The sequence below is a fragment of the Bos mutus genome, chromosome 7 (assembly GCF_027580195.1).
Source record: "Bos mutus isolate GX-2022 chromosome 7, NWIPB_WYAK_1.1, whole genome shotgun sequence".
NCBI classification, from domain to species: Eukaryota; Metazoa; Chordata; class Mammalia; order Artiodactyla; family Bovidae; genus Bos; species Bos mutus.
In genome coordinates this window covers 3,035,346-3,179,153 of record NC_091623.1, presented here as the reverse complement: position 1 = coordinate 3,179,153, position 143,808 = coordinate 3,035,346, and the positions used below count along the sequence as shown (strand labels likewise).

Sequence of the window (143,808 nt, the reverse complement as noted above, 5' to 3'; positions counted from 1 at the left end):
TTTCCAACAACACAAGAGAAGAGTCTACATGTGGACATCACCAGATGGTCAATACTGAAATCAGATTGATTATATTCTTTGCAGTTGAAAATGAAGAAGCTCTATACATTCAGCAAAAACAAGACCAAGGGCTGACTGTGGCTCAGATCATAAACTCCTTATTGCAAAATTCAGACTTAAATTGAAGAAAGTAAGAAAAACCACTAGACCATTCAAACCACTGGACCTTACAAATTCAAATCCCTTACGATTATACAGTGTAAATGACAAATAGATTCAAGGGATTAGATCTAGTCTATCAAGGGATTAGATCTAGTCTATCAAGACAGACTGCCTGAAGAACCATGGATGGAGGTTTGTGACATTGTACAGGAGACAGTGATCAAGACCATCCCCAAGAAAAAAAATGCAAAAAGGCAAAATGGTTGTCTGAGGAGGCCTTACAAATAGCTGAGAAAAGAAGAGAAGCTAAAGGCAAAGGAGAAAAGGACAGATATACCCATTTGAATGCAGAGTTCCAAAGAATAGCAAGGAAAGATAAGAAAGCCTTCCACAGTGATCAACGCAAAGAAAGAGGAAAACAATAGAATGTGAAAGACTAGAGATCTCTTCAAGAAAATTAGAGATACCAAGGGAACATGTCATGCAAAGATGGGCACAATAAAGGACAGAAATGGTATGGACCTAACAGAAGCAGACAATATTAAGAGATGGCAAGAATACACAGAAGAATTATACAAGAAAGATCTTCATGACCCAGATAACCACGATGTTGTGACCACTCACCTAGAGCCAGACATTCTGGAATTCGAAGTCAAGGGTCCTTCAGATCAGATCAGATCAGTCGCCCAGTCGTGTCTGACTGCGACTCCATGAATTGCAGCACACCAGGCCTCCCTGTCCATCACCAACTCCCAGAGTTCACTCAGACTCACATCCATCGAGTCAGTGATGCCATCCAGCCATCTCATCCTCTGGCGTCCCCTTTTCCTCTTGCCCCCAATCCCTCCCAGCATCAGAGTCTTTTCCACTGAGTCAACTCTTCGCATGAGGTGGCCAAAGTACTGGAGTTTCAGCTTTAGCATCATTCCTTCCAAAGAAATCTCAGGGCTGATCTCCTTCAGAATGGACTGGCTGGATCTCCTTGCAGTCCAAGGGACTCTCAAGAGTCTTCTCCAACACCACAGTTCAAAAGCATCAATTCTTTGGTGCTCAGCCTTCTTCACAGTCCAACTCTCACATCCATACATGACCACTGGAAAAACCATAGCCTTGACTAGAGGAACCTTTGTTGGCAAAGTAATATCTCTGCTTTTGAATATGCTAACTAGGTTGGTCATAACTTTCCTTCCAAGGAGTAAGCGTCTTTTAATTTCATGGCTGCAGTCACCATCTGCAGTGATTTTGGAGCCCAGAAAAACAAAGTCTGACACTGTTTCCACTGTTTCCCCATCTATTTTCCATGAAGTGATGGGACCGGATGCCATGATCTTCGTTTTCTGAATGTTGAGCTTTAAGCCAACTTTTTCACTCTCCACTTTCACTTTCATCAAGAGGCTTTTGAGTTCCTCTTCACTTTCTGCCATAAGGGTGGTGTTATCTGCATATCTGAGGTTATTGATATTTCTCCCAGCAATCTTGATTCCAGCTTGTGTTTCTTCCAGTCCAGCATTTCTCATGATGTACTCTGCATATAAGTTAAATAAGCAGGGTGACAATATACAGCCTTGACAAACTCCTTTTCCTATTTGGAACCAGTCTGTTGTTCCATGTCCAGTTCTACAAGGGTCCTTAGGAAGCATCATTATGAACAAAGCTAGTGGAGGTGGTGGAATTCCAGTTGAGCTATTTCAAATCCTAAAAGATGATACTGTGAAAGTGCTGCACTCAATATGCCAGCAAATTTAGAAAACTCAACAGTGGCCACAGGACTGGAAAAGGTCAGTTTTCATTCCAATCCCAAAGAAAGGCAATGCCAAAGAATGCTCAAACTACTGCACAATTGCACTCATCTCACATGCCAGCAAAGTAATGCTTAAAATTCTCTAAGCCAGGCTTCAACAGTATGTGAACCATGAACTTCCAGATGTTCAAGCTGGATTTAGAAAAGGCAGAGGAACCAGAGATCAAATTGCCAACATCCGTTGGATCATGGAAAAAGCAAGAGAGTTCCAGAAAAACATCTACTTCTGCTTTATTGACATGCCAAAGCCTTTGACTGTGTGGATCACAGCAAACTGTGGAAAATTCTTAAAGAGATGGGAATACGAGACCACCTTACCTGCCTCCTGAGAAATGTGTATGCAGGTGAAGAAGCAACAGTTAGAACTGGACATGGAACAACAGACTGGTTCCAAATCAGGAAAGGAGTACGTCAAGGCTGCATAATGTCACCCTGCTTATTTAACTTATATGCAGAGTACATCACACAAAATGCCAGGCTGGATAAAGCACAAGCTGGAATCAAGATTGCCGGAAGAAATACCAATAACTCAGATACGCAGATGACACCACCCTTATGGCAGAAAGTGAAGAAGAACTAAAAAGCCTCTTGATGAAAGTGAAAGAGGAGAGTGAAAAAATAGGCTTAAAACTCAACATTCAGAAAACTAAGATCATGGCATCTGGTCCAATCACTTCATGGCAAATAGAAGTGAAACAGTGGAAACAGTGGCTGACTTTATTTTTTGGGGCTCCAAAATCACTGCAGATGGTGACTGCAGCCATGAAATTAAAAGACGCTTACTCCTTGGAAGGAAAGCTATGACCAACCTAGTTAGCATATTCAAAAGCAGAGACATTACTTTGCCAACAAAGGTTCGTCTAGTCAAGGCTATGGTTTTTCCTGTGGTCATGTATGGATGTGAGAGTTGGACTGTGAAGAAGGCTGAGCGCTGAAGAATTGATGCTTTTGAACTGTGGTGTTGGAGAAGACTCTTGAGAGTCCCTTGTGCTTCAAGGAGATCCAACCAGTCCACCCTAAAGGAAATCACTCCTGAATATTCATTGGAAGGACTGATGCTGAAGCTGAAACTTCAATACTTTGTCCACCTGATGTGAAGAGCTGACTCATTTGAAAAGCCCCTGATGCTGGGAGAGAATGAAGGCAGGAGGAGAAGGGGGCAACAGAGGATGAGATGGATGGATGGCATTGCCGAGTCAATGGACATGAGTTTGAGTAAGCTCTGGGAGTTGGTGATGGACAGGGAAGCCTGGCATGCTGCAGTCCATGGCGTTGCAAACAATCAGACACGACTGAGTGACTGAACTGAACTGATTGTGTTTTATTAGGAATGAGCCCTCTGTGCCGTGTGTTTATCATGCATGAATATCTTTGGCCTTGAAAACAACATGTAACGTATTTGTATTACTATGATGCACTTTTCACAGATGAGGGAATCAAGGTTCACAGAGGCTCAGATAGTGGCTTGAGCTCATTCAGTTGGTGAAGTTGCAGAGCTGGAGCTCAAATCAAATTTCATCTGACTTCCGAACCACCGAAAGCTCCTAGGGGCCACAGCCCTGGTCCTCAACCGAGGGTGCACAACGGAATCACCTGAGTGGGGTGTACATATTCAAATCCTCCCCGGAAGAGGTTAGGATGTAATTAGCTCGGAGTGCAGCCAGGACTTTAGGAATTTTTGTGGATAGGTGAGTCTATTGTGAATTCCCTTCCTGCTCAGATTGGCTGTGATTTCACCAGTTCTGCTGTCAGAAGCCTTTCTCCCAAAGTGACTAGGTTTCAGGAACTGACAAATGAAAGCTGAGGGACTTCAGTGACATCAGTTTGGCTTTAATGGGTGAGCAGGGAAAGCCAAGTCCTCCAGGCTGCATCTCTAAGCCCTGTCAGCCACTCACCTTTGGCCCAGACCCAGCCTGCAGACAAGTGGAGAGGAGGAAGAAATGGTCAGCTGATCTCAGGTGGGCCCTGTTACCAGAGACTGATGGACTCCTCTGAGAGCCTCTGGAGCATTAGAAAGTAGTGGGAACAGCTCTTACCTGCCCCCTTGGGCCTGCTTGGCTTCTTGGAGGTTCTGCTGCTTGGAGCAGGATGTGGGTATTTGACCTTCTCCTTTTTCCCTCTCCAGCCACTTGGTCTGCTGCCACTTGAACCTGCCCAGTTCATTCCCTTCCAGGCCTTGATACTTGCTGGCCCCTGGGCTTGGAATGCCTTCCCCCAGCCAGTCACTTGGCAACTCCAGGTCTGGAACCCAGGTGGGGCCCGACAGAGCTCTGAACAGACTCTGAGTTGAGAGGCACAGAAGCAGGCTCTACCCAAGGCTCCTGCTCCTCCCAGACACCTCCTCTCTGATACCTGGGATAATTCTTTATCTGCCCCCAGGGAAACCAGCCCCCACCCTGCCCTGAACCACCATCATTCCTGCAGTCCAAAGACTCAAGTCACAAATGCTTACTTGATCCTCTCTGACTCATGACTGCACAACCGCAAGAAGTTAGAAAGAGATGGGGCAGCAGAGAGCAAAAAACAATACCTCACATCTAGGGGCTGCTTTCTGCCTTTTCCAGAACCTTCTGGAGCTATTATCTCACTTAGAGACTCAGAATCTGACAGCTTTATGGAGACTGCATACGCCCTGTCCCCATAAGGCAAATACAAAACTTCGGGGGGTGGTTGTTGCAGAGATTTTATGGCTGATGCAAGGTCATGCAGCTTAAACTACAACCACAGATGATGTCGATGCACGTTTGATTTTCAGGATAATTCTGCAAGACTGGCAGAACAGTATCATCAGCCCATTGGACAGATGACGAAATAGAGGTACAGAGATGAACAATCTGCCCAAGGTCACAATGGACCTCACTGGGGAACAGAGACCGGAAATCTGCACCCTTGGCCCTTGCCAGTATGACACCACACAGCTCTGCTTCTGAGAGGGGCAGAGAAAAGGCAGGCAGGGTCCCCATAATGCCAGTTGACGTGAACGGAAAAGTTGCTTTTAAGACTATGAGTTCTCAACTGTTCAGTGTTAGAGTTTGCCTGACAAGTTCAATCGCAGCTCAGCTTTTTTCCTTGACCTCTTAGGAGTCTCGGTTTTCTCATTTATTAATGAGGATAGTAATAGTCCTTTGTTCATAGATCATTGTACAGATTAAATGAGATAAAAAGCCCACCAAATGAATAAACTGTACTCACAGGCAACAAAGAATAGTTGCTATTTTTATTTTAATAACCCTTAGTAGAATTTCCACTATAATACTAACCATTCTGGGACTTCCCTATCAGTCCAGTTATTAAGACTCTGAGCTTTCACTGTAGTGGGCACAAGTTCTATCCATAGTCAAGGAACTAAGATCCCATATGCCAGGAGACCCAACCAAAAATAAAAATTAAACATTCTGGAAAACAAACCACTAAAACAGCTTCTCTGAGGATGAGGCCTCCTGGGCTCCCAGCTTGTGAAATCAACCCAGAAGGAGTCTCTCCTTTTTGTCTTTCCTTTTTTTTCCCCTCAAAATACATTGGAATACTGGAGCCAATTTGTACTGGCTTCTGAGGGCCTACTGTTCCATTTTCAGGAACTTTGTGGGCTGGTTGTTAAACACAGCCATTATTAAAAATTAAATTATACAAGCTGTTTGAGGCCAATTCTTTAAGAGTTTCTCTCGTTTCAGTTGGTCCTGTGAGAGGGAGCACTAACAGTCTTTGTTCAGGATTATCTTTTCAAGCTTGTTTGTATCGTGTTTCCCTTAAAAAAAAGGGCAGGTTTGCTTATCGTCCAGAATAATAAAAATAATGTCTGGCTCTGAGCATTATTAAAGATGATTACTCAGCATTATAAAAGATTTGGGTCCCTAAGCTCAGGATTCCTCTCCTATGTACAACTCACGGCACGTGCAAGGGCCAGCTGGTCCATTTTGCATCACCATTTGGGAACTGGGCTCAGGGACCCCGTATAAGACAATGCTGACACTTTAGTTACTGCAGTTGCTGTAAATAATAAAGTCCACTGTCTCTGACCCAGGAGTCTCACGTCTTCCGTCAGCTTCCGTGAAACTGACAATGTATTAGTTGGCAAGTACGGCAAACTCTTAGAACCTCCAAAGTTTTTGACATACACTTAAAATTGAATGTTATATTTAAAATAAAGTTGATAAATACTCAAAACGCATCACCTCCTACCACCTTTTATTATTCTCTATACTTCTGACGTCATGTGCATCTATTGTAAGTGTGAGTGTATTACATAACAGTGTGCTCCTACGAATGTCTTCGTAACTCTGTGCTCAGGGGCATCCTATTATTTGCTAGCAATCAGCTAGAAGTGTTGTATTTATACCACGGAAACTATCCCTCCCCCACCAAGATCTGGCTGTGAAACATTTACCATCACATCACCATCTAAATCCTACCAATCCCTCCCGAAATTTCTCAGACCTTGATGTTCCCAAAGATCTGTTAAAACGCAGGCTCTGAATTAGACATCCCTAGGAAAAACAAGACAAACAAAAAAATTTCAACCTAATCTCACACTTTATTACACAAAGTAACTCGAAATTGATCATAGATTTAGGGAAATTCCCTGGCAGTCCAGTGGTTAGACCTCTGTGCTTCCTTGGCAGGACTGCAGGAACAGGTGTTTGATCCCTGGTCAGGGAACTAAGATCTCGCATGTGACAAGGACATAAAAAGAATTCAGTGAGAGAAAAAGTAATAGGTAAGAAGTGGATTTATTTAGAGAGATACACATTCCACAGACAACAAGCAGTCTGTCTCAAAAAGCAAGAAGGGCTCTGGGAGAAACACATTCCACAGACAAAGTGGAGGCCATCTCAGAAGGTGAGATACCCTGAAATACGGGGGTGGCTAGTTTTTATGGGCTGGGTAGTTTCATAGGCTAAATAGTGGGAGGCTTATACCACTATTTTGGAAGAAGGGGTGGAAATCTGCAGCAATTGGGCCACCACCCACTTTTGGTCCTTTTATGGTCAGCCTTGGAACTGTCCTGGCGCTTATGGGTATCATTTAGCTTATGCAAATGTAATACAATGGCTTCCAAGGTGGTGCTAGTGGTAAAGAACTATCCTGCCAAGGCAGGAAAAGTAAGAGACTTGAGTTCGATCCCTGGGTCAAGAAGATCCCCTGGAAGAGGACATGGCAACCCACTCCAGTGTTTTTGCATGAAGAATCCCATGGACAGAGGCTAGCTGGCTACAGTCCATAGGGTCACAAAGAATCAGACATGACTGAATTGACTTAGCATGCATGACTATATTACAATGAGCATGTAATGAGGTCAGGATCTCCTGGAAGCTGAATCTTCCCCCGTTTTGGACCTAGTTGGGTCTAACCGATTTATGCTGTATCCTCAAGGATTATGTCATTCTTTTGCAGGTTGTGCCCAGTCCTCTTGCCTCCTCTTTTAGTTCCAATTTAAAGAAGGGATATGTGAAACATATAAAGACTAGCTATTTCCTTTTTAAATAATTTGATTGATTGATTGATTTTTGACTGTGCTGGGCCTTCATTGCCATGTGGGATTTTCTCTACTTGCAGAGAGCAGGGGCTACTCTCTAGTTGCAGTGTGCTGGCTTCTCACTGCAGTAGCTTCTCTTATTGTGAACTACAGGCCCTAGGGCAAGTGGGCTCAGTAGGTGTGCCTCCCAGGCTCTAGAGAACTGGCTTAGTAGTTGTAGCGTATGGGCTTAGTTGCTCTGCGCATGTGGGATCTTCCTGGACCAGGGATGGAACCTGTGCCCCCTGCATGGACAGGCAGATTCTTTACCACTGAGCCACCTGGGACACCTAAAGACTAGTTCTTACTGAGTCCTCATATGTGCAGCTCTGTTCTGGACTGTGGTGATAAAGCAGCAAACACAACAGAGGAAGATTCCTGCCTTCATGAAACTTGTACTCTAATAAACAGAGGCAATAAACCAGGTAAAAGTATAATATGTTGCGTGTTCTTAATTACTATGGAGAGAGAATAAAATAGGAGAGGACATAGGGAGCTTGTTAGAGGCAGGTAAGGAATTTAACAACGGAAAAGGTGAACTATGCTGTTCTTAGTCATTCAGCTCTGTCTGACTCTTTGCAACCCCATAGACTGTACCTCACCGGGGTCCTTGGTCCAGGGGATTTTCCAGGCAAGAATACTGGAGTGGGTAGCCTATTCCTTCTCCAGGGGATCTTCCTGACCCCGGAATTAAAGCAGGGTTTCCTGCATTGCAGTCAGATTCTCTACCAGCTAAACTACCAGGGAAACCCAAGGTGTTACTGCAAAGGTGGCACTTGAGCATTAGCCATCTCACTCTTCAAGGATGAGTTGCAACTATCTGAGGGTGCTATGGGGGAGGGGAGCATTTCAGGCAGAAGGAATGACACAGGCAAAGGCTTGAGCTGGCAGCGCACACCTGTGTTCGGCCAACTGGCCACCTTGGCTAGAGAATCAATGGCAGGAGATCATTAAGGGCCTTTGACCTCACATAGGTTTAGCATGCAGACAGAGAGACTGCAGCCATGAAATTAAAAGATGCTTGTTCCTTGGAAAAAAACCTGTGACCAACCTAGACAGTATATTAAAAAACAGAGATGTTACTTTGCCAACAAAGGTCCATCTAGTCAAAGCTATAGGTCTTCCAGTGGTCATGTATGGATGTGAGAGTTGGACTACAAAGAAAGCTGAGCACCAAAGAATGGATGCTTTTGAACTGTGGTGTTGGAGAAGACTCTTGAGAGTCCCTTGGACTGCAAGGAGATCAAACCAGTCAATCCTAAAGGAAATCAGTCCTGTATATTCATTGGAAGAACTGATGCTGAAGCTAAAACTCCAATACTTTGGCCATCTGACGCAAAGAACTGACTCACTGGAAAAGACCCTAATGCTGGGAAAGATTGAAGGCAGGAGGCAGAGGGGACAATGGAGGATGAGATGGTTGGACGGCATCACTGACTCAATGCACATGAGTTTGAGCAAGCGCCGGGAGTTGGTGATGGACAGGGAAGCCTGGCATGATGCAGTCCATGGGGTAGCAAAGAATCAGACACAACTGAGTGACTGAACTGAACCTGGAGAGTCCCTGGAGCGTTTGAACAATGGTTTTGCATAAATGATGCACAGGTAAACCAGAAGTAAATGCAGGCTGCAGGTCCCCCTGTGGAGGTGCTGAACGTGTGGGCGAGATCTGACAGGGTTCTGAAACAGGATTCAAGGTGATCAACAAAATAAAGGAAGGGGGGTAGGAAACAGCATCACAGAAATCCAAGTCCCTGAACCTCGTTACGACAAATTATAGATAAGAAGTAACCCTGTAGATGTTTTTCTTCTCCTTTTTTCCGCCTTGCTCTGCCAGGTCGCAGCGTAGATAGGATGCCACGGAAATCTTAGCAGCATTCGGGCCTGGGAAGGGCGACACAGAGGGCTACAGCGTCCCTTCCTCCCCGGCCCCCAGGTCCAGGCACTCCCTTAAATGCTTTACCTACAACAACTCATTTCTGCTGACTTAATCCTCCCAACAGCCTTATGTGCTGCATCAGGGGCCTCTCTGCTTCACTATAACTCAACACTAAGAAACAGAATTGCTTTCTGTTTTATTCTTTTTTCATTTAAAAACAAACAGTATTCCTTCAAATAGGTTAATTTTAAGACACACTCTCAATATTAGAAATGTCAAAAAGTGAATGACAGAATTGAGGCAATCTGGAGTCATCCATTTCAGATAATAATGAAGACTCCTGCAGTTAGAAGCGTAAAACCAGAGACTTGAACCCACAATGCTTGGTTCTACCCCAAGTGGGCTACAGTCTGTGGGGTCACAAAGACTCAGCCTTGACTTGGCAACTAAATAGCAACAACAAAGGTCATTGCATCTGATGCTTGCTCAGGCAGGTCAGGCCGTTCCCTCTATCACAGTGCTGACACACAGCCTTCTTTCAAATCCTCAACTAGCAGAACCTCGGCAGATGGAGCCTCCTACCACAATTCCCATCTGTTGATTTTTTGCTCCATGGCCCAGCTCCTGAATTTTGCTGACATGTTTTAATCTTTAAAATATATGTGACTGACATTCTACTCATTAACATTGTATGAACACAGAAACAATATGTTTTTCTTAGCCAAATCTTTGAATAATATTGAAGTTTGATGGGAAATGGGCCATGGCCTTGGGTGAGCAGAACACATTGATAAAGTCAATCCATTTGCTTGTGTGTTTCCAATTAGTCAACCACAGCTTGCCTCTTGGCAAATATGGGTAACAGATGAAAAGGTACTTTCTGGGTCAGCATTAATGCATCACTGAAAGCAAGTCAGTGACAATTTGTAAGATGAAGCATAAATCTAAGAGAAAGCCACCAGTATCATCAGGCTGAAATCTTTGGTGCATGCATGCTCAGTCACTCAGTCATGTCTAACTCTGTACGACCCCATGGACTGTAGCCTGCCAGTCTCCTCTGTCCATGGGATTCTCCAGGCAAGAACACTGGAATGGTTGCCATGCCCTTCTCCAGGGGATGTCTCCAAGCCAGGGATTGAACCCACGTCTCTTATGGCTCCTGCATTGGCAGGTGGGTTCTTTACCACTAGTGCCACCAGAGTGACTCAACTGATTGACCTTGGAACTGAATCTGGACAAGGTGAGACAGTAGAGAGGTATTAGGATTCAGGACTTCAAGGATTATTGGGGTCTGGGTTCTAGAGGGAGAAAACTAATAAACTGAGTTTATGGATGGGGTGAGACCATGGTAAGGGAGATGGGGTGATTGGAAGATGGGAAGTCAAGGAACAAGAGGCCAGAATCTTGGAAGGTACATCTATCTGCTTGGATATTAAAAATACAAAAATTAAAATAGAAGTTGGTTAGAGAGAGTGACAGTGAGCCAGACAGGCATTAAAATCCTCAAGCAAAGAAGTCATGGCCTAGTGGTCAGGAGGTGACTGCCATAAGGAAAGGTGACAGGAGCTGCACTCTGATGACAAGTGGTTCCAAGCCAGAAGCTTTTACAGGAACGACAATGGAGGAAGGTCCGGCAGAGACAAGGGGGAGCAGGGAGAGCCCCCACCTCCAGGTCCATAAGAAGAGAGACAGGAGCACCACAACCTCCACTTGCAGAGAGGGCTGAGAAGCTGAGCTCCCTGCAGAAGCAGGGTCGGTGGTTCTCCACCTGAGCCACAGATGATCAACGTGGGGCACTCTGTGTCTCTGTCAGTGCCTGGACCCCACCATCCAGCATTTTCATTTAATTAGTCTGGTGAGGAGCCTGGACTTTAGTGTGCTTTTGAGTCCTGGCGGTGACTTAAATGTGCAGCCCAGGAATGACAATAGAAGCTAAAGGGGACACAGAGAGGATTTTGAGGATGTGGGGGGCTTTGCCCAGGATTGGCCTGGGGTTAGAGGGAAAACGGTGGACTTTAGGGACAGGTTAGAACAAGGGAGGGTGGTGAGCATGGGGATGAGAGCCTGGGGAAGGGATGGGAAGCCTGGGAGACCTGGGCTGAAGAGGGGGATCGTGTGGTGGTGAAGCTGTGAGTGTTGGGGAGCCGGAGGGGCAGGGTCTTGCCTGGAGCACAGAGAAGGCGGTGGTGCACTGCACCAACGCAGGGGCCTGGAGGCTGAGGGAAGCCTGTCCTAAAGGAACACCTGGGACTCTGGGCCTCCCACTGACTCCCAGCTGCCTCCTTCCCATCAGATTCCCCAGCACGCCACCCTCCCATGAGGCAGGGCAATGTAAGTCCCCCCTTATCCAAGGGAAGGGCTCACTTTCTGCAGTTTCAGTTACTCTCGGTCTGAAAATATTAAAAGGAAAATTCCAGAAATAAGCAATTCATAAGTTTTAAATTGCTTGCTGCCCTGAGTTGTGTGATGAAAGCCGCTGCCCTCCTGCTCCCAGAATCATCCCTTAGCACTCTAGTCTCTGTCATCAGATGGACTATCACGGAATCATGGTGCTTGTGTGTCCAAGTCACCTCATTTTACTCACATGGCTCCAAAGTGCAAGGGCCGTCCACGACGCTGGTGATTCACATCTGCCAAGGAGGAACTGGAAGTGCTTCCTTTAAATGGAAAGGTGAAAGTTCTTGACTTAATAAGAGAAAAAAAATACACTGAGGTTGCTAAGATCTGCAGTAAGAATGAATTTTCTATCAACTTGTGACTAAGAAAAAAACACTTGTGCTAGTTTTGCTGTTGCACCTCAAACTGCAAAAGTTACAACCACGGTGTGTGAGAAGTGTTTTGTTAAGAAGGAAAAGGCATTACATTTGTACAAGGCATTAAATTTTGAGAGACTAGATTCATATAACTTTTATTCCAGTATATGGCTATGATTGTTCTATTTTATCAGTAGTTGTTCATCTCCCATTGTGCCTAACTTATAAATTAAACTTTGTCATAGGTATGTATGTGTAGGAAAAAAACGTGTGTGTGCATTTAGTTGCTCAGTCACCTCCACCTCTTTTGGACCCCATGGACTGTAGCCCATCAGGCTTCTCTGTCTGTGGAATTCTCCGGCGAGAATACAGGAGTGGAGACTTCCCTGGTGGTCCAGTGGCTAAGACTCTGCTTCCAATGCAGGGTGCCTGGATTCAATCCCTGATCAGGGAACTAGATTCTGCATGCCACAACGAAAAAATTCCACATTCAACAAAAATTGAAGATCCTGCAGGCTGCAACTAAGACCCACTCAGTGAGGCCAAATATAGAGACACTTTTTAAAAAGAATACTGGAGTTGTATGTACGTGTAGGAAAAAACATGGTATATACATAAGATTTGGCACTATTCGAGATTTCAGGCCACCACTGAGGATCCTGAAATGTTTTCTCCACGGATAAGAGGGTACTGCCACAGTCAGAGCCTAGACTATGGAGTCAGATGAACTTAGTTCAAATCTCTGCTCTGGGTGACTTTAGGCAAATTAATTTCTCTGCACCTCCATTTTCCCAATGGTAAAATGGGGCTAATAATAGTATACAACACAGAGGGATTTTGTGAGCATTAAATGAGTTGAATTATGGAGGGGATTAGAAGAATGCCTAGCATACAGGAGGCCCTATTTGTGTTTTTCATTCTTTTCTTTCCTTTTTTTTTGGCCGGGGGCGGGGGGGACACTCTGCCTGTGGGATCTTAGTTTCCTGACCAGGGACCGAACCCAGGCCCTCGGCAATGAAAGCACAGAGTCCTAACCACTAGACAGCCAGGGAATTCCCCTGTGCTTTCCATTCTTTATCAAACATATCCCAAATCTCCTTCTCTCTACCTCTGTTGTGATAACACTGGTCCAAGACATCGTCATTGCCCACTGGGAGTCCTATTTTCACTCCCGTTTCTAACCCACTCGCACGCAGCAGCCAGGGTGATACTTCAAAACTGCACATCAATCTGTGTTAGTCCTCTGCTTAAAATCTACCTCTGACTGCTCACCCGTGGCATTTAGAATGAAGTCCCAGATCATTATTCCTGGATTACTACGTCCCTCACCATCTGGTCTTCCTCTCTACCTCATTTCCCTACCTACTACGTCTCAGAGTCACTGACCTTTCCCTTCCTTAACATGCCAAGCACATTCCTGAGTTGGGTCTTTGCCCAGCTGTTTCCTCTGCCCAGGTGATTGTTCTTCCTAGTCTGTGCACAGCTAGATTCTTCTCATCCCTGAGAACGCAAATGAGGCCTCTTCCATATCCCCAATGTCCCTTTGCTCACTAATTTCGCTCATGCCAATTTCAGTTCTCTGAGGATCCTCGCTACACTGTTTGCTTTGTTTGTGTCTGTTCTACTCTGCATTCCCCCCCCAGACAGAGACTGAGACAGGGATTTGGGTGCAGATGGCTTATTTGGAAGACGTGGCCAAAAAGCAGTAGTGAAAACGCAAGGACAGTGAGGCAGGGAGGGTGCAAAGGCATGTATGTTTACAGCCTCACTACCAGGGAATTCGATCCCTGGTCAGAAACTAAGGTCCCACAAGCGGGGTGGCCAAAAAGAAGGAAAGAAAGAAAAGAGTGGAAAGTTCAAATAGGGCTTTCTGGATGCTAGGCATTGTCCTAACCCCCTCCACGATAAGTTTACTCACTTAATGTTCACAAAATCCCTCTGTGTTGGATACTATTATTAGCCCCATTTTAAGCACAGAGAACACCTCACAGGGTTGTCCTGCTATATATAGGGGCTACGTCTTCAACTGCTGGCTCTGATGGCTCTTTCACTGAAGGCTGCCTCTGAGGCTTTAATTCCCTGTTCTAGGCTCTGCTTGCCTTTGGGCCAAGCTAGTTTCAGCTGCAAAGCTGTACTGGAGAAGGCTCTGGGCTTCCCTGATAGCTCAGATGGTAAAGAATCTGCACGCAATGTAGGAGACCTGGGTTTGATCCCCAAGTTGGGAAGATTCCCTGGATGAAAGGGATGGCAATCCACTGCAGTATTCTTGCCTAGAGAATCCCATGGACAGAGGAGCCTGGTGGGCTACCGTCCAGAGGGTTGCAAAGAGTCGGACATGATTAAGCAACTAACACCTGCCACCAGAGGCAAGTCAGCACAGGTCTATCTAAACTCAAAGCGAGGCTGAAAGCCTTTACTATAGGCTCAGGTGTCTGCTGCCTGCCTGTCTCCCCACTACAGCGTAAACTTTTAGTGAGAGAAGACTGTTCTTTCTGCTCACTGCTATTTTCCAAGAGCCCAGCATGGTGCCTGGCAGATAGCAGGTATCAATAAATACTAGTTGAAGGAATGTAATCCCTTCATCAATCCAAGTGTATGTATTGCTGTTATCCTCATTTTTCAATGAGAAAATTAAGACTCAGTCTTGCTTACTTCCGGTTGCAGCCATGGTACAGCTGGAATTATCAACCCAAGCACTCTGACTTTAGGCCCCAAAGCTGAGAACTACAAGAACTTCCCTCTTCAGCAGCTACAGTTACTGAGAAAGATCATTAGACTTGGTCATCACATTTAGTTTTGGCAGTATAAGGGTTTTAGGTACTTTTTAGAGATTGTCTTGCTTCTATGGCATAACGGCTTTCATGTGGTATTAGGGTGTGATTTAGAGAATGAATAAGAATAAAAAATGCAAATGACTCCAAGGCCTTGCAGAGCAAGTTAAATACTTGGAGTTGGCCTGGTTTGATATAAGAATAACTGGGGAAGATCTACCACAAACTGGAGGGCACGTGCTCCATTTAGAGGAAGCTCCGGTGGTGGCCCACAGCTGGTGTCTAATAGCAGGGGTCAGTGAACCTTTTATGCAAAGGGCCTGGTAGTAAATAGGTTTAGGGAGCCGTAAAATCTCTGTGGCAGCTACTCACCTCTGCTTTGTAGCAAGAAAGTAGCCACTGAGCATTTGTAAGCAAATAGGTGTGGCTGTGTTCCAATAAAACAACATCCTTTACAAAAACAGATGATGGGTGATGGGCTGTAGTCTACTGACCCTTGCCTTAAAGGAATGTAGTCCAGATCTTCCGATTTTCCAACAGAAGATGGGAATTGGGACTTTACGTGAAATTTCCCAGTTCTGAAAATATCATATAGACTGCCAGTTTGCACTCACCATATACAGTGGCTTCTCATATTGCCTCAAACTTCTGTTCAGGAAGTAAGGCATAAATATCAATAGCCATAATGCAAGTGGCCTGTGAAAGACACTGTCGTTCAAAGAGAAAATTCTCTCTGGACTGGGAAGCAGTTACTAAAGCCTTTACGAGAAGGTGGTGCATAGCTGGAGTTAAAAGTTAGGTAATATTTTTCCACGTAAAATTTACAGTGTGGGAGCACTGTAAAGGCAAAGGTAATGGTGTGAACAGAAATATTTGGGGAACCACAAATATTCATTTTGACAGACAGCAGAGGTCGATAGCCTGGGAGAACAGGAAAGGAGATCAAAGGCTTGCTTGGAGTCTGGTAACAAACTTTGAGCAGGGTGTTCAGAGCTTCCCTTTAGGAAGGTCCCTGTTGATAGCAATGCCACTTAAAGATCGCACCATGAAGGGACTTCCTGGCGGTTCAGTGGTTAAGAATCCTCTTCGCAATGCAGGGGATGTGGGTTCAACCCCTGGTTGGGGAACAAAGATACCACATGCCACAGGGCAACTAAGTCCTCGCACTGCAACTACTGAGCCCATCACCACAACGAAAGAGCCCGCATGCCGCAACTAAGACCCAATACAGCCATAAATAAACAAACAAAAGATCAGACCATGAAGGGATCGCAAATGGGATTGAATGTTTGTATCCCCCACCCTCAATTCATACATTGAATTTCAAATCCCCAATGTGATGGTGTTTGTAGGTAGGGCCTTTGGAAAGTAATGGGGTCTGAATAATGTCAGAGAGGTGGAGCCCCTACGATGGGATTGGTGCCCTTTTAGGGGGACCAGAGCTTTCTCTCTCTGCCTCTTTCTCTACAGCAAGAAAGAGGCCATCTGTAACTAGAAACAGGCTTCTCCTCAAGAATCGGACCATGCTGGCACCCAGAACCTGGACTCCCAGACTCCAAAACTGTGAGAAGTAAATGTCTGTTGTCTAAGTCACCCAGGCTATGGTAATTTGTCATAGCAGCCCGGGGTAAGACAGAGAGTATTGTAATTGGCAATGACGGCTTCTTGAAATGTGGGCTCAGAGGCAAATTTCCAGTTCTAGAACTAGAATCAGAGGATGCCAGAGCTGGGAGGAAGCTCCGAGGTCTAATCGGATCTGCCCCCCACTGCCAGGCAGAGACGCTGTGATCTGACAGGTGTCACATGCCTGCAGGTGCACGTCAAGTTCGGGCAGGAAGGGCCTGCACTCTGGCTTCCCAGGTGCGGTTGGAAGCACATACTCTCAGGAAGGGAAGATACGTTTGACTATACATATCATAAAAATCTAACATAACATTTAAGACAGCAGGAAAAACATTTGCCACAAATTTAACAGTCTTGCTAGTTTTAATATATAACTAGCACTTCCTTTAGCAAAACTCTAATATGCCAACACAAAGATGAATAAAGGGCAGTTTGTAGAAGAAACACAAATAATCACATTTTAAAACTCCAGTCTCACTGGAGAGCAAAGAAATGTGAACTGAAACAGTATATTCAATTTCATAATCAGTTTGGAGAAAATTTTAACATACTTTCTCTTTAAAAATAATTTTTTTTAATGATAATTTAGTCTTAGTGGGTCCAGGGAAGTAGGTACTTTCTAACATTGTATTGACAGAGATGTGTTTTGGTAGAACGTTGCTAGAGGCCCATTTATAATCTATTTTAGAAGGCGTAGAACTGTCATACTCTTTATCACAGCAATCTCACTTCTAGGAGTGAATCCTCAGGATAGAATCGGAGAAGCATAAAGACAGTATGTCTTTAGGATTTTGTTTATATTGTACACACACACACACAAAAAAAAAAAACCACCCCTACAGTGTGTTACCAATACTCTTAGTTGTGTTTTAAATTATCCAAAAATAAAAGACTAATTAAATAAATGCTTTGGCAATATGCTAGAATATTATGCATCCACTGAAAAATATTGTTACTATTTTATTTTTGGCTGTGCTGGGCAGCTTGCAGAATCTTAGTTCCCCAACAATGGATTGAACCCAAGCCACGGCAGTGAAAGCTCAAAATCTTAAACACTAGGCCACCAAAGAAGCCCTTGAAAATGTTTTTGAAAGATATTTTTAACATAGTTCATAAAAATACTCATGAGATAATCTGGGGCTTAGAAGCAGCAGGATGCAAAACTGCATTCAGGTGATTACAACTTCATGATTATATCCTAATTTTGGTTCACACTTAGTACCATCTACATACCAGGCATGAATTGATCTTCATATAACTCTATAAAGGAGGTATTCCTTATTATCCCATTCTACAAATGAGGAATCTGGGGTTAAGTAGCTTGCCTCAGATCATCAACTAGAAAGAAGCAAGGTCAGGATGGTAGCACTGACATGTACACTACCATGTGTAAAATAAATAGCTAGTAGGAAGCTGCTATACAGCACAGGGAGCTTAGCTCCATGCCCTGTGATGACTTAGAGGGTGGGATGCAGGAGGAGTGGGAAGCAGGCTCAACAGGGAGGGGATATATGTATGTATATTTATAGCTGATTCAGATGGTTATACAGCAGAAACCAATACAACATTGTAAAGCAATTATCCTCCAATTAAAATTTTTTAATTAATTAATAAAAAAAAAAAAGATTGCAGTCTGGGCAGTCTCACTCAGGTCTCTGATTGAATCATGGAGCTTGCAGGAGGCAGAGAGGCCAGGGTAGGAGAGGGTGAGACATTAAATATCCTGGGTGATAGGATTAAGGTCTCAGGAAATGACAACTTCCACCTTCAGATACTCAGAACTAAAGCCTTGGTTTCATCTTCATTCCCCTCTTTCACACCCCACATCTGGTCCATCAGCAGATCCTATCAGCTCTAACTCCCAAACATGCTCAGAGTCTGACCCCTTCTCACCTCCCCCATCGCCTCCACCCTGAGCCTCGGACCTGGTTGCTCTTGCCCCCACCATCTATGTCCGCAGCCCAGGACACCATCACACTGATACCGTATGGTTGCCTAGTGGTAGTTGGGGCAGTGGGGTTGTTCAGGATCTTAAACATATTTTAAACATGCTTTAATAATGTTTCATGCAGAGTGATACCTGTGTAACTTAAAAACATCAAAACAGAAGGTTGCCCAGCACCTTCCCCCACCCTTGGCCTCAGGGTCCCCAGCTGAGCAACTGCCGCCCTAATTCTTGGCTCTTTGAGCCTGGGTCTCTGAGCACTTGCAAGCTTTGGAAGCCCCTCACGGAAGGAGACTTCGTGGCATCCTGTGGCCCAAGGAAGGTGGTGCAGGCCGCTTGCGGTCAGGACTCTCTCCCTTGAGGGTGCCATGGACAGGCCCCAGCAGGCTTGTCTGGTTGCTTTTACTGTCCAGTCTCAGTTTCCTTCCTGTTCATTGTCTGGCAGAGGAGGGGTGTCTGGCAGGCTCAGGGGCTTTTAAGTTAATGACGGCTTTTATTTCCTCCTGGAGTCTGGGCCGTTCTTAGGCTCTTGTTCCATTGTTCCCCACAGACTCCTAGTCAGGCTGGAATGCTCCTTATCACACACCTAGTCCAGAGTTCACAAACTGGGGCTGATTGTGAGTGTGGCCGAAAGCATTAAAAAAACAAAAAAAGGAAAAAAGAGATACATGCATCATTTAAAAATGGACATTTAAGTTCGAAATACGTGGGAATTTGTTTAAAGTGTCTTAAATATTAATTTCTCACTTAAATGCTTTCTTCTCTGCAATCACCCTCTGTGTTTTTTTCAGTCTAATTTTATTGAGGATTTTGATGGCTAAGTTGAAGATTTTTCTTGGTAAATCTCACATTGCACTTGAAAATATATTTGGATTATTTTCAAATATCTTTTGATATTGATTTCTAACATAATTCCACAGTGATAAGACTCTATGATTTCGATAACTTTAGACCATGAAATTGTTGCACCTCGTTTTATGTCCCTGGATATGTTCCAGTGTTTCCTAGTTTACAGTCTATGGGAACTTGAATACAATTTGTATCCTACTGTTGTTTGCTGCTGCTGCTGCTGCTAAGTCGCTGCAGTCGTGTCCGACTCTGTGCGACCCCATAGACAGCAGCCCACCAGGCTCCCTGTTCCTGGGATTCTCCAGGCAAGAACACTGGAGTGGGTTGCCATTTCCTTCTCCAATGCATAAAAGGGAAAAGTGAAAGTGAAGTCACTCAGTCGTATCCGACTCCCAGCGACCCCATGGACTGCAGCCTACCAGGCCCCTCCATCCATGGGGCTTTCCAGGCAAGAATACTGGAGTGGGTTGCCATTGCCTTCTCCGTGTATTCATTCTATTAATTTTTGAATGTTTGATATTGAAACTCCAACTACAAATCTTAATTTCAGTTCAGTTCAGTCGCTCAGTCGTGTCCAACTCTTTGTGACCCCATGAGTCGAAGCACGCCAGGCCTCCCTGTCCACCACCAACTCCCGGAGTTCACTGAGACTCACGTCCATCGAGTCAGTGATGCCATCCAGCCATCTCATCCTCTTTCGTCCCCTTCTCCTCCTGCCCCCAATCCCTCCCAGCATCAGAGTCTTCTCCAATAAGTCAACTCTTCGCATGAGGTGGCCAAAGTACTGGAGTTTCAGCTTTAGCATCATTCCTTCCAAAGAAATCCCAGGGCTGTTCTCCTTCAGAATGGACTGGTTGGATCTCCTTGCAGTCCAAGGGACTCTCAAGAGTCTTCTCCAACACCACAGTTCAAAAGCATCAATTCTTCAGCGCTCAGTCTTCTTCACAGTCCAACTCTGACATCCATACATTATCTACCTAAAAAAATAATTATTAATATATAGTGGAACTACATGTAGTTCTGTATTTTCCAAGTCTCCTGTAAATGTGTTATCATACTTTCATAATCTAAAAAAACAGGAAAGGAAAGGAAAAAAGCCAGTATTTTAAAAGTCAGATGTCTTAGTTTCTTCTTTGAAAAATCTAACCACTGGTGATAATTGAGCTGGAACAATCAGAGCAGCACAGAGGGGCCTCTCTGGATGTGCCGTGAGCGGTCTGACTCACCTCAGTCCTCAGCACCCTGGTTGTCTTTGGTGGCATGGCTGTTGACCATCAAGCTTGGGCTGCTGTTTTCTTCACAGAGAAGAATACTTGTCCATCCCTCCATCTCTTTCAGAATGAGGAGTGGGGGTGGGGGAGTTACACAGGAGGGCTGGGAGCTTTCTTCCACCCGACAAGATTCTCTCATGTTGATCCCCTTGGGTTTGTGCTCCCCTAGCCCCTGCCAGGATCTAATCCCATCCTCTCCTTTGATTCCCCTCCTTTGACAGAAGGAGAAACTGAGCCCTGTGGAAGAAGTGTTGCTTATCAAGTCCCTACAGTGAGTTTGCACAGGACTTGCTTCAGGCTCTTAAGTGCCATGTCCTAGGAAGGCTCTGGCATGTTTTGTTATGAGTAACGCTATTAGAGAGCACTTTGTACTTCCACTAACCTTTCTTTTTTTTTGAAAAAAAAATTGTCTTTAAAATAAATAAATTTAAATAAAAACAAAATAAAAACAAAAAACTAAAAAAAAAAAGTTTTCAGTGAATCTTATAAAGAAAAAATTCATTCATTTGACTGTGCCAGGTCTTGGTTGCAGCACGCAAGATCTTTAGTTGTGGCATTCACACTCTTAGTTGTGGCATCCAAACTCTTAATTGCTGCATGTGAGGACTATTTCCCTAGCCAGGGATTGAGCCTGGGACCCCTGATGCCATTGGACCACCAGGGAAGTCCCTCACCCCCCTACTTTTCATCATCACAACAGTCTTTTAAGGAAACAAAGTTCCTCCACTCTAAAACCAAAGAGCAGAAGTGTCTGGCGTCACATTCAAAAACTGGGGGTAATGCCTCGCCAAGCCGAAGTCTGAGCCAGGTGATTCCTTCAGACCCTATTAGCTCTGCTAGCTACATGCTCCTCATTTATCTGTTAATTCAGGTAACCTATATTGACCCCCTCCTTTACATAAGGCACTGTGCTTTTCCTCAAGGAGCCTAAATGCTGTAAGGGTAAATACTGAGGGTGAGGAGAAGGGGAAATTTTTGCCCCAACAATTGCCCATGGAGGAGGATGGGTTACTTCAGATTAAGCATTGTAAGGTATACGACTATCTTTGGAAGGAACATAAATGGGTGTCTTACTCCGTTCAGGCTTCTATGACAAAATACCACAGACTGGGTCACTTAGGAACAACAGGAGGGCTCCCCTGGTGGTCCAGGGGCTGAGACTCTGCACTCCCAATGCAGCCGCCCAGGGTTCCATCCCTGGTCACGGAACTTGGTCCCACAAGGTGCAACTAATCCTGCATTCCACAACAAAGATAGAAGTTTCTGTGTGCAGCAACTAAGACCCAGTACAGTCAAAAAAACAAATAAACAACAGGAATTTATTTCTCAGAAGTTCAGAAGGCTGGGAACACAGAGATCCACATGCCAGCATGGTCGTGTTCTGGTGAAAGCCCTCCTCCTGCCTCACCGCCAGCACTCTCTCATTGTGTCTTCCACGTGGTTGAAGGGGCCATGGTTCTCTCTGGGGTCTCTTTCATAAGGCACTACCCTCAAGACCTACGTGTATGCCAAAGGCTCCAGCTCCTAACAGTGTCACCTTGGAATGTTAGGATTTCAACATATGAATTTGGGAGGTGGGGGGAGGGGCGGACACAAACATTCAGACCATAGCAGTGGGTTTCCCCTTAGGTAGAGGTCAGAGGACCAGAGCCAGGAGATAGGCGAGGTCTGGTCCTCTTCAGGGACTAGTGCAAAATGAAAACACAGGGCCCCTTGTTCAAAAAGCACAGAAAAGTGCTGTTAAAGTTATTAAAATATAGTTTTTTTCCACTTCATCTGCCATCTCTCAGCTTGTCATGGTTTTATTTGCTATTTAATGTTCTAAGTTAAGAAAAATTGGCAATTCCCTGGCAGTGCAGTGGTTAGGACTCTAAGCTTTTGTTATTGAGTCCAATCTCAGTATGACAGGCTAATGGATCGGAGATGAGATGTTGAGGTGAGGAATATTATTCAGAGAGCTGATTGACGGAGAAGGTGGCAGATAAATATCTCAAAATAACTAGCTTATGAGGTGAGGGCCAAATGCCAGGTTCTTCTATAGATCAGAGATGGGGAGAGGTGAGGAAAGAAAGTAAAAAGGCCGTTAATCCTGCAAATATATCCTAGAATGGCAAGCCTCAGGCAGGCTACGTGTTGATTCTTCCTTCCTGCCATCTACAGATGGACAGGGTTCTGAACAAAGGCACTTCAGTTTAACAGTGAGGCAGAGGGACAGTATTCTCTGAGGCAGGCCATTATGTTTGATTATAAGAACAAAAGCAGTGAAAGGCACGTCAAAGAAACAGTTCCAATATGGAGTCAGAATTGGCTTATCCCTGCAACACTCTGACCGCCAAAGCCACAGTCTCAGGTTCATTCCCAGGTTGGGGAACTAAGATATCCAAACGCTACCTGGCAGATCAAAAATTTTAAAAGGAAAAAGAAATTAATTTAAATATTACTGTGATTTTTATCATTCATCTTTATATTGTGCATTGTCACTTTTCACCTCAAAAATGAGAATTTAACTAATAATCAGGATTCCTGAAATTACACAATTCATATTTCACAGTTTGTATGTACATATATATTTAGTTTACATAATAGCAGTGGAAATGCTGCACACGACTAACACCAACTTTTTTTTTTCAGATGGCAGCAGGTTTAATCAGATCAGATCAGATCAGATCAGTCCCTCAGTCGTGTCCGACCCTTTGCAACCCCATGAATCACAGCATGCCAGGCCTCCCTGTCCATCACCAACTCCCGGAGTTTACCCAGACTCACGTCCATCGAGTCAGTGATGCCATCCAGCCATCTCATCCTCTGGCGTCCCCTTCTCCTCCTGCCCCCAGTCCCTCCCAGCAGCAGTCTTTTCCAATGAGTCAACTCTTCGCATGAGGTGGCCAAAGTACTGGAGTTTCAGCTTTAGCATCATTCCTTCCAAAGAAATCCCAGGACTGATCTCCTTTAGAATGGACTAGTTGGATCTCCTTGCAGTCCAAGGGACTCTCAAGAGTCTTCAACACCACAGTTCAAAAGCATCAATTCTTTGGTGCTCAGCCTTCTTCACAGTCCAACTCTCACATCCATACATGACCACAGGAAAAACCATAGCCTTGACTAGACGAACCTTTGTTGGCAAAGTAGTGTCTCTGCTTTTCAATATGCTATCTAGGTTAGTCATTAACTTTCCTTCCAAGGAGTAAGCGTCTTTTAATTTCATGGCTGCAGTCACCATCTGCAGTGATTTTGGAGCCCAGAAAAACAAAGTCTGACACTGTTTCCACTGTTTCCCCATCTATTTTCCATGAAGTGATGGGACCGGATGCCATGATCTTCGTTTTCTGAATGTTGAGCTTTAAGCCAACTTTTTCACTCTCCACTTTCACCTTCATCAAGAGGCTTTTTAGTTCCTCTTCACTTTCTGCCATAAGGGTGGTGTCATCTGCATATCTGAGGTTATTGATATTTCTCCTGACAATCTTGATTCCAGCTTGTGTTTCTTCCAGTCCAGCATTTCTCATGATGTACTCTGCATATAAGTTAAATAAACAGGGTGACAATATACAGCCTTGACATACTCCTTTTCCTATTTGGAACCAGTCTGTTGTTCCATGTCCAGTTCTAACTGTTGCTTCCTGATAGTGGCCCCCAAAGGTATGCCAAAGTTGTAACCCCTAGAACCTGCAAAGATGACCTCCTTTTGAAAAACAATCTTTGTACATGTAATTGTGGATTTTGAGATGAGATCAACCTGGATTAAGGTGACCCCTTGTTTGTTTGTGCTCAGGTGTGTCTGGTTCTTTGCGACCCCATGGCCTGTAGCCTGCCACACTCCTCTTCCATAGACTTTTCCAGGCAACAATACTGGATAGGTTGCCATTTCCTACTCCGTAACACCATCTTTTTATTTCACTTCTATTTTGTTTGTTTTTGTTTCTTGTTTCAATAATCTACCAGTTTTTATGAACAAAAAATACTGATGCATATTAAAAGGTATTTTTGTCTGTCACTTAAATGTCCCCATTTTCTGGATGGCAAGTTGTCTTCTCCATGGATGTGACTGCCTGTTTCTCCCCGGGGCCCCAGCTACCAGCTACGTGGCTCTGTCAAAACAGGGCAGGAGCCGCCTGTGTATGGGAAAAGCTTGTGGCCCCCATCTGCAGCTCTAGTCAGCGTTTTCACAGAGAATAAATTGCTTTTGTGTTCTGCCTGAGAAGGCCACCAGTGAGATTAAAATATCTGCTGCAAAATGGACGTCAACCCAGGTTCTTTACATGAGGAAGGCTAATCTTCATCTTGGAGCCCAACCCTCTGCCTGTAGTTCTCAGTTTAGGACAGTTGTTCTCGGATTCACTTTCTGGCCTTTAAGGACCCAGCTCTCCAGCCATGCAGGTCTGCACCCGAGCAATGCGGAAGGACAGAGAGAGGAGACAGCTCTAGGGGAGTGTATGGAGGTGGGGCCTCAGGCCACCCAGAGTCAGAGGAGGAAGGAAGTGAGCAGGTGAGCTCAGGGCTCCACATCCTGCCTCTGAGGGCAGGTGAAGCACTGGGCCCGCAGGGGCCAGCTGAGGGCGCTCACTCTCATGCCAGGGCCGGGGCGAGGTCAGGTGTGCGGCAGAGTAGGGTTACCAACCACTGCCCCAGAAGTCGGGCGGGCCACAAGCAATGCCCAGCACCAGGCCCTTCCCCTACAAAGAGAACCACCAGCTGGCCAACAAGAGTGTAGTGGGCTGACCCAAGCCTTCAACAGTGGGCACGAGGTTTCCCTAAAATAAATATTAGTTCCAGCTTATCAGCCGTTGGCCATCTGTGCAGGGCAGGGGTTGGGGGAGCTCATTGAGCAGCCCCCCTCCAGACAGCCAGACCCAGCTCAGACCCTCAAGGCAAAGAGGTCTAGAGCCACTCCAGATGCTTCCAGAGTTGCTGCCAGTAGGAACGGAGGCCCAGGAGAGTCTTGGGCCCTAGGGCACCTGTGTGGCCAAGACTGAGACTGCTGGCCACACGTCGAATCCCCAGCTGAGGGCAGGCAAGCCCTCGTGGAGGCAGAGCCTCGTCCGCTCCTGGGCCGGGGGCCAGTGGACACCAAGGAGCTCTATCTAGTACCATCTCAGGAGGTCAAGGCTTGTTCTCTTTCTGCCCCATCCTGGTCGCCCACCCTCTGCTGCACCTCTGCTCGGCTCCTTTGTTCCCTACCACCCTCACCCCCACACAAAGCTGCCTGGAGGTGAGGAACCGGTGACTGAGGGACTTTTGTTTTTTAATAAAAACCATATAAAGTCTACAACATGTGTTTTGATATACACATACATCGAACCTAGGTCTCATGCATTGCAGGCAGATTCCTTACCCTCTGAGCTACCAGGGAAGCCTTACCTATACACAGTGAAATGATTACTACAGCTGAGCTAATTAACGTATCCATCACTCCCATCAGAATATATAGTTACCTAAGGTTTTGTTTTTGTTTGTTTTGGTGGTGAGAGCACCTGAGATCCCCTCTCTTAGCAAATTTCCAGTATACAATGCGGTTTTTGTTTGTTTGTTTGTTTTTGGACATGCCTTATGTGGGATTCTAGTTCCCTGATGAGGGATGGAACCGATACCCCCTGCCTTGGAGGGATGGATCCTGGTCTACTGGACCACCTGGGAAATTCCTACAATGAAATTTTATCAACTATAGCCACTGTGCTGTACATTAGATCCTCATAACTTGTCCATCTTACACAACTGTAACTTTGTACCCTTTGAATAATAGCTTCCCATTTTCCTTAGCTCCCACTCCTGGTAACCACTGTTCTGTTGCTTCAATGGATTCAATTTTAGTTTCCACGTGTAAGTGATACAGTACTTGTCTTTCTGTGTTTGGCTTATTTCACTTAGCATAATGCCTTCCAGGTTCATCCATATTGTTAACCATAACAAGATTCCCTTCATTTTTATGGTTTAATAATATGCCATTGTGTAAATATACTATAATTTCTTTATCCATTCATCCATCAATGGGCACTTAGTTTGTTTTCATGTCTTGGCTGTTGTGAATACTGCTGCAGTGAACTTCTTCAGATGTGCACATCTTATCAATACTCTCTACCTCTGGCTCACTCATGAGTAGGGAAGCTGCTGCTGCTGCTAAGTCTCTTTAGTCGTGTCCGACTCTGTGCGACCCCATAGACGGCAGTCCGTCAGGCTCTCCCGTCCCTGGGATTCTCCAGGCAAGAACACTTGAGTGGGTTGCCATTTCCTTCTCCAATGCATGAAAGTGAAACGTGAAAGTGAAGTCGCTCGGTCGTGTCCGACTCTTAGTGACCATGGACTGCAGCCTACCAGGCTCCTCCATCCATGGGGTTTTCCAGGCAAGAGTACTGGAGTGGGGTGCCATTGCCTTCTCCAAGGTAGGGAAGAAAGGAAAGGAAAAGGAACGACGGTTGCCCCATCTTTTCCTTTCCTTCTTTGTCATAATATGTGGTTGCTTAATACAAGTAAGCAACACCAGTAAGAAAGACTGTGATAAGCTTCTGTGATTGTTCATATTTCTCAGAATGCTACTGCCTTCTGTTATGGGCTGAACTGTGCCCCCACCAAAGTATTTTAATTTTTATTTGGACATAGGGTTGTTCTAGTTATAGTTAGTTAAGATGAGATCACAGTAGTGGGGTGAGCCCTTAATCTAGTTGACTGACTAGTGTCCTATAAGAACACTATGAAGATGAAGGCAGATGAAGAAAATGCAGATGGAAGCCAAGTCACCATGGGCTGACAGCCACTGCCAGAAACTGGAAGAGGCAAGGAAGTATTCTACCCAGAGCCTCCAACGGAGCATAGCCCCATTGACTTCTAGGCTCCAGAATTGTGAGCGAGTACAGATCTGTTGTTTTAAGCCACACCGTTTGTGGTATTTTGTTAATAGCAGCCTTTGGGAAACTGTCACACCTTCTTTTTGCATTCAAAGCAAGTCTAGTTCAGGTGGAAAGTAAAGCATCTCAGGGTTGTCAGTTCTTCCCGCCCTGTGACCTGCAGCTATAGATGTAACACACTTACCTTCTACTTCTTTGGATTTCACTGAACTCCTGTGCCTTGTCGGTCCACTGGAATTCCATATTCCCAAGGCAGCAAGGAATAGCAGATACCTATGGCACAAAGTTCCTTTGTTCACATACATGCTCCTCTGTCCTGGACTTCGTTTACAAAACACAGATTCAAAGATAAAACTCTAAGAATTTCAAGGTGTGACAGTAGAACATAAAAAGCACAAGGCCCTTCTGAGCTTTAGCCCGTACAGCTGCGTAAGTCGCGCACCCAGGAATTGACCCAGTGAGAGGGAAATTTATTTTTTCTTATTTCTTTTGTGGCTTCTAGATGCCACACACACTACCTTTTAATTGAAAAAAGTAGTATGGGCCTGCTTTATAAATATCCTAGGTTTCAAGTTTTGTTTGCAAAATGGTGCTTTTAAAAAAATTCATCCTGCTGGGGTCTCAGACCTAATCTGTAGAGTTATAAGTCAAGAATTTCTAATGAAGGATCATAAAGGATTTGGTCAATGTTCTTTTGACTCTGTAGAGCACAGAGCTAGAAAGAGTTTAAAGGAATTGAATTGGTTTTTGGTTAAAGACCAAAGTGGTAAACAAGGCTTATGTCTCAAGGTTTATAGCTCAGATGTCTTCCTTCTGTCCCTATAAACTGAGCCAGGCTTCATGCTTTTGGTCCTAAATGGAGCAATGCAAACCATTAAGACACTAAGGAAATAATGGGGAGTGGGGGGATAAATTTGGAGATTGGGATTTACATATACACATTGCTGCTGCTGCTAAGTCACTTCAGTCATGTCCGACTCTGTGCGACCCCATAGACAGCAGCCCACCAGGCTCCCCCGTCCCTGGGATTCTCCAGGCAAGAACACTGGAGTAGGTTGCCATTTCCTTCTCCAATGCATGAAAGTGAAAAGTGAAAGTGAAGTCGCTCAGTCGTGTCTGACTCTTAGCGACCCCATGGTCTGCAGCCTACTAGGCTCCTCCATCCATGGGATTTTCCAGGCAAGAGTACCGGAGTGGGTTGCCATTGCCTTCTCCTACACATTGCTAGTGCTATGCTAATGCTAAGTCACTTCAGTCATGTCCGACTCTGTGTGAGCCCATAGACGGCAGCCCACCAGGCTCCTCCGTCCCTGGGATTCTCCAGGCAAGAATACTGGAGTGGGTTGCCATTTCCTTCTCCAATGCATGAAAGAGAAAAGTGAAAGTGAAGTCGCTCAGTCGTTTCCAACTCTTAGCGACCCCATGGACTGCAGCCCTCCAGGCTCCTCTGTCCATGGATTTTCCAGGCAAGAGTACTGGAGTGGGGTGCCATTGCCTTCTCCGACATATACACATTACCATATATAAAATAGATAACTAATAAGAACTTACTGTAAAGCACAGGAAACTCTACTCACTGCTCTATAATGGCCTATATGGGAAAAGAATCTAAAAAAAGAATGTGTATGTATAACTAATTCACTTTGGTATATGCCTGAAACTAACACAACATTGTAAATCAACTATACACCAATAAAAATTTTAAAAGAGACAAAGACTCCAAGGAAATACTACTCAAAGTCTAGCCTCAGCTTAGGACCTGCAAAGCTGAGTGCCTGAAGAATTTGTATCATGGACCCCCCTGCCACCCAGGATATTTACTGTGGTGTGGTTATGGCAGCAAAAGGCTGGAGACAATGTAAATGTCCAGCAGAAGAAGATTGGGTCCATATATCATGATGGATGGATCTATACTATGCGACTATGGAGTGACTGTGGAGCTTCCCTGATGGCTCAGTGGTAAAGAATTCTCCTGCAATGCAGGAGATGGGGGTTCGATCCCTGGGTTGGAAAGATCCCTTGGAGAAGGAAATGACAACCTCCTCCAGTATTCTTGCCTGAAGAATTCCATGGACAGAGGAGCCTTGTACAGTACAAAGGGTCACAAAGAGCCTGACTGATCTACTGAGCACACGGGGTAGCTGTGCAGCTCCATGGGCACTGCCATGGGACACGGAGAGGGAAAAACAAGATGCAGAAGGATGTGTTCCATACGCTGCCATTCATGTAAAGGGGGAAAGGCATGGGTATTCATGTTGGTAAGTGCATGGATCACTTCTGGAAGGAAACATCAGGCGCTGAGGAGATCAAAGCCTGGGAACAGGATGAGAACACATCCTTTTCACCATAAATATACATTTATAATGTGAGGGCTTGTATTCTATGAGGGGGAAAAAGACAAAGGAAAGTTAAAGTGACCAGGTGAAAAAAAAAAAAAAGTGAGCAGTTGATAATATTAGATTGATTTGTCCTCTGAGGAAGATTGGAAAGATCAGAGAAAAAAAAATTATTTTCTCATTTTATACCTGGGAAAGTTTTAGATAGGTAAGATGGTCTTGCTCTAAATCTTTGGTTCCCATCCTGTGAGTTTCAGAGATTGGAAGTGGAAAGGCAGTAATTGGTTCATAGTTCATATTTGATAAAATTGTAGGTTTTGAATGAATGAATGAATACTTCTTGGTTTATTTACTTCTCATAATGCAGTGAGTGGGAGAAGTAACTCCAGTTGCATTTGTCCTCTGTCATCTACCATAGGAAGCCTCTTCTGCTAAGGGCACCGACATCATTTCTACCTGTGGACAGGACTCACTACCAAAACCATCAGTGCAACATGTCTTCATCTTTCAGAGACACAGGGAAAATGAGAGACTCCTGAGAATGATATCCAAAAGACTGAATAATATGAATGATGTTTAGTATCCTCTTAAAATAGCCCTGGGAGAAGAGATCAAAGTCTCTGCATCTTGCTCAGCTATTGGGACTCTGGATAACTGAGAACCTGAAGTTAGGAAGAGAGAACTCCAAATCAAAGAACAATAAAGACCTGACCTCCTTTGGTGTACCCTGAGAAAGAAATAATACTGCTATAAAAAAGATAAAACCAAATCAGAAACAAAACAACCCTGTGAATTGTTATTCAATGGAAGGCCACTCTGTAAATATATCAAGTGATTTTTTTTTAAATAGCATTCATTCTTTTTTTCTGATTGTGAAAGTAATGCATGTTTCTTAAAGAAAATTTAGAAAACTCAGATATACTAGAATAAAAACTAAATTAAAATTTCCCATAATATTACCACTCTGATTACACAGGGTAATGTTTTAAAAGATGCTTGCTCTTTAGAAGAAAAGCTATGACCAACCTAGGCAGCAATATTAAAAAGCAGAGACATTACTTTGCTGATAAAGGTCCGTCTAGTAAAGGCTATGGTTTTTCCAGTAGTCATGTTATGGATGTGAGAGTTGGACTATAAAGAAAGCTGAACGCCAAAGAATTGATGCTTTTGAACTGTGGTTTTAGAGAAGTCTCTTGAGAGTCCCTTGGACAGCAAGGAGATGCAACCAGTCCATCCTAAAGGAAATCAACCCTGAACATTCATTGGAAGGACTGATGCTGAAGCTGAAACTCCAATACTTTGGCCATCTGATGTAAAGAACTGACTCATTGGAAAAGACTCTGATGCTGGGAAAGATTGAAGGCAGGAGGAGAAGGGGACAACAGACGATGAGATGGTTGGATGGCATCACCGATTTGATGGACATGAGTTTGTGTAAGCTCCGGGAGTTGGTGATGGACAGGGAAGCCTGGAGTGCTACAGTCCTTGGGGTCACAAAGAGTCTGACATGACTGAGCGACTGAACTGAACCGACTGAATGTTTTTATGGACATTTTTTTTTGAGTGTGTGTATGTGAGCATAATGTATAATTGGGATCATAATCTAATCTGCTTTTTCACTTAATATCTTGTGAACATTTTCTCAGATAATTATTTATTCTCTTTAAAAATGTTGAGCTAAATTAATATTTAACCAGTCCCTGTTCACTATAATGGAAAAGCTTTGTGATGAAACCCCCTGTAAAGAAATCTTTGTACTCATATGCTTATTTTTTTAGAGTGAATTTCCAGAAGTGGAATAGTTGGATCCAGTGATACTTTTTTAAGGTGTTTTTTGTTTTTGTTTTGTTTTTTAGTTTGAGTAAGTTTATTGTTATATTTTTACAATAATAGATGAGACACAATTATCTCCTGCTTTTCCAGCATCTCAATATAAAAGACAATAATCGAGTGTATCAGTGAAAGTAAAAAAAAAAAAACAAAAAACGCAAAAGTCTAAGGTTTTGGAGAGAAAAGTGACTATAAGATATGTGTAGAAAGGCTGTAAATGGTTTTAGCTGAGGCTTGCAAATAGCGATCTTTGTCTCTGACGAAGACTTGAGGGCCAGGCACCTTCCAGGAATAAGATGCCCGCTCAGCTCACCACGAAGTGGAGGAAGCCCTGCTGCAGGGGAGAATGTGGGTCAGTTTTGTGGGCCACGCAGGGCCCAGGCCCTTGGGCTGTGTCGTCTGCTTCCCAGTCAGCTTAGAACTGCGTCTGAATACAATTATATTGTCTCTTAGAAGACGTGTTACTTTTCATTCCCACCAACGTTGTATTTGTCAATCCTGTATATTGTGCTTTAAAAAATTCTTGTCAGAGATACACCCCGTTTCTAAAACATGTTTAATGTCTTGGCTAGTGAGTATGAGCATTTAAAAAAAGCTTATTTAAAAGTGATAACTGTCTATCTGAATTTCCTCTTTCATGCATGCATGTTCATCCATTCCTGCATCTCAGGTGTTAGTGTCTTACATAGGGATTTACAAGAGGTCTATATGGTAAGATCAACCATTGTCACATTTGTTAACAACATTCTCTCTGGTTTATCATTTGCCTTTTTGGCGATATTTGATGGCTGAGTGCTGAAGTCACTTCATTCGTGTCCGGCTGTGTGACCCCATGGACGCAGGCTCCTCTGTCCATGTGATTCTCTGGGTTTATTTATTCAAATCTATATATACTCATCCTGGCCTTTTGTTTCTTCCTGTGCCTTAACCTCTAGACCTTCTCTTCTGAAATAATTCACCTATGTTTTCTTTCTTAATTATCTTGCGTTTTTTGTTTTTGTTTTTTTTTTATGGGGTAGGTTGTCATTTGTTTGTAGTTCTTTGGGTTTGATAAAGTTAATTTGTTATGTGGAGGCCACCCCAGTGGTCTGGCCTACATCACACATTTAAACCTAAGTCAGCCAGCCCACACTGACTGGAAACATCTCACTATATAGGGAACCTAAGTACAGCAATCAGAGTCCTCCAAGTGAGCTAAAGCTGGCTCACCCTACCCTAAAAAAATAGGACCTCCTCGTCAATCATGCCCTGTTTCCTGCTCCTTCTAACACTCTATAAATAAACTATCTCCCTTTTAAAATTTCTAATTAGAGGATAATTACTTTACAAGATTGTGATGGTTTTTGGTATACATCAACATGAATCGGCCATGGGTATGCATATGTCCCCTCCCTCTTGAACTCCCCTCCCACCTCCTTCCCCATCCCTCCCCTCTAGGTTATCACAGAGCACCAGCTTTGAGTTCCCTGCCAATCACCTCAAGGTGTTTGAGTCAGACACCAAAATCCCACCGGCTATCTACTTTACATATGGTAATATATGTGTTTCAATGCTATTCTCTCAAATTATCCCATCTGGTCCTCTCCTTCCCCCACCGTGTCTGTTCTTTATGTCTGTGTCTCCTTTGCTGCCCTGCAAGTAGGATCATCAGTACTAACTTTCTAGATTCCATTATTATGCATATAAAATTCACTTTTGCCCAAAATTCCTTGGGAAGAATCTTCCACTGTTTGTAAGGCACTGTACTCTCCCAATCCATGAATTATTTTCCCTTAAATAAATAACATCAAACCATCACTAAATTGTTTTAGTTTTGTCATTTAACAGGTTCTTATTTTTAATTTGATGATGGTTTAAATAAATCCCTAATTTTACTTTTTTTCCTCAAATTAACTAATTTCCCCTGGCCAGTTTATTGAAGAATTTATCCTTTTCCCCTTAAAAGTGAAATGCCACATTTATCATAGTTTCTAAGTATGTGGGATATATTTCTAAACTTTAGATTATTCCACTGATACTTATCCACCTATTCTTGTGTCAATACCACACTGTTTGAATCATAGATCTGCAATATGTTTTAAGATTTGGCAACATACAGCTTTATCCCTCATTTTTAAAAGATAAAAATCTTAGCTTTACTCACTGATATTCTTCCATTTAGGTGTTAGAAGTGTTGTCATCCCTCCCCCACTGCCCATCTACCCACAATCGTTAGAATTTTATTAAAAAAGTTAATTTGTGTAAAGTTGGTATTTTCACCTTTTTCTATTTCCTCAAACTTTTCTTATTCTGCTCAACCTTTATAATGTCTTTATTAAAAGCCTATACTTATTAATGCTTATTCATTAATATTTTTCATTTTTACAAGGTTTTTTTTTTTCTTTTTAACATTAAAACTTCTCTTTAAGCACCTATTGAAGCTTATCAAAGCTGATTTAAAATTTTCTTTCCAGGTGGGTACCTGCCTGTAGGAAACTAGTCAGAAACCAAAGCCTCCTTAGTAGCAGTTAGTTATTGAGTGTTTTATATTTGCCATGGGGATTATCCCTTTATACGAATTACCTTATTTAATGATGCAGTATCTCCAGCAGATTGGTGTGGTTTTTATTCCCCGTTTCCACGTGAGGGTTCCCAGAGAGTCTGAGGAACATGGCAAAAGTTATCCAGTCGGTAGCTGGATTTGAAACGAGTCTGTGAATCTCCAAAAGTATCACAAAAAGCAATCAATCTGTTGCTCCATCAGAGGGGCTGATTCAAGGGAGTGTCTTTCCGAAAACAAATTAAAACTAAATTAAAAAGACAATGCTTTCCATCCACCTGACCATCCAGAAACACTGGTTTTCTCTCAATGTAATGAGTAGATCTATACTTTGCAGGAGCACAAAACAAAACCCGTTGATTTACTGAGCCTCCTTTAGAAACAGGGACTAGTGGATAATCAAGAGCGGGTTTTAGGGGCTTCCGTGGGAATTTTACATTTAGACATTCACCTCCGCATTGCAGGGCTAGTTAAAAAGAAAAAGCAGGTGGAACCGACTAAAGGTAGAACAGCGCACGCGAGAGATAGAACTTTCTGGGGGCATCCTGCCCGCGCCTTTCACGAGTGGCGCGCGCAGGTGGCGCCGCGGTCCCAGCGCTGCCCGCGTGAGCACACGGTGGTGTCCAGGAGACCACCGGGAGTCCCCGCGAAGGTGAGAGGAAGCTTTCCACCCAGGCGGGGGTGGAGTGCGGACAGGAAAAACAGCCAGCTCGGGCGAAAGAAAGACTCCAATTCCCAGCCCCCAGCCCCGCGGGGTGCGGGGGCCGGCGGCGCATGCGCGAGGCCCGGCCCCCAATTCCCCCAGAGAAGGAGGGAGGCCCCCGGCGGCCCAGAGGCTGCGAGCCGCGGCGGGACCCGAGCGCACGCAGGGGCGCGGCGGCGGCAGGGGTGAGCAGGGCTACGGAGGCGGCGGTCGAGAGCTTGGAGCGCCCCGCGCCAGGGGCCCCTTCGCTTGCAGGCACCCGAGGGCACAGCCGGCTCGGCCCTGGGAAGGGCCCGGCGCCCGCAGCCCCCCACCTCCGGAGAGGGATGCGTGAGTTTCGCCCCGGCTGGAGGGCAGGATGTGGGAGCAGGACAAAGGCTGGGCGGCGGGGGAGGAGTTGGGGACGGCGAGCCGGTGGCCGCTGCCGGAGCCCCGGCCTCTGGAGAGCTAGCGGAGTCTGCAACTTTCTGTGCAACTTTTGCAAAAAGGAAGATAAAAATTCTGCAAGTTGTTGCAGAGCTCCAGATCGCCTCAGGTCCCGTGAGTAAAGGGGAGGGGACGCTGCAGCCTTCTTGGGATGGGAGGCGACCGTCCTCCGCTGAGTGGGGCAGAAGGGGGCGCCCGGCGGAGGCCCGGGCCGAGGACAAGAGAGGATGGGGATGCCGGGGTAGGAGCTGGGGGGCGCGCTGCGGGCTCTGAAGTTGCCTGTGTCCACTCAGGGTGTGCCCTCAGAGCCCGGTAGCCTCGGAGAGCGGCGCTGCAGACGCGATGATGGATGAGCCGTGGTGGGAAGGGCGCGTCGCCTCGGACGTCCACTGCACCCTGCGCGAGAAGGTCAGTCCCTCCTCGTCCTTGTCACTCGCAGGACTGGGCATTTAAAGTCCCTTTCGCTCTTGACTCCATATCCTCGGGTCGCCCTGCGTCGGAGCTAGGAACTCCTGGTGCCTTTCTTTCCTTCTGCTCTTAGCCTCCTTCTGGGACATTCGCGGGAAGAAGGGGAATGAGAAACGGGACTGGAGAGCTTAAATTGATTTTTCTGCATAGGAGCCCAGAGTTGTTAGACAACTAAACTGTACTCCTTAAGGTGGTATTTCCCATAGTATTGTCACCCGAGATTATTTTAAAGGATACATGAACGGACTTAAAAAAGTTACCGTGTATTTAATGTACAGTTTAAAAACATGTATCTAGCAAGCTCTGCGTAGAATAAATGATGCTGATTTTCCATTTATTGTAACGATATAGCAGTTCCTTTAAATATAAGTTTATTTAAGTAAGAGTAGTAACATGGTATAAAGAAGAGTTAGGTTAATGCTAGACTAAGGCGTATGTAGTTATGCCCCACCCCAAATATATCTAGAATGGGACTGAATAAGATTTTAGAAACACTAGTCTAAAGGAGAGGCTACAAAACTAGGAGAATGTGGGGAGAAAACCAGCACTCCCCTGCCAGTGTGCCTCCACTGGCAGAAGATGGGGACAGCTGAGAGAGATCTCTGCTCTCCCCAACCCCTTAAAGGGAGAGGTGCTGATGGGCTCTGGGAAGGTGGCGGAGTCCAGGTGGGTTAGAGGTATGGCCTGTGTATCTTGTCTCCTGTCCCTGAGCTGAGACTGGGAAGGGTGGTTTGGGGAACAGGTGTGTAGTAAAAGGTGTATATTGGTTTCCTAGGGCTGCTGGACAAGCTACCACAAACCTGGAGACTTAATAAAAATGTGCTCTCTCACAATTCTGGAAGCTGGAAGTCCGAAATTAAGGTGTTAGCAGAGCCATGTTACTCCTTGGCTTTCCTTGGCTGGTAGATCATCACTCTGTCTCTGCCTCTTGTCACATGGTGTTCTGTCGGTATGTCTGTCTGTGCCTCTGTTTTCTCGCTTTATAAGGACACCATTCGTTGGAATGAGGGCTGTTTGACCTCATCTTAATTTAACTAATTACATCAGAAAAGACCCTATTTCCAAATAAAGCCATTCTGAGGTTCTGGGTGGACATGAATTTTGGGGGGACACTATCCAACCTAGTACGGGGAGGGGGAGGTCTCCTTAGTGGAGTTCCTGGGTCCCTGCATAGACAGGTCCCACATCCAGTGCATTTGCACCCAATGTCTGTGGAGTTCTGCTTAAAAAGTCATTAGCTATTCAGAGTTTTTTCCTCATGAGGGGGTAGCTGTATTCCAGTCCAATTATCTTATCTTTGTTCCTGTACCTACTAGGCAATCTCTGTTTTGCATTGCTTGTCAGGGCTGTGGCTTTCCTCTGCTTCCCTTGGTTTTTCTCCCCAGAACAGTATGGCCCAAGGTGCAAGCATATCAAGGCATATGGAAAAGAAATCCAGATCTTGATGGTTCAGTTAACATGCAGGGAGTGGGAGTGGTAGACCAGGTAATAAGGATTGGTCCTTTTCTGGAGGTGGTGGCTAGATGAATTAGTGAGGCCTGCTGTAAAAACTGGGTTTCCTTGTTCTTTGCAGGTGCCAGTGGTTGTCAGTTCTGCTTGTAGCTTAGGGGAATGGCTTTGACCTCATTGGTTCCTTTCTGGCAGGAAGGATTTCTGCTGCTACTGCTAAGTCACTTCAGTCCTGTCTGACTCTGTGCGACCCCATAGACAGCAGCCCACCAGGCTTCCCTGTCCCTGGGATTCTCCAGGCAAGAACACTGGAGTGGGTTGCCATTTCCTTCTCCAATGTATGAAAGTGAAAAGTCAAAGTGAAGTCGCTCAGTCGTGTCCAACTCTAGCGACCCAATGGACTGCAGCCTACCAGGCTCCTCTGTCCATGGGATTTTCTAGGCAAAAGTACTGGAGTGGGGTGCCATTGCCTTCTCCGAAGGATTTCTGAGAGCAGTATAAACTCAACCAGCTCAGTTACCTGAGAATCCTAGACCTTTTGTATATAAATAAGAATGTTCTAATCTCTCCTTCAGCCACTCAAAGGAGCAGGGCAGGCAGTTCCCCATTAATTGTGCCTCACCCATGTCGTATTAGTTCACTGTTGGGCTGCCTACCTTGAGGGAGGATGGGTTTGTCCAGGTCTTACGTGTTAGAGGTTGAAAACTCACTTGAGTTAGTGCTCAGAGTCACCTGTGACTTAAAACTGGTCTTATTAGTTCCTTTTTCTTTTTAATTGAAGTACAGGTGATTTACAATGTTGTGTCAGTTTCTAGTGTACAGCAAACTGATTCAGCTATGCATATATATATACATATTGTTTCATATTCTTTTCCATTATAAGATCGGAGAAGGCAGTGGCACCCCACTCCAGTACTCTTGCCTGGAAAATCCCATGGACGCAGGAGCCTGGTGCCCTGCAGTCCATGGGGTTGCGAACAGTCGGACACGACTAAGCGACTTCACTTTCACTCTTCACTTTCATGCATTGGAGAAGGAAATGGCAGCCCACTCCAGTGTTCTTGCCTTGAGAATCCCAGGGATGGGGGAGCCTGGTGGGCTGCCGTCTATGGGGTCGCGCAGAGCTGGACATGACTGAAGCGTCTTAGCAGCTTAGCAGTGCTATACAGTGGGACCTTACTGTTTATCTGTTCTCTATATAAGTTTGCATCTGCTAATCCCAAACTCTTAAGTTTATTTCTCCCCTCCCATCTTCCCCCTTCAGTAACCATAACTTTGTTTTCAAAGTTTGTGAGTCTGTTTCTGTTTTGTAAGTAAATTCATCTGTATCATATTTTAGATTCCGCATGTAAGTGATATCATATGGTATTTGTCTTTTCCTTTCTGACTTAACTTCACTTAGTATGGTAATCTCTAGGTTCATCCATGTTGCTGCAAATGGCATCATTTGATTCTTTTTATGGCTGAGTAGTAGTCCATTGTATGCATATCACATCTTCATTCATTTGTTGATGGACATTTAGGTTGCTCCTATGTCTTGGGTATTGTAAATAGTGCTGCTATGAACATTGGGTTGTGAATGGTGTTTCAAATTTGTGTTTTTTCTGGGTATAAACCCAGGAGTGGGATTGCTGGATCATATGGCACCTCAATTTTTGTGTTTTTTGAGGAATTTCCATACTGTTTTCCATAGTGGCTGCCCCAATTTACATTTCCACCAACTGTTAAGGAGGATTCCCTCTTCTCTACACTCTTTCCATTATTTTTATTGTTTGTAGACATTTTAATGATGGCCATTCTGAGCAGTATGAGGTGATACCTCATTGTAGTTTTGACTTTCACTTCTCTAAAAATCAGTGATGTTGAGCATTTTTTCATGTAACTAATGGTCATCTGTCTGTCTTCTTTGGAGAAATGTCTGTTTAGGTCTTCTGCCCAATTTTTGATTGGGTTGTTTGTTTTTTTGTTATTGAGTTGTATGAGCTGTTTGTATATTTTGGAAATTGAGCCCTGTAGGTCACATCATTTGTGAATATTAAAGTACTCCTTTGAGTATCCTACCTGGCCCTGCTGCTTCTGTTGAAGCAGCCTTAGAGCCCTTCCTCATTTAACTACTTTTCTGCTGGGGCCTGGCGGTGCCAGCCAGTACAGGGGAGTCAGGATTCTTCCCCATCACACCTGTGCCCTTGAACTTCTTCACTGAACACGAGAGAGGAGCAGATCATCCCTACCAGGCTAGTGGTGACAGTGAGGCTGTTGGTGATGTTTTTCAGGCATATGGCTCAAGGAGTGTTCGGATTAGACTGACTTCCACTTTTTTTTTTCTTTTTTTTTTGCCAAAAGATGCATCCAGCCATTTAAAATGAACAGGTTCTGGATACACATGATGGAATTAGGGCTGGGGATGGCTCTCAGCTTGAGGCCCAACTTCGTGGTCCTTCAAGCCTCTCTCCCCTCCCCCAAGTGCCCTGGCCCCAAACTCATGCTTCCCTCATGGTCCTGTTACCTGTGTCCCACTCACCAGACTGTGAGCCTCTCACAGGCATGCGGTGTGTTGTGTGATATCTCAACTTTACCAGACCAGCGTGTGGTATGGAGGGAAGACAGGGGGTGTCCACTGCTTCACCTGCTGCAGGCACAGCCACTGGGGGAGCACAGAGGCGAAGGACCAGGCTCAGGTGGACTTCCTGGGGCACTCGAATGGTGGTGCAGGAGTGCTTCCCAGGAACCCTCTGTCGGGTCTCGAGCATGCCCCAGGAGGTTGCCCTGGCCTGGCGGGGGCTGTCCATGTGAGTGGCTGCAGTACTGGCCGTGGTGCCAGGGACAGGATCAGGTGAAGGCCGCCTCCTGGCCTCCTATGGACTTAGACAGTAGATAGTCTCATTCTCTTCTGGGATAATGTGGGAGTGGGAGTGGGGAGGAGAGGAACAGAGGAGGGACTAGGAAAATAATTCCCCGCAAAGACAGATCTACTGACCTGGACCAAAGTCCTGCCTTGGGATTGTAGGAAAAGACCTACAGGTTTAGCCCGAATAATAGAAACCTAGATCATTCCTCCCACACTTCTGCCGGGAGGTTCCATTTTCCTCCCTGAATTTTGTTTTTGGACGAGCAGTACAATAGATAGAACTCACTCTGGTCTCCTTTTGACTTATGTCCATTTTATACATAATCATCATTCCAGTTAGGAGGAAGTGCTTATGTTAGTAAAACAGAATGTTTAATAGCTCTCATCACTGTGATTTAAGGCTTCTTGGGTATGTGGAAGACTTTCTGAATATGGGGATTTCAGAGGAGTACTTGGGGAAGAAGTACCCCCACCCTCCCGAAGCCACGTGGACAGCGCTGGTAGCTTTCTCTTCCAGGACTCTGGGAGCCTGTGTGCCAGAGGCCTCCTCCTCCTCCAGCCCCCTCTTCCTCCATCAGGCATTCACCTTCTCCCAGGATCGGAGTCACGTGGTACCATTGGGGTCTTCTCCATCACCCTAGATTTGAGATCTTCAGAGCAAACAGCCACGGAATGTATATTCCCTAAAACAGCCAGTTTTCTCTTCCCAGCCAGTTTTCCTGAAGCTGGGTTTCTTGTACACATAAAGGCCTTTAACTGTGTGAGACTGTGTTTTTTGAACCAGTGGAGTGTTAAAGGACATTTGTACTGATCTGTGACTAAATTTACCCAGAGAAATTCTGAAACACCAACAGAAATGATGTTTAGTGATGATAATGTTGGTGGCTACCGCTTCTTGAGCACTTCATATGTTTCAGACAGTGTGCCAAGCACGCCCCTGTGTATTATCTCACACTTCATATTTGCCCCAGTTCTGGGACTGACCCTGTAGATGGAAACTGTAAGACAGAGTGTGTCAGTAACTCTCGTGAGATCAAATCCCTGCTTGTATCAGAGCCTGAACATAAATTTGTTTGGGAGAAAACCACCCATTTTAGCCAAGAATGGAAGTACAGCGCCAGGAACAACCAAGGCTCTGCCCTCCGTAACGCTGTAGGCTCTGTATCTTAGTTTGTGGTCCGATGGCTCTCCAAGGGCTGGGTTCTCCCTAAACCATCCTGAGAAACCTGGGCATTGGGAATTGCTGACTCCCAGGGCAGGGCCTCGCTTATCTGGTCCTGGTGGGTCCCCTGCCCCACTTGTGCATGGCGCTTCTCACCTTGAAGTGATCTGGCCTCTGCTGTTTCCTGCCCCTGGGGTGCACCTGGGGGGCTGCTCCTGTTTCTCCCGGCTGGAAAAGGGTGAGGTGCCTTGGGACCTTCCTCTTCCTGGAACTCGGACAGCTGCGTGTGGTAGGGTCTCATCCCAGCTCTGTCCTTCACCTGGATTAAAACCGCTGTCTCCTAGTGACTCCTAAAGTGCGCACATTCTTTTATTTTTCTTTTCCAACATCCGTGGTCCCTCTTCTCACTCCTTCCCTTACATTGCTTGAATGTCCCCACTGCAGAGCTGAACATCTGTCTCCTTATAGAAGGTGTTGACCCAGGTTACCTCTTACTTGGTTTTTCTATTCCCTTCCCCCTCATTTTTGGGTTTCTGCACCCCCAGGGAGCAGTTCTTCCTAAATCATGAGGTACACCCAGGTCCACCCATGAGAAAATGTACCATGTACTGGGATGTGTCTGCCCAGCTTAGTTCCAGGAATGTGTCTCCCAGGCCTTTCAAACCCGAATGCTGGCTGGGACAAGCCCTTGGGGACTGACAGGGGCACCTTGTGGTGGTGGTCTTCAAGTGGAAGACAGCCAGCCAGAGGTAAGGGTGAAGCTTTTAGCGGAAGCAGAAGTCTCTGGCATGCATCCTCCAGAGCTGCTGCAGACTGCTATGGAGGTGTGTGCAGCCAGAGGATGGAAGGTGGATTGAGAAATGGGGTTCAGAGGCAGGAGGAGATGGCCTTCAAAGTGGCATCTGGCTTGCAGACTCACTGACTGCTCTGCCTTACCTGTATTCTCTAGGAAGCTGGGGACAAAACTGAACCAGAACTTGGCATTTTCTCTCAAGTCCTAGCAGCCTTAGACTGTAGAAGGCCCCAGTGTGCCCTCAACACTCAGCTGAGACTAGATCTTTGCATGTTATCCGTTTTCTGTGGAAGAAGTAGATTATCTCGAAGGCCCCGTTTCATCTGTAAACCAGGAGAGTGATTCCTGCTCCCTGCCTCCCAGGTATCCTGGGAGAAAATGGGTATGGGTATCCTCCTTCCGTCTCCCGGGCCTCTGATTGTGGAGTGGGGAAGGGTCTTGGCGGGCATCCTAGTTGGCTGGGGAAGTCTGTGCTCCCTAAGTGAAGGGAGGACAGTTAAGACTTCCGGTTGGCTCTGTGCCCTTGCCCTTGACTTGTTCTTTGTCTTCCTAAACCACACAGCCACTTGGGTAAAGGGAGTGCAGCCAGCAATTCTCTCTGAGAGAACCTGCCAGAGAGAGGTGACATTGTTGGTCTGCTGTTTCTTCCTTTTCTTTCTCTCTCTTCTTTTGGCCATTCTGCGCAACTTGCAGGATCTTAGTTCCCTGACCAGGGATTGAACCCATGCTCCTGCAGTGGAAGCACTGAGTCCTAACCACTGGATGGCCAGGGATTTCCCTTCATTTTTTAAAAAAGTTATTAAACACACAAAGTACTTTTTTTGTTTCTCTAGAAAACTACGAAAATAAATACAAGCAAACAGAAGAAAGTAATATTCCCCCCACAACCCCACTCCTCAGAGTAATCTGTTAACATTTTAGTGTAGGTTCTTCTGTTCTTGTGTGTGTGTGTCATCACATTTCTGTAGAGCTTTTATTTAGTGAAGATGGAAAATATCTTTTCTTAAAACACTGTTGATTTCATAATATATCATGCTCACATTTCCATATCGTTCTTCTTCACCCAGTCCTGATTATTGGACTTTTGCAAAAAATTTGAAACAATTCATTGTGTTTATTTAGAATAGACAATATAAGAACATTGTAAGAAAGAAAGAAACACATATGAAAGGTTGGATGGTGAAGAGGCTCTAGTTCCCTCCCTGAAAGGTACCACTGACTCCAATTTCTCCTGAATCTTTCCAGAGTTATCCTGTATATGAACAAACCATGTGTGTGTGTTGTGACACAAGTGGTAGTAGAATTTATACACTTCCCTGTACCATTTGATTTTTTAAATGTTTACATTTTAATAATTCAAATGTTTTATGAAACCACCAACAGAAGCCCCATGACCAAAGGGAATTTTTTTGGTCTTTTCTGCTCACTGTAACGATAAAGGTATAGTGTAGATACTCAGTATATATGTGTTGAATGAATGAATGAAATGTTTCTTTTTGGCCATTTTTTATCCAAATGTATACATTTTATTTTATATAAATGTTGTCATAGTGTATTACAGTATATTATAGTTTCATAATTTTTTTGTTAACTGTATATACTAAATAACTTTCTAAGTTAACTATTGGTCTACAGGTATCATGCATAATGTTCTATTGTATGGATATACCATGATTGGATTAACTTGTTTCTTTGTTGAATACTTAAATGGAGCTGCTTATTCATTTTTTTAAGCTGAAGTTAATTTATATATGATACAACACACAGATCTTAAGTAATTTTGCAGTTTTGAGTATGCAGCAAGTTTTGACAAATGTATATACATGTAGCAACCACCATAGTCAAGAGATAAAACATTGGCATCAACCTAGAAAGTTCCCAGGTACCTTTTCTCAGTCACTCACCCCGTCTTGCTCCCAACACCAGGCAGTCACTGAGCTGTTTTTTGTCTGTGTGGATTAGTTTATCTTTTCCAGAGTGGAAATGGAGTTACGTGTATATGCTCTTTTCTGTCTGTCTTTTTAAAGTGTTAGTTTTTTAACACTTTTGAGATTCACCTGTGTTGTGTCTATTAGGAGTTTGTTTCTTTTTTATTGCTGAGTAATATTCCACTGTATGTATATTAGATAATTTGTCCATCCCCCTCTTGATGGCCTTTTGGGTCATTTCTCTTGTTCCATTTGATTTTATACAACACTGAAGTGGTGATCCTACTCTGCTGTCTATGAGTGTGCTCATGAGAATAAACGCCTAGAATGGAATTGCTTGTCACAGGGTATGATTTTAAGAACTTTGTATTTCACCAGTTAATAAATTCTCAAAAGTTGCACCAGCTTTCACTTGAACCAGTGGTGTGGGAGGGTGTCTGCTTCCCAGTAACTTTGCCAACCCTGGTATTAGCCTTTTCTAAAAGTCCAGGGACCTCCCTGGTGGTCCAGTAGTTAAGAATCTGCCTTGCAATGCAGGGGACGCGGGTTCAATCACTGGCTGGGGAATTAAGATCCTACATACCTGGAGTAACTAAACCCACACACCAGAACTACTGAGCCTGCGAGCCAAAACTAGAGAGTCCATGTACTTCAACGAAGAGCCCACATGCTGCAACTAAGACTAAAATAAATGGTAAAAAAAGAAAAAGTCTGTTCCATTTTAATAGGTCAAAATGGTGTCTCTTGTCTGTGTTTAAAAAGAATCAGGAACTCTGAATAGGAAAAGTACTAAAAGATGCGAAGGAAGCGGTAGAGAACTCTGAACACTTTCCAGGATCTGGGGAGGCCCATCTGCAGCAGAGAACCATCCTGAGACTCATGTCATGCTAGGGGAGGCCTGCTCACCTTGGACTCAGGCCACAGAACTCTCCAGGCTCCCCCTGCGCCCCGCCACCACAGTGTGTGCATGGAGTCACTTGGAAACTGAATCCTGAGGCTGAATTTGAATTGTCCTGAGGCGCTGGCCCCCTTGTAGGTCACTGGAGCAGATGGTACCAGAGCCTGGATGTTCTCTTGGTAGGGACATCCCTGCTGGTAGCACCAGCTACTTACTTACTGAGTTGAAAAATGATCGTCTGGTGACTTGAGTGGGTGGGTTGGGATGACAGGGAAGGGTAGGGAGGATCATAAGAACAGCAAGAAGCATCAGGAATTGGATTGATTGAACTAGTGTAAGGAAAAGTTGTAGAAAACCTCAGTGCGCGTCAGAGAGGAATTGGTTTCACTGTGGTTCATCCATGCACTAAAATAGGTGGAATTATTAGATGTGAAGAGGTACATAACTTTATACTTAATAACAATTGATTTTTCTGATCATTGTAAAAGTGATCAAATGACTTAATAGGTCTGACTCTTTGGAGTGAACTTGTCCTTAATTTTTTATTATAGAAATTTAAAAAGATACACAAAAGTAGAGAGAATAGTGGAGTGAATCCCTGTGTACTCTACACCTAGCTTCAGTACCTGCTTCTTCTTTGGACAGCATGTCATTTCACCCATAAATATCTACTGAGATAAAGGCCATTTTAAAAAGACATAACAACTATGCCATTCTTAGAAAACTCACTATCATTCATTAATAGTCTTCTATGACTCAGTTCCATGCATTGGAGAAGGAAATGGCAACCCACTCCAGTATTCTTGCTTGGAGAATCCCAGGGACAAAGGAGCCTAGTGGGCTGCCGTCTATGGGCTCGCAGAGAGTCGAATATGACTGAAGCGACTTAGCAGCAGCAGCAGCAGCATGGCTCAGTTCGTGTTCAGTTCTCCCAGCTGTCTCATAAATGGCTTCTATAGTTGTTTCATTTGAATTATGATCTAGATAAGGTCCATGCGTTACATTTTCTTAATTGAATGACAAATGGCAAAATTTCCTTTTCCCTGGTGCTGTATTGCCAGATGACACCACCCTTAGGGCAGAAAGTGAAGAAGTAAAGAGCCTCTTGATGAAAGTGAAAGAGGAGAGTGAAAAAGCTGGCTTAAAACTCAGCATTCAGAAAACTAAGAGGGTTCTTTAAATTCTATAGTGCTATAAAAGTTTCAGAAGTTTCACATACATGATTTAATATAATCCTGTAATAACACTTTTTTAAAATCCGCCTTCTCCTATATTGTCCTTCCTCTTTTCCTCTCTCCATTGGTAACCAGCAGTTTGTTGTTTATATCTGTGAGTCTGCTTCTTTTTGGTTATATTCACTAGTTAACATTTTTTACATTCCACATATAAGTGATATCATACAATATTTGTCTTTCTCTGACTTATTTCACTTAGCATCCATCAATGTTGCTGCAAATGGCAAAATTTCCTTTTTAGGGCTGAGTAGTATTCCGTTGTATATATGTAGACACCACATCTTCTTTATCCATTTAGCTTTTGAAGGACAGTTAGGTTGCTTCCATACCTTGGTAGTTGTAAATAATGTTGCTTTGAACACTGGAGTACACATATCTTTTTGAATTTGTGTCTCTGGTTTTTTCGGCTATCTGCCCAGGAGTGGAATTGCTTGGTTGTATGGTAGTTCTATTTTAATATTTTGGAAAATCTCTATACTGTTTTCCACAGTGGCTGTACCGGTTTGCATTCCCACAAGTAGTGTAGGAGGGTTCTCTTTTTTTCTCCACCTCCTTGCCAACATTTGTTATTTGTATTTTTTTTTCCTTTTGGTTGTGCTGGGTCTTTGTTCTTGCAAATGGGCTTTCTCTAGTTGCGGCAAGTGGGGGGCAATTTTTTGTCGCAGTGGCTTCTCTTGTTTCGAGGCACCGGCTTTAGGGCAGTCAGGTGCTAGGGCTCGCAGGCTTCAGTAGTTGTGGCACGTGTTTTTGTTAGTGGTGGTTCTCAGGGCTTAGAGGAGGGGCTCCGTAGTTGTGGGAACGCTGGCTTAGTTGCTCTGTGGCACGTGGAATCTTCCCACTCCAGGGATCAAACCCTTGTCTCCTGCATTGGCAGGTGGATTCTTATCCACTGTACCAAGGAAGTCCATTACTTGTGTTCTTTTTGATGATGGCCATTCTGTAGATGTCAGGTGATATCTCATGGTTTTCATTTGCATTTCCCTGATGATTATTGATGTTGAGCATCTTTTCATGTGCCTGTTGGCCATCTGCATTTCCTTTGAAAAATGTTTGTTTAGTTCTACCCTTTTAAAAATCCAGTTGTTTGTTTTTTTGATTTGTATTTGATCTGTTGAATTGTATCAGTCATATCATTGCAAATAACTTCTACTATTCAGTAGGTTTTAAAAAATTATTCTTAAGTCTTTCATTCTATAATGGTCTCCCTGCCTCCCATTGCCTTAAAAAATTATTTTTCATGCCATTGAATTTTGGCTAATATGTCCTGAAGGACACCCCATATTCTTGATTTGACCTATTACTTCCTCATGGTGTCCTTAACTTCACTGTTAAGTTTGGCTTGTGTACTTTCCTACTCTGTGGGACTAGGACATGCTGTAACCTTCTTGTTCTCTAGCTGTCAATCAAACATCACTTTTTCAGAAGAACCTTCCCTGGCTGCCACACAAGGTCAATGTGGGCCCCTGCTATGTTCTTAGACAACCTTTGATTATTCCTTCAGCACGAAGCACAATTTGTAATTGTATACTTATTAATGGAATTACTCCATTTGGATCTCCCTGGATGGCAGGTTTGTGAGGACAGGCTGGGACTGTGTCTCCCCAGTTCTGAGCAGAGCAGCTGCTGCATATGAGCAGCTCCCCTCCCCCCATTGGTATGTGCTCATCACTGACGCCTGGTCTGGGGTCTGTGCTTTATAGTCCACACCTCACCTTCCTGGACCTCACTGCCTGGTGGGGTAGGTAGCATGGCTGCCAGTAACTCCATCTGCTGGGAGAGAAACAGCCTCCAAGGACTTCAGCACTTGGACATTAAGTGGGAGAGCTGGGACCTTAAAACCTCGAGATCTGCTGTCCCAAATCTGACTTTCAGCAAGCAGAGTTGCATGCAGCCTTGAAGGCAGTGGTATGTAACAGGAACTTCCCCTGGCGGCGGGGCAACACCTGGGCACCCACACAGGGAGGTGAGAAGGCGGGGGCGAGTGGTACAGAGCTGTTGGCTCTGAGTGGAAATCTCTCATGGGTCTCTTGTGTTAACTTTCTGTTTTGAAATAATTTCAAACTTAGCAGAGTTGCCAGCACAGTACACAGTTGTAAACACTTTAACACATTTGACTTATCATCACCTTTTTCTTTCTTTAGACATTTTTTTCCTCTCTTGGATCAAGATGCAGATGCAATTCCCTGTTATCCCTTAACATTTCAGCATTTCTTTTGCATGGTTACTTTTTTAAAAAAATTTATTTGGCTGCACTGGGTCATAGTTTCACCCTGCAGGATCTTTAGTTGTGGCATGTGGGATCTAGTTCCCCAATCAGGGATCAAACCTGGCCTCTCAGCGTTGGGAGCTCGGAGTCTTAGCCATTGGACCACCATGGAAGTCCCTACATGGTTTCTTTTAAGATGGGCCATAAATTCTGGGGGAATTTTCGTCAAACCACTAGCAGCACCTTCCCAGCTAGGAATCCTCTCTGGAAGCCTGTTTTGGGTGAAGGGGATACAGCAGTCAGATCAGGAGGAAGGGTGGCCTGGCTCTGAGTCTGGGAAGACAAATTCTGGTTCATTTCCTTGAACTGTCCCGTGCCTTGTTGGCTGATCACTTCTTTATCAGGCAGTGCAATGGTTTTTCCAGTAGTCACGTATGGATGTGAGAGTTGGACCATAAAGAAGGCTGAGCACTGAGGAGTTGATACTTTTGAACTGTGGTGTTGGAGAAGACTCTTGAGAGTTCCTTGGACTGCAAGGAAGTCAAACCAGTCAATCCTAAAGGAAATCAACCCTGAATATTCATTGGAAGGACTGATGCTGAAGCTGAAACTCCAATACTTTGGCCACCTGATGTGAAGAACTGACTCGTTTGAAAAGACCCTGATGCTGGGAAAGATTGAAGGCAGGAGGAGAAGGGAACAACAGAGGATGAGATGGTTGGATGGCATCACCGATTCAGTGAACATGAATTTGAGGAAGCTCTGGAAGATGGTGATGGACAGGAAAGCCTGGCGTGTTGCAGTCCATGGGGTCACAAAACCTCGTGTGTTACCTGCAGACACCGAGAAGCTGTACAGAAGATAGCACAGCCCCTAGCCTCACTCCTGGGGGGGAGGTTATTCTTAGTACAACTGAGGATAATCATCTCAGACCACTTCTGGCTGTTGTATTTGTCAGTGGTCATAATAGCCAGTGAAAGTTGGCAAAGCTCTTCCCCATTAATGGGTGCTTGTTGTGTGCCTGACTTATGTTACCTCCCATTATCTAAATCCTCTGCTGCTGCTGCTAAATTGCTTCAGTCATGTCTAACTCTTCGTGATCCCATGGACAGAGGAGCCTGGCGGACAGGGTCCATGGACTCTGTCCGTGGGATTCTCCAGGCAAGAATACTGGAGTGGGTTGCCATGCCTCCCTTCAGGAGATCTTCCCGACCCAGGAATCGAACCTGCGTCTCTTAAGTCTCCTGCATTGGCAGGCAGATTCTTTACTGCTAGTGCCCTCTGGGAATCCCCTAAGTCCTCTAGTAGGTACTAAATTATCTTCATTTTACCCCCACTTTACAGATGAGACAGATGCTAAAGTTTACAGAGTTAAATAACTTATCCAAGGTCATGCAGCAGGTAGATGAAAGAGTCAAGATTTGAACCCAGGCAGACTGGCTCCAAAGTGCACACTCTTAACCACTATACCCATGATGACATCCCATTGCCTGGGGAAATACGAAAAGCTTCCAAAAGAAGGTGAGACATAGAGGAATTTCATCTTCTAGGGCCCAGGGCTGCAGCATATGGTGATCATGCATTGGTGGTCTGCCTGGGGCAGTCTGATGAGTAGGGGGCGGGCAGGTGGACCAGGAGTATCAGCTCTGGGATGTGGGTCTCGGTAGACATTTACGGTTATCCTGAGACATAGAGAACTCTGAGGAATGGGGGCTGGATCACTGAAAAGTATCCTTGGCCTTGAAGACCTAGGTGTTGGCAGTGTTCCAAAGAGATGGCCTCTGAACCGGGGCAGGAAGTGGGAAGACTTGAGAGTATTAGGCAATAGGATCATAGGAACCAGTTAACAAACAGAGTGAAAGACTTAATGTTTCTTACTTGTTGGAACAAAGTGATTTTCCATTGCTGAGGGATTGGCCTTTTTCATGGTGAAGATTGTTGTTGGAATGCTCCTTCCAGCAATTGCTAGTTTCTGTGTAATTTTTCAAGGCTCCCACTGCCCTCTAAATTAAGGGAGTAGGCATTTATCAGGTGCCACATGCCAGATATTGTTGAATGTTTGGTGCACATTATCTCATTTAATTGTTAAAGTTGCTTAATTTGGGAAAGGAGTACTTCAAGGCTGTATATTGTCACTCTGCTTATTTAACTTATATGCAGTGTACATCATGCGAAATTCTGCTGGATGAAGCACAAGCTGGAATCGAGATTGCTGGGAGAAATATCAGTAATCTCAGACATGCAGATGACACCACCCTTAGGGCAGAAAGTGAAGAGGCACTAAAAAGCCTCTTGATGAAAGTGAAAGAGGAGAGTAAAAAAGCTGGCTTAAAACTCAGCATTCAGAAAACTGAGATAATGGCATCCAGTCCCATCACTTCCTGGCAAATAGATGGGGAAAGAATGGAAACAGTGACATACTTTATTTTGGGGGGCTCCAAAATCACTGCAGATGGTGACTGCAGCCATGAAATTAAAAGACGCTTGCTCCTTGGAAGAAAAGCTATGACCAACCTAGACAGCATATTCAAAAGCAGAGACATTACTTTGCCAACAAAGGTCCATCTAGTCAAAGTTATGGTTTTTCCAGCAGTCATGTATGGATGTGAGAGTTGGACTAAAAAGAAAGTTGAGCACCAAAGAATTGATGCTTTTGAACTGTGGTGTTGGAGAAGACTCTTGAGAGTCTCTTGGACTGTGAGGAGATCAAACCAATCAATCCTAAAGGAAATTAACCCTGAATATTCATTGGAAGGACTGATGCTGAAGCTGAAACTCCAATACTTTGGCCACCTGATACAAAGAACTGAATCATTTGAAAAGACCCTGATGCTGGGAAAGATTGAAGGCAGGAGGAAAAGCAGGCAACGGAGGATGAGATGGTTGAATGGCATCACTGACTTGATGGACATGAGTTTGAGTAACCTCCAGGAGTTGGTGATGGACAGGGAAGCCTGGCATGCTGCAGTCCAAGAGGTCGCAGAGAGTCAGACACAGCTGAGCGACTGAAAAGAACTGAAGTGCCCTGACCAAGGTGGAGTTAGTTGTTGCATGCTGGTCTATCTTCATTCTTTCATTCAGCACATGTTTTTTAGCAGTTGATCACATTGCCATGCACTGCTAGCCACTGGGGATATAAGTGGTGAGCAAAACAAAATTTTCCACCTTCATGGAGCTTACAGCCGAGCATCAGGCTCACATGAAGTGCCTGTAAAGCGCAGAGAGATGCCCAGCTCCATCCCAGGAGAATTGAGTCAGCAAGACAGGAAATGGGGAGTATAGTAGATTCCTAGGGCTGCGTCAAACTGGGTGGCTTACAATAGCAGAAATGTATTCTCTTGTAGTTCTGGAGGCCGCAAAGTCTGAAATCAAGGTGTTTACAGCATGGTGCTCCCTCCAGAGGCTTGCAGGGAGGATCTCCAGCATATGGTCATTGCTGGCCATGCTTGACATTCCTTGGCGTGTAGCTTCATCAGTCTATTCTCTGCCTCCATCCTCACCCGGCCCTCTTCCTGTGTTTGTCTTTGCCTGGTCTTCCCTCTGTGTGCCTGTGTGTCTCTGTTTTCTCTTCCTATAAGGACACCAGTCATTGGATTAGGGCCCACTCTAATCCAGTATGACCTCATTTTATCTTGATTGCCTCTGTAAAGACACTATTTCCAAATAAGGTCACGTTTTAGGGTCCTGGGTGGACGTGAATCTTGCGGAGATGCCATCCAACTCAGTACCGGGGGGCAGCCTCCATGTTTGAGTAGATTCCCAGGAGATTCCAGTGCCTATGATCAACTGGCCACAGGTGTGGGAGCCCAGGTCAGCCGGGGACTGGAATCCCAGCTGGAGCAGCTGGGGCTTAGTGGTGGTGGTTACCACTACCGACCCATTTCTGGCTGCACAGTAGGGTCAGGATGCCCAGGAGAATGCATCAAAAGGAATCTGGAAATGAGGGCAGGTACGAGAAGGCAATGGCACCCCACTCCAGTACTCCTGCCTGGAAAATCCCATGGACGGAGGAGCCTGGTAGGCTGCAGTCCATGGGGTCGATGAGGGTCGGACACAACTGAGCAACTTCACTTTCACTTTTCACTTTCATGCATTGGAAAAGGAAATGGCAACCCACTCCAGTGTTCTTGCCTGGAGAATCCCAGGGACGGGGGAGCCTGGTGGGCTTCCGCCTATGGGGTCTCACAGAGTCGGACACGACTGAAGTGACTTAGCAGCAGCAGCAGCAGCTGAAAGTGTGGAGTGAAAGCTGCAGCTTAGGAGTGGTGACCAGGGGAAAAGGAGAACAGTTGTGAGGGTTGGACCTATTGCAAAGAACCAGCGTGGAAGGAGGCACACCATGACCCCTGCCCCTAGGTGACAGAGGGTGTGAAAGAATGAGGGGCACCTCCAGTATAGAAGGTGTGGGACAGGATCCTATCAGGAAGCTGTTAAGGAAGAACTCAGAGGGGTGCTGGCATTTTATGGGGGGGCGGCAGTGTAAGGGTGTCACCTGGGAGTGGGGCGGGGGACTGGGTGCTCAGACTTGCCTTTGTGCCCAGAAGGGCAGTGGCTCTGTCTCCTGGGAATGAGGAAGTGTGTTTGGAGCTGGCCCTCCTATGATTTGCAGAGTTCAGGGGGGCCCCATGAGAGGTGGGGTGGCTCAGGGTGACCTCTCTCTGCTGGAAGGAAGCTGCAGGCCAGACATCAGCAGGGGAGGATGTGACCAGCCTTGTCGGCTTCATGTACCGCAGGCCACCCTCTCGAGGATGTTGAAATAATGTTCCCGCAGAGAAGTTGATTCTTTACGGAAAATGCCTCCTCAGGCTCTATGAAGCAATCGGTTTGCGAGGGGGAGGGAGGGGTTGGGTGATCCTCTGGCTTTGCAGGGCCTCCCAGGTCTGTGGCCTGTCCTCCTGAGGCCTCTGAAGAATTAGCCCACCCCTCCCCTTTCTTTCTCCCTTTCCATTTGCAAGTCTCCACTTCCTCTTGGTCACCTTGGTTACCCATGGTGTTTCTTCACCGTCTTGCTGCTCTTTGTTCTCTGGCGGACTCAAGCCCTGGAGCTGTTTCCCAAGCAGCTGGCCCGGTGCCTGGAGGCCCAGCCTCCCTAGGGAGGCAGCAGTTGGCAGCAGGGAGGAAGAGCTTGGTGGGAGGCACATGGGACGAGACCCCGAGTGGCTTTCTTTCAGTGGCTGGTGTGGGAGGGCAGCTCGGCCGTGCCCCGCACCTTGGCGTGTTTATGCAGCAGTTGTCACACTCAAAGCCGTGTCCCACCCCAGGCCCAGCCAGCTCCTCTGATGTCCACGCCAGGATTTGCCACTGACCTGCAGTGGCCTGGGCCATTGCACTTCTGAGCCTCAGTCTCCTGGGTTCTGCTGGTGTTAGTGGCAGTTCCCCTGCCTGGGCCCACCTCAAGACAGGGAGTGTTGAGAGGAGAGCCTGAATGGGTTAAGTTGTTGGGGGACATCTCTGTGTAGAGAAGCAATGTCAGAAGGGCATGTAACGAGACTTGTATGGGCTCACAGTTATCTCCCAGTGCGGGATTACTGGTGATTTAATGTACTCATCTTAGTACTCATCATATTTTCTAAAATTTCTATAGTGCTGCTGCTGCTGCTAAGTCGCTTCAGTCGTGTCCGACTCCCAGCGACCCCATGGACTGCAGCCCACCAGGCTCCTCCGTCCATGGGATTTTCCAGGCCAGAGTACTGGAGTGGGGTGCCATTGCCTTTATTTTATAAATGGTTTCATATAACATTATTTTGGAAGGAAAACACAAGCCTAAATTATCCCATGGAGGCCCCAAAACATAATGTTAAGAGCACAGAGTCAGAAAGCCCAGACTCAGATATGACCTTCATTACCTCGATGGCCTTCAGCAGGTTACTTAGCTTCTCTGAGCCATCCTGGTCTGGAACACCAGGACGCCAATGATCCCCATCTCGTGGGCCTGTTGGAGGATGAGAGGACAAAATGCATGAGACATAGTGTCTGGCTAATGACATATAAGCTTTCAAATTATGTGATATATGATATATATATATATATATATGATACATATATATGAAATGGACGGTTATATAAAACTATTCGTCATAATGAGCAAGTCCAGATTCTCATGAAGACCAGAGGGGAGGTGTAATCCAGGAGAGAGAGAAAGCTCTGTCCTTGCCTTGGGTAGCATGTACCTCAGTCTATCCAGTAACAGCAGAGTATCAAGGAGGAACCCAGGTCTGTGTTTATGGAGGACAGGATGCTGCCAAAAATATATATATATATATTTGTGTGAGATGGGCTTCCCTGGTGGCTCAGCAGTAAAGAATGTGCCTGCAATGCAGGAGTTGCGGGAGACACGGGTTCTATCCCTGGGTTGGGAAGACCCCCTGGAGGAAGGCATGGCAACCCACTCCAGTATTCTTGCCTGGAGAATCCCCCCCATAGACAATGGAACCTGGTGGTCTACAGTTCATAGGGTTGCAAAGAGTCGGACACAACTGAGGTGACTGAGCTCGAGTTCATAGCACAGGCATGAGATGGGACGGGGTGGGCGGGGGTTAATCTGGCGCCCAGTCCCCGGACCCCTCAAGGCAGGGCACCCAGCACCTGGCTGCCTGGGGCTTCTACGGCTGGAGTCTTTGGCCTCTTGTGCCCCTCCTAGGCTCCTTAATACCACCACCATGTGGAAGTTCTTAGCAGGGGCCATTCTGCAGGTAGAGGCTGTGGTTTTCCATCTCAGCAAACTTTTCAGTTAGTCTCTAAATTTAGAGTTATCAGATTACTAGACAGTGTGCCAGGGATTTTCACCAGAGTCTTGCTTTGCAGATGTGCTGGAGTCCCAGCTGCCAGCACTGTAAATCACCAAAAAGCGTGGGTGGGGGTGATAGTGGTCCCTGGATAAATTTAACTTAGAGTTTCCCAAAACTGTGAGTTTTTTCTGAACAAATGTTTCTGGGCCTCTAATGGGCTAATATATGATGCTTTTTAGGAAGGAACAATGTAGTAGTAGGCTTCCCTGGTGGCTCAGAGGTAAGACTCTGCAGTGCAGGAGACTTTGAGGAAGACGCCAATTTGATCCCTGGGTCAGGAAGATCCCCTGGTGTAGGAAATGGCAACCCACTCCAGTATTCTTGCCTGAAGAATCCCATAGACAGAGGAGCCTGGTGGGCGACAGTACTTGGGATCACAAAGAGTTGGACACAGCTGAGTGACTGAGCATGCACACAGAATGTGGTATGCAGTGTTTCCCAAACGAATGGCCCACAGAAGCCTCTTCTTCAGGGGCCGGGGTGTCATGGGACACATGTCAGCAACCAGTATCTTTGGAATGACCAAGTATGGAGAGTATGATTTAGATTCTTAAAGCTTCCAGTCCTCTGTAAACACTGACCTGCTTCCTCCTTGGTTACCCTACCCTCCTTGCTGTTGGGTAGACTGAGGGACATGCCACTGCAAGGCAAGGACAACATTCTCTTTCCCCTGGAATTCAGCATCACCCCCAACCCCTGCCCCTACACTGCCGGGCTTTGAGTAGTTTGAATTGCCCAGCTAGATGAATAGTTTTATTCAACATAAGATCAGGAGCAACTAGTTTTTTCCTGCCTTTTCATTTCAAGTATTTACCATTCCCCAAATTTGGAGAAGAAGAATTGAGTATCTCTTTTGTGTCAGGCATTGGTGTCCTGGAGCTGAACAAGACGAACCCTGCCCCTGCCCTCATGATGTCTGCAGTCAGGGGTGAAGAAGGACAGTGGATTGATGGATGGAGATTTGGATAGAAAGTCCTGGATGCCCCTGAGTTCTGACAGGGGCATTCCCTGGGGACACTCTGTTCAGAAGTGACTTTTAAGTTGAGATCGGCAGGAGGAGTGGGTTAAGAGGCAATTAGAAAGTAACACAGCGCAGGACACCACGGGGTCAAATGAAGACTTCCTTTCCTCTCATCGTGAGAAACCAGGGGTGACTGGCTGAACTTTCACAGTGCATGTGACCTTCAGAGCCCTCTGAGGTTAGCCTCAAAATGTGAGCAGAGCCTTTGTGTGAGGAGCACACTCTGAATTTCCTGCCCATCTGTCCTGCAGCAGTGACAGGCTGCGGTCCCCACCCAGCTCTCCTGGCTGGGGGCTCCGGGTCTGTCAGACTGCACTTGGAGCTGGCCTCGCTCCTGTTCCCAGACACATCTGAGCACAGCGCAGGTGTGCGGGATTTGCCACCTCTGCCAAGGTCAGTGCCTCTGTGCTGGGGGTGAGGGAGGGGTCTGCATGCCTGGACTCCGGGCGGCCCTGCCTCCTGTGTGTAACTTGGTTTGGGGCTTCATGTAGGTCGTGATTCCCTTGTCCCTGGTCTTTCTCGGAGCCCTGCCCCTCTCAGGCGGTCCTCTTTCTGCTTTGGAAGCCTCTAGAAGAGCCCTTGGGCAGGCAGGAGAGTGTTTCTAAAGGACTCCAGCCTGTCTTGACACCCATCACCTTCCTCTCCTCCAGGATGGCACCTCTGGGGCTTCTCACCCTGGGACTGTCCCCCAACCGTCTTGGTTACCCCCAGGGAAGGGTGCAGGACCAGGTAAGGGAGATCTAGGGGAGGAGGGCAGAGAAGGCTCCAGGTGGAGGGAAGTCCCCCCAGTTGGTGTTGCTTGGGTTGTACCTGTGTTCATCACAGAACACTCCATTCATTCATTAATACATTCATCCCCTCATTCACCAGATGTTCATTTGCCCTTAACTGTACCAGATCCAGATCAGTCCCTGGCTCGGGAATATCCCCTGGAGGAGGGCATGGCAACCATTCCACTATTCTTGCCTGGGAAATTGCATGAACAGAGGAGCCTGGTGTCCATAGGGTCGCAAAAGAATCGGACACGACTTAGCGACTAAACAACAACAACTGAGATAGCAAAAGCAGGGTTTTTTGCTGTTTTTTTTTAAAGGTGGAGTCCCACCTACCTGCCCTCCCCAACCCCATCACAACCATCTGTCTTTGTGCCCCCACCTGCTCAAACTGGGCAATCAACCTTCTGGGAGGGCAGATAAAAGCTCTCCCGTCTGGCTCAGGTGATAAAGGTCTAGGGAGGGAGAGTTTCAGGAAGCCTCTGCCTGCCCCTCCACCCTGCCCCTTCTCAGTGTGGCTTTTGTGCCGGCCACACTGATGCTGCCCCTGGCCCCACTGTGAGCAGGATCACCCTGCCTGGCCTGTTCCTGCCCCCTTTCCGCCCTCTCCAGCAGCTGCCTGCCTGCCTGCCAAGTGCCTGCCTAATCCAGGAGCGCTTCCTGAGCCGCCCCTCGCTGGCTGCCTTTTTGTTTCTGGAATTCAGGCAGCTCAGCAGAGGGGCTGGCTTCGTGCACCCAGCTGCTTCGAGCTGCCTTAGGTCAAGAGTGCTCCGAGAGGAATGCGATCCTTAGAGCAAAGCCCTTGTAATGGATGCCTTCCCCCACTCCCCGGCGCCCCCCCCCCCTCACAATTGGGTTAGGGGAATAATTGGCCAGACTCTCAACAAACAGGGTAGGCATGCTGGCGTCCTGGTTTGTTGTTCATTTCCCAAAGAATCACCCTGCTCTGAGGTGCTGAGTAGAAGTGAAGGCTCAGAGTCTCTGCAGAGCATGCGGAGGCAGGCAGCTTTCTCTGCCCTGCCACCCCCCTCTCCCCACCCCAGCCCAGCTATAAACCCTCAGGTAGAATGTCTCCTTCATCAGTACAAATCAGGATCCTTTGAGAGCCCGACAGAGGCAGATAAGCTCAACTTATCTGAAGGTTGATTGCCCAGTTTGAGGGAAAGGCAGGCAAGTGCTGTTAAGTGCCACACGCTTTACATTATGACAGTGTGACCTCCTTTTCAGGTGAGGACACCGGAGTTCAGAATTCACATGTCCAGGGTTAGTAAACAGTAGAGGTGAGATTCCACCCCAGAACTGCCTAATGTTGCAATCCGTGTCAGGCTGTTCCCCTAAATGTGGAGGAGTGTATCTGGAACAGGGAGGGATGTCCTTGTGTTCATTCTTATTTTTTAACTGACTTTGTGTTTCAGGCAGTTTTAGGTTCACAGCGTATTGAACAGGAGGTACAGAGATGTCCCATGTACCCCGCCTCCCCTCCACATCCACAGCCTCCTCCACTATCAACAACCCCCACCAGAAGGGTCCATTTGTTAACAAGTCAGTGAAGCTACAAATCCTCACGTAAAGAGCAGCCAGTGAGGGGCGGCTCAGGAAGCGCTCCTGTAGTGGACCTACATAAACACATTACCCCGAGACCAGTTTACATTGGCGTTCACTTTTGCTGGTGTACATTCTGTGAGTTTGGACAAATGTGGAATGACATGTCTCCACCATTATAGTACCATACCCAGTAGTTTAACTGCCCTGAAAGTCCTCCATGCTCCCCCTGTTTATCTCTCCCCCACCCAACCTCTGGCATCCACTGATCTTTTCTTTACTTTCTCCATAGTTTTTCCTAGTCCAGATTGTCATATAGTTGGAATCATGTATGTATGTTTCCTCCTTGCCTTCTGATGGACGTTCATTCCTTTTTTTTAACTTATGCAGAGATTTTTTTTGAGCACCTGCCCCTATGCCAGGCTCTGGGCAGTTGGTTTGGCAGGGTGGATGTGGCTCCTGCTCTTTGCAGCTAGAGTTTAGCAGGAAGAGACACATAAATAAGTAAATATCTGGCCTTGAAGAACAGCATGCTAACAAGGGGCACCTGATTTAGAATGATGAGGGATCAGAGAAAGCCTCTCTTTATAAGTGATGATTAAACCTGTCTGAGGGATGAGCAGAAGTGGAGCTGAGGAGCATCACAGACAGCTGTTCTCCTTCCTAGAAGCCTGCACACCCTTGAGAACAGCCTTTTCCATGAAGCCCTACCTGCTGACTCCTTCTTGAGCTATTATTGCCTATTCCAAAGGTCCATAGCTGTTTTATGTACCGATGGCTTCCTCAGAGAATCTGCTCAAGCCAGTGGGCTCTTTCTGCAGGAGGGTGTGCAGAGGAAAGACATACAGCATCTTGCTTTGAGCTTTTCCTACACAAGGGAGAATGCAGAGGATGGGAGTGAAGCTCTGTCGGGCTGAGCTAAAACCAGAGAGAAGTCAGAACGTTGCATATCTGACTTCTTGTGTTTGGAGCCTTTGAACCACCTGGATGAGGGCAGTGCAACCCGGGCCAAAGGTCACTTCGCTAATTTCCAGCAGCTGTTGCCTATGGAACACTAAGTATCTGAGATTGTTGTTGCTTCTTGTCAAGAGCCTTAGAACCCTCTGCTTAGAGGAAATACCCAAGTAGGCTGCAAGCTTGTGGGAGCTGCTGGAGGGTGGGGAGGGGGTCCTGGTGATGAGAGGGCTGCAACCGCAAATTGGCTGCTGCTACCAGCTGTCTGGCTATAAGCCAGGGCAAGACTGACTGAGAGATCTTCCCTGCAAGGCCACTCTGCTCTAAACCCTTTACTGTCATTGCCCTGCTCCAAACCCTTCACTGGCTCCCATTGCCCACAGGGCAGGCGGGATATCTTACATGTTAAGTCCCTTCAGTCGTGTCCAACTCTTGCGACCCCATGGACTGTAGCCTGCCAGGCTCCTCTGTCCATAGGATTTTCTAGGCAAGAATACTGGAGTGGGTTGCCATGCCCTCCTCCAAGGGATCTTCCCGACCCAGGGATTGAACCTGTGACTCTTACGTCTCCGGCATTGGCAGGCGTGTTCTTTACCATCTTAGCAGGACATATAGATTGAGACCCTGTCCAGCCTTGCAGCCTGCTTTGTTCAAGCATACTCTCCCTCTCTGGCTGTTCCAAGGGCTCCAGCTTCCCCAGACGGGACACCAGTGTGGCCTTGCAGGTTCTGTGTTTCCAGCTGAACTTCCTTTCCCCCTTCATCTTCAACAGGTTAGTTCCTAGACATCCTTCCAGAATTTGACTAGACAGGTCTCCTTGAGGTTCCCACTGACTTGCTACTCTACACAAGTGGCCATACCTTCCTCTGGGCCCTGGGCAGTCAGTACTCACCACTGAGTCCCTCCCTTCTTCTCCCCGTTCCTTCCTTCACTCCTTCACCATTTAATTCCAGGCATCTGACCATGTACTTGTCACACCAGGGCAGTGGCAAAACAAGCAGGAGTAAGAGCAGATCCAGACTCACACCCTCAAGCAGCTTGAAGTCCTGTGGTGGTAGCATGAATCCATCAAACAATGAAGATGAAAAATACCCAAAGAAGTCAAATCCTTTCCTTAAAGAAGTGAAGATTTTGTCCATGATTTAAAAAGTCTACACATAATAAATGCTGGAGAGGATGTGGAGAGAAGGGAACCCTTCTACACTGTTTTGTTTAGTTGCTAAGTCTTTGTGACTCTGTGAACTGTAGCCCACCAGGCTCCTCTGTCCATGGGAGTTCCCAGGCAAGAAAACTGGAGTGGGTTGATATTTCCTTCTCCAGGGGTATCTTCCCGACCCAAGGATTGAACCCACATCTCCTGTATTGCAGGTGGATTCTTTACCACTGAACCACCAGGGAATGGAATGTAAATTGGTACAACCACTGTGGAAAGCAGTATGGACGTTCCCTAAAAAACTAAAAAAATTTGTGATATCATCCAGAAACCCCATTCCTGGGCACATATCCAGAGAAGATGAAAGTTCTATCTCTAAAAGATACAAGCACACCAATGTTCGTAGCAGCACAATAGCCAAGACTTGGGAGCGACCTAAATGTGCATTAGCAGATGAATGGATAAAGATGTGGTACATATATACAGCAGATTATTATTCAGCCATAAAAGAGAATGAAATAATGCCGTTTGCAGCAGCATGGACAGACAGACCTAGAGAGTATCATTATCATGTGACTTACTAAATGAAGTAAGTCAGGTAGAGAAAGACAAATATGTGTTATCACTTACATGTGGAATCTAAGAATAATGCAATTGAATTTATTTGTAAAACAGAAACGGACTCACACATAAAAAACAAACTTTGTTAACAAAGGGGAAAGGAGGGGTGGATAAATTAGGAATACGGGAATAACAGATGCATATAAAATAAAGAATAAAAATTTACTGTATAGCACAGGGAACTGTATTCAATATCTTGTAATAACCTATAGTGGAAAAGAATCTGAAAATGTATATATGTTAACTGAATTACTTTGCTGTAACCTGAAACTAACAAAATACTGTGAATCAACTATACTTCAATTAAAAATTGTTTATTAGAAAAGATTTTCTCATTGATTTAAAAAAATAGTAAAAGGTTGAGGAAAAGGATACATTCAAATTCTTCTAGTCTCAGATCTAATATTTCTTGTTAGTTAAGCCCTGGGGTTATAGGACTTTGTCACACTCAGTTTCTTCATGTGTAATGTTAGGGACAGGAAATAATTCATCAGGCATTGGGCACCTTCCATGATCACAGCTTTAGGGCTACGGAGACAGAGGTGTTGTGGCCTCAGGTTCTGGGGAAATAAGTCAGAGAAAAGATCCTAGCATGAAATCTCTACCAGGCTTCGCTTTCAGAGGGCAGGTCTCCCCTCCCTCAGGGAAGACGAGCAGCTTTACCAGTGTCCACAGCTTTCCTCTGCAGTGCTGATCCCGGTTTGGAATTCTGCAGTTGCCTTACTCTTTGATGGTCATCTCTTTCCAACAGGGCCATAAACTCCATTAGAGTGGGTGATATGTCTGTCTTATTTTTTTTTATAACAGCTTTATTGAGATATCATTCACATACCATAAAATTCACCCTTTTGAAGTCACATTCAGTTGCTTTTTAGTGTATTCACAGAGATGTACAACCATCGACACTGTCTAATTTAAAAACATTTTAATCATTCCTAAAAGAGCCCTCATATCCATTAGCAGGTTCCCCCTGCCATTAACCTTCCCACCTGCCCCCAGCTTCCAGTAATCTCTGATTACCTTCTGTTTGTATGGATTTGTTACCAGAAGGGAGGCCTCTTCCAGGGCCCAAGAGTGGGCTCTTGTCTAACACTTGGAAGCGAAGTGTCCGAGGATACACATGTCCTTACAAAGCAAAAGACTTTATTGAGAAGGGGCGCCCAGGCAGAGAACAGTGGGATGAGAGAACCCAGGAGGGGGTTCCCTCCTCCTGGCCAGAGGGTTCCTCTGCCTCATGGCTCACTCAGTTTTTATGGTAATGGGATTAGCTTACAAGGTTGTCTGTGGCCAGTCATCTTGCTGTGCCCACTTTTGGTCTGACTAGGGTCCTTCCTGATGGCACCAGGATCTCTCTGCCAAGGGAGGATTTCTGGGAGGTTGGCAGGACATATTATGGGTTGGTGACTCCTCTCTCCTTTTGGCCCCTCCCAAATTTTCCTGGTTAGTTTTCAGTGGCAGCACCGTGTTCCTTATGGGGATCTCTGATCTCCTGTTGTGAGACAGCTCATGCAAGTGGTTATTACCATGCCTGACCCAGGTGGACAGTTTTGGTCAGCAATTCCCTAACAGATTTTCCTGTGCTGCACATTTCATATAAAGAGAGTCCTATGATATGTGGCCTTTTATGACTGGATTTTTTTCACTTAACATAATGTTCTCAAGGTTCATCCAAGTTGTAATGCATATCAGTATTTCATTCCTTTTTGTGGAATAATAATATTCCATAGGATGGGTATACCATATATTTCCATTCATCAGTTGGTGGACATTTGTGTTGTTTTCATTTGGGGGCTATTATGAATAATGCTGCTATGAACATTTAAGTTCAAGTTTTTGTGTGGTCATCTGTTTCCATTTCTCTTGAGTGTACACCAAGGATTGGAATTGCTAGGTCATGCTAGGTCAAACTCTTTTACAGTTTGAGGAGCTGCCAAATCATCCTCCACAGTGGCTGCACCATTTTTCTTTAACACCAGCAGTGTATGAGGGTTCCAGTTTGTTCACATTCTCACCAGCATGTGTTTATTTTCTGTTTTTGTTTTTATAATAGCCATTCTAATGGATGTGAAGTGGTATCTGATTGTGGTTTTGATTTGCATTTTCCCTAAAGTAATGTTGTGGAGAAGGCAATGGCACCCCACTCCAGTACTCTTGCCTGGAAAATCCCATGGATGAAGGAGCCTGGTAGGCTGCAGTCCATGGGGTCGCTAAAGAGTCAGACGTGACTGAGCGACTTCACTTTCGCTTTTCACTTTCATGCACTGGAGAAGGAAATGGCAACCCACTCCAGTATTCTTGCCTGGAGAATCCCAGGGACGGAGGTGCCTAGTGGGCTGCCGTCTGTGGGGTCGCACAGAGTCAGACACGACTGAAGCGACACAGCAGCAGCAGCAGCAGCAGCAGCAAAGTAATGTTGAGCATCTTTTCATGTACTTATTGGCAATTTCTATACCTTCTTTGAAGAAATATCTGTTCAGTCATTTGCCCATTTTTAAATTGGGTTGTTGGTCTTTTTATTGAAGATTTGTAAGAGTTCTTTGTATATTCTGAATTAGAGTCTATTACTGATCTGTGATTTCCAAATATTTTCTCCCATCCCGTGGGTTATCTTTTCATTTTCTTGATGGTATCTTTTGAAAGTTTTAAATTTTGAAGTCTAACTTATGCAATTTTTTCTCTTTTTTTATTCCTTTTGTTTTGGATATCATATCAAAGAAACCACTGCCTAACCTAATCATAAAGATTTGTTCCTGTTTTTTTTTCTTTTTAAGAGTTTTACAGTTTTAATCTTACATTCATGTCTGTGTCTGTCTCATTCCTGATTGTACCCCCCTCTGCCTAGAATAATGCCTGATATATAGAAGGTACTTGATACTTATTGAGTGAAATGAATGAATTGATATCTCTTAAATGAGTGAATGAACAGATATCTCCTTGTCCCAAAGCTGTTGCTATTCACAGCCCCAGGGTTAAGAGCGGGTGTTAGGCAGGGGAGGGTCACCAGTTTGTTTTAATCTCATCCCCCAGTTAACCTGGCCTTAGTGAGCTCTCACAGTTCCTTTTCTGCAGCTTCTTCTTTATGTTTTTCCTGGATTTTTGCTTCTTTTTTGTTTCCCTTTTTGACAAAATGTTGCTAAGACATTTCCTTACTAAACTGTGTCTGGTCTGCTTGGTTAAATGTATGGTAGAGGTATAAGAAAATTTTTTCATTCATCAAAATCTTGGGTGACATAGTTTTCTTGTTGCACTTGCTTGTGTTTGACTGATAAATTCAGATGCTGCTACTGCTGCTGCTAAGTCGCTTCAGTCGTGTCCGACTCTGTGCAACCCCATAGACAGCAGCCCACCAGGCTCCCCCGTCCCTGGGATTCTCCAGGCAAGAACACTGGAGTGGGATGCCATTTCCTTCTCCAATGCATGAAAGTGAAAAGTGAAAGTGAAGTCGCTCAGTCATGTCTGACTCTTTAGCCACCCCATGGACTGCAGCCCACCAGGCTCCTCTGTCCATGGGATTTTCCAGGCAAGAGTACTGGAGTGGGGATGACACAGAAGTACATAAATTACGAAGGAAGAGTCACCTCCTCAGGGGACATATGATGGCTGAAACTTAGAAAAAGTGTGTATATAGAGAAAGAAAAGGTAAGGTAACAACTGATGAATCTGGGTGAAGGCTATTTGGAGTTCTCTGTACTCTAGTTTTTATTAGGCTGGGCCAGGTCTGAGTTGTAGCACTCAGGGTCTCCGATCATAGTGTCATGCAGGATGTTGTAGTTGTGGCATACACGATCTTTAGTTGTGGCATGTGAAGTCTTACTTGTGGCGTGTGGGATCTAGTTCCCTGACCAGGGATGGAACCTGGCCCCCCTGCATTGGGAGTGTGGATCTTAACCACTGGACCACCAGGGAAGTCCTTATGCTCAAAATTAACAACCTTTCTTACACTGAATTTTTTTCAAAACAGTGTTTCTCACAATCGCACCCATAGAGGAAATTAAGCCGAGGACCCTGAAAGGTTGCTGGGTGCTTGGTACTTTACATCCATTTTTCATTTAATCCTCAGCTGTTGGAAAGGAAGCCAAGGTGAAGGTGGGCTGACCAAGGTCATACAACTTGGTTGAGTGGAAAAACCTGAATTTGGACTTGGGACTCCAACTTAAGTCCTCCTGTGTGTTTTATGGCCTTGTGCATCTCAGGCAGTCGACCTTTTGCTGGGAATGACCAGGCTGCTTCCTTTGCCTCTGTCTTCACGTTCTTGACACTTCACGAGCCTGAGCTCAGCGAGGGCAGGAGGGGGATGGTCCAAGAGTTTCTAGAATAGAGCGACTGCCATTTGGGGCTTGAAGGAAAGCGAAGAGGGAATGGAGGGAATTGATGCTCCCTCACCAGCCAGCAGGTGGGCCGTGAGGCTCCTGGGAGGCAGCCCTGACCCCCTCTTCTGCCCTACCTGTTCCAGGAGCTGAAGCTGCCCACCTTCCGAGCCCACTCCCCGCTCCTGAAGAGCCGCCGGTTCTTTGTCGACATCTTGACCCTGCTGAGCAGCCACTGCCAGCTTTGCCCCGCTGCCCGGCACCTGGCTGTCTACCTGCTGGATCATTTCCTGGATCGCTATGACATCACCACCTCCAAGCAGCTCTACGCCGTGGCGGTCTCCTGCCTCCTGCTCGCAAGTACGTGGAACCTGCTTCCTTCCCTGTGCCGTGCCCTCCTGCTCCACGAGCCCACGTGCTCCCGAATTGTTCTACATTTCCGTGATCTTTGTGCATCTTCTGTATTCATCCTTAGCTGAATGCGAAGAAGTGAAGTTGCTCAGTTGTGTCCGACTCTTTGCAACCCCATGGAATGGAGCCTGCCGGGCTCCTCCATCCATGGGATTTCCCAGGCAAAAATACTGGAGTGGGTTGCCATTTCCTTCTCCAGTAGGTCTTCCCGACTTAGGGATCAAACCTGGATCTCCCACACTGCAGGGAGACGCTTTACCATCTGGGCTACTAGGGAAGCCCTAGCTGAATGCAAGCTATAGTAATAATAATCAACATGTTCTTTAGCATCTAAAATATACCAGGCTATAAGGCATAAGGATTTTAGCAACTTGGTCTTAAAAGAATCCACATAATGACTCTAGAAGACAGATCTTTGAGTACCTGCATTTCACCGAGGCACAGAGAGGTTAAGAAATTTTGCTTGGGTCTATAGCAGATAGGATTTGAGCCCAGAAATGCAGGATGCCAGAATCTGTGTCTTAACCCCATGTTACCTCCTTTCTGACATAGGGCCTCTGAATGTGCTAAGTGGGTGGGTGGGGAACTCTAGCAACCACTGTCCTTAGACATGTTTAGAAGTGTGACTGCTTGTGTGGGGCCCAAGCAGGAGTCAGGCCTGGGCACAGGCCTCTTTCAATGAGGCCTCACTAAAACACAGCATGGCTTTGACCATCTGTCTGTCTGCCTGGGTAGGAAATGAACATGCTCCTGGTCTGGTCCAAACAGAGTCTGCCATGCCATGCTGCCACTTTAAAATCGCCCTCTGGTTTGCTGACAGTCTTAAAAGGATCAGCCGTCAGGGTCCTGCCTCTCTGACCTCATGCCTTTCTCCTCTTACCTCCCTGGGTTCCAGCCAGTCCCCCTGCTCCCCTGTCACAGAGCTTTGAATCTGCTGTTCCCTCTGCCCAGACCCTCCATTCTCTTCCCCCGCCCATCTGGTCTTGGTTAGACGGCACTCAGGCCCTGCACTTGCATCCCCAAGAAAGCCTCCACCACTGCCTGCAGAGTGAGTGGTGCGTATGTAAGGTGTCTCTGATGTACAGTTCCACGGCATCGTGGATTTTTAATTAAAACCCACCTCCCCAACTAAGCAGGCTTCCCTGATGGCTCAGCTGTAAAGAATCTGCCTGCAGTGCAGGAGAGGCAGGAGAGTCTGGAGATGCTGGTTCAATTCCTGAAGAGCCCCTGGAGAAGGGAACGGCTACCTACTCCAGTATTCTTGCCTGGAGAATCCCATGGACAGAGGAACCTGCAGGCTACAGTCCATGGGGTCATAGTCCAACCTGCAGGCTACAGTCCAAGAGTTGGACAGGACTGAGTGACTGAGCAGCACACCCCCACTAAGCAGTGAGTTTCAGAGGGGAAAGGAGCACATAGGAAGGCCTCGGAATATAGTATTTGTGGACTAAAGGAAATGAATGGAGCCAAGGGTTCCCTTAGAGTGGGAACATCCACATTTCTCCAAGTTGCCCTTAATGCAGAGGAGCACATACCCTACAGTGACCAGCTGCAGTCACATTAGACCAGCTGCAGTCACATTACCTTGATATCTAATCAGATTTTGCCTTCGTCGCTGCATTACGTTACTGTCCTATTTTATTACAGGGGGCCCTTCCCCATTCTTTGATTTCCCGCTGATGCTTCAAGAAGACCATGCCCATTTTCTCCAGTGGCTTTGTCTGTCCCTGGCACACTGCTGTGAACCCTTCATCACCATCATGCAGTTCCAAACACATGGCATTAGAGTTTTTAGCATTCTGCCTTGTTTTCCACCCTGACACCTGCCACCTGCTGTTATCTATAATCCCTGTGCCAGCTTTGGGTTTACAGCCTTTCAATTTGTGATTTTCTCTACCTTGGACCAGCTGGCTTTCCCCTGTGATATAGGGGATCTTGGCTTGCTGGGAGACTGGCCTGCTTGCTACTTCAAAGTCCCAAATCAGCACGCAGCTCTCTTTGGTCTTGGGAGGAGCTGGGGGCTGGCGAGACGTCCCTGTCAGTGGAAGGCAGCACGGACGTCGCATTTCGGGGGGCCCTCGGGGAGTCTGCGCCGTGGCCTCTGGCTTGCTGCTGTCTGTGATCTGTGGTCTGCATCGAGGGCCCTGGGGCGGAGGACTTGGATTTCCACGGGGCCACCGAGGCTCCAGCGTCTGTCTGGGGAGCTGGGGTGGGAGGTGTTCACTGGGGACTTCTTTGTGCAGCGGCTGCCAGGGCAGAGGGGGGTGCCTTTCAGACAGAGAGGCAGACCCCTGACACACCCGCATGTCTGAGGGTGGCAGCCAGCCTCGAGTGGCAGGAATGGATTTTTCAGGACACCTGCCATATGCTCAGGGGCCCCAGGCAAGAAAAGTTTCCATGACAGCCTGAAATCCTATTCATTCCTCCTTCGCCTCTCCCCAGGCCAACTGTCGGCCACAAGGGAGGTCACCTTGCTCAGGAGGTTCGGAGTTCTGCTCATTTCCTAGCAAATAATTAATTCCCAGATAAGAAGGGTGACAGTTCTTGGGTTTTTGCAGCTGCTTCCAGGTGAGAGTCTTGCATAGATGGAGCCCTCTCACCCACATGCACTTTCTCTGCTCCCATAAAACAGGAGCCGGTCGAGAACCCATGTCTCCAGACTGCGGAAGGAGGAAGAAAAGCAAGAGTTTGTGGGCTGGTCCATGGCGGACCAGGGGCAGAGCCGCCCTTTGCCTCTCTGTGATCAAGTTTCATTTATTTATTTTTCATCCCCTGCATTGCTAAGTAGATTCTTAACCACTGGACCACCAGAGAAGTCCCTGTATGACCAAGTTAACTTCATTTCCTTCCTTAACAAAGGAGAGACTCCTGTTGTTGTTCAGTTGCTAAGTCGTGTCTGACTCTTTTGTGACCCCGTAGACTGTGTAGCCCCCCAGTCTCCTTTGTCCATGGGATTTCCCAGGCAAGAGTACTGGAGTGGGGTGCCATTTCCTCCTTCAAGGGATCTTCCCGACGCAGGGATCAAACTCATCTCCTGCATTGGCAGGCAGATTCTTTACCACTGAGCCACCAGGATACCCTGGAGAGACTCCTTCTGTAAGTATAATCTAGATCTAAGTGTGCCATAAATTGAATAGAGCCACTGTCTTCTGGAGTCTTTTGTCTTATACAGCACCCCTCGCTAGCTGTCTTTTGGTTGTTGTTGTTGTTTAATTAAAGGGGCAGTTTGACAACACAGAAACCCCACCACTTGCAGGTGAGTTGGCTTTGATGGTGCCCCATAATCATCGTCCTGATGGGCTGGCTGCATTGTTTACTGGTCCCTTTCTACATACCCAGCCCTGTGCCAGCCACTTCATACACACGTCACTTGGAAGCCTTGCACCCAGCCCGGGTAGTCGTGCTGTCATCCGCCCATTCTGTAGGTTCAGAGAGGCCCCAAATCACACAGTTTGGAATTTTGCTTTGTTTTTTTAAATTGAGGTAGAATTCACATCACAACATAGAATCTACCATTCTGACCACTGTAAAGTGTGCGGTTCTGTGGCATTTAGTTCACGTACCACTGTTGCACAGCCATCAGCTCTCTCTAGTTCCAGAACGTGCCCATCACTCCGAAAGGGGCCCACGTACCCCATTAACCAGCCAGTTCCCATTCCTGCCCATCCCTAGCCCCTGGCAACCACCCGTCTGTTTTGTGTCTGTTCTGGATATCGCATATGGAAAGGAATCATACAATATGTGACCTTTTTATGTCTGCTTTCTTTTAAGTTTTTAAGATTCATCCATGTTGTAGCATGTGTCAGTACTTCAGTACCTCATCCCTTGTTATGGCTGTATGGATACGTACAGCCTTGCATGGATGGACCACAATTTGTGTATCCATTCACATGTTGATGGACATGGGGGTGGTTTTCACGTTTTGGCTGCTAGGATTAGTGCTGCTGTGAACATTTGAGCACCAATTTTGTTTGAACATTTATTTTCAATTCTTTTGATTATCAACGTCGGAGTGGAGTTGCTGCCCAGATGTGGTTATTCTGTGTTGAACTTTTTGAAGGAAACTTGGAGTTTCGCCTTTGCCTCGTTATTGCCCTTCAGAGATGAATGTGTGCTGAGTCCTTATCCCCAGGATATGGACCGGGGAAAGAGAGAAAGGAGAGAGGGAAGGAAAGAAAATCAGAAAGGCAAGAGGCATGACCAGTGGCATTTTGCTAGGATGGCAAGGCCTTAAATGTAGTATAAGATCTTACGATGATGATATAAAAAGTATGAGATGCAGTAAGTCCCCGACATATGAACAAATTCCGTTTTGAGAGTGCATTCATAAGTCCAACAAAGTTAGCCTAGGTACCTGACTAACACAATCTGCTATGTAGTACTGTACTGTAATGTTTGTAATACTTTTCATATAGATAACACACAAAAACAAAAGCAAAAAATAAAACATTTTTAATCTTGCAGTACAGTACCTTGAAAAGTACAGTAGTACAGTACAACAGCTGGCATACAGGGGCTGGTATCGATTGAACGGGCAAGAAGAGTTACTGACGGGAGGGGGGAGAGGAGGGGAGATGGTAGAGCTGAAGGATCGTCAGCAATAGGAGACAGAGAGCAAGCTGCAATTTCACTCATGCCTGGCATTGATGGAACACACATTTGCATCTTTGAATCTTTGCAACTTGAAGGTTCATATGTAGGAGACTTACTATATATATGTATATATATATATATATTTTTTTTTTTTTTTACTGTATGTTTTTATTGTTAAAAAGAATCCAAAAGGAACAGAAGCACCTAGCATAAAAAAATTAGTTTCTCCCCAAATCCATAGTCCCATTCCCAAAGTTTGGGGTGTATCAGTCCAGATCTAGATGTACTTATGTATTTTTGTAATTGAGAAAATAAATTTCATTTCTCAGAGTGGGGGAGGGAATGAATCGTAGGTTAACAGCTGAATAAACTGCCCAGTAAACAAAATTGCCAGATTTCCTCCCTTCCTCCTTTTATCATTCTTTTTTTTTTTCATTATTTCTTGCCAGCTAATCCCAGTTCCATTATACTTTCTCTTTGCAAGCGTCTGTTTTCTTTCATTGTGACTTTCGGACCCCTGCCCACTCCCTGAGAAAACAATGTTTCTGAGTGCTGAATTGTTGGTGAGCCGCATCCTGCCCGACTTCTGATTTGTGAAAAGCTGTGGGAGCTCAGGGAGATGAATCCATGTGTTTCTTAGGATAAAATTCTGACTTCCATTTTTTTGCAGCTGAGCCTGAGTCCAGTGCTAGCCTTCATCTCAGCTCTCATCCTTCTCCCCAGGAGAGGGAGGCATCAAGCAGGAGGGTGATCCCATGGTCTCTGCAAGGAAAGGACCCCTCTCTGTCCTTGGGTCCTCATGCAGGGCAGCCTCCCTTAGCCGGGCCCGAGTCAGTCTTGCTATTCTGTGCTTACCTGTAGTAGGCACATCTCCCACTGGTAGAGTTTTAAAATTAGCAGTGGTACACTCACTTGTAATAAGATTCAAAGACTAAAATAAAAAATCTGTTACCCATCCCACTCTCCAGAGACAACTTATGGGAACAGTTTCTTATATCTCTGCCCAAAACCGATTGAATGTATTTTCTAGGAATATTCTGTGTGTATACAAACATACAGTCAGCTTTCATGAGCCAAGATTCCATACTTGCAAATTCACCTGCTCACTGGAATTTATTTGTGACTCCAAAACCAATGCTTCTGGAACTTTGGGGGCCAGCTCTGTGCTTTCTCATTTCGGCTCTCACACTAATAGCAAATATCAGGTGGCCTTTTCGGCTCTGTTTAGTGCCTTGTTTTCGGATTTTTCTGCTTGTTGTTGATTTTGCTGTGTGAAATGAGCCCCCACCATCATGTTGAACTACAGTATTCTGTTCTTGCGTTTAGGAAGGCTGTGCTCTATGTTTCTTAGGAGAACATTTGTTTGTTAGGTAAGCTTTGTTCAGGCAAAAGGTATAGTGCTGTTAGTTGTGAGTTCAGTGATCATAAATCAATGATATATTAAACAAAAATACACAGAAAAGGTTATGTAGCGGGTTTTTTGGCTCCACTGGGTCTTTGTTGCTGCACTCAGGCTTTCTCTAGCTTCTGTGGGTGGGCTTCTTGTTGCCATGGCTTCTCTTTTGGAGCTTGGGTTCTAAGCACATGGGCTCAGGAGTTGTGGCACATGGACATAGCTGCTCCATGGCATGTGGAATCTTCTTGGACCAGGGATTGATTCTTAACTAAAAAGCTTAGTGTTAGTCCAAAAAAGCTTATGTGTTGATTGATTGTGATCAGATTCACAGGAACCTAACCCTGTATCTTCCCTCTAGGAGCATGGTTCTGTGTTCACCAGATTAGTGTGCACCGTGAAGAATCAGGATCAGTTAGATCTGCACAAGTGGGTTAACACCAAAGATGCTTTCTTTGTGGTACCTTAGGGAATGTCTTTCCCATCAGTCTTTGTGGAGGTACCTTACTCTTTATACTGAGTGCAGAGTTCTCCATGTTATAAACACCGACATCCATAGAATGATTTCTCTGTCAATGGATATTTACACTGTCATCCTTTTTTTCTTTTTACACTGCTTTACACAATGTGACAACAACTGTCTTCCCTGCATCTTTGCACACTGAAGTATGTCTGTGGGATAAATGCCCAGAGATGAAATGGCTTTGGTCAGAGGTATGTGCATTTAAGATTTTGGTAGGCTGCACTGAAACCAACAGCTGAGGAGATCCTTTGTTTCTTCAGTTGAACTTAGTGTGCAGGAGCCTTTGGAGCCACACTTCTCCACCATCAGAAGGAGAGCCACGTCCCTCCCCCATTCTGGCCCCTCGTCACTGTCCACTAGGGCTTCCCAGCGGGGAGTGCATTTGCATCCCGCCTTTCTGCCTTGTCCTGTCCAGGATGCCCAGGTAAGAAATGAGTTCCCACAACAACTACTTTTAAGGCTTCTTAAGCCAGACATCAATAGCCTCATCTCTTAGTGAAGGTACCAAAAGAAGCACTGCCTCTGGGCCTCCGTAGATTCTAGAAGAGACCTGTCTTTCTCTTAGTAAACTGTCTTCCTCTCTCTCTCACCCCTGTATCCTTCCCCTCCCCTTCCCCTGCTTTGATTACTTAGCAGCTGAGAAGCAGCTTCTTTGCCAGCGGAGTGGGGGGATGGGGTCGCTCCCTCTGAGACTTTGAGATTTCGGAAACTTGAAAGCAGCCCTAATCCCTCCTGATGTCCCTCCTGGACAGGGATGAAGGAAGATGCCCCAGCTCGCCCTAAAGCCAGGGATTCTTGGGACTCCACTGGGGCACCAATCACAGGCTGCTTGTGTGCCTGCATGCTCAGTCATGTCGGAGCAACTTTTGCAACCTTTTGGACTGTAGCCCTCAAAGCTTCTCTGTCCATGGGGTTTTCCAGACAAGGACACTGGAGTGAGTTGCCATTTCGTCCTCCAGAGGACCTTCCCAACCCAGGGATTGTCTCAGCAGATGGAAGTGGGGGCAATTTTTCCAGGTAGCCTTGTTCAGGGCTGTGCTTCAAAAAAGTGTGAGACTTATTTATAGGATTAGACTCAAATCTGCAAGGAAACTTGGCTGTCCCTGTTCAGGAAATAATTCAGCGCTCCCTGCCTCTCGTGCAAGAGTGGTCGGCCCTGTATTTCCTTCCTGCCGTGGTTTCACATTTCAGAAGTCAGGATGGGTCTCACCTTTGATGCGTGCGCTTGATACGACCAGTGTGTGTTACTTCCTCCAGAAAGCTGCTGCAGTGTCCGTGGTGCGTGTTCTAATCCATAGTATTTCAGCGGTGGCCGCACAGCACAAGGCAGGCTAGAAACAGTGGTCTGTCACGTGAGTGCCACGCCGAGCAGCTCCAGTGTTACTGTAGCGAGGACGTGGTGATTTTCCATTTCCTGTTTCTGCAGACTGGCAGGCTTAGAACTATTTGAGGGGAGGGATTCTGTGTGAAGTGCCTGTCAGACAGCTGACTGGGCTGGAAACTGAGAAATTGCGCCATTTGCCCTAGCAAGTCTAGTACCCAGACCTGTTCAGCAAAGGCCTGCTGTTCTGGTCTCAGAGATTTTTTGAGGGGAGGGGGAATCTTGAGCTGCATGAGTTGATTTATCATGCGGTGTTCAAGAGCCCTTGACCCCACATGGGTAAAATAGTCAAAAATAACCTGTATTCTGCCTTTGCTGTATGCCAGACATAGCGGTCAACCTCAGGGAGACGGGGTGAACAGTAGGAGTTCACCTGGAAGACTCAGCAGCACATAGCGGGGCACAAAGCAGATCAAGCCCGCATCCTAAGCAGGCTTCAAGCCAAGCGTGACCAGCAAGTCCTGGGCACATGCCAAGAACAAGCCAGTCACCCTGCTGAGAAGAGCGAAGTGTCCTTACTGTTAAGAGAACATTTCGGTTCACACCATGACTAGGATATTGACATTGGGCATGGTGTCTGCTCCTCATGCTATTTGCAGTTTGGCTGCTGGGATCTAGGCATCTTTATTTTCTTATTTACAGTAACCTTGAACCCACCGAGCAATGAATGCTCGGTGTCTTACAGTTCTTTCTCTGCTGTCACAGCCAGGATTGCATTATAAGTATCCTGCTAATGCTGAAGGCTTAGAGGGCAGAGTTCAGAATCCTTCATCATTGGGCCACCAGTTCTCCACACCCAGAGTCTGTCCTCCAGGTTAGAGCCCTTCCCTGCCTTGCCAAGGAGACTTGGGCTCTGCGTGGTGGGGTGTCCACACCTCTGGTCACAGCATTCTGCCCTCCATGAGGCACCCACCAATTGTCTGCATTGGTTACAGTAGGACCAGCAAGGCAGCTTTTGGTTCTTTTTCTCTTTTTTTCCTCTCTTCAGTATAATTTCCAGGCTTCCCTGGTGCCTCAGTGGTAAAGAATCCACCTGCCCATGCAGGAGATACGCAACCACTGAGCCCACATTCTGCAAATACTGCAGCCCTCGCGCGCCCTAGAGCCTTTGCTCTGCAAGAAGAGTGAGAAGCCTACGCACTGCAAAAGGAGAGGAGCTCTCAAGGCACCAAAGACCCAGCACAGCCAAAGAAAAAAATAAATAGAATTATTTTTAAAAAAGAAATGTATGATTTCCATTTTATTGTCTTTTCAGAGAACAGTATTTCTTCAGTCTTTAAGGATTCATCTCCTTTCATGGGCTTCAGTGGAGGTCGTGGAGCAGCACCTGCAGTCTAAATCAGGGTGGTGGTGTTCAGGGTGGCGCTTTCTGAGAATGATGCCTGGTTGACTACTTTGCTGTGAATGGTACAGTTCACCCAGTAATGTTGTTTCACACACAGCTTGGGAAGCACAGAGACGTCGAAACAGTTGATTCAGAATTGTCGTCCCTGATGGCTGCGGCCTCTATGATGTCCCGAATGACAAATTTTTTTTTTTTTGGCTGCACTGAGTCTTTGTTGCTGCGCATGGGCTTTCTCTAGTTGCAGCGAGTCGGGGCTGCCAGCTAGCTGTGGTGCACAAGCTTCTCACTGCGGTGGCTTCTCCTGTTGCCGACCACGGGCTCCAGGGCGTGGCCTTCAGTAGTTGTGGCGTGGGCTTAGTTGCCCCGAGGCATGCGGGATCTTCCTGGACCAGGGGGTGGCAGGGGCCAATGCCCCATGCATTGGGAGGCGGATTCTTAACCACTGGACCTCGAGGGAAGTCTGAATGACAAACTTCTTAATGGCCTTATCCTTGGGCGTGCACTGGGCATAGTTGGTGCTCTGAACAGGCTGCACATGACCACGGCTTTTTTTCTGTAGGACCATTGTTCCTTCTTTTCTCGGTGATCTTGGAAACGAGGCGAGAGAGGAGGTTTGCTTTAAAACTCCTTTCAGACCCAAAGGAAATGTACCAGCCTAGCCTTCCCTGGGAGGTCAGATGAGATTAATCTTTTTCTTTTTTTGGCAGATCTTAATTCCCAGGCCAGGGATTGAACCTGGGCCCTCAGAAGTGAGAGCGTGGAATCCTAATCAGTGGACTGCCAGGAAATTCCCCCAAGATGAGACTGTATTATTTGTGTTTGCCTAGATTTTCAAGATGGTCTTCAGGGAGCATGCCTCACCTCTTCCTACATCCTCATCTTGAATGAGGGCAGATCCACATTTAGGAACCTTCTCTAGCACTTACTTTGCTGGTTCTGGCTTCTAGAGTCCCAGCAATGGCGTCTTGATTTCTGAGAACTTGAAACTGTTTTTCCTCAGCGGCAGAATGATATTTGTTCCTTGTAGAAAACTAGAAAATAGAAAAAAGTAGAAAGCATACAATAAAAGATAGTTGCAAACCCACTGCGTTTTTTCCTACAATCAGAATTTGGGGGTGGAGGGCAGATCCTGGCCTCAGTGATCATGGGATGGTTAAGATTTATTGTTTACAGGCCAGGCGGTGTTTTGAACTCTTTATGTGGATTTGCTCATTTAATCTTCAATGAAGATTTAGGAACCTTCATTGTGAAGTAGGCACTGTTATTTCCTCCAGTTGACAGAGGAGGAAACCGAGACCCAGTGGTTGGGTAACTTGCCCATTGGGTGAGCGGCCCGGATGAGGACCCAGGTGGCCCTGAGTCCTTGCTTTCAGCCACAACACAACATCAGCCTTTGTCACCAAGCAGGTCACTTTCTTCCTTGGCCATAGCAGAAGACTCAAACCAGCAGCCGGAGAGGTTGCTGGGAGATGCCTGGCTCCTCTGCTTTCTGAGTCTGCTGAGCTGCGTTTCAGCTGACCTGGGTGGAAGCTTCAGCCCCAGGGACCAGGCCTCATGATTGGAAGCAGCTCCCCCCTGACCTTGAGAGAGGCGGCCAAGGTTGCTGCCTTACTCCTCCTCCTGCCACCTCCTCCTCTTCTTCCTCCCCCTACCCCCCTCCCTTCTCCAAGCAGAGACGTTGGAATAACAAAGGATCCAGAACTCCGACATCCACGCCTTCAGCTCAGAAGAGAACTTGTTGTCAGCTTTTCTGCCGCTGGCAGCCCCGTCAGGCCTGGTCCGGAGCTACCCGGGTCAGCTGGCAGGGGCATTCTGCAAAGCAGGGGCCTTCATTACAGGGGAGAACTCCCTTCCACTGCACAAAGCACTGCTTGACCCTGGCCCCAGAAACCAGCCGTGTACATGACAGGGGCCCACGTTGCACGCCCCTGCTTTTACACTCAGTGAAATTATTTGAGTCCCTTTTAAAGAGGAGCACAGAGGAGCCCAGGTTTAGCTGGGGTCAGCGAGTGAAGTCATCACGCCAGTTTGCTCCATCCTGAGACAGGGAAGCCCTCACTGCCAGAAGGGAAGCCGGTGTGTGACCCAGCTGGCCGAATGCCACCTCTGACTCGGAGGCATTTTTACAATTTCCTCCTGGAGAAAACAACTACCCGCAGCCTCACCTCCAGTCCAGAGTTGAACTCCGGAATTGAGCCAGCCTGTCAGAAATGTGCTTTCAGTCATTCATTCATTGTTTATTGAGCTCTGCTCTGTTCTGGACCCTGAAGATGCAGCCGTAACAGAACAGCCTGCTGTGAGGAGGGGAACGGGGAGGCTCTGAAAGTCAGGGTGAGCCCAGGGACCTGATCATCTCGGGCCCCACCATCTCCCAGGCTCAGCGCGTAGTAGGTGTGTGTGTGTGAAAGGAATTTTGAATTGCAGGGATCATGGACATTCCTTAAGGGCCTTTCTTTGTGTCCTGAGGAAGGCAGGAGCTCAACCTTGGAAGAACCCCACTTTGCCTTCCCGCTGGGTCTCCCAGATGCCCCAGTTTGGCTGGGATCACAGGCTTGTTTCTGCAGGACATTTCCTAACCTCCAGATCCCTGGAGGGGCTGGGGTTCTCAGATGCAGTGCATCTGGAGTAGGTCTTCAAGGACAGACTGGGGATGTAGGATGCTCCCCACTTCCCACCTGCAATGGTCTTTATAGCCTCTTCCCTTCACTGAAGACTGCCACCAATGCACTGTCTTTTTTTTTTTTTTTTCTTTAAAGATCTAATTTAAAAAATGTATTTATTTATTTGGCCATTTATTTGGTCTTAGTTGTGGCATGCGGAATCTTTAGTTGCGGCATGTGGGGTCTAACCTGAATAGGGATCAAACCTAGGCCCCCTACATGGGGAGTGCAGAGTGTTAGCCACTGGACCACCAGGGAAGTCCCCAAAGTACTGCCTTACAGCGGGAGGGTTTTCTTGCTCTGTCCCTGGCTTTCTCTCTCTCCCACCTGAAATCTCGTCCTCAGGTAAAGCTGTCACTGCACCTGTGCTGACTGCACGGTTGGCTCTGAAGCGAGCAGATGTTTATAAAGCAGTGCACGTTCCAGTGTTTGTTGAGCTCTGGGCACCCTTCTGAGCATGCTGAGCCCTTGTGCCATCCTTGCAAGCATTTGTCTCCCTCTGTCAGTCCTATTGCTCATGCCCTGAGGCTGAGACTCACCCCTAGCCACACAGCCGGTGATCGGCCGAGCCTCCAGAGAAGCTGGGTGGCCCTGCGCGCTGTGCTGGCTCTGGCTTCTCCATCAGATTGCTCAGAATCTGCCCTGCTTCCTTGGAAAGACACTTGTCTGCTGCAGATGAGCAGTGCCTGTTCGGGGATGAATAAGAAGCAACCTTCTGGCCTCAATAACTAAAAAAAACCATTTTTTTTTTTTAAATGAAAAGCTGGTTTGGGTGGAGAGGAATCTGTCCTTTTTTTAAAATTTCTTTTCATTGAAGTATAGTTGATTTACAATGTTGTGTTAATTACTACTTTACAGCAGTGATTCACTTATACCTACATATATATATATATACACACACACACACATTCTTTTCTTAAATATATCCTTTTCCATTATGGTTTATCATAGAATGTTGAATATAGTTCCCTGTGCTATGCGATAGAATGTTATTTGTCCATTTTACATATAAAAGCTTGCATCTGCTCACCTCCACCCCCCACTGTACCCCTCCCCTGTCTCCCTCCCCCTCGGCAATCACGTCTGTTCTCTGTGCCTCTGATGCTGTTTGTTTCATGGATAGGTTCATTTGTGTCATACTTTAGATTCCACACATAAGTGACACTATAGGATATTTGTTTTTCTCTTTCTGACTTCAGTTCAGTTCAGTTCAGTTCAGTCGCTCAGTCGTGTCCGACTCTTTGCGACCCCATGAATCGCAGCACGCCAGGCCTCCCTGTCCATCACCAACTCCAGAGTTCACCTCGACTCAACGTCCATCGAGTCAGTGATGCCATCCAGCCATCTCATCCTCTGTCGTCCCCTTCTCCTCCTGCCCCCAACCCCTCCCAGCATCAGAGTCTTTTCCAATGAGTCAACTCTTCGCATGAGGTGGCCAAAGTACTGTAGTTTCAGCTTTAGCATCAGTCCTTCCAAAGAAATCCCAGGGCTGATCTCCTTCAGAATGGACTGGTTGGATCTCCTTGCAGTCCAAGGGACTCTCAAGAGTCCTCTCCAACACCACAGTTCAAAAGCATCACTTCTTCGGCGCTCAGCCTTCTTCACATCCAACTCTCACATCCATACATGACCACAGGAAAAACCATAGCCTTTCTGACTTACTTAGTAGCTAATCTCCAGGTCCATCCACGTTGCCGCAGATGGCGTTGTTTCATCTTTTTTGTGCCTGAGTGGTATTCCGTAGTATACATGTGCCACATCTTGTTCATCTGTTGATGAACGTTTGGATTGTTTCCATGTCTTAGCTGTGAATAATGCGATGTGACTATAAGGCTGCATATATCTTTTTGAATTATGGTTTTGCCTGGATATATGCCCAGGAATGGGGTTGCTGGATCATATGATGATTCTGTTTTTAATTTTCTGAGGAATCTCCACACTGTTTTGCACAGTGGCTGCACCAACTTACATTCCCACCAACAATGTAGGAGGTTTCCTTTTTTCCCCACATCCTCTAGGGGAGGCTATTCTTTATTGCAGAAAGTTTGCTTTGGAAGAAAAAACTAAGTCTCTTTGATCATACACATCTTTAGTGGAAAGGCTCTGGGATTAAATTACTAAATGGCATAAAGAGGAGGATTGACAGAGATGAGTATTTGTGGACAACAGGGTGGTTAGATGGGGAGATTGCAGCTGGCCTGACACCCATGTTCATGGGAATTCCTGTGCCCAGATAAATATACTCTCAGAGACTTTCTGGGATTGCAAGGATCTTTGTGACTGTATCTGAGATTTCTTGCTTGTGGAATAGAAAAACTCTGGACTTTGGAACCATTTATGTATTCATTTTAAAAAGAACTACTTAAGTATTAAATTTGTGCTGGCTGCTGTGCTAAGTGAAGGGCATGTATAATGTTACAAAGACGGGTGTGTTCCCATCCTCATGGAATAAGGAGCTACCCAGACTTTTCATTTTGCTCTTGCTCTTCACAACTGGGTGATTGGGCAACTCACTTAACCTTTCTGAGCTTCTAATTCCATGAGGAAAACACTCCCAAACCTCTTGGGTTGTTCCCAGAATGAACTGAGTTTGCTTGGCAGTTCCTGAGGCTGGGCCTCCCTGAGGGCTGCCTGCATTGTTTGATGCCTGCTTTGCAGTGCTGGAGCCTTCGAGACAGAGGGGAGCCCAGAGTGAACCACGTGACCTCTGGGGCTCACATTCTAATGTGTGGATTCTCTGCCTCTTGCCAACCAGCTAGACTAGGAAAGTCCCTCCCCTGTGAGGAGGACCCATCCGGGAAAGGCCTTGGACCCCACACTGCCCTTGACCTCCCAGGCTGTGTTAACCTTGAAATCACTAGCAGGAGGGTGGAATTTAAGGTCACAGTCTAGGGCAAGGAGGCTGGAGCCACTCTGGCATTCTCTCTGGGGGTCTGGTACAGCCCGGCGGGTGGGATCAGTGGGGCTGAGGGAGCCTTTGGTTGGACTTACTTTCACCCCTTTTTCAGACCCCGTAAGAAAATGTTGTGTTGACTGCCAACGCTAGTTTGTCTCTACTCAACTAACACAACTTTAGAAGAAGATCCCAGGTCCAGGGTGCAAAGAATAAATACCAAGTTCAGTAAATAATAGCAGCAGCTGCTACCATTTATGGAACCCTTGCTTTACCCTGGGTCCTTTGCCAATCATAATACCTTCTGTCTCCTTGAGCCCTCCCAACCATCCTTTGGGGTGTAGGTTTCCATGTGATTGCCCAGAATCGTGCAAATCATAATAGCAGTGAGGATGGAGAACTAGCACCTAGGCCTGACCTTGAAATCCTTGGTGGGGTTGGGGGTGAGGGTTCAAGAGGAGGCATTTCTTGTCTGTTTCCATTAAGGACCCCCCTCCCCCAGAATCTGGGCTTCCCCTGGTAGCAGGATGCTCAGCCCTCATTAAATATCTTGCTCAAAAACAAAAAGCAAACAAACAAAAAAATCCTGCTCTTCCTGAAGGCCACTTCTCTCCCCTCCTTAAAAGAAGAATCTAAGGAAGAATTTGCATCAGAAAGGTCTCCTTTCTGCCTGGCCCAGCCTAGGAGCTAAAGGGTCGAGTACTTCCTCTCCCAGCCATTGGGGAAAAGCCCTTTCCATCAGGGCCTTCTCTTTCCTCTTGGGTCCTCACCTCCTCTACCACCCAGCACCTTCTTCTGTCATGTCAGAAGATCTTAGGTTCACCTGGAGGGCCAGGCAGTCACCAGAGTGGCTCTTTACCCTCCGACCTGCTTACCACCCTTCCCTTTATCATCGGCTGCACAAAGAGCAGGGCCGAGGGCTGCTGGAAGAAGGAGGAGTAGCCGTGGGGTCTCAATCCCTGATCAAGAACATTTTGTTTCTCCATCTCAGATGAAAAACGGGGGTGGTGGGTGTGGGGGGAGACTTTAAAATAGGAGAGTGGCCTTTCTTGAGAAAGAGCAGCTTTGCCTGTTTTAAAAGGCATTGCACTTCTTTAGCAAAGAAGAATTGATTTCATAGCTGTTGCATTAAAAGCTGGTCTCTTTAGCCAGGAGGCCTTGGCTGCATGTCTGAGCCTAGGTTTAGCTCCTGAATGAGCAGCAGGCAATCCTAAATGAATCTCAAGCGTGTGTCTTGCCAGGGATGTAGGATTCTTGTAGGAATTAACTGGAATCTGTCTAGTAGAGAGTGGGCAGCACTGAGCTCGGGCATGAGAAACAGGCAACTTTTTATTAAAAGGCCAGTTTTTTAAAGAAAAACTCCTATTCTGTGCTTGTTTACCTTTTTGTTTAAGGATTTTTCTTTTCTTTTCTTTTTTTTCCCTCTTTTGGCTGTGTGGCATGCAGGATCTTAGTTTTCCAACCAGGGATTGAACCTGAACCCCCTGAAGTAGAAGCACAGAGTCTTAATCACTGATCCACCAGGGAAATTGCAAGACTTTTTCTAAAGACAGTATAAATGTGGATGATCATTAAAGGTTCATAATGCATTCATGGGGTTTCATTATAACATTTTCTCTGTGGGGTTTGTTTGTTTGTTTGTTTTGTAATATTTAAAATTTTCTGAAATTAAGAGTTTGAGGGGTTTTTTAAGCAATTAAAAATATTGCTTCTCTTGGTCCTACCTCAGAAAAGTCAGTATTATATTTTTATATGCTCTATTTCTGCTTTATTGACTATGCCAAAGCATTTGACTATGTGGATCACAATAAACTGTGGAAAATTCTGAAAGAGATGGGAATACCAGAGCACTTGACCTGCCTCTTGGGAAATCTGTATGCAGGTCAGGAAGCAACAGTTAGAACTGGACATGGAACAACAGACTGGTTCCAAATAGGAAAAGGAGTACGTCAAGGCTGTATATTGTCACCCTGCTTATTTAACTTCTATGCAGAGTACATCATGAGAAATGCTGGGCTGGAAGGAGCACAAGCTGGAATCAAGATTGCCGGGAGAAATATCAATAACCTCAGATATGCAGATGACACCACCCTTATGGCAGAAAGTGAAGAGGAACTCAAAAGCCTCTTGATGAAAGTGAAAGTGGAGAGTGAAAAAGTTGGCTTAAAGCTCAACATTCAGAAAACGAAGATCATGGCATCCGGTCCCATCACTTCATGGGAAATAGAAGGGGAAACAGTAGAAACAGTGTCAGACTTTATTTTTCTGGGCTTCAAAATCACTGCAGATGGTGAGTGCAGCCATGAAATTAAAAGACGCTTACTCCTTGGAAGGAAAGTTATGACCAACCTAGATAGCATATTCAAAAGCAGAGACATTACTTTGCCAAAAAAGGTCCATCTAGTCAAGGCTATGGTTTTTCCTGTGGTCATGTATGGATGTGAGAGTTGGACTGTGAAGAAAGCTGAGCGCCAAAGAATTGATGCTTTTGAACTGTGGTATTGGAGAAGACTCTTGAGAGTCCCTTGGACTGCAAGGAGATCCAACCAGTCCATTCTAAAGGAGATCGGTCCTGGGATTTCTTTGGAAGGAATGATGCTAAAGCTGAAACTCCAGTACTTTGGCTACCTCATGTGAAGAGTTGACTCATTGGAAAAGACTGATGCTGGGAGGGGTTGGGGGCAGGAGGAAAAGGGGACGACAGAGGATGAGATGGCTGGATGGCATCACCGACTCGATGGATGTGAGTTTGAGTGAATTCTGGGAGATGGTGATGGACAGGGAGGCCTGGCGTGCTGCGATTCATGGGGTCGCAAAGAGTTGGACACGACTGAGCGACTGAACTGAACTGAACTGAAGGCTTGATTGTCAGGACAGTAGGTAGAATAAGAAAGAGCTAATCTTTAGTCAGTTCCGAGAGACAGAAAGTAGAAAGGCAGTTATCAGGGCCTGGGAGAGGGGAACAGAGAGTTTTTAAGTGGGTACAGAGTTTCCATTTTTGCAAAATGAAAAGAGTTCTGGAGATTGGTTACACAATAGTGTGAAAGTACTTAATGCCGCTGATCAGTACAATTAAAAGGGTTAAAGTGGTACATTTTATGTTATGTGCATTTTACTACATTTTTTAAAAAAGGAAAAGCTATTGTGTGGATATCCCTTCCAAGGCTTGCTGGCTTGGCAGTGTCTGGCCACTGTGGTGGAGACTGTGGTTTAGGCCACTTGGTGGACACATGTCACCAGTCTACTAACTGTGACCTTCCAAGAGTGGCTCAGGCTCTCTTTGAACCGGCCCCCAGGAGTGTGGGAGCAGTCAGCCAGCTGATGCGCAGAGCATCCTCAAAGGTGTTGTTTGCATGTTTCACCGTCACCACCAACACTGGGCTCATGTGCACTCGACTGGCCTCCCAGATTCAGGGCGAGTGCTTTGATAGGCTTAGGATTTCTTTTTATAATTTCATTTATTTATTTTTGGTTGTGCGGGGTCTTCCTTGTCTCGAGGGCTTTTCTGTAGTTTCGGCAAGTAGGGGGCTACCCTTCAGCTGCGGTGCACGGGCTTCTCATTGTGGTACCTTCTCTTGTTGTGGAGCAGCGGCTCTAGGGTGCGTGGACTTCGTTGTTGCGGCTCTCCGGCTCTAGAGCACAGGCTCAGTAGTTGTGGCACGTGGGCTTAGTTGCTCTTCGGCATGTGGGATCTTGCCCATCCAGGGATTGAACCCGTGTCTCCTGCGTTAGCAGGTGGATTCTTTACCTCTGAGCCACCAGGGAAGTTTAGGATTTTTTTTTTTTTTTAACCTTAGTATCTTGATAGTGCTCCCACTGTTCAAATTTGGAACAGTGTGAAAAGAAAAGTGTAGATGAAATGGTAGATGAAATGCAGATGAAATTCTTTTTTTTCAACCCCAGTATAACAGTTTTTTTAGGAAAGAATCATCCATGGATGCCAAACCATTGAGTTAAAGGTTGTTGAGAAACAGGGTGTTCACTTCATCTTGAGGTATCACCTGACAGATGACTTATTAATTTCACAGGAGAATGGTACCTTTAAAATAGAGAGATCTGGTTTCAGCTCCTTAACCAAGTGATCAAACGTAGCGTCACTATTGCTGGGACAAACTGACCTTGTATAATTCCTAAGGAGACCCAGTAGGAACAAAGCATCGCCTCTATAGTCTTGTTGATCATGAGGAAACAATCAGGGAAGTCCAGGATATGGGACACCGTACCAGACAACTGGCCCAGATTTATCCAGAGTCGGTGTCATGAAAAACAAAGAGTGGGACCAAAGAGATGTAATAGACACCATGTGTAGCCTTGTTGGATCTGGATCCAAAAAACAAAGGCATTTTCAGGACCCTTGGGGAAAGCCAGATATGGATTGAATGTTAGAAAATGTTACTGCATTAATGTTGATGTTCTTAGAATTGTTAATGGCATTATAATATAGGAAAATGACCTCAGGGATGGACGCTAAAGTAACGAGGGGTGGCATGTCATGTCTGCAACTTAATTAAAATAGTCCAGCAAAACCAATATTTATATACTACATACATACACACACACACAGCAATTTTGTGGCTCTGTGTCAGCAATTGGTGACTCTGGGGAGGGGTCATCTGGGTTCATTGTTCTGTTCTTTCATCTCTCCTGTGGATTTGAAAATTTTCCTAATAAAAAGTACATCAAACAAGTTGGAGGCAAATTGTGGCTCTTGCCTGACTTGGAAAGACTCAGTCTTCTGTCCCCAACTCCTCCAGGGACCTGCCTGAAGACTCCTGGCATTTGTTGTCTATGCCCTTTGTCAACAGGAGCAAGCATCTGGGTGGTGGTGCTTGGTGCTGGCAGGCTGGGGACAAAGGGCTGCCTGGCTCCCAGACCTGAGAAGAAGGATGCTGGGCATATGCAGTGTCAGGAAACTCATAAAATCTTTGCTGGCTATGAAATGTGTTGTTCTAAGAGCATGGGCTGTGAGGTCGCTCCTAGGTGTGGACTTGAGTGCTTGCAGAACCTTTTCCTCTGAGTCTCTGGGGCTCTGAACAGAACCTACCTGGGGCATCCAGCGTGTGTCCAGCACAAAGCCCAGTGCCCAGCCAAGCATGGGGCTCCAACCATTTCTCTGTGCTGGGTATGTCTTAGAGAACTTTGCATACTGCACAGCCATGCTTTCTCCACGTGGGGCATATTCCTAGAGAGGAAATGAACAGCTTGTGGATTTCAGTGCTTTTAGGTCCAGAGTCAACTTGAGGATTCAGACCCAGCTCTGCCCTGCTCTGGCCTGCAGTGCAGTGAGTCCCCAGGAAGCTTCCCCTGTGTGGGGAGCAGAGGGAGCTGGAGAATCAGATTTCTCAGTAATCGTTGGCCCTTCCATTTCAGGGTGATTCTTTGGGTCCTGGTAGCTGTGGGAAAGGCACAACTCTGAAAAGTTTGAAAGCAACAAAGGCTGCTGCTGCTGCTGCTAAGTCGCTTCAGTCGTGTCCGACTCTGTGCAACCCCATAGACGGAAGCCCACCAGGCTCCTCCATCCCTGGGATTCTCCAGGCAAGAACACTGGAGTGGGTTGCCATTTCCTTCTCCCATGCATGAAAGTGAAAAGTGAAAGTGAAGTCTCTCAGTCGTGTCCGACTCTAGCGACCCCATGGACTGCAGCCTACCAGGCTCCTCCGTCCATGGGATTTTCCAGGCAGTAGTACTGGAGTGGGGTGCCATTGCCTTCTCTGGCAACAAGGGCAGGGAGGAACTAATCTGATTGAGTACATCTGCCTGTTGGGATATGTGCCTCAGAGGCCAGTGCCCGGGAAGGGTGGTCAAAGTAAACTGGGCCTTGGGACTTCCCTGGTGGTTCATTGCTTAAGACTCTGTACTTCTAATGCAGGGGACGCAGGTTCGATCCTTGGTAGGAGAACTAAGATCCCACATGCTGCAGGGTGAGGCCAAAAAAAAAAAAAAAGTTAATTGGGGTTCAGTCAACTCCAGGGTGAACAAATTGCCGGAAAGGCCCTGGGAGGTCATTCTGCACCCTCCTCCTCTTCACCCCTTCATCCCTCCACCCCCTCCTCCACTCTGCACTGTGGCATCAATTATTCACTCATGTGTTCATTCTAGGAGCGGTTTTTGAGTGCCTACTATATTCCAGTGCTGAAGATATAGAGATGAATAAGATGCCCTTCCTTGCCTTAGGTAGCCCAGCATCAGAGACAATTAAAGTCAGTGTGGCAAAGGCTCTGACAGGAGCAAGATAAGGTGCTTTAGGAACCCAGTCTGCTGACTGAGGAGTTTGACAAGGCTTCACAGAGTACGACGTTGAACTAATCTAAAGGGATGGGTTGGATGAGAGATTCTTCTACTTCCACAGAACTGCAGGAAGTACAGTGTGCCAGAGCAGGGGTTCTCAAACTTGAGTGTGCCGAAGAACCACCTGGAGGGCTTGCTAGGATGCAGATTTCCAGGCCCCACCTTGAGTCTCATACAGCAGGTCTGGAGTGGGGCTGAAGGATTCACAGCTCTAACAGGTTCCTAGGTGATGTTGAGGCTTCTGGTTCTCAAATATGATATGCTGCTTCCCAGCTTCATTGAATAACCTCAGCCTCATCTATAGAAGGAGAAGGCAATGGCAACCCACTCCAGGACTCTCGCCTGGAAAATCCCATGGACGGAGGAGCCTGGTAGGCTGCAGTCCATGGGGTCGCACAGAGTCGGACATGACTGAAATGACTTAGCAGCAGCAGCAGCCTGTTGGGATAGATTGCTGACTGCCAGCAGAGCCATGGAAGGGTCTCAGTGCCACTGCCAGCATGATTGATATTTCTGCCAGAGCTGTGACCTTCACCTTCACCTTCTGTTCTGGGAAGAAAAGAGCTCTAGCTATTGAGTGCCTGCAAACAGCATTGACTCAAGTGAGCCCAAGGTTCAGGGAAACCTTAATAAGTTGACCAAAAAAATTTTTTTTCTTAAGTTGCCAAAAGAATATGCGAATCATTGGAGAAAAAAATTAGGGAGTACAGATAATCAGAGAGCATCAGAGAACAATTGAAACGGCCTGCAATTCAAGTAGGGCTTCGCTGGTGGCTCAGACAGTAAAGAATGTGCCTACAGTGCAGGAGACACAGGAGATGTGGGTTCGATCCCTGGGTGGGGCGGGGGCGGGGGCGGGGGTATATCTCCTGGAGGAGGGCACGGCAACCCACTTAAGTATTCTTGCCTGGAGAATCCCATGGACAGAGGAGCCTGGCGGGCTACAGCCCTTAGGGTCACAAAGAGTTGGGTATGACTGAAGCAACAAACACAGTTCAACTATCCAGAGAGAACCATTCATTCTCTCCACAAATAGGCATGGGACATCTACTGTGTGCTGGGGACTGTGCTGGGACCTCGGGCACAGCTAAGAACGTGTGGGATGTGGTTCCTGTTCTTCTGGGGCTCACACTTGTTGATGGTTTGGTTGCTAAGTCGTGTCTGACTCTTTTGCAACCCCATGGATTGTAGCCTTCCAGGCTTCTCTGTCCATGGGATTCTCCAGGCAAGAATACTGGAGTGGGTTGCCATTTTCTTCTCCAGGGGATCTTCCCAACCCAGGGATTGAACATACGTCACCTGCATGGACAGGTGGATTCTTTACCACTGAGCCACCAGGGAAGCTCTCATACTTGTTAGTGACCTATTAATGGCCAGGTGCTAGCCACTGACAGTAATATTTGAAATTAAAAAATCTTGAGTGTGAGAAGTGCCTTGATGTCACCGAGTGGCCTCTGATCAAAGCTCTGGAGGACACGTGATAAGGTGGGTGAGGGCATGAGCACACCCCGCTGGAGGAGGGGTCACGTTTCAGGTGTGGTTGGATCCAGTGTTTGGGGAGGGCGTGGAGCCCCGAGGCTGCAGAAGGTGGCAAGGCCTGATCCCCAGGCAGCACCCCCTCCCAGGATTTCATCATACAAAGGCCTCTTCCACCTGGGGAAGGGGCAGCACTGTCCTCACCTTTTCCTGCCCGAGTTGCCCTGGTACAAGGGAAGGTGTGTGGTCTGGAGGCAGGGCCATGCCTGGCAGGCTGGGAAGGAGATGAGTCTGGGTTGCACTGGTCATCATCATCTCCTTCCCTCCTCCAAGGCGAAGACCGGAAGTGCATGTCATCATCTCTGCCCATCCAGTGGGCTGGCTGTTGCCTGGCTCCCTGAGAAGAAAGATGCAGGCTTCCCAGAGTCGGTGTTTCGTTTTTCAGTGACGTTTTCTGAGGCCTTGGTGAGGAATGTGTTGTCTCTGCTGCAGGGCCGCCTGCCTGAAGTGATTACTTTCTTATCTCTCGGCGAGCGAGAGCGTCGGCTGAGAACTGGGTCACAGGGCGCTGGCAGTTGTGCACAGGTGTGTGGACGCTTTGTTGGCTGTTCCCGCTGTCGGAACAGATGTGTGCTCCCAGCTCAACTGGGTCGCCCATTGCCTTTTCCAACACCTGCTCCAGCAGCTGTCCTGCACACAGCAAGGTTGGACTTGGAGGCCAACGTAATGGGACCGAGGTCAGGCCTTGGGGTGCACCATCTGATGTGGGTGTCAGCAGCACGTGGGGCCTGTGGTCAGGGAAGGCTTCCGAAGGGGCGTGGCTTTGAGGTGGAGGACAGGCTGAGCTTGGTGAAATGACAGGACGCTGGGAAAGGGTGCTTGGGGCAGAGGGAGCTGCGCTAACCAAGGCTCGTTGGCAAGGAGGGCACAGTGCCTTCAGAAAACTTCAGTGGCCAAGGCCACAGTCGGGTGTGAGTGGTTTCCCTGAGCATTGGTGTGAAGGCTAGGAGTCCCCAGCAGTTTCTCCGGTAGAGCTGCCTCCAGCGCAGGCTGCCTGTGGGGCTTCCCCGTGGATGACTGCCCAGCAGCATTACTATGGAAATCCTCCATTCCCTTGACCCTGAGCAGGATAACCCGAGGTTTGTGTTTTATTTTTGTTTGTATCTAGCTCCATTTGGATGTATTTCATGTAGTTTATTTCCAGGATCTTCCAGTATGTAATCATGATCTCAGTGAGGCAGCAGTGAGCAGTGGCATGAGGTGAGAGGTAGCCTGGATGAAAACCAGGAATCCCAGCCACCAGACCAATGAGGGTTACAGGCTAGAAGCTATTCTTCCGTGGATCTTTGCCCCCAGTGAAAAATGCATTTATCATGGAGACAAGAACTGTAAATGTAGGTACAGAGTTTATCATTAGAAACCACATAACAGGTGGGAGAGCACACAGAGAAGCAGTTTGTTAAGACAGAAGCAAGGCAGAGATGCACGCTGGAAGAGAAAGGTTGTGGATGTCCCCCTTAGTGAGGAGGAATGTAGTACAGAGGTGGTTAAGTCATTTGTACAGGTCAGTTCTTACAGGTCTTTGTTTACCTTTAGCCAATTGTCTGGTTCTTTTTCCACATCTGACCTACCCTGGGACCCTCAACCAAGATAGATTTTGAAGTGAAGTCTTCTGGGAGGATCAAGACTCATTATGGTCCAGCATTATGCCCTGACTTTTGGCCCACAAGAAGCCTTTCTGTGCATGTGTAGTGTCTCTATCCAAAAAAGTGGGGAGCAGAAATTCCTTAATCCTTTATTCCAGCAGGGTTTTGCCCCTCATTGTCCTTGCCATGACTATTACCTTGACTGTTGCCATAACTATTACCTTAAGGTGTTTACGAGAGGCAAAGACTGGCTGCTTACCCTGTTTCTGTTGTTACTTCCATTTTGGAGGGCAAATAGGAGGCTGTTTGTAAATGCCTTAACTGGAGCCCACCTATCTCTTATCTCAGGAAATGCAAACAGGAGACTGGTTAGAAGTGTCCAGTCTGAAGCCTACTTCTTCCTGCCCCAAGAAATGCAAATAGGAAGCTAGTTGTAAATGTCTAACCTGGAGCCTGTTTATCTCTGGACTCGGTTATTCTTTTTAAAAAAATTTTTTAAATTATTTAATTTTATTTATGACTGCGCTGGGTCTTCATTGCTGCGTGAGAGCTTTCTCTAGTTGTGATGCAAGGGCTTCTCACTGTGGTGGCTTCTCTTGTTGCAAAGCATGGGCTCTAGGGTGGTTAGGCTTCAGTATTGTGGTGTATGGGCTTAGTGGCCTCTGAGCATCTTAGTTTCTAGACCAGGGATCAAACCCATGTCCTCTGCACTGGCAGGCAGATTCTTAACCACTGGACCACCAGGGAAGTCCCTGTAGTCATTGTTTCTTGAGTACTTTCCGAGCTATGTGACAGATCTGTCTGTGGGGTTTCACATCTTTTTGTCACTGTGCACTGATATGAGTGTATTCCAGTTATCTGTTCCTGCAAAACAACCCCAAAACTTAGTGATTTAAAACAACAGCAATGTGCACTGCACAGTGGTTCTGTGTTGGTTTCACTTTGGCTCATTCATACAGTTGCTGGAGGATCCACTGGCCTGGAAGGTCGAGAGTGGCCTCATTCACATTTTTGAGACGCAGTGCTGGATGTTGCCTGGGCACGTCTATTCTCATCCTTGTGGCTTCTTTGACTCCAGGAGGCTAAATGTGCTTCCTTACATGGAGGTCTGGGAATGACACTCCAGGTAGGGCCAAGTTGAATCTGTAAGGCCTCTCTTGACATTCCTGGTAGTCAAGTGGTTAAGAATCCACTTTGCAATGCAGGGGATGTGGGTTCGATCCCTGGTTGGGGAACCTGTTAGGTTTTCCCCTCACTTGACTTTATCATTGTTTACTACTAGTAAAAGCAGCATTGCCAAATAATCCCTAATTTTCCACTAAAAATAATAATGATGTTAAGCTTCTCAAAAGTTTTAGGTTAAACCTATTGTTGTTAGATTAATTTTTAATGTGTTTGTTGTTTTTCTTTATCTGGAATGTGGCAGTAGCTTTTTTACTTTTAACCCTCTTTAATCCTTACTCAATTCAGTGACTTAAGGTTTGAGAGCTAAACACTGGGGTTTTTGGGTAACAGACTGACAGTTTTGTTGTTTGCAATAAATTATAATTGGCATTGTACATAGGAAGGATATGGCTACCTTTTGTTAAATCTGCACTTTCTAAATATCAAAAAAAAAGGGAAATGGAGTATAAATCAATATACATACTTTGGAGTAACTAAGACTGCAAGCAACAGCTAGAGAGTCCACGTGCTGCAATGAAAGGTCTGCCGTGGTACAATGAAGACCTCGTGTGCCACAACTAAGACTCAACACAGCCAAAATAAAATAATAATTTTTTTAAAAGTTGTAAGGCCTCTTAAAGCATTGTCTTGGAAGTTACATGACACCATGTTTTCCAGTTTCACTGAGATGCATTTGGCATAATGTATTGATCTAAGATGTACAACATACTGGTTTGATGTATGCATATATTGTGAAATCACAATTAGTTAACATTCATAATCATAATTCATAAGGTCCATCCATGTTGTCCCAAATGGCAGGATTTTCTCCTTTTCATGGCTGAATAATATCCCTTTAAGCTCCAGGAAATAGTGAAGGACAGGGCAGCCTGGCGTGCTGCAGTCCGTGGGGTCGCAAAGAGTCAGACGTGACAACAACAAATATGTTATCGTTCAGTTGCTCAGTCGTGTCCGACTCTTTGCGACCCCATGGACTGCAGCACGCCAGGCTGCCCTGTCCTTCACCATCTCCCAGAGCTTGCTCAAACTCATGTCCATTGAGTTGATGATGCCATCCAACCATCCTCTGTTCCCCCCTCTTTTCCTGCCTTCAGTCTTTCTTGGCATCAGGGTCTTTTCCAGTGAGTCAGCTCTTCACATCAGACAGCCAAATATTGGAGTTTCAGCTTCAGCATCAGTCCTTCCAGTGAATACTCAGGGTTGATTTCTCTTAGGATTGACTGGTTTGATCTCCTTGAAGTCCAAGGGACTCTCAAGTGTCTTCTCCAGCACAACAGTTTGAAAGCATCAATTCTTTGGCACTCAGCCTTCTTTATGACCCAATTCTCACATCCGTACATGACTGCTGGAAAAATCATAGCTTTGACTATACAGACCTTTGTGGGCAAAGTGATGTCTCTCCTTTTCAATATGCTGTCTAGGTTTATCATAGCTTTCCTTCCATGGAGCAAGTATCTTTTAAATTCATGGCTGCAGTCACCATTCATAGTAATTTTGGAGCCCAAGAAAATAAAGTCTGTCACTGTTTCCACTTTTCCCCCTTCTATTTGCCATGAAATGATGGGACCCATTGTGTATAAATAACTATTTTCTTTATTCATTATCTGTCAGTGGACACTTAGGCTTTCTTGGCTCTTGTGAATTATGCTGCAGTGAACATGGGGTTTAGATACCTCTTCGAGATAAAATGCCCCTTTGGCTTTCATCCCTTTTCTGTCTTTTACTACTTATAGATCTTCCCTGGGCTCACCTCCCAAGAAAACTGTTTTAAGGGAATCCAAACTCAGAAACCTTGACAGAGTTAAAGCTCAATATTGAGGATACTGGGGAGCCACTGAAGAGCTCTTCCATATCTGCAGGGACAGACCAGATTTACAAGGTCACCGTGGCTATGGCCCCCTGACCAGTCCTGATGTTGAGTTAGTACAGACCAGACAGGAGGGCCCAGGCCCTTGCTGCTATTGCTAACTGCTGTTGAACATCTTTGTGATCCACGCGCTGGTCTGTACATTGGTGTGTGTTATCTCATTGAATCTAACAAAAGCTTTAGGAGGTATAAGTTCCATTTTACATAGGAGAGAACTGAGGCACAGAGAGGATGAGACATGTGTCCATGATCACACAGCTGGAAGTGATGGTGTGGGGATTCGAGGTCAAATGTGACAGATCTGTAATATGTGCCTTTGGGCTTACTTTTCTCCTTGCCAGCACCATCTGGGTACTATACAGAGGGCCTTTCCAGCAAGTGCTGTCTCACGTAATCTCTGCTTCTCCCTTAGGTAAGTTCGAGGATCGGGAAGACCACGTCCCCAAGCTGGAGCAGATAAACAGCACCAGGATCCTGAGCAGCCAAAACTTCTCCCTCACCAGGAAGGAGCTGCTGAGTACAGAGCTGCTGCTGCTAGAGGCCTTTGGCTGGAACCTCTGCCTGCCTACGCCCGCCCACTTCCTCGACTACTACCTCTTAGCCTCCGTCAGCCAGAAGGACCACCACTGCCACAGCTGGCCCACCACCTGCCCCCGCAAGACCAAAGAGTGCCTCAAGGAGTATGCCCACTACTTCCTAGAGGTCACGCTGCAAGGTGGGGCCAGTGTCAAGGCCTGTCCACCCTTCCCCGCCCACATGGGGGCCAGGGTCAGGGGCCAGTGCACCCACATCACCAGATCACCCCATTTTGCAGGGATAGGCAGAGAAAGATTTGCAGGGGTAAGCAGAGACGGGGTGAGTTAGCAATAATGTGTAAAGGAGGAGTAGCTTGTATGCAGGCAGCCTGTAGTCTGTCTATTTACCGATCACCTACCTGGTAGTGTTTAACTCACTTGGAACACTGCCAATCATCTAAGTAGCCCAGAGTCACAGGTAGGTCATTCTGAAAGAGTATCATACAGGTAGGATGGGAGAGAGGGTTTTGTTTCCATCTGCTTTAGCAATACACTTTTACCATTTGGAGACTTTTGCTTAAAGTGTCTTAAGATCTGGGTATTAAGATCTAGGTGTTAGGCACAACACTAGGTCAGAAATACTGTTGATTTAACCACCTTATAACCCACTCCAGGCCAAAAGGGTTATGAGTAACAATATCAACAATTGTGATATTAAGCAGTAAGTGAACACTTACTGTACACCAGGCAGTGCTCTGCATGTCTTGTTTCATTTGAACCTCACAGCAACTTCACATGAAGATCATTTATGCTGCTCTCATTTTACAAATCAGTTTCCTTAATTGATACTCAAGATGTGAAGTAACTTATCCTAAGGTTATTGCTAGGATTTGAAGCTGGGGAGTCTGACTCTTGACTGTGCTTATAACCGTACCACCCTGCCTAATTCATACTTTAAGAGGCAAATGTTGAAATCATTGAAAGTCATGAACAGTTTAAGACAGGAAAGTAATATGCGGATAACCAGCTATTCTTCCTGAGAATTGTGGAAATTTGAGCAGCTTGCGTTTGCACATATTAGTACCAGCTTTGCCAGGTTGCCAGATATCTTAGTAGGACATTAAGAGTTCTCATATTATTTCAGTGTTTACTTGTACCAAAACATCACACTGTACATCATAAATATATAGTATTTGTCAGCTGTTTGTCAATAAATCTGGGGTGGGGTGAGGAGAAGATTATCCAGTAAATTTATGAATATCAAATTCTTATGGACATTCATTTGTTGGTTCGTTCTTCAGTAGATTTTCAGTGAGTTCCTGCTGTGCGCCAGGCTTCGTTACTAAATAGCCTTTAGTCAGCACCCCAAACAGAAGTCTTAGAAATGGTGTGTGTTCACCACTGTCTTTCAAAGGAAGGACAGATGTTTAGTGTTTCTCCTTGTAGCATCAGCAAGTCCCTTGCAGCCCCTGGAAGCCAGGGATGTATTTTGACAATCGCTGCTCTAGGCTGACATCAGAAATCCCAGACCGAGAGCTGAGGTGTTTTAAGAATGAAAATTCATGCTATTTTAATTTTTCATGTAGACCCTCTGCACTGCATGTATGGTGAACAACCTTGGACCTAATCATTTGTCTCCCGGTTCCCAGGGAGCACAAGGCAGAGCTCCAAGGCCAGGCTTCTGATGGTGACTCTCTCTCTGTGATTCTCTTTCAGATCACATTTTCTATAAATTCCAGCCTTCCGTGGTGGCCGCAGCCTGCGTTGGGGCCTCTAGGATTTGCCTTCAGCTTTCTCCCTATTGGACCAGAGACCTGCAGAGGATCTCAAACTACTCCCTGGAACATCTCAGCACGTGCATCGAAATCCTGCTGGTGTAAGCTCCTCTCCTGATCCTTTCGTGTTTCTGAAATAGCCAAGTTCCGCTTGCTCATAAGGCCCACCTCAGGTGACTTCCCGCAGTTTGAGGCTTTTGGTGTCCTGGTGGCTCACAGAAAGTGAACCACCGTGACTCCTGATAGAATTCAGATTTGGGGAGTTGGTCCTTCCTGTTTTGGGTAGCTTTGGGTTTGCAATTGTCAGGTCAAGAGTGCAGGAGAAGAGGGGCTCACTGCACATTTTTCTGAGTGTCTGGGCTCTTTGACCCAGTGTATCAGTCAGTCTTCTTGGGTGATCACATGGAGAGACCCTCATTATGAGCTGCTTTTCTCAGACGTGGTCACAAAGTGAACTCTTAGCCTGCTCAGCCCAGAGTGGCTTCACTTAAGAGACCATAGCCTAGGAATCTTGTGGAGGAAATGTTCAGTGTTTCAGAGAGGATGCTTAAAGACACAGCACCCTAAAACTGATATTGGAGGCCAAAGAGTAGTGACTGCAGGGAGGAGGACAGAGAGGACAGAAAGCTCTCACCTGGCTGCACTTGGTCTCTCTTGCATCCAGCGGCTGGCAGCATCTCTTGCGTGCTGGTCCCACTCACTTCGGGACCACGCCTCTGAAGAGCCATCTCTCACCCTCCTGGTACAGCTGCCTTTGTCTCAATCCTCTGAAATCAGTCATGCTCCCTAGCCCTGATTTTAAAATCTCTGCCTTTTGAAAGCTGGAGAATATGGTCTGACCTGAATGAGGACAAGTGTCCCAGATACTTAGCCACCAGCCCTGCCTCTTCCACAAGGCTCTGGGGTAGCCCCCTGCTGAGACCTGCTACAGCTTCACTTGTTCCTTTCTTAGCAAAGCCTCTAATTGTTTTCCCAAAACAAATTTATTATGGGAAGCTTTTTTTTTTTTTTGAGATGGAAAAAAACCTGTTCTATCCTGCTTTTCAGATGGAGACAGTTAGTCCCCTGGGGGCACCCTGTTTGAAATCTGCTAAGTCTCATAACTCCGTCTCAGCCGAGGATGGAGCTGACCAAAAGTGTCTTGAAGGCAGAAGGGATGCTCACCTAAGCACCAGGGGGCAGTTCCTATGCCCTGTGTGGGGATGCAGTGATGAGCAAAAGCAGACGGGCCCTCCCTCGCGAAGCTTAAACTCCACAGTAGGGGACACATAGGGACACGTAGTGACCTGAAACTTACCGTCTGCAGTGTTGACCGCCAAGTGGGGGCAGTGCAGAGGGTCTGCATGAACAGCTAGGTTAGTCTTGAGGGTTGCCGGGCTTTTGTGGGAAGCAGATCCAAACTGAGATCTGGAGCCTGGGTTTAGTCGGAGATCAGCTGAGGCAGTGAGCACAAGCCAGGAGAGGCCAGCAGCACATGGGTCGCATCCCACTCAGCAAGGCAGGTGACTGGCACTGCGGCCTCTGGCCTCCCAAGTCTCACCCAGTCCTTTCCTTTCAGAGCTTATGACAACGTCCTCAAGGATGCCGTTGCTGTCAAGAGCCAGGCCTTGGCAATGGTGCCCGGCTCACCCACCCAGGTGCTGTTCCAGCCACCCGCCTACCCGGGCCTCAGCCAGCCGTCAGCGACGGCGCTGGCCCAATTCCAGAACCCCGTGCAGGACCTGTGCTTGGCCTATCGGGACTCGCTGCAAGCCCACCACCGCTCGGGGACCCTGCTCTCAGGGGGCACCAGCTCATCCCTCCACGCCCTGTACCCCACCCTCCAGCCCCTGGACGTGTGTCCTGTGCCGCTGCCCGTCCCTTCAGCATGCAGATGGCGATTGCAACCGAGCCCAGGCACTGCCTCGCCGCCACCTATGGGAGCAGTTACTTCAGTGGGGGTCATGCATTCCCCGCAGGCTGTTTTGATAGATAGGGCACCTTTAGCCACACAGGGAGGCCTTGGAGACCCGGGCAGAGGAAGAAGATGCTGACCAGGGGAGCCTAGCCCAGCAAGACACCTGGGAGGGGCCATCCCCACAGAGAGCCTCAGGGCCCTTGAACAGAGCGGGTCTGTGGTCTTTTTAAATAAAACTGACCCGGAGCAAAACAGGCAATGACATACCTCACCCGAGAGCATTCCTCTAGAAAAATGTCTTCCACTTGTGGCTAGGGTGCAGGAGGGTGGCTCGGTGGCCACCCTCTGGAGAGGGGCCCAGCGGGTCGAGGAAGACTTGGGAAGAGGCCAGGAGGCTGCAGACTGGATGCAGACCTACAGTCCACGAGCACCTCCATGTTTTAGCATCGAAGACACCTTTATTCTTTGCTGATGGCAGCTACACCATTGGAAAGGGCGTGGCCTGACGTGCTCTCAGGAACCCCAGTAGGTGCCATCTGGCTCCATCCGCAGGGGCCTGGGTGTGCGTCTGCCTCCCGAGACACAGTGAGCAGCTGTCTTGATTTATTGCGGAGCCTAAAACCTTCTCCGGCCTTTTAGATATTTCACGTGTTGCTGCTTCCCGAAGTGACCTAGCTTTCTGTTCAGTAAGATGTCTTGTTTACATGCTATATCAGGGATTTTGTGATACTTGAAAATTCCTTAGGAGAAAAACATTGGTGATTGCTACACTGCCTGTCCCATGCGTGGGCCGTAGGTTTTAACCCCGCTTGGGATGGACCCCTGGTTAACCACAGAGCTCCCTTTTGCAAAAGTGTATGGTTGGGGAGAACCACTTTCCAAGCTCTCGGTTCCAGAAGATGCCGCATCTTGGATGCTCTGTTCATCTGTAGAAGTTCGATAACCACCCAGAGAAAAAAGACTGTTGAAAAGTAGACAAAGATTTAACACCAGCAACCCCCACCTCCCTCCCTCCACCACATGCTTCTAGTGCATGAGGTTTAACCCAGCCTTGGCCTTGCATTTGGCTCAGAGCAAAGGATCATAATGTGGAATGTACGCCTGACGCCAGCTGGATTTGGGGGCATGTGGGGTCTGTGACACCACTGACAGCCAGCGATGGGTTGGATCAAAAGCCAGTATTTGGGTCTCTGCAGTGAGAGGGCTCTCAGGAAGACTCTTGGAACCATGTGCAATATGTTTTTATTCTGACTCACGGCTTGTGCTCAGTGTATTTTATTTTTTGGTTGGTTTGGGGTCAGTGGTCACATTGTTCATCCCCCGGGACCAGGAGGTGCAAAGAACCATGGAAGCGTATTTTGGTTTGTTTCTTAAAGAAGAACCCATTTTAGTTTTCTTGACTTGGTTGCCAGTCTAGGAGACTGGCAGAGAGACTGCGGGAAGTCAGATCCGAAGGTGGTTTTCGGAGCTGATGGGAGCCTCAGCACGGAAGCTGAGTGAAAGAAGAGCCTGGACGCCGGCACGGAGGGGTCACGTTGTCACACTAGCATAGGAAAGTGCACGTTCGTTTGTTTTCTCTTTTTCCTTGCCAGCCTCCTTCTATTTATGTGCAACTGGTTTGGATTCCGAGTTATTGTGTTTGTCTTTTCTGGGTCTGGCCGTTTGTGAGGGTCTTCCCCCAAATAGAGCCTCACAGCCAGCCCAGCCCAGAGAAAGAGTGGTCCTGCAATAAATACATCACCTGTTTGTGGCCTCTCTGGGTTCTCTTCCTGGCCTTCTCTCCGCTAGCCCTCTCTTCTCTCTTCCTCGTCAGCCCCAGGGATCCACACTGGTACCCAGAGGTTGTCAGGGACAAGTGGGTGACTGCACGATGAGCTCCTGCCCTCTGAGCTGGAGCTACGCCTCCCTGGGGCCTGGGCTGGGCTGCAAGAGTCAGCCCAGCACCACCACCAAATTAGGCAGGGCTCTCCAGAAAAACAGAGCTAATTGAGAGTGATTTATTCTAAGAGAATTGGCCAAACATTGTGAATGCTTGCATTAGGATCAGAGCTAAGGTTCCACTTCCTCATGCCCTCTAGGTTCAAAATTCATCTCTCCAAAAGCCATCTGTTCTGTCATCTGAACACTCCTCTCTACTAACCCCTTAATCAGTGATTCTCAGCAGGGCTCATTTTTGCCCTCCAGGGGATTTTGGCAACGTCTGGAGATATTTTTGGTGGTCACAGTTGGGAGAGGGGCATGGTTGGCATTTAGCAGGTAGAATCCAGGATGCTGTTAAACACCCTGCAGCGCACAGGACGGTCCCCACAGTGAAAAACAGCCTGGCCCAAAACGACAACGGTGCCGTGGTTGAAAAACCTCAAGCCCCGGAACACCTTCCAGTGAGGTCTCTATCACCCCCCAGGTCCCTTTCATTACCCCTTTCATTTCCATCGTAGCTGTTAAATCACCTGGAATCATCTTGTCCGTTTACTGAGTTTGATGGCTGTGCCCTAAACCACCTCCAGCCCATAGAATGTATAGATACTTGTAGATAGTAGTGCTCATCACCCAACTGGCGTTTATTATTTGCTGCGTAAAGCACTGTGCTAAGGAATTCGTTCATATTATTTCCTATAATCCTACTAATAAGCCTCCAAAGTAGGAACTATTACCAGCTGTTATCTTACAGACCAGAAAAAGGGCACAGAGGGGTTCTTTGCCTAAGGTCAGGTGAAGGAAGGAGCCATAATTCAAACTCAGGCAGCCAGGAGCTGCCCTGCCACCCTGAGATGCCTCAGGGGTTTTGGATGAGTACAAGGCTCCCACCGGCCATCCCGCTCACCTGCTGGAAGAGACATAACAGAGTAATGGATATGGGTTTGTACAAGGGTTGCCAGGCATTCGTGCTCCTGATTGACAGGGTCCCAAGGGGCTCTTAGAGCATGCTCAGTAGCAGACAGAAATGGTTTTGCACAGCTGCCGCAGGCTAATATGATTTACAGCTCCCATCTGCCTGCCTCCAACAGGCTCTGACCTAGGAGGGGATCCCCCAGCCTCATCTGTGAAGGTGAAGATCTGAGATCCTGCTTGGGGCATTCCTCAAGCATCCCCTGGGAGGGACCGTACCTCTGGGCTGGCTCTGGCAATAGCTGGCACTGAGTTCCAGTGAAAGACTCTTAGCAGCCTTATTAATCTCATTCTCTGTTCCTCAGTGAAGCCGCTTGTGGCAAATTTCAGCAGAAAGGCCATAGCCTTTAGGAGTGTCAAATCCAAAGGCCCATCAGGACCAGGCAGGTAACATAGGGAGTAGATCAGCTGGATGACTGAGACAGTGTGAGATGGTGGGGACTATTGAAGCCTGTGTTCCCCTGTAAGGGATACGGCTAGCTTCTGTTCAGCACTAACTGACTACAGCCTTTCAGGGATGTAAGCTGTATGTTGCCACAACTTCAGGTTTTCAGAGAATCTGGAAGTCTACACTTACTATGATATGCTATGCTAAGTCACTTCAGTCGTGTCCGACTCTGTACAACCTCATAGACAGCAGCCCACCAGGCTCCCCCGTCCCTGGAATTCTCCAGGCAAGAACACTGGAGTAGGTTGCCATTTCCTTCTCCAATGCAGGAAAGTGAAAGTCAAGTTGCTTAGTCATGTCCAACTCTTAGCGACCCCATGGATTACAGCCTAACAGGCTCCTCCGTCCATGGGATTTTCCAAGCAAGAGTACTGGAGTGGGGTGCCATTGCCTTCTCCGTCACTTTCTAGGACGTCTAATTGTTTGTAATTTTAAAAACTACCAAAAAAATTGTAATGCAATAGAAGACCAATGAAACACATTGTCGGTTAGGGAGATTCTTAGCCTGGAAACTTGCAACTTCTGGTATGCAGACAAGAGCGTGGACCTAAGAGGTGGAAGATCTGAGTTTGCCTGCCTTTAGCTAGGTGACCTTGAGAAGAGCTTCCTCTCGCCTCTGAACTTCTGTCTCGTCATCTATAAAGGTGGGAACGTTGTCAGGCTGGACTGCATTTTAGATTTATGATAAGAAAGCATGGAATATATGGAATCATTATCCAACAGTGCGTCCTTTGAGGACTCAAAAGTGGACCACTCCTTTCTGAGGGGTGGTACTCAGATGAGCCCCAGAGCTTCACCTCCCTCCAGCCCAGCTCTGACTTTTAAGGGAGAGGAACTTAAGTGGTCAGCCTTCTGCTGGCCCATCTCCAACAAGTGTTTCAGGTTCTGCCTTTGCCAGAGCCACAGCAGACAGCATATACTAGAAGTCAGAACTTCTGCTACCCCCTGGCTGTGTAGACATGGGCAGGTCAGTCCCCTTTTCTGGGTCTGTTTTTTCATCTGCAAAATGGGAGAATTGGACTGGAATGGTTTGCAAGGTCACACCTGGCTGGACAGCACTTCGGAAGAATTACAGCTGTCTGGTCTTCATACCTAAAGTGTCCCATTCAGTAGGTCTGCGTTTGGGCCTGGGCTGCCCTTTTAATATGGCCCCAAGGAAATGTGTGTGCATATCTGGATTTGGTGTCCTTGTTCTAGAAGCTCTGACCCACTGTATGCCCATTCCACCAGTCAAACCACCCATAACGATCCTGTTCAGTGAGCATTTTCTGTGTTCCAGGCCCTGTACATGACAATTTCCTCATGCTCTCTTACCCCCTGCTCCTCTTTTGTCCTCTCAACATCATGCCCTAGCATTATTTACTATCACAATTTTCCAGATGATACTGAGGTTCAGAGAGGCCCAAGGTCTCACACCACGTGGCCTCTGAGTTGCCCCCCCAACCCCCAGAGAACACATCCAACCCACCCCAAGGCCCAATCACTCCGGATTTCACTGGTCAACCACCTGTCCCGCCTCCAGCATACATGCACACCTAGGGGTCCCTGGGACCACAGGTGCGCGGTGGAGCGCCACCTAGTGGTGGTCTTTAAGGATACTTTGGAAGCTCCTGTTAACACCAAGGTGGAAGGGAAGTGATGGATAGCGACGATTCCCAAGCGTCAGGGTAAAGGGGCACCTTGGACCGTGCAGCAGAATGGTGATGCGCGTCTAACTCTCCAGAGGCCACTGGCATGGATTTTTACCCTTGAAACGCCTCTACAACCCAAGAAGGGAAGGCCTTATTAGCTGTTTTACACATGGACAAGACAAGACCCTGAGAAGCACTGCAGCACGCCCACATGTCTTACACGAGAGTGGAGGGGGCACTCCTAGCACTTCCATCACACTGGCTTGAGAACGATGGTGCTGATGATGGAGGTGATGGTGGTCCTAGTCGCAGTGGCTAGTTAATTCATAGCATGACAACTCTTATTAGGTAAGTGCAGTTTTTATCCCCACCGACAGTTGAGGAATCTGAGGCTCAGAGAAATGGATGAACTTACCCCAAGGTGACACAGCTTCTAGGTGGCAGAAGAGATTTGAACCCTGGCAATGTGACCCTGGCAGTGTTAAGCGTCAGAGCTCTTAACCTCTGTCCGTTCTGGTTAAGGAAACTTCTTTCCCAAGATGCAGGTAAAATGGATACCTCACCCCATCTCACCTTACTCCACTTACTCCCATAAACTGGAATTAAAAACTGAAGCCTCCATCAGCCGGTGATGCCCAGCCCCACATTTCTCTCAAGAGACTTGCTCAGCTATGTGACCTTAGATAAATCTCTTCATCTCTCTGAGCCTTGGTTTTCATATCTGAAATACAGAATTTAGTTGAGCTCTGAGGTTCTTCTGTTCTCTGAGTCTGTGACTCTGTAACACTGGCTGCAGTGTTTGAATTTGTTCTTGAGTCCGTTGCCAAAGCAAAAACAGTCTCTCTCCTCCCAGCTCTTCCTTTCTTTTCTACTCTTTCTCTTATCCCTTCTCTCTCTCTCAGTTTTCCACCTAGTTGTATTTAACTCTGTTATTTAGAGACTTATTATCCAAGCTCATTATGAGTAATTATTCAGTCTGAACAGAAAACAGGAACACTGCTAGTTTAATTTAATGCTTATCTAGTTCACTTAATTAGCAATAAGTCTTGGCAAAATGCTGGAATTCACAGGGTCCTAACTTGGTGGGTGGGTAGGGGAGGCTGAGTGCTGTTCTTGGAAAGAAACAAGTTTCAGGGCACGATGTGGGAGGAGGCAAGGACTGCACTGCCAGTGAGCTGGGCTGTGCCATCTGTCCAGGCTGAGGCAGGCTCCTGAGAGTGGAAGACTAGATTACACAGGCTGCCAGTACCTGAGGTCAGGTAGCATAGCACTTATTAAGCACCTGTTGTATGCCAGACTCTCTAGTAACCACTAATCTGTTTCTGTATCTATGAGTTTGTTTTATTTTGAAACCATGTGGACCACCAGAAAAGTCTTTCTCCCTCTGACTTATTTAATATAGTACCTTCAGGCTTTAGGGCTTCCCTTGTGGCTCAGCTGGTAAAGAATCTACCTGCAATGCGGGAAACCTGGGTTGGGAAGATCCCCTGGAAAAGGGAAGGGCTACCCACTCCAGTGTTCTGGCCTGGAGAATTCCATGGACTGGATAGTCCATGGGGTCACAAAGAGTGGGACACGACTGAGCCACTTCCACTTCACTTCAGACTCCATCCATGTTGTTGCAAATGGCAGGATTTAATTCTTTTTTATGGCTGAATAGTATTCGTGTGTGTGTGTGTGTGTGTGAGAAACATCTTTATCCATTCATCCACTGATGGACACTTAGATAATTCAATTCTTAAAGAGGGTGCGTTCTTCTCTTGTCATGGAGTCCTGCAGGCATTTTAATGAGGGAAGGAGAGAGTTTCCTGTTTGGTGCTACTGGCTATTGTGCGGCTCTTTCCCTTTTCACAAAGGGAGGCCTAAGGCTCACAGCTTTGACAACAGAATCCAGCTCAAAGTCAATATTGTTCAGCTTTGACTTTTTAAAATAGTTTTAATCTATTTATGGAAAATGATGATGGCTTTCCATGTATGAAAGTGATATAAAGTTTCCTTTGTAGTAAAAACAAGTGAATTGTATGGAGCAAAGTATGGGTAAAAAGAAGTCAGGGTGAAGCACTTTTCACCCTGACTTGTGGGTAGTCCACTGATGAAGACTCCACACTTGCACTGCAGGGGGCACAGGTTTGACCCCCAGAGCTAAAGATCCTGTGTGCAGTGTGGCATAGCCAATTAAAAAACAAAAGAGAGAAGAACTCAGGGTGGTACCGAGGAAAGAAGAATGAAAAAATCCCATTCAAGGTTAGGGATGATCTGTCCAAGGGACAGGCAGACCCCCGTCCTCCTCTCCCATGCCCCGAACAGACACCGCGATCAGGCAGGGACACTTGCTCAGGCCAGGTGCGGCCTTGGCATCTTCCCTGATGCAGGGATCCAGGCACCTACCGGGGGCTCAGAGTGACCTTTCTGATCACCTTTCCCATCCCACTGCAGCCTCTCCCAAGTTTCTCCCTGGCCCCCCATCCAAGCCCGCTAGTTCAATCCATGACGTTTCAGTTCCTGCCTGGTACACACATAACCCCTTTGTCATCTCATAGACTCCCATTTCTCCTCAGTTCCTCATTGGTCCTCCTGGCCCTCTCATACCAGTGGGTAAGCTGAGGCCCAGAGGAAGGACTCCGCAGTGAATAAGCAGAGACTGCAGCCACGCTGAAGCACCACTCCTGGCTGCCGCGTCCATCCCAGTGTCTGCGCAGCCTTGGCGCCCAGCAGCGGTGAGTCCTGCCCCTGCTTCTGATGCACTTTCTTGTGGCTCATCTGAGAGTCAGTGTGTCACCCTCCCAGGGGACATGTGTCTCGAGAAAGAGTGATATCTCCACCCTGAGTGTGGATGGCAGGTAGGGGCAGGGACCACAGAGATGTGCCCACCACACCTCTCGAGCACCGCTTGTGCCCTCTCTCTGGGGCCAGGGGTCTTACGTCCATACGTGTCCACACCCCAAGTCTCTCTGGTGACATGGGACCCACAGGGACCTCAGGGCCAAGGTGTGGCCTGCACAGCCATCTGCAGGGGTTTCCCATCTCCACTAGCCAGAACTGCCCCAAGACACTAGAGAACAAAGAGAGGTTCTGGAACGAGCAGAAAGTCTTGTTATACCAGTTTTATTGATATGGCTTTACAGCCCCCCGCAGAGCCCTACCGGCCAACTCAGGCCAGCTCAGGCCACCTTCTTGCTCACGCGCTCGTAGATCACGCCTCCAAAGGTGGAGACCTGGAAGAAACAGCGGGAACAGAGGGAGTCACTGCAGGGAGCCCAAGGTGACCATGGGGCCTAGGGAAGGTAGACTGGCCTCTAGTCCCAGCCCTGATGGGATGTGGCACCGTTTCTCTGGGCCTCTGGTTCCCAGTTTGCTGCAAGGCTCACTCTGTTTACTTTTATGTGGCCAAAGTGTTAACATGTTGGCACGATGTGGCTTTCCTTGGGATAAACTTCAACTCGTCCATCCATTTCATTTCACCCATGCCAGTCACATTCCCCCCAGTACTGAGCTTGTCCCATTGTACAGATGAGAAAGCTAAATGTTAGAGAAGTCAATCACCCCTCTGAGGAAGGCCACACTCACCCTCTACACCATTTAGCATTTATGGGGCCCCTGTGCTCAGTGATGGTGAGATACAGTCTCTGCCCTTGGGAAGTATAAGGTTTTGTAGAAGAGGCTGAAAAGAGGATGCTGTTCAGGAGAGGCCCGCTGTGTGCAGCACCCTGGGCTCAAGGCCAAGACACGCTGTCATCGGATGTGCTTATAGCATCAGTTGGTCCTGATGCCCAGCAGAGGAGAGCTGCTTTCTTGTGGGAGGGGATGGGTGGCAAATGGAATTTTGTGGAAGCAGTTTTGCCTAAGGGCAGCAGTAAAGTGATGTGTGATTTTCATATGGGGTGGATGGAGGATGGAGTGGAGGGGGAGGCCAGGGCTCTGCCTAGAGGAGAAGTGATGAGAGAAGGGGTGCTGGTGGTGGGTGGAGGTAGGAAGAGGGATGCTCACAAAATGCATCCCTGTGGGTGGAGAAGGAGGAGGGTGTCCAGAATAATTCTGAGTCTCCAGAGATGGGAGGAAATATGCAACCAAGACCACTTCTCTCTGGTACCTAGTCTGTCCATGTGCATATGTGTGTGTGCATTCTTGTGCGTGTGTGTGTGTGATGGCCATGAACTCTGGGCACTGCTCCCACTGTACAGACTCCATGGTCAGGTGCCCCCAGGAATTAGGAAACATTTGTTTCTTTTGGGAAGATGAGTTCTCCTATCGGGCACAAATGTGCTTCATTCTGCCCTGGGTTCTCCTTGTACCCCTCACAGGCTCTGCCCTGGGTTCTTCCTGCACCTCTCCCAGGCTGGGGAGCCTTGCCTCTGGGAGTCAGTGTCCTCTAGCTTTCATCAGATTCTCCAGGAGGTCAATTTCCATCCAGAAAAAAACGCTCGTGCCTGTGCTTAGTTGCTCAGTCGTGTCTGACTCTTTGCAACTCCATGGACTATAGCCCGAGTGGCTCCTTTGTCCATGGGATTCTCCAGGCAAGAATACTGGAGTGGATTGCCATTTCCTTTTCTCAGGGGATCTTCCCAACTCAGGGATCAAACCCTCATCTGCTCCATTGGCAGGAGGATTCTTTACTGCTGAGCCATTGGAGAAGCCTATGCCATATATATATGTGTATGTATATGTGGGTATACATATATGTACACAGATATATCTTAAAACACTATAGTTTTTTTTTTTAACTAAAATGAAGGGAAGGAAAGAAGACCCATGGCCTGGGAAGAGCAGGCAGAGTTTAGAAATCAGCCAATTTCATCTGCCTCCCCCACAGACTAGCTGTGTGGCCTTGGGCAAGTTGCCTATGTCTCTGAGCCTCTACGGCTTCTCTGTAAAATGGGAGTAATGTGAGGGCATTGAGGCTCTGGAGCCATGTGCTGCTTTTCTCTAGACTGGACTTGGGTGAGGAACACAAGGAAACGGGGAAGAGATTGCAAGATAGAGAGGAATGAGGGTGGCAGACCCTGCCTCCCTCAGCATGTCCTCCTGGAGAGGCTTGGGGAGGACAGCCCAGACCTCCCCTGGGGGTACTCTAGCCCAAGACATAGGCTCACGAGGGGGAAATGACCGACATGTAGAAGCATCTTCCTTTTTCTCGTCACCTCACATCCATTTCCTTCACCTAGGGAAACTCTGGAGCCCCTGGGGAAAGAGTTGAATGGGGGATGGAGCACCTCCAACCTGTGTTTACTAAGAGCCCACCTGCCAATGCAGGAGACACAGGAGACGAGGGCTCAATCCTTGGGTCAGGATGATCCCCTGGAGGAGGAAACGGCCTGTGGGAGGGGTCAGTCCACAGGTGTGTGAGTTGGTCCCACCAACATTTTTTTAGAAATCTTTTAATTAGTTGCCAATATTGGCTAGTCTGGAAATTTCACTTGAAGTGCCAATTTCCAGCTTCTCTTGCAACACCAGAAGATAGAGCATTCAGGGCCTGAAGTCCCTCATGGAAGTGGGGGAGTGGCAGCTATGCTTGGGCCCACCAGGACTCCCTGCTTCATTTATACTCTGGGAAGTCCAGACTTGTGCCCCTGAGGTGGCTGAGTTCGGGCACTGGAGTCTGGCGCCTAACACCAAATTCCTGCTCTGTCAAAAAAGCTCTGTGCCCTCTGGCCAATCTCTTAGTCAGCCCGTGCCTCAGTCTCCTCACTTGCAAAATGGGGAAAAAAACCCTTACCTAACAGCATGATTGTGAAGATCAGATGAAGTCATGTGCATCCAGCGATCAGCACAGAGCCCATGCCTGTGAAGCCAGCTCCCCAGAGGCCTGCCTCTCAGGGCAGAAGACCATCCTCTATATTATGTGGGAACCAGCAGGACACTTACCTCCACCAGCTTGCCATCCACAATCTCTACGGTGTGGTGGTAGTTGGCAGAGTCCACCACCACTTTCCCACCCTCCATCTTCACAGTGACCTGAAAGAGAAGCAAAAGGCAGCCTGAGTTGCAGAGCCCCCACAAATGCAGACCAGCCCTCGGGGGTGAATGGACCTGCCTCCAGCCCCAGCAGTCCCCCTCTAGGAAGTAATTTGTCCTATAGACACGTGATGCTACAGTCCATGGGATCGCAAGGAGTTGGGCACAACTGAGCAACGGAACAACATCAACAACAAAGACATGTGATTGCATATATCCAAAGATACAGATAATCTGTGCAAGCCACTGGACCTTCCTGTGCCTCGGTTTTCTCATCTCAATAATGGGGGTAGTACTGGTACCTACTCCATGGGGTTACTGTGAAGATTAAGTGATTTACTGTCATATATGTGGGCTTCCCAGGTAGTTCAGTGAAGAAGCGAAGAATCTGCCTGCCAATTCAGAAGGGGAGGGTGCGATCCTGAGGTCAGGAAGATTCCCTAGAAGAGTCAGACGTGACTGAGCAGTCACACATGATATCATGATATATGTAAAGTGCTTAGAGCAGTGCCTGGCTCCCTGCTAAGCACTCCTTGTTAGCTGCAGACTCTGTTATGATCATCGTTATTAAGTGATGCTGATGTCATCCGAGAGTGTTGATTGCAGCATTGTTTGTAACAGTGAACAACCTAAATATTCAACTTATGTTATCCTCCAGTCAATAGCCTAAATATCTATTAATGAGGGAATGGTGACTAGCATTTCCGTACTGTTGGACACAATACCACCATTAAGAAAAGACTAAGGCAACTCAATATGTGCTGACAAGGAAAGATACCATGAGAAGTTGTTAAATTTTTAAAATACCCAAGTGGCAGAATATCAATATTATGACTGCTTATCCCCACCCTGGCAATCTGAGGAGCGGAATACTTTCTTGGTCAGGGTTGGGGGCTACAGAGGGGACCTGGGATGGGTGGAAGACCTGAGGGGCCATTCTGGGTAGGAAGGGGATAAACAGCCAACTTTCACTTCTTTGCTACCCATGATTGCAGTTTCGAACCCAGATGAGTCTAGTTCTAGGGCCTGGGCAAGATTAATCTCTAGGTCACACTACAGGCAGCATAAAAATGTGGTTATGCTCTCTGGAACCAGACTGCCTGGGTGTGCAGGCCCAGCCTCGCTGTGGGATCTAGGCAACTATTTAATCACATGACTCAGCCCAACTCCCCCATCTGTAAAGTGGGGCAGTAGTTATAGCAACCTCACGGGCTTACCTGCATTAAGATATGGGACAGATCCAGCTAGTGTTGGGGATATATGTGTGAAGGATTCGGCAGATGGGAACAATTTTTATCATCATTATTGTGTCCATTATTGACGTATCATTAAAAACCAAGAATGGCTAAGTTGCCAAGTAACTCAAGCTCTTAATGCTGTAGACTAGACTTGAGAAGAAGGGCATCCCCGGTGGTGCTAGTGGTAAAGAACCCACCTGCCAATGTAGGAGACACAGGAGACCTGGATTTGATCCCTTGGTCAGGAAGATCCCCTGGAGGAGGGCATTGCAACCCACTCCAGTGTTCTTGCCTGGAGAACCCCATGGACAGAGGAGCCTGGCAGTCTACAGTCCATAGGGTCACAAAAGAGTTGGATGCGACTGAAGCGACTTAGCACTCACACACAGACTCAAGAAGAAGCCTCAGCTTAGGGAGCAGCCCCAGGGGACATGGTGGGGACCAAGAAGTCAGCCAGAGGCCTGGGGAAGGAGGGCGGGGTAGCCAGCAGGCTCTCACCTTGAACTTCTTGTTTCCCACGGTCTCCATCTCAGTCTCCTTGCCAATGGTGAAATTGTTGGAAATGGAGTGGCCCCCAGGGTAGTGCTGGGACCAGGTGAAGTTCTGCCCGTCCTGCTGTATCTCCGAGATGACCTTGAAGTTGCGGCCCTTTTCAATCCTGTCGCTGGAGAGCCCTGGGCCCAGGGACAAGCAGAGTGGCCGTGTAAGAGCTGCCTACAACCTGTGGCTTTGGGCACGAGCTTGCTTCCCCCATGGCAGGTTAGTGTGACAGTCAAGAGCACAAGCCCCAGTTCTGTCATGAGCCATGTGGCCTGGGCAAGTTACTATCTCTCCAAGGCTCAGGGTTTTCATCTGCAAACTGGGGATAATAAGGCCCATTTCTCAGGACTGTTGCAGGGGTTAAATGACAGTGATTGTGTCTGGTAAAACTGCCGGCATGAAGTTGACAATAATAGCTGCTCTTCTTAACTATACTAGAAATTTACTACTGTACTACTAGAAACTAGTATAGTAAAAAGTAGTATGCTAGAAATTTCCCACGCTCACAAAGTCCTAAAATGAATGAGACCTGCAAGACTGTCTTCTAATGCTCTTGTTTTACAGATACGGATTCCTGCAACTAGACTGTTGTAGGTGAAGCCAGGTCACTGTTCCTTCAGGGCCAGTCCCAGTACTTGACTCACAAGGGCTCTTTCCTCCCCATGGCCCCAGACCCTGCTCTTGGGGCCCCTTTCCTACCTGGACCCAAGTAGGGCCCAGGTCCCCTGCGGCTGTCCTCTGAATCTAGACAGCTGCACTGCCTCACACTTGGCTGACACACCAAGATTTCTGCAGGATTGTCAAGTCCACTGTCTCTCTGGTTCCTCTCAACCAGTGTTACAAATCGAGCAGTCAGAAGAGTGGGGTGTTTGATCTCCACCCATGGTGCCTAGCACTGTAAGAGGCCCTTGTTTGCTGAATGATGGAGTGAACGAGTAGCTTGTCAACCCTGGTCTCTGTGTTCCCACCCCTTTGTCACCTCTCCCCAGGCAGCATGTGGTGACATCACTCATCTCATCCTGGGCTCCGGGGGGGTCTCATGACCTCTGGCACTGATGCATGACCGTGGGCAGTTCTTGCTGAAATGCCCCATCGGTAACATTAGGTTGGCCCATGCATACAGCAAGCATTCAATAAATGTTTGAGTGAATAAACCAATCAACTCTCCATCTCACCCATTACTAGCTTTGTGACCTTGCACTAGTCACTCGACTTCTCTGAGCCTCGTGGATTTTGGGTTCCCTGTGCAGAGCTGGCTGTGACACCCAACCCCAGGAAGGTGCTCTCAGGAGCTCACTTACCCAGGCGCTTCATGAACTCATCATAGTTCTTCTCACTCTCAGTCTCGTACTTGCCAGTGAAGGCCATGCTGCCGAAGAGCTGGAGCCTCTGGAGCAAAGGATGAGAAGGAAGAGCTGTGGTGCTGAGGGGCCTGGTGCCTCCGCTTATAAACCCTCCTGGATGCTGAGGCTCAGCCCCAAAGTCACCCCACTTCTCCTTCCCACCCATGAAGAGGAAGCACTTGCAATTTTATGATGTGGGCAGGACGTGGAGGAGCAAAAACCCCGAGGTTATTCACCCTGGGGACTTGCTGGCTGGAATCCCATTGCCACTGGCAAGGCTAGGGATGGCTCTGCTGCAGGGTTTGAGTGATCATCCATCTCTGCCCAGCCCTCCTCCATCCAGCCATCCATGTCCTCCATCCATGCTCCCAGCATCCCTCCTTTACTCAGTCACCCCTGCATTCACTGACCGGAGTGTGTCAGGTAGCTCAGTGTGGGGCCAGCACTGAGGAAACAGTGAGACATACCCGCTTCCCCAGAGAGCTTCCAGTCTGGTGCAGTGACAGAACACACCTGCAGAGAATCCTCGTGCACACAGGATGGGGTGTGTTCTGAGACGCCCAGATCTGGGGAAGAAGCAGTGGGGTCCCGCTGGCTGGTGCAGCTTTGCATAGCAAGTGGCGTTTAATACAGGTCTTGAACGAATTTGGATGTTTAGAAAAGTGGTAAGGTTGGAAGAGGCAGATAACATTTTAAGTTGAGATCAATGTGATGAAGGTGGGTACGGCCACCAAGAAAGGAAACAATGAGTTTGTCTGTAGCAAAGAACACTTGCAGAAGCACAGGCATGAGATAGGTGTAGATGGTGTGATCATCTGCACCCATGGAGTGTAGCCCATGAGCCAGGGAGCCAATTGGAGGAGGCAGTGCCAGTTGCCCTAGAGACCAGCTATGTGCCAGGCATGGGCTGGGAGTGTGGCAAATTTCAGTCTGTTCCAGCTAAGCAACTGAGAGGGCCAGGCGTCCGGCCCCAACTTCCTGTCCCTGTTCTTCTGTGGTTGTGCTGGATCTCCATTGTAAGGCACAGCTTCTCTAGTTGTGGCACACAGGTTTAGTTGCCCCACAGCATGCAGGATCTTAGTTCCCCAACCAGGGATCAAACCCATGTCCCCTGCATTGGAAGGCAGATACTTAACCACTGGACCACCAGGGAAGTCCCCTTGTCTCAGTTCTGACTCTGACACCACTTCACACTCAAGGACTCCATCCCCTTGTGATAACTCCTGCCCTGCCTGTCTCATGGGACTGCTCTCTGGATCAAATAGATTGGCCATGCAAAGTATGAAGCACTTACAAAGGCTTTCATGTTTATTATTATTAAGGAAAGTTTTGCATCTGTCTCCTTTTTTAAAGTCCCTTAGAATCCCCATCATCTATATGCAAAGCAGAATTCACCACAGTTGCTAACCTCAGACCTGGGACTGAGTGGTTTCTGAACTGATGAAACCAGTTTTGCCACATTCTGCAAATCTACAATTTTCAATTTTAGAATTCCTTACCCCAGCCAAGGGTCTTATTTTAACAACAACAACAACAACAACAACAACAACATCAACACATACCCATAGTGTCTCCCCTCCACCCTATTTTGGATTTTCTGATGCTAAATTATATATATTAAAATTTCATAATTCAGAGCAAGTGACAGTTCTGGCAGAGATGTCCTTGATAACAGTTGGTATCTGTCCTCTCAGACTTTTAAGTGAATACCTATACTTTCTTCTGCAAATAAGATTATATTGTTCTGTCATGTATTCTTTATGTAATGATGTAAGTACATGTGTGAATCATTACATAAAGGTATACCACATTCTATGGTATGTATATTTCACAATTTATATAACTATTGCTGGGCCTTTAGGTTGTTCCCAATCTTTTTCTGTTATAAATAACTCTGAGACAAAATTCTCATTCACTCCCCTTGGTGTACATGTCGGCTTATTTTACTAAGATTATTTGCTAAAGATGAATTCCTAGACATGCAATTCCTAGAACAAAGGGATTTTGTACCTAAAGTTATATATAAACTTAGATGTAAGTTAAAAACTGTATCTATACTAGAACAGTTTACACTCCTATCTAGAGCATATGAGGATTTCCCTTCATTGATCCATTTCCCCTTATCCCCAAATGCCGCAACGAAGGATATTGAACGCTGCAACCAAGACCTGGCACAGCCAGGTGTATATATATTTAATGGCAGCTTTATAGAAACATGGGGCTGTGTTTACAAAGCAGTGCTGAGCAAAGAAAAAGAGAATGGAATATTGCATTTACATGGTGCCTGTGGCTATTATAGGGCTTCCCAGGTGGCTCAATGGTAAAGAATCCAACTGCCAATGCAGGACCCAGGAGATGCATTGGCGACATAACAATGACAGTAATAGCTAACACCTACTGAGTGTTTACCATCCATTGGGCGTGATGCTAAGTGTTCTACATGGATTCTCTCATTTAATCTTCCAAACAACTCTATGAAGTAAATACCATTACTGTCCCCATTTTTTCAAGGACGAAACCAGGAAACCAAGGTTCAGAGAAGTTAAGTATCCCACTCCGAGTCACAGAGTCCCTGTGTGTAGTTCGTATTTACTACCAAGACAATTTTCAGCATCATTTAAAGACATTTCCAAAAACCTTCCATAATCCCATTACTTTTTCTTTCTCTTATCTCTTTGGCTCCTCTCTCTCCTCTCTCATCCTTGCTTTCTTTCTCACTGACTCTAATTATAACAGATATATAATAGCCATAGTCACCATGTAAATGCAATATTCCATTCTCTTTTTCTTTGCTCAGTATTGGTTTGTAAATACAGTCCCATGTTTCTGTAAAACTGCCATTTATATATCGATATAGGTTTGGCTGTGCTGGGTCTTGGTTGCAGCATTCAGAATCTTTAGTGGTGGCGTGAGGGATATGGTTCACTGAGCAGAGATCAAACCTGGGCATAGAGTCTTAGCTGCTGAACCGCCAGGGAGGTCACAGAGCTGCCATGTTTATTGTTAGAAACGGCTGCATAATGTTTGCTGTTGGAATTTTAGGGGGTGCCCAGGTTACCCCTTTAAATGTGAGGCCACAGTGAGCTTGTTTACGTGTATTTTCTTGCATTAAAGGATTACAAAGTTATGGGATCTGGAACATTCTTACAACTCTTAATATGTGTTGCCACATTGGGACTGAATTGGGTTAGCCCCTGATTGCTCAGTTGCTGATATCTAAAGACACTGTTTTCCCTTGCCTTTTCCCCCACCTAGCAGTATATCATAGACATTAATGGATCTTATTTCTTCATGGAAACTGAAACTACCCCATTCACTATTTAAAGGGACTTTCCAAACGGAGAAATCCACTGGTCTAGTTACTTTTCACTTGCATGCATTGGAGAAGGAAATGGCAACCCACTCCAGTGTTCTTGCCTGGAGAATCCCAGGGATGGCAGAGCCTGGTGGGCTACCATCTATGGGGTAGCACAGAGTCAGACATGACTGAAGTGACTTAGCAGCAGCAGGCGTAGGAAGCCAATAAGAGCATTTGCCGTCTCCCAGGAAAGCTTGGAGGAAAGTAATTCCACAGTAGTATTTGGGATGTAGGTTAGATGTAAGATGGTTAAGCTAGAGAGGTTTAGGGGATGGGATATAGTCTCCTCAAATCCCCTGGGGTCTCTAGGAAGTATGCCCTTTTACCTTTGTGCCTTGACCCACCTGAAATGACTGCTCACCTTTCACCTGTCTTTCCAAATTTGAATTGTCCTCCCAACTCCACCTTCCCCAGGGAGCCTTCTTCTATTACTCCAACCTATAGATAAATCAGTTACAGGAATCTGCCTGGTGTGTACCAGCTGCTTGTAATGGCTCATGGGGAAACCTGGGCTTTAGAGTCACAATATTAACCGAGACTTCAGACAGAGTCTTTATTCATTCAGAAAACACTATCTGAGTACCTACTGTGCACTAGACCCTGGAACTACCAAGGACCTGTCCTCAAGTCTTGTGAGAGACCCAGCCTAGTAAACAGGCAGTTGCCACGTGGTGTGATAAATGAGATAAAGGCTGTTACATCGGAGTATTTTGAAAAACAGAGGCATCACTCTTGTCACCTCTTAAGGGTCAGGGAAGGCTGGTGTGAGGAAAATTGGCAAATAAACCAGTAGTAAGTGGGAAGCCGAAGCTTGAGTCTGGCGCCTTAGACCACTCGGGCATCCTGACAAGCTGGAATAAAAATACCCGTTTTCTGGGACTTCCCTGGTGATCCAGTGGTTAAGACTCTGAGCTTTGAATGCAGGGGACTTGGGTTCGATCCCTCATCAGGGAATTAGATCCTGCGTGCTGCAACTAAAATCCTACACGTGGCCACAAAGATCCCGGGTGCTGCAACTAAGACCCAGTGCAGCCAAATAAATAAAACAGAATCAGACCTGTCTTCCAGAGACTAAATAGGATTAAATGAGAGTATATAAATAAAGGGCTTAGCACAGGATCTAGCATTTTGTAGGTGTTCATTGAATGGTACTATTATTTCTCTGTGTGTGTGTGTGTGTGTGTGTGTGTGCTTAGAGGCTCAGTCATGTCTGACTCTTTGCAACCCCATGGACCATAGCCCACCAGGCTCTGGAGTGGGTTGCCATTCCCTTCTCTGGGGGATCTTCCCAACTCAGGGATCGAACGCAAGTCTCCTGCACTGCAGGCAGATTCTTTACCACTGAGCCACAAGGGATGCCCACTATTTATTGTAGCATTAGTTTAACTCTTCACAAAATGTGTCTTTTATCTCCCAATCAGATTATAATCCCTTTAAGGAAAGAGGCTGCATTTCCTACTTGTTTATGGCTGTGTACCTAGTAAGCACTGGGACATCTCTGATTTTGTTTTATTGGTTCAGAGCAGTCTGTAATAGGCTGTGAGACTGTTTTCCAAGTGTGGTCTTAATCATACACTGCTAAGGGTGCAGAAGAGGAGGGCTTGTGAAAAATGGAAACCTATGGGCCCTGCGCCACAGGAGTTCTGATTTGATCAGCCTCGTGGGGCCCTGGAATCCCCGGTAGTCATGCTGTATTACCCTGAGAAGCTCCAGGCCAGGGTTCGTGGGCAGCGGCTGGCAGATGGACCAGATGGATTCACCAGACCTCGGCTACACTCTCTCACATGGACTTCCTTGTGAATGGTCAGAACCGTTTTCTCCTCAGTAGCTCATCCAAAGCCAGCAGCACAGACAGGATGGGAGGGGCAGGGGTGTGGGAAGGGACAGGCTTGGCACCAGGACACCTGACTCAGCTGTGTTCCTCTTAACTGGAATCCCTGTGCCTTCCACCCACCCTCCAGCCTTCCACCCACGCACTCTCTCTCTCTCTCCCTCTTCAACTGAGGTTCACCTATTTGTTCAGACACTCATTGAGAACCTTCCAAGAGGAGTAAATGAACTCAAACTGCTTCCGTGTAACAGTGAGGTTTTATGGGGGCAATTGAACCCCTAGAGCAGTTATTCCCCATGGAGATAAAGAATGGCCCCAAGGTTAATCCCCTCTGGGCCACCCCAACTTCCCACCTGGACTCTGGCTCCTGCGTCAAATCAGCCACCATTATTTCTGAGAATAACTAGTGAAGAAAGTAGCAAATGCAGGTGCTTGAGTCCACAGTTGGAACATGAACCCTTGACCTCCCCCTAACCTCCTCACCCCAAGACTTTTCAGGGCCATGTATGAAGTGAGTGATCCATCAGAGTTATAGATTCCTTGATCAGCCACCCATCCCCTTCCTCTTCTTTCCTCAACCAAGAATCTGAAATGCTAACTAGGGTTAATCCTGGAGTACCCAGGCTGAGTGGGACCTCTGATGGCAATTTATTCCACGACAGTTCTCCTAGCTTTGCTCTCAATGGTCAGAGAATAAGAAATTAAGCATTCTCTTGGAAAATCCAGTTGACACTTGGTTTATCCACAAATAGAACCTAGAAATTTAAAATTAGAGGAGATAGAGGCTCTGAGGTCAGGCTCCCTAGGTTTAAATCCCAGCTCTGCTACTTGCTGGCAGAGTGTACTTGGTTAAATTAGCTATCTTCCTGTGTCTCAGTTCTCTCATCTGCAAAATGGAGATAATAATTGCTTCTAACTTAAAGGGTTGCTATGAGTATTAAGTGAGTTAATTTTCATAAAGCAACTTTTTCAGAGCCTGGCACAGTATATAAGAGCGTGTTAAATTAATGTTGCTGGGGCAGGCTGGCTATGCAGCCTCAGCATCACTGTATCTGGTCACCAGCTTTGCAGTGACAGTTATGTCCATCATCGCTAAGCATCCAGTGCCCCCGAGTTCAGTCCTCATTCTTGCCTTTTCTCTAAGCACTTATTTCCTTGGTGATCTCATCCCGTCCATGGGCTTATTATTATTTTTAATGCTGAATTTTTAGCTGGTTTGTTGTTGTTGTTTTAATTTTGGCTGTGCTGGGTCTTTGTGCAATGCATGGATTTCTCTTGTGGTGCAAAGGCTCTAGAATGTGCAGGCTCAGTAGTTGAGGCATGTGGGATCTCTAGTTGCCCACAGCATGTGGGATTTTAGTTCTGTGACCAGTTTTATAACCCATGTCCTTTGCTGCCCACCTAACAGCTCCACTTCATGTCTTGTGCCATCTCAGACTGACAGGTCCAAAACTCCTATTCTTAGGCCCTCAACAAAGCCAACTCCTCCTCATCTCCAATAATGGGGAATCCTAGCAGCCAGCATCTGTTGTGCACCCGCAGCATGCTAAATGCTTTACATAAATTATTACTCAAATTTTCCCAACCAGTCTATTGGGTAGGTCTTGATATTATCCCCACTGTGTAAATAAGGAAACAGGCTCAGAAATGTCACGGTTAGTTGACTGAGAAAGCAGTTTTACTTCAGGTCTTGCAGTCGTGACCTCTAACTAAATGCAGCAGTTGAATTCGGATGCAGCCTCCAGAACCAGGCAGGCTCTTGGAGACCATGATTCCTCCTATGGTACTTAGCAGGTGATCCCTAAATGCCAGACACAGTGCTAAGGACTCGACACATGGCATCTCATTTAATCCCTGCAACAAACTTCTGAGAAATCTGTCCTTATCCCCATTTACAGAAAAGAAAGCCTAGGCTCAGAAAGGTTAGGTGGCTTGTTTAGGGTCACACAGCTTGTTGTTGATCAAGATTGGGTGTGAACTCAGTTTTCTCTGACCTGAAGTGATATCTGCCACCACTGTGGCTCTCTGATGAAAAGCAGAATGCCAGTCTCTGGCTCTAACATCAGAGTTACAATCCATGCATTCATTCATTCAAAATACATTTACTGTATTTCCCTAACAAACCTGGCTGTGTTAGGGAAGAAAGACACACAGCAGAAGAGAAAACAGTCCCCACCCCATTGAATGAATCTCCTAGCCTCATGGCTCATTCCCTTTCCCCAGGTTCATCTCCTACTCTTTGCCTCATTTCCCTTCCTATCCAGCCCGTGGGTGCTTCACATTTGTTTATTTGGTTGCACTGGGTCTGTGTTGTGGCACATGGGATGTTCGTTGTTTCACGTGGGATCTTTCGCTGCAGCACACGGACTTTCTAGTTGCAGCGTGCAGGCTCAGTAGCTGCCTCTCGTAGACTTAGTTTCTCCACGGTGTGTGGGGTCTTAGTTACTGGACTGGGGGTTGAACCTGCATCCCTGCACTGCAAGGCAGACTCTTAGCCACTGGACCCCCAGGGAAATCCCAGATGCTTTACTTCTTTTGCTAGGACTCTCAATGTCCTTTGGCCACCCTGGCTTCCCAGGTCCCATCTTTGGACAAAAAAAAAATAGTCTTTCCACTCCCCTCACTAGACTGCTGACTACAACCAGAAGAAAACACGAAACTGAAGGTGGGGGAGGAGCACACCACCACTACAAATTCATGGTCGGCTCTCAGCCAAGTTTTGAACAGCTCAGTGGTATTACCCTCATCAGTGGTGGTTCCCAACTCCATTATCTATGCCAACTACCCTTATCAAGTCTTCTACATCACTCCCACTGCCTGCCTGCCAGCCCTATCCCCTGCTATCACTTTAATGACCTTAAATTAATCCACCATATGAATATACTGGGGGATTTCCTGGTGGTTCAGTGATTAAGAATCCACCTGCCAAGCAGGAGATGCAGGTTTGATCCCAGAGCTGGGAAGATCCCCTGGAGAAGGAAATGGCAACGCACTCCAGTATTTCTTGCCTGGGAATTCTTCATGGACAGAGGAGCCTGGTGGGCTACAGTCCATGGGGTCACAAAGAGTCAGACATGACTGAGCGACTGACATTTTCACTTCACTCCCTGACCAAAGATTGAACCCAGGCCCCCTGCATTGGGAGCATGGATTCTTAGCCACTGAGCCACCAGAGAAGTCCCCCACCATCCCTTCTTATAGTCCTCCACTGGAGACTCAAATTCCCAGCTCAACCAATTACTGGCTATATTGTGTTTGGGACTCCTTGTGGGCAGAATGGGGCTAACAGTTAAACCTGACTCCTAGAGACATGGGGAGAACTGGATAACCCAACACATGAAGGTATGTAGGAAGGCGCATGCTGCTGCTGCTACTGCTGAGTCGCTTCAGTCGTGTCCAACTCTGTGCGACCCCATAGACGGCAGCCTACCAGGCTCCCCCATCCCTGGGATTCTCAAGGCAAGAACACTGGAGTGGGTTGCCATTTCCTTCTCCAAGGAAGGCACATAAGACCTAGCAAATACTTAATAGATGCTACCTAATTTAAAGGACTATTTTTTAGTGGTCATTTTGACCTTTCACCTTGTGAGCCTCTTTTCCTTAAATGATACTGAATCATATTAATGAATACTATTAATATAAGAGAATGTAAAAATTCTCCTGAAAATAGAAAAAGATTAAAAATAGCTTTTAAAACAGCCAGTCAATTCAGCCAGTATCATTAAAGCAGGCAAAGTCTCAAGGTGCTATAGTGTTATTTATGTTATGATTTCCAAGTCTTAATTGGAAATTCCATTTATAGCAAATGACCTAGGAGCCTCTTGAGTCAAGTGGAATCATACACAGAAATGCATAGCTGTTAAAAATACCATGACCTTTTGTTACAGTGGTAGTTTTGTGCTGGGTGGTGCTAGTGCTAAAGAATCCGCCTGCCAATGCAGGAAACGTAAAAGTCGTGGGTTCAACCCCTGGGTTGGAAAGATATCCCATCCCCGGAGAAGGGATGGCGATCCACTATAGGCAGGTATCCTTGCCTGGAGAATCCCATGGACTGAGGAGTCTGGTGGGCTACAGTCCATAGGGTCACAAAGAGATGGACACGACTGAACCGACTTAACATGCATAGGTTTGTATTTGTGTGTATTTTTGTCTTTAAATTGCACATAATACTATAAATAATTTATTACTGAACCAGTAATAAATTATTACTTCCCAGGTGGTTTAGTGCTAAGGAATCTGCCTGCTAATGCAAGAGACACAGCAAACTCAGGTTTGATCCCTGAGTTGGGAAGATTCCCTCAAGGAGAAAATGGCAACCCACTCTAGTATTCTTGCCTGAAAAATCCCATGGACAGAGGAGCCTGGCAGGCCACAATCCATGGGGTCACAAAAAGTCAGACACGACTGAGCAACCGAGCAAGCTCGCTTAAAAAAAAAAAAAAGTACCAGGAGACAAAGTTCTGTTGGCCTAACTAGGTTGTATTCAACTCCTGGGGGTGGGTGGAAGGTCTTGACTGACAGTCCCATGAAGACCCACGTGCAGCAGGGGCAGAGGCAGCCCTTCAGGGAACAGGTAAGGCCTCATACAGAGGAAGGGGGAGTGCATGCTGGGCAGGCAAGAACCCTGAATCCTCTTCATAATTTCTCAGCAGCTCAGAGCCACCCCGCCATGTCTCCCGGTCTGACCCTTGCTGGGGCCATAGCCAGCAAGGAGGAGGAAGCAAGGAGGATAGACCCAACAACATCCAAACAACCTGCCCTCCAAACTTAGAACCAAAGCAGCCTGTGACCCTTGAAAAATATTGCTTCAGGCCAAAGTCAGGTGCCGAAAGGTCTTCATACAGTTCCTGTGCAGTTATTCATTGCCCCCTCTCCTGCCGCTGGCTAACCATGATTAATACCTGTGGCAGCCATAGGAATCACTCCTAATGAATTTCTAATGAACTCATTTGGTGCTAATGCGGTATGTAATTCCACGGGACACTCATTATAATTTAGCCTTATTAAGTCTCTAGTAATTGGGAACTACTATTGCTCTAAGCTCATAAGCAGGAGAAAAGTAATTACCCAGAGCAGGCAGTTAAATTATGGAAAGGATTGAACACTCAGAGAAGGCCAGGAAGTGGCCACTTCTATTTTTTTCTCCTTGGGTTGTACTGCTCTACAGTGGGGATCCAGCTGTGTGGGTCTTTGAGTGAAGACATGAATGCCCTTCCTGAGTTTATGTTCTGTATGTAATGTCAGAGCTGAGCAGGCTGCAGTCTGTGTGGTAGGATTTTTAAAGACCATCTAAAGGTGGTTCTCATGCTCAGTCACTATATCATGTCTGACTCTTTGTGACCTGGTGGACTACAGCTCACCAGGCTCCTCTGTCCATGGGATTTCCCAAGCAAGAATACTGGAGTGGGTTGCCATTTCCTCCTCTGGGGGATCATCCTGACCCAGGGACCAAACCCATGTCTCCTACACTGGCTGGCAGGTTCTTTACTGCTGAGCCACTAGGGAAGCCCCATCCAAAGGTGACCCTGCCCCACATGGCCTACAGCTTGAGTCTGAATTTTCATCATAGGGATGGATTCCTTTACATTAGAGGCCCTGTTGCAGATTGACAGGTGACCTATGGCACCCGTCAGAGTTCACAAAGCTGTCACAGATAGGTTATCTCATCTGATCATCACAGTATCCCAGTTATCGTCATTATACCTCTGACAGATAAGACACTGAGGTTCACAGAGGTGAGGCAACTTGCCCAAGGTTGCTGGGTGCCAGAGCTGGGAACAGAACCCATGTCTCTTCACCCCCAGCTGACTTAGCTCTCTAGCTCACCTCTCATTTACTGCCAGGCATGCATTTCCTGCACATGTGACTCAGGTTGCCACCTCAGTGGCATCAGACGATCCTTGAGGTGGCAGCTGTGTCTATGACCTTCTTTACCTATTTGTCTGGCCTTGGTTCAGAGCATGGCTGCGAGACTCTGGCGATAAGGATTAGGTCAGGGCTCTAAGGACACCTGGAAAAGTCTATCATCCACAAGTTGATTTCATGTTTCCTCTCCCCATTTCTCCCTGAAATTCTCTCTTTATTCTTCCTGTCTAACAACCAGCTTTATGCATTTGGCTAAAAAGTAGATAAACTCGTTAAAAACATATATTATTTTTATTTATTTATTTGGCTAAGTGGGGTCTTAGTTGAGGCACATAGATGCTCAATCTTTGTTTTGGCATGTGAGATCTTTTAGTTGTGGCACATGGGATCTTCAATTGCAGCATCTAAATTCTTAGTTGGAGAAGGCAATGGCACCCCACTCCAGTACTGTGCCTGGAAAAACCCATGGATGGAGGAGCCTGGTAGGCTGCAGTCCATGGGGTCACTAAGAGTCGGGCACGACTGAGCGACTTCACTTTCACTTTTCACTTTCATGCCTTGGAGAAGGGAATGGCAACCCACTCCAGTGTTCTTGCCTGGAGAATCCCAGGGACGGGGAGCCTGGTGGGCTGCCGTCTATGGGGTCACACAGAGTTGGACATGACTGAAGCAACTTAGCAGCAGCAAACTCTTAGTTGTGGCGTGTGGGATTTAGTTCCCTGACCAAGGATCGAACCCGGGCCCACTGCACTAGGGGGAATGAGGGGAAGCACAGAGTCTTAGCCACTGGACCACCAGGGAAGTCCCTAAAATCTTTTTTTAGTTTGACTTCATTTTCTCCTGATGTTAAAAGTTATGGTTTTTGCATAAAATTTCGAAAAATGCAGAAAAGCTTAAAAACTAGAAAGATCATTTGTAATCCCATAACTCAGATATGACAGTTGTTTGCCAGTTGGTGTATGTACCCATCCAGACGTTATTATGATATGCACATAAATATACATGCCAACATTTTACCCAAAATAGGATTGTATCATACATTTTATTTTAGAACTTGTGTTTTATTAAACTTTAGAAATATGAAATTTCTGAAAGATGAGTTTACATTATCAGATGATAAATAAAAACTAATTTAACAAAAATATCCTTGGTAGATCGACTGGGTTATAGGAAGATACAAAAGAAGGAAGATTGAGAGAATAAAGTCCAAATAACCTCATTAGCAAGCCAGAAAGGAAATTTGCTTATTGCTACCTTATCTCCCAAAACATCTGGTTTATCAGTTTGATGTAGGAGTTTGGCATGAGAAGACCAGTGAGTGGAGGGTGAGGCCTAAGTGCAGAGTTGCTTGGCAGTGGGAGTCAGGGTGATTGAACGGGATTGTGGAGTTTAGAGATAAACCCAGGGGCCTGATGTGGCCCTTGCCCCCTCCCCAGCCTCATTTTCTGCTATGCCCTGACTTTGCTGCAAACCCATGGTCACTGGAATCCCACACACTCACGATGCTGTTTTGCACCACAGTGCCTTTGCATGTATTCATCTTTAACTGGAATGCCCATGGCCATAAATGGTGAAAATCCTCTTTCATGCAGTGTCAACTGTTTGCCCACAGAGAAAGCCAGAAGAGGCCCTTGGAGGGCAAGCTAGCTTGGGCTTCCTCCAGCACAGGTTTTTGTGTTAGTGTGGAAGAAGGTGCTGGGCAGCTATGGGGGAGGTTTTCTTTCCCCTTTGAGGGTAGAAACAAGTTTCTCACAGCCTTCCTTGGTGCTGTGTTGAGTTCAGCCTCCATGACCATGAGGCTGCCATGCATGTCTAGGTCACTGGAATTGACTTCCCACCTCCTGGGCCATGTTCTGGTCTGCAAGTCCCTCTTCCTATTTCCAGAACTTTCTGTCAGTCCCACGTGAGGTGCTGCTGGCCTCTGCCAGTGGCTTCTCACTGCAGCCAGGGAGCCCCTCAGAGCTCTGTTTGTTGTTGCTATTCAGACATGGGCAGGAATCGCTAAATTCATGTTGACACTAATGTGGCCAGTGTGTGCGTCTGTGTTCTCTGTACAAAAATGCACATTGCCCAGGAGCATTTGTATCTGCGGTACTCTACAATGACACTGCATGCATGTCCTGAGAAAGTATGTGTAGTGTCCCTGTATCTGTGTATGTAGAAGGATATATACTTCCTTTGTGTGTAGGTGTGTATCATGGGGTATCAGATCAGATCAGATCAGATCAGTCGCTCAGTCGTCTCCGACTCTTTGCGACCCCATGAATCGCAGCACGCCAGGCCTCCCTGTCCATCACCAACTCCCGGAGTTCACTCAGACTCACGTCCATCGAGTCAGTGATGCCATCCAGCCATCTCATCCTCTGGCACCCCCTTCTCCTCCTGCCCCTAATCCCTCCCAGCATCAGAGTCTTTTCCAATGAGTCAACTCTTTGCATGAGGTGGCCAAAGTACTGGAGTTTCAGCTTTAGCATCATTCCTTCCAAACAAATCCCAGGGCTGATCTTCAGAATGGACTGGTTGGATCTCCTTGCAGTCCAAGGGACTCTCAAGAGTCTTCTCCAACACCACAGTTCAAAAGCATCAATTCTTCGGCGCTCAGCCTTCTTCACAGTCCAACTCTCACATCCATACATGACCACAGGAAAAACCATAGTCTTGACTAGACGGACCTTTGTTGGCAAAGTAATGTCTCTGCTTTTGAACATGCTGTCTAGGTTGGTCATAACTTGCCTTCCAAGCAGTAAGCATCTTTTAATTTCATGGCTGCAGTCACCATCTGCAGTGATTTTGGAGCCCAAAAAGATAAAGTCTGACACTGTTTCCCCATCTATTTCCCATGAAGTGATGGGACCGGATGCCATGATCTTCGTTTTCTGAATGTTGAGCTTTAAGCCTACTTTTTCACTCTCCTCTTTCACCTTCATCAACAGGCTTTTGAGTTCCTCTTCACTTTCTGCCATAAGGGTGGTGTCATCTGCATATCTGAAGTTATTGATATTTCTCCCGGCAATCTTGATTCCAGCTTGTGTTTCTTCCAGTCCAGCGTTTCTCATGGTGTACTCTGCATAGAAGTTAAATAAATAGGGTGACAATATACACCTTGACATACTCCTTTTCCTATTTGGAACCAGTCTGTTGTTCCATGTCCAGTTCTAACTGTTGCTTCCTGACCTGCATACAAATTTCTCAAGAGGCAGGTCAGGTGGTCTGGTATTCCCATCTCTTTCAGAATTTTCCACAGTTTATTGTGATCCACACAGTCAAAGGCTTTGGCATAGTCAATAAAGCAGAAATAGATGTCTTTCTGGAACTCTCTTGCTTTTTCTATGATCCAGCGGATGTTGGCAATTTGATCTCTGGTTCCTCTGTCTTTTCTAAAACCAGCTTGAACATCAGGAAGTTCACAGTTCACATATTGCTGAAGCCTGGCTTGGAGAATTTTGAGCATTACTTTACTAGCGTGTGAGATGAGTGCAATTGTGCAGTAGTTTGAGCATTCTTTGGCATTGCCTTTCTTTGGGATTGGAATGAAAACTGACCTTTTCCAGTCCTGTGGCCACTGCTGAGTTTTCCAAATTTGCTGGCATATTGAGTGCAGCATTTTCACAGCATCATCTTTCAGGATTTGGAATAGCTCAACTGGAATTCCATCACCTCCACTAGCTTTGTTCGTAGTGATGCTTTCTAAGGCCCACTTGACTTCACATTCCAGGATGTTTGGCTCTAGGTCAGTGATCACACCATCGTGATTATCTGGGTCGTGAAGATCTTTTTTGTACAGTTCTTCTGTGTATTCTTGCCATCTCTTCTTAATATCTTCTGCTTCTGTTAGGTCCATACCATTTCTGTCCTTTATCAAGCTCATCTTTGCATGAAATGTTCCTTTGGTATCTCTGATTTTCTTGAAGAGATCCCTAGTCTTTCCCATTCTGTTGTTTTCCTCTATTTCTTTGCATTGATCGCTGAAGAAGGCTTTCTTATCTCTCCTTGCTATTCTTTGGAACTTTGCATTCAGATGTTTATATCTTTCCTTTTCTCCTTTGCTTTTTGCTTCTCTTCTTTTCACAGCTATTTGTAAGCCCTCCTCAGACAGCCATTTTGCTTTTTGCATTTCTTTTCTATGGGAATGGTCTTGATCCCTGTCTCCTGTACAATATCACGAACCTCATTCCATAGTTCATCAGGCACTCTATCTATCAGATCTAGGCCCTTAAATCTATTTCTCACATCCACTGTATAATCATAAGGGATTTGATTTAGGTCATACCTGAATGGTCTAGTGATTTTCCCTACTTTCTTCAATTTAAGTCTGAATTTGGCAATAAGGAGTTCATGGTCTGAGCCACAGTCAGCTCCTGGTCTTGTTTTTGCTGACTGTATAGAGCTTCTCCATCTTTGGCTGCAAAGAATATAATCAATCTGATTTTGGTGTTGACCATCTGGTGATGTCCATGTATAGAGTCAGTAGGTGCCCAATATGCTACTGGGGATCAGTGGAGAAATAACTCCAGAAAGAATGAAGGGGTGGAGCCAAAGCAAAAACAACACCCAGCTGTGGATGTGACTGGTGATAGAAGCAAAGTCCGATGCTGTAAAGAGCAATATTGCATAGGAACCTGGAATGTCAGGTCCATGAATCAAGGCAAATTGGAAGTGGTCAAACAAGAGATGGCAAGAGTGAATGTCGACGTTCTAGGAATCAGCGAACTGAAATGGACTGGAATGGGTGAATTTAACTCAGATGACCATTATATCTACTACTGTGGGCAGGAATCCCTCAGAAGAAATGGAGTGGCCATCATGGTCAGCAAAAGAGTCCGAAATGCAGTACTTGGATGCAGTCTCAAAAACGACAGAATGATCTCTGTTCGTTTCCAGGGCAAACCATTCAATATCACAGTAATCCAAGTCTATTCCCCAACCAGTAACGCTGAAGAGGCTGAAGTTGAACAGTTCTATGAAGACCTACAAGACCTTTTAGGACTAACACCCCAAAAAGATGTCCTTTTCATTATAGGGGACTGGAATGCAAAAGTAGGAAGTCAAGAAACACCTGGAGTAACAGGCAAATTTGGCCTTGAAATACGGAATGAAGCAGGGCAAAGACTAATAGAGTTTTGCCAAGAAAATGCACTGGTCATAACAAACACCCTCTTCCAACATCACAAGAGAAGACTATACATCATGGGGTATACATGTGGAGTATTATTATGTGCTGGTGTTTCCATGCAAAGCAGAGTGCACATGTGCTCAGCTGTGACTTTCTGAGCATGACCTGGATCTGTTTGGATATAGTTATGTGAGAGTGTTTATTTACTGAAGGGAGGGTAGATATTAGTTGGATGCCTTAGACTTCAAGCAAAAACAAGCAAACAACCCTTCCCAAACAATAAATAAGCTTTTATCTCACGTGAATGGAATTCCAAAGGTGGGGAAGGAGGACTCTCAAGCTGACTGACCGCTTTGATCAATAATGTCTTTAAGGGCCTGTTGACAGAGGTGCATACATGCATGCTTAGCTGCTCAGTTGTGTCTGACTTTTTGCGACCCCATGGACTGTCACCCACCAGGCTCCTCTGTCCGTGGGATTCTCCAGGCAAGAATATTGGAGTGGGTTGCCATTTTCTTCTCCAAGTGATCTTCCCAACACAGTGATCAAACCCAGGTCTCTTGCATTGGCAGGTGGATTCTTTACCATCTGAGCCACCAAGGAAACCCCTATAATCAAAGCTATGGTTTTTCCCATAGTCATGTATGGATGTGACAGTTGGATCATAAAGAAGGTTGAGCACCAAAGAACTGATGCTTTCAAATTGTGGTGCTGGAGAAGACTCTTGATAATCCCTTGGATAGCAAGAGCAAACCAGTCAATCCTAAAGAAAATCAACCCTGAATATTCATTGGAAGGACTGATGCTGAAGCTGAAGCTGAAGCTCCAATACTTTGGCCACCTGATGCAAAGAACTGACTCACTGGAAGAGACCCTGATGCTAGGAAAGATTGAAGGCATGAGGAGAAGGGGGCGACAGAGGATGAGATAGTTGGATGGCATCACTGACACAATGAACATGAGTTTGAGCAGATTCCAGGAGATAGTGAAGGACAGGTAAGCCTGGTGTCCATGGAGTCACAAAGAGTCAGACATGACTTAGCAACTGAACAACAACCACCTCTCCTCTTGGCTTAATTCTGCATTCTCATGGTCACAAAATGACTGTAGCATTTCCATATCCCACACTCAGACATTAAGAATCCAGTGACGGGGACTTCCTTGGTGGTCCAGTGGTTGGGAGTCCACACTTCCCCTGCAGATATATGGGTTTGATCCCTGATTGGGGAACCAGGATCCTGCATGCCTCATGGCACAGCAAAAAAAAAAAAAAAAATTCCAGTGTTTCTGGGGTGGCTTTCTCTGGAGAGAAAGTTTTCCCAGAAGCTCAAGCCTGCCTCCCCCCATGTCTCACGGGGTAGAACTAAACATGGCCAAGCTAAGCCTATTTGTTGAGGGGATGAGACCACCAAGTTTGGTTTAGACTCATCAGGATCCCTCTCCTGGAACTGAGGATGCAAACAGCCTTTGAAAGCCCAAAGCTGCTTGGTGGAATGGTAGTCAGCTGACAGTTCAGTCAGGAAGGAAGACGAGTAGGAATGGGAGTTGGATAGACAGTCAACAGTGTCTAGTACAGGAGTTCCCTGGTAGTCTAATAGGTTTCTAGGCTTTTACTGCCAGGGCCTGGGTTCAATCCCTGGTCAGAGAATCCTCCTAAATGCATGCTGCTGTGCTGTGCTCAGTTGAGTCCAACTCTTTGTGACCCCATGAACTGTAGCCCACCAGGCTCCTCTGAACATGGAATTTTCCAGGCAAGAATACTGGAGTAGGTTGCCATTCCCTTCTCCAGCAAGCTGCATGGCACAGCAAAAAAAAAAAAAAAAGATATCTAGTACAAAGATATGTGCATGTATGCAGGTATGCCTTTTCAGAAGTGTACATGAGTTTTTGTATATGTGAACATAAGTGATTATGTGTTGCATGTGGTTTTTTGATAACCTACTGTTGCATAACAAACTGTTCCAAAATATAATGGCTTAAACCAGCAAAGTTTTATTTATTATTTCCCATCATTCTGTGGATCAAAATTTGTGCAGGGTATGGCTGGATGGTCATTTCCCCCAAATGGCATCATCAGGGGTCACTCACAAAGCTGTATTCCTCTAGTAAGTGGGCTGAGCTGGAAGGTCTAAGTTTGCGTGTCTGACATGTGAACGCCCCTCAGCATGGCTTCTCTGTCTTTTATGACTAGCATGGGCTTCCTTACAGCATGGTGGTCTCAGGATGTTTGCACTTCTTATATAGCTGCTGACTTCCAGCTAGGAGGAAGTAAAACTGCCAGTCCTCATAAAGCTTGGATTCAGAAATCTCAGAATGTTACTTCTTCCACAGATATCCAAGAGGAAAGGAATAGAATTTACCTTTGGATAGGTAGGGCAGCATGCACACGCAGAGAGAAAAAGAAGTAATGGCAGCCAGCCATCTTTAAAGACGTTCTACCACAGCAGGAGGTTCAGCTCTACCTGAACTGGAAGGTGGGTGTGTCTGGTCATGTGCACTTTTGCTTGTGTGTGTTTGTTTTAAGGAATGTGGGTATGTGCAGGGCAGTGTGTATATGTGTGCGTGTGTGTATGTGTCAGTTTACACACACACACCTGCTTATGTGCATATATGCACATGTAGGTGCACACGTAGGTACTCAAGTCTGTGTAGAGAAAGATGCATATACACACAAAGAAATATGTAACGTGTATGTGCGTGTAGGTGCAAGCGTCCACTTGAGCCAGGGGCTCGCGTGTGGGCACACAAAAAGAGGAAAAGTCAGTGGGGTTGACCTGCCCGAGCTGTGGCTTTCCTGGGTGAATACGCTGAGACTGCAAATCCTGGCCAAGGGTAACAGTTGAATCATCACTGGGATCTTGCCCTTGACTGGGAGGCCTTGGGTCCCGAGCCAGGAAGAAGACTCAGGCCTTATCAAAAACTAAAACCACACTATCAGCAGTGGAGGAGGGGACCCACCACATTTTTTGATTCCCTGAGAGATTGCAGTTTTCTACCTGGGACACCACCATTCTCCAACAGCCAATGGGCAAGCTTAGCTGCCATGGGACACCACCATTCTCCAACAGCCAATGGGCAAGCTTAGGTGCCATATGGCTTCCCTCCATGATCCCCACCCTAGCCCCACCCAAGGGGCTGTAAACTTCAGGTCGAGATTTCAGAGAGAGCAGGAAGTGGAGCTCAAGGCTGCTGGCCGGGTGCCTCCTACCCTGGTGGGCCCTGAACCCTGGGCTTCTCTTTCACTCTACAGCACATTTCCCAGGAAGGACAATATGGCGGGGTCAGGAAGCAGGGAAGCCTGCAACTACCCTATGGAATTTCACCCCATTTCAACAGGGAACTCTGAAGCAAGGACTCTGTGGGTCTTTTTTATAGAGGAGGGAAACGATGCTTGGAAAGGGAGAGAAATTTCCCCACTCACAGCCCTTATAAAGAGCAGAGGTGGGATTTGAATTCCAATCAGCCTCGTTCCAGAGCTCACACTCTGTCAAACAGGAACACAGATGTCGAAACATGTTTTTTGTTTAATATTTATTAATTTACTTATTCAGTGGCACCGAGTCTTGGTTTCAGCACTTGGGATCTTTAGTTGCTGCATGCAGACTCTTAGTTGCAACTTGTGGGATCTGGTTCTTCCACCAGGGATTGAACCCAGGCTCACTGCTTTGGGAGTGCGTAGTCTTAGCCACTGGACCACCAGGGAAGCCCTTGTCTGAACATCTTGAAGGAGATAAATAACTGTTCAACCTCCAAAACATGAAAGCACAGTTCAGGCTCAATGGGAGACCCAGGTATTCAGCTGGAATTGTTTTTTCACTGCCCACAGATCATCTCTCAACATTGATTAAAGCCACTCACTGGCTATGGGCTTCTCTTCTAGTTCAGTTGGTAAAAAATCTGCCTGCAATGCAGGAGACCCTGGTTCGATTCCTGGGCTGGGAAGTCCTCTGGAGAAGGGATAGGCTACCTTACCCACTCCAGTATTGTTGGGGTTCCCTTGTGGCTCAACTGGTAAAGAATCCACCTGCAGTACAGGAGACCTGGGTTCGATCCCTGGGTTGGGAAGATCCCCTAGAGAAGGGAAAGGCTGCCCACTCCAGTACTCTGGCCTGGAGAATTCAGAATCAGAAACAACTGAGCGACTTTCACTTTCACTTTTCTCACAGGCTACTTATGGCTATAAGGGTAAGGTTCAAAGCCAGAGTCCTTACTGCAGCTTACAAACCCTTAGATGGTCCAGCCGCTGCCACTACCCTTCTCTTCTTTGCTTCGGCCACACAGGTCTTTTATATATATATATATATAATGCCCCTCTCTGCCTCAGGCCTTTGCACCTGCTTCTCCTGCTCTAAGCATAATGTCACTTCCTCTCCTAAGGAAACATTCCTTTTGTTTAGGCATGATGATGGTGTTGTGATTTTTGTTGTTGTTGGTTAGTCACTAGCTATGACTGACTCTCTGGCAATCCCATGGACTGTAGCCCACCAGGCTCCTCTGTCCATGAGATTTTCCAGGCAAGAATACTGGAATGGGTTGTGATTTCCTTCTCCAGGGGATCAGGGATTTAACCCATGTCTCCTGCATTGGCAGGTGGATTCTTTACCACTGAGATATTTTTCTTTTTAAAGAGTCCTTATCTTTTGAAAGTGAAAGTGTTAGCCACTCAGTCGTGTCTGACTCTTTGCGACTCCATGGACTGTTGCCCACCAGGCTCCTCTATCCATGGAATTCTCCAGGCAAGAATACTGGAGTGGGTTGCCCTGCCCTTCTCCAGGGAATCTTCCCAACCTGGGAATCAAACCCAGGTCTCCCACATTGCACGCAGATTTTTCTTCCTTATCTTTTAGAGATACATAATGAAGTATTTGGTTTTCCTGGTAGTTCAGCTGGTAAAGAATCTGCCTGCAATGCAGGAGACCCCTGTTCGATTCCTGGGTCAGGAAGATCCCCTGGAGAAGGGATAGACTACCCACTCCAGTATTCTTGGGCTTCCTTGGTGGCTCAGATGGTAAAGAATTTGCCTACAATTTGGGAGACCTGGGTTCGATCTCTGGGTCGGGAAGATCCCCTGGAAGAGGGCATGGCAACCCACTCCAGTATTCTTGCCTGGAGAATCCCCATGGACAGAAGAGCCTGGTGAGCTGCAGTCCATGGGGTCCCAAAGAGTCAGACACGGCTGAGCGACTAAGCACAGCACAGCACAATGAAGTATTTAAAGACGAAATAATAAGACGCCTGGGATTTGCTTCAAAATAATTGGGTGAAGTGGGGGAGTGGGTGGTGCAGAAGCAAAACAAGATTAACCATGCTGCTCATTGCGGGAGCTGGGTGATGGCTGCATGGGGTTCATGATAATATTTTCTATACTTTTGTACATTTTTTAGTTCTTTCAAAAGAAAGTATAAGAGCTTGTTCAAGAATAAAAGGGGTGGGGGAGTCACTTCCTCAGAGAAGCCTTTCTAACCCTGGAGGCTAGGTGAGGTCCATTTTCTGTGCCTCCACGTTACCTCTCTGCCACGGCACTCATACTAATTGCAGTGACTCTGTTGGGTAGTTGTGGGTTCATAATCTCTCTCTCCCCCATAGACAGCAGAAAGTAGAGTTATGTCTGCCTAAATCCTTCTTCTGTCCCAGAGCACATTTGGTGAATAGATCAATGACAAGTGAATGAATGAATGAGTTCTGAGACAGCTCACCATCTGGGCTGGTCCAGAGAAGGCAGTTCCCTGAAGAGAGGGAGGAGGAAGTAGAGAAAGGAGGGAAGAAGAGGATGGAGAAGGAATCCCAGATGAGTTCTCTCCAACCCAAATATATTACATTATATCATGTCCTATCATATTATGTTATATTATATAATTTTGCTTTGGTCACCATTTTCTTTCATTAAAGAGAGTTCTAGAATTAAGCTTCAACATAGGTAATATATTCACATGTTTCAGTATTCAAGAGTAACAAAAAGGGCCACAAAGAAAATCTCCCTTGGGAATTCCCTTGCAGTCTGGTGGTTAGGACTCTGCAGTTTTCACTTCCAAGGGCTTGGGTTCAATTCCTGGTCAGGGAACTAAGATCCCATAAGCAACCAGAGGTGACCCTTGCCCATCAGAGGAAGGGCTGGGGCCTGAGTGAGAGGATTCTGGGCCCAGGTCTGCCACCTTGGCTTGACAGGTGGCCTTAAGTAGGCCACTTTCACAATGATAATAGCTCTCTCCAGAAACTGAAAGTAGTAGTCTCTCAGTCGTATGGACTCTGCAACCCCATGGACTGTAGCCCACCAGGCTCCTCTGTCCACGGGATTCTCCAGGCAAGAATACTGGAGTGGGTAGCTGTTTCCTTCTCCAGGACACCTTCTCACCCAGGGATCGAACCCAGGTCTCCCACATTGCAGAAAGATTCTTTATGGTGTGAGCCACCAGGGAAGCTCCAGGCACAGCGATAAACATGTTGCATGTGGAACTTCCCACATCCCTAAGAGGCTGGAACATTTGCAGCCTGAGCTCAGAGATTAGGGAACCAACTCAAGGCGGCCCAGGTCTTAAGTGACAGAGTCAAGATATATATCCAGTCTTGGCGGTCCAGCAGTTAAGACTCTGCACTTCTACTGCAGAGGCTTGGGCTGGATCTCTGGTTGGGAGCTAAGACCTCACGAGCTATCAGGACGAAAAAGAAAAATTCCAGGTTTAACATCTTGTTTCACTGCCTTAGATTCACCCTCAGTGAGGTGAAGCAGAGAGACCCCGACAAGCCTTTTCCATCTCAGAAAGTCACGTGGCCTGTGACTGCACAGTGAGGGGCTCAGAAAGGAACTGGCTGCAGGTAGCGGGTGAGGATGTGGAGTTCTCTCCATGGAGAAGGCCATGTACAGCCCCACTTCTTACAGGAAGACCTGAAAGAGAGCCAGAGGCAGAAGGAAAGGGAGATGGGGAGAGAGAGAGAGGCCCCAGCAGGTGGGACAGGCAGCAAAACCCAGCCCCGCTGCCTCTTGCGGCCGCTGCAAGGAGATGCGGTGACCTGGAGCGCCCTCTGGTGGTGCGCTCCGCAGGCTGTCCTGGGCAGGCGGGGCCCAGGGGAGGAGGGGCGACCCCTTTTCCCCAACAGGATCATCTCTGGGCACAGGCGGGCACTATGCCCAGGATTGTCCTTCCGTGTGGAGGGAAGCCAGCTTAATAATAGTAACACTGAGGCACTCTCAAAAAGAGCGCCCCTGACGAAGGGAAAGGATTCTTGAAGCTGTGGAGTCATCATTAGAGTCTTTCTGTGTGTAACTCCCCAAGTGTCCCCCTCCACTGTGACCAGGGACATCTCACATTTGCCTCTGATGACATCTTCACCTGTTCACAGGGCTGCTGAATCTGTGCCTCTTGCCCCATCACTCTAGGCTGAGCCAGCCCTGCCTGTGAGCCTCACTGAGCCCAAGGCCACAAAGCCTATGATGAGGCACAGAGCTGTCAACTACAAATCGGCACTTACCAAGAGCATTGCCAATGACTGAATAACGAAGGCATTTACCGTCTGCCTCCACGGAGATTGAAGCCCATGCTGCTATAGCTGTTGACCTTCAACAATCCCTGAGAGAGTTCAGGGTGGACTGAGACACTCTGTGCTCCAGGGAATCTGGTGGGACGGGTCTTTAGATAGATGGATGTTTATAGAGACAGATTTTATGCTCTCAATCCTTGCATCTCCTCTTATCTAGAGAAGCACTAAATCCCTTCATGGTGACATCAGACCCTCATGACTATCAAAAAACCTTTTGTAAATTGAGTGCTTCACGGTATTGAACTCCCCCTTCACCAAAACCTTATATGTTGACTTTCCCTCACTGCTGCTTTCGGGCAGTCTCTCAGAGCTCTCTGAGATGCTGCTTCCTGGGCTGCAGTCCTCATTTTGCCCCAAATAAACCTTAACTCGCAGCTCTCAAGTTGTAGGTCTTTTTTCAGTCGGCAGAGTCATAGCAAGGACAGGGGCTCTTGAGACCATCAAATTGTTTATTCTTTTGTTTATTCAGTAAGTGTGTATGGAGCCCCTACTATGTGCCAGCCACATGGGCCCTGTGGATGCAGGAATTAATGACAGACAAGGAATTGAGATTCCAGGCAAGGCGAGCCAGACAAACCAAGAAGGTAAGCCGTGTGGTTCAAAGTGCCTTGAAAAACATGCTACGGGAGAAGTGCCCACGTTTGAGGGAATGTTTTAAGGTGAGGAGGGAACGGAAGGCCTGTCTGGCCAGGCATGCTGCAGACACAGGACTGGGGAGAGCAGGCAGCAGAACGTCAGGTAAAAGCTGGGGGCTGAGGACCACATCTGCCTGAATGTGTGCCAGGGGTTTGGATGTTTGGCTTTGATTCCGGGGTCCAAGGAATTCACTGGAGGGCTGTGAGCAAGGATGGCGTGATCTGAACTGCAGTTTTAATAATAGGTCATTCCATCTGCTTGGAGAACAAATGATAGGAAGGGTGAGGGTGGAAGCAGGGAGGCAGCTAGGAGAGGACTCCAGGTCTCCAGATACAGGAGGGTGGTTGCTGAACCAGAGTGGGGCGGAGTCCGATTCTGAGGAATCTGAGAGGCCAGATGGAAAGGAACAGCTGGTGGGCCGCAGGTGGAGGGGCGAGACCAGGCTGGTGCCTCCTCCTCCACACTCCATCCAGCCTGAGGATAGGGCCACTGAGTCATCTCCTGGGCTCACTTAGAAGAGGGGCAAAGGACCCTAGACTCTACTGCCATAAGCCCCCAGGGATATGGCTCAGAGAGTTCAGAGGCTGGGAACCTGGAGGCCAGAGGGGCTTCCAGCCTCACAGAGCTCTTTCCCCCTCTATCAGCAGCCTCTCTCATTCTCATACCCATCACTGTCTCCTTTCTTTGTCTCTTTTCTTCCTCCCTCTCTCCCTTCCCTCTCCAGCTCCTACACACACACACACACACACACACACACACACACACACACACGCACGCAGTTTACTGCAGCCTTATCAGAAGGAAGCCTCCTGCAGAGACAAAGGGTCTCCTGGGACAGAGCAAGAGGAGCTGACAGTGGAGTTTTGCAAGGAGGGGGATGCAGGCTTTGCTGCCTTTCACATCCACCTCCTGTTCTTGCTGCCTCCACGCCACCCTCTCGGCTCCTGCGGCATTTTCCCTGAGATCCATGATTCTGAGCTGTATCCAATTGTGTCTCTTTGGGTAATGTGGAAATACCTGTAAACATTTTTGGTTATCATAAATTGAGAGGGGATGCCACCAGCCTTTAGTGGGTGGGAGCCAGTGATGCTGCTAAATACCCTTCAAGGCTCAGGATGGCCCCACAACAAAAGAACGATCTTGCCCCAAATGTCAACAGTGCTGAGCCTGAGAGGGACTATCACGCTGTCATCACGCTGCCATTTACCAGGCGGTTGCCCTGTGACCATACTGCGCCTGTGTTCTCTCTTTCAGTCTCTTGTTACAGTGGAAGGTAGGAAGCCGCTGAGGCAGGGACCAAGGGAATGTGGCCACGAGTGGGAGACAGGAAGTGGCTAGAGCTGGGCTAGATGGCACATTGTCCTGTGGGCTGGGGAAGGTTTGGGATCTCATTCCAAGTCAGCTAGGAAAGCTCCCAGTGTTTTACTCTACATTTTCAAAAGATCACAGTAGCCCTAAAGCAGCTCTTCTCCCTCCCTCAAATGATAGGTTCCGGATATATTTTCGAGGATGAATCAAAACAACTTGCCAACACGGACGTGGGGGAAGGGACAGGAGGAAACCCAGCCGGGGCTTGGGCTTGGAGCCTATTTAACCAGTTACATGGAAGCTGTTCTCAGTCAAAAGGGCTCGGTTTAGGGCTCAGCCAGGCCCAGACTTCAGTCTTCAACCTCTTCAAGCCTCAGTTTTCTCTTCTGAAAAAAATGGGAGCAAAATGACAGATGCACATAATGGGAATTAATTCTCGTCCTTTGACCAGAGAGATTATAAATGTCTAGAAAAATAGTGTTCTGTTTGAGATCACATTGCTAAACTAAGCAACTCTAAGTTTTATCAAACAGAAGAACAAGGAAACAAGGAAAGGGGTTCTAATCTAACATCCAGTTCAAATCTGGGCTCTGAGTCTCGGCCTCCTCACCTGTAAAGTAGGAATATGTCATCTTGTTAACCCCAAACTGGGTTCACCTCTTGGTGGATGCTGAGCCAAAAGACACAACCAAGCTCCAAAAAGGGAGAAGGAAGGATTAACACTGGAACACAGGAGCTTCTCAAGTGGCTCAAATGGAGTATTACTCTGCCATTAAAAAGAATACATTTGAATCAGTTCTAATGAGGTGGATGAAACTGGAGCCTATTATACAGAGTGAAGTAAGCCAGAAGGATAAACATAAATACAGTATACTAACGCATATATATGGAATTTAGAAAGATGGTAACAATAACCTGGTGTACGAGACAGCAAAAGAGACACTGATGTATAGAACAGTCTTATGGACTCTGTGGGTGAGGGAGAGGGTGGGAAGATTTGGGAGAGTGACATTGAAACATGTAGAATATCATGTAAGAAACGAGTTGCCAGTCCAGGTTCGATGCGCGATACTGGATGCTTGGGGCTGGTGCACTGGGACGACCCAGAGGGATGGTGTGGGAGGGAGGAGGGGGGGGGGGAGGAGGGAGGAGGGTTCAGGATGGGGAACACATGTATGCCTGTGGCGGATTCATTTTGATATTTGGCAAAACTAATACAATTATGTAAAGTTTAAAAATAAAATAAAATTAAAAAAAAAAAAAAAGAATCTGTTTGCCAATGCAGGAGATACAGGTTCGATCCCTGGGTCAGGAAGATCCCCTGTAGGAGGAAATAGCAAACCACTCCAGTATTCTTTCCTGACAAATCCCATGGACAAAGAAGCCTGGCAGGCTACAGTCCATGGAGTCTCAGAGTCAGACACAACTAAACAAGTAGATGATAACAATGAGAACACTGGGGATTTTTCCCAAAGCAGTGTCTCCCAACAGCAAAATTGGGTAAGTTTTAAGCTAAGTTCAGTTCAGTTCAGTAACTCAGTCACGTCTGACTCTTTGCAACCCCATGGATTGTAGCACGTCAGGCTTCCCTGTCCATCACCAACTCCCAGAGCTTGTTCAAACTCATGTCCATTGTGTCAGTGATGCCATCCAACCATCTCATCCTCTGTCATCCCCTTCTCCCCCCGCCTTCAATCTTTCCCAGCATCAGGATCTTTTCCAGTGAGTCAGTTCTTCATATCAGGTGGCCAAAGTATTGGAGTTTCAGCTTCAGCATCAGTCCTTCCAATGAATATTCAGGACTGATCTCCTTTAGGATGGACTGGTTGGATCTCCTTGCAGTCCAAGGGACTCTCAAGAGTCTTCTCCAACACCACAGTTCAAAAGCATCAATTCTTTGGCGCTCAGCTTTCTTCACAGTCCAACTCTCACATCCACACATGACTACTGGAAAAACCATAACCTTGACTAGGTGGACCTTTGTCAACAAAATAATGTCTCTGCTTTTTAATATGCTATCTAGATTGGTCATCGGAGAAGGTGATGGCACCCCACTCCAGTGCTCTTGCCTGGAGAATCCCATGGACAGAGGAGCCTGGTAGGCTGCAGTCCATGGGGTCACGAAGAGTCGGACACGACTGAGCGACTTCACTTTCATGCATTGGAGAAGGAAATGGCAACCCACTCCAGTGTTCTTGCCTGGAGAATCCCAGGGACAGGGGAGCCTGACAGCCTGCTGTCTATGGGGTCGCACAGAGTCGGACACGACTGAAGTGACTTAGCAGTAGCAGCAGCAGGTTGGTCATAGCTTTTGTTTCAAGGAACAAGCGTCTTTTAATTTCATGGCTGCAGTCACCATCTGCACTGATTCTGGAGCCCAAGAAAATAAAGCTTGTCACTGTTTCCATTGTTTCCCCATCTATTTGCCATAAAGTGATGGGACTGGATGCCATGATCTTAGCTTTTCGAATGTTGAGCTTTAAGCCAGCTTTTCCACTCTCCTCTTTCATCAAGAGGCTCTTTAGTTCCTCTTCACTTTCTGACATAAGGTTGATGTCATCTGCGTATCTAAGGTTATTGATATTTCTCCCAGCAATCTTGATTCCAGCTTGCGCTTCATCCAGCCTGGCATTTCTCATGATTTACTCTGCATATACGTTAAATAAGCAGGGTGACAATATACAGCCTTGACATACACCTTTCCCAATTTGGAACCAGTCCATTTTTCCATGTCCGGTTCTAACTATTGCTTCTTCACTTGCATACAGATTTCTCAGGAGGCAGATAAGGTGGTCTGATATTCCCATCTCTCAAAGAATTTTCCACAGTTTGTTGTGATGCACACAGTCAAAGGCTTTAGTGATGTCAATGAAGCAGAAGTAGATGTTTAAGCTAAGGGTACATTCATATTCATGAACAGTCCAGGCTTTAGTTGATTGAAGGCAGGAGTGTCTACATCATCATTCCCTCCTCCACCTGGGTGGGGGCCTTGGTTCCTGCAGAACTCAGAGACATAATCAGATTGTTGTATATGTCCCTTAAGGAGGGCCTAGGGCTGTTTTATCACTGAACCATTGTTTCTTGGCTGCTTTTCATTGGTTCCTTCATTCCCTCCCGTCCCTTCTTCCGTTCAGTTCAGTCGGTCAGCTGTGTCCAATTCTTTGTGACCCCATGGACTGCAGCACGCCAGACTTCCCTGTCCATCATCAACTCCCGGAGCTTACTCAAACTCACATCCATCGAGTCAGTGATGCCACGTCCCTTCTTAAGATCATTAATTACTGAGACCCATTCAAGGGCAAGCTTTGTGCCCCAGGCTTAGATCACAGAATGACTTAGGCCAAAAAATGGTTCTCTTCTGTCAAGAAAGCCGTGCCTGGTTCTCCTTCTCTGGGACCCCTTACCCTATCTGCCTACAATTTCTGGCTCTAAGCCTGGGATGATTGAGATTTGCATGTGAGCAGCTAACCCAGTGGGCTTAGCAGGTAATGCTAATGGTAAAGAACCGGGCTTCCAGTGCAGAAGACATGAGACAGGGGTTCCATCCCTGGGTCGGGAAGATCACCCGGAGTGGCAACCCACTCCATCATTCTTGCCTGGGAAATCCCATGGACAGAGGAGCCTGGCTGGCTATAGTTCATAGGGTCGCAAAAAGTCAGACACTATGAAGCGACTTAGCATGCAAACCGCTAACACAGTGCCTGTCACATAATAAGCACTCAGGAAATGGGGGGAGTGTGGGACCCCACAAGACACCATCCTGACTTCTAAGCCACCATCTTCTGCTGTGGACACCAGCTGCAACACAGAGAATAACATCAATTATGTAGTAGCTTCATTTGTGGCCTGGCTTCATCCACAACCAGGCTGAAGTTTGTCAGGGATTTGTAGATGGGAAAACAGCTCCAGAAAAGTGAAGGAATCAGCTCCAAACCCCACATTACAAAGCCTGGGCTGTAAACCAGGGGTTACAAACTGATTTAGCGCAGCCTGCTAGGCTAGGAATGCTTTCTGCGTTTTTAAGTGAAAGAAACGATATATCTAAAAACAGCGATATTGTCTTGATACCCAAGAATTGAAATTGAAATTGAAATCAGCTGCCATGAACAAAGTCTTATGGGAACACAGCGCCGCTCATTAGTTCACCATCCTCCATGGCTGCGTTTGCTGCCAAGGGCAGAGTTGAATAGTTGTGACAGAGAACTCATGGCCTAGAAAGCCTAAACTTTTTATCATCTGGCCCTTCTTAGAAAAAGTGTGCAGACCTCTGCTGGGAAGCACAGATGCACAGGAACAGTTCTGCCCCCAAGAATACAAAATGGATAAATAGCATCTGAGATAACCCAGGGTCCACCTGAAGGCCACAGGGGAAAGAAGAGTTCCAAATCGGAAGGTGTGTCCTTGCAGAAACTGCTACAACCTGGAGGAGCTGAGTCCAGCTCAACTCCTTGGAGCTGAGAGAAATTCTCCTTGGAGAATTTGAGTCCAGCGTCCTCTTTTTAACGTGAAAACTTAGACCCAGAGCCTGGAGGCAACCTGTCCAAGGCCACCCAGCACGTGGCTAACAGCCAGGTTGGGGACTGCCTCCCTCAGGGTAGAGAGGCGTGGACCAGCGCTGGGTTAGGGGGCGCCTCGGCCCCTGGGGCCTCTAAGGGTCAATTGGGCCGGAGGGGGCCTGCAGCGGCGGGGGAGTGTGGGGGTGTCTGTGGAGGCCTCTCCCAAGCGGGAAAGGGGAGGTCCCTGCGATTCGGTCTCCGTCGCCCGCCCGCCCCGCCTCCCCGCTCGGTCTCTGCTCCCCGGTTCTCCGCTCGGTGCCTCCGGCGGCTTCGGCCCCCACCCCGCTGCAGCCCAACTCTAAGGCGAGTCCCGTGCTCTGCTTGCTCTGGCCTACTAGGGCCAGAAGATTGGCCCAGGCTTTCCAACTTCGCCCATGCTTCCCCCTGCACCCCCTGATTTTGCAAAGCATGGAAGACACGCCCAGCTCCTTTCAGCTCTGAAAGCAGCATTTGATCCGCGCCAGGTTGGGGAGCTACTGGCTGATAAGGGATCGGTTGGAGCTGCCCGAGGGCAGCCGAAGGGTGCACAGTGGCTCCAGCAGCGCGGCTGGAATCCGAGACCCACCCCAGCCTGTTTCCCTCCGGGGTGAACTGGGAGAGCCGCCCCGGAGGAATTCAGAAGCTCCTTCCTCTGGCTGCCTGGAGAAATAGTAGAAGTAGTAGTAAACATTTATTAAAGGTGTGGATCAGAATAGGTGTAACTGCCAAACTCTTAGATCCCTCACCACCACAAACCCGAGCTTCGCACCGCATCCGTCCCTCCTCCCCTGGACCCTGGTTCCCACAAGCGCCCCCGCCCCACCCCTCCCCGCATAGCTCCTAATCTGACCCAGGGTCCCTGCTTCTGCGACCACCCTGCCATGGTGCTGTCACGAGACCACAGTCCTATCAGAAAACTGCTGGGTTTTCAGCCTCTTCTCTCCACCTTCCTTTCCCCTTTTTGGCCGGAAACCTGCCCTCCCCCCGCTCCCTCACCTAACACCCCTACCGGGACCCTCAGGGGGAGCTGTTCCTTTTCTCGCCTACCCCTGTAGATCAGTCTATAGGGTAGAGGCTTGCTTGCTCCTTGTGGAACTCTGCCACCCACTTCTCTCCTCTGTCCACGCTGCTTCCTGTGGACTAATTACTACCAGTCTAGACTGCCCACAACTCTTCTTGTTATTCTTTCTTACAGGCTTCTCCTGGGCAGCTCTCACTGGTCAGACATTGCCTTTAATCCTGGAAACTGGATCTGCCTTTTAGTGGGTGTCAGGGGAAAGATACAACCAAACCAAAGATGGGAGAGAGGAAAGCTTTATCACTTGGCAGCAAGTAAGGAGAATCTTACTTACCAGAGATCTTTCCTAAGATAGTGTCTCCCTGAACAGCAGACTTGGGAAAGTTTTAAGCTAAAGGCAATCAATGCATATTCATAAAGGGGTTCTAGGCGAAGAGGATTCATCACAGAATTGGGGCCATATTGGACAAAGTCCAAGAAGGAAATGGCAACCCACTCCAGGATTCTTGCCTGAGAAATCCCATGGACAGAGGAGCCTGGTGGGTAACAGTCCATGGGGTCACAAAGAGTCAGACACAGCTGAGCACACACTACTACTGCTAAGCTTTGGTTGATTAAAGTCATGTTGGTCAACATTATCATTCCATTCCCCACCAGGGTGGAGGCCTTAGTTCCCGCAGAACTCAAAGACATAATCAGATTGTTATGTCTATCCCTTGAGAAGGAACTGGGACTGTTTTGTCACTGATAACTATTGTTTATTGACTGTTTATCTTTTGTTCCTGTATTCCCTCACTTCCCTTAAGATCACTAATTACTGAGACTTGTTCAAGGGCAAGTTTTGTGGCCAGGCTTAGATCACAAAATGGCTTAGGTCAAAAATGACTTCTTGGGGATTCCCTTGCAGCCCAGCGGTTAGGACTCCAAGTTTCCACTGCCGGGGACCTGGGTTTGGTCTCTGGTCAGGGAATTAGGATCCCACAAGCCATGTAGTAGAGCCAAGAAAAAAGAGAGGCTTCTTTTAAGTCAAGAAAGCCATGCCTGGTTCTCTTTTTCTGGTTCCTTCTACCCCATCTGCTAGCATCCCTACCGTGACCTACATGGCCCGTCTTAGTCTGTTAAGGCTGCAGTAAGCAAAGACTACAAACTGAGGGCTTATAAACAACATGAATTGGGGTCTAGCGGTTAAGACTTGGAGCTGCCACTGCAGGGGGCACAGGTTCAATCCCTAGTCAGGGAATTAAGATTCCCTCATGCTGAGCAGCAGAAAAAAATGAAAGACAGCCATCTCTCTGGAGCCTCCTTTATAAGGGCACTAATCCCATGAGTGGCTT

General features: G+C 46.8%; 2 protein-coding genes across 2 annotated transcripts; one reads left to right on the top strand and one right to left on the bottom strand.

Moving 5' to 3' along the window:
* Positions 1-34,895: 34,895 nt before the first annotated feature.
* On the top strand, positions 34,896-99,004 carry CCNJL (cyclin J like). The gene is given in 7 exon segments (XM_005897510.3): positions 34,896-35,143; positions 35,533-35,647; positions 65,532-65,745; positions 93,459-93,761; positions 95,278-95,437; positions 96,895-97,193; positions 97,196-99,004. Coding segments are annotated over 6 exon segments (1,158 nt in total). The 5' UTR covers positions 34,896-35,143; positions 35,533-35,581; the 3' UTR covers positions 97,312-99,004.
* Positions 99,005-99,369: 365 nt separating this feature from the next.
* On the bottom strand, positions 99,370-113,206 carry FABP6 (fatty acid binding protein 6). Its single transcript, XM_005897511.3, has 4 exons — positions 111,233-113,206; positions 109,890-110,065; positions 108,064-108,153; positions 99,370-105,416 (listed from the first exon to the last, which is right to left on the bottom strand). Exons 1-4 carry the CDS (start codon positions 111,438-111,440, stop codon positions 105,363-105,365), a joined length of 528 nt encoding a protein of 175 aa, XP_005897573.2. The 5' UTR covers positions 111,441-113,206; the 3' UTR covers positions 99,370-105,362.
* Between the last annotated feature and the right edge of the window lie 30,602 nt (positions 113,207-143,808).

What these genes read in the sequence shown, in the direction of transcription:
- FABP6 (XM_005897511.3), bottom strand. Translation starts at nt 111,440, where the DNA reads ATGGGTGGGAAGGAGAAGTGGGGTGACTTTGGGGCTGAGCCTCAGCAT. An exon ending in TGGGAAACAAGAAGTTCAAG is followed by an intron (nt 108,154 to 109,889) that starts GTGAGAGCCTGC and finishes CTTCTCTTTCAG; the next exon opens with GTCACTGTGAAGATGGAGGG. An exon ending in TGGATGGCAAGCTGGTGGAG is followed by an intron (nt 105,417 to 108,063) that starts GTAAGTGTCCTG and finishes TGTTTCTTCCAG; the next exon opens with GTCTCCACCTTTGGAGGCGT.